At 36.4% G+C, this 144,179-nt stretch overlaps 1 protein-coding gene across 3 annotated transcripts; it reads left to right on the forward strand.

Annotated features, from left to right (window-relative positions):
* The first annotated feature begins 7,253 nt into the window (after nucleotides 1-7,253).
* Nucleotides 7,254-120,541, forward strand: Lgr1 (Leucine-rich repeat-containing G protein-coupled receptor 1). 3 transcript variants are annotated; one of them, XM_067787904.1, is made up of 18 exons: nucleotides 7,254-7,801; nucleotides 39,166-39,883; nucleotides 69,894-70,045; nucleotides 70,135-70,209; nucleotides 72,202-72,279; nucleotides 80,494-80,568; nucleotides 84,777-84,842; nucleotides 85,663-85,731; nucleotides 87,418-87,489; nucleotides 96,259-96,376; nucleotides 96,469-96,797; nucleotides 98,993-99,190; nucleotides 101,085-101,237; nucleotides 105,904-106,049; nucleotides 107,762-107,990; nucleotides 111,664-111,859; nucleotides 113,619-113,815; nucleotides 113,916-120,541. In XM_067787904.1, exons 2-18 carry the CDS (start codon nucleotides 39,368-39,370, stop codon nucleotides 114,082-114,084), a joined length of 2,838 nt encoding a protein of 945 aa, XP_067644005.1. In that variant the 5' UTR covers nucleotides 7,254-7,801; nucleotides 39,166-39,367; the 3' UTR covers nucleotides 114,085-120,541. The 3 variants fall into 3 exon arrangements, with proteins under 3 accessions (XP_067644005.1, XP_067644022.1, XP_067644012.1); XM_067787921.1 differs by having other exon boundaries at nucleotides 113,931-120,541; XM_067787911.1 differs by having other exon boundaries at nucleotides 7,254-7,795.
* The last annotated feature ends 23,638 nt before the right edge of the window (nucleotides 120,542-144,179 follow it).

Genomic DNA, 144,179 nt, shown 5'->3' on the forward strand with positions numbered 1-144,179 from the left:
TCTTGTATAACATGTATGTAAGAAAAATGAAAAATAGGTATATGTTGTGAGGGTACAAAAACCCTTGGTTTTGGGGTCCTCACAAAATAACGAAATAACTTCTTCGAAGTTCCTTTCAAAGCCTTTTAGACATTTTTTATGGAATCACAGCAAGACTGTGTTAGTTATGTTACTGGAAGTTTTGGGAATATTTCCGAATAATTTCATAAAAATTCGAACCGTTATTATAATTGTTTGCGAAATCGCAGGAATAGTTTCGAGTCTATAAAGAAATAATAACGAAAACAGGTAAAAAGTTATCTAGAAACAGTTGGGGAAATACTACAAAATCCTTCTAGGAAAACAATTTCCAAATTGGTCTCAATACCGAAGTGATCTCAAAAAAGTTCAAAATCATTTTGAAAACAATCCAGAATTTTCCCCGAAATGATCTCAAAGAATACCGAATAGTTCCGAAAAAAATTTAAATTGATTAGGAAATGATACCAAAATAGTTCCAAAATGATGCATGAAAATAATCCCGAAATGATTCCAACATAATTTACAAGCGAAAAAACCCCACAACAATACTGAAACTGCCCCCGAAAAGTCCCTTCACGATTCTTAAGTGGTCTTAAATATGAGTCAGTTTTTTGTGTTTCTGGTTTTTGAATAAAGTGAATAAATAAATAAAAAAAATAAATGTAAGGCGCGATAACCTCCGAAGAGATCTAAGGCCGAGCTTCTCTTCCAATTTGCGCCGTGTTCCTCTTGATTTTCCCTACAAATTGGCCGGACGGGACCTGCATGTTTTATGCAGACTCCGAACGGCATCTGGAATGTAGATGAGTTTTCACTGAGAGCTTTTCATGGCAACAATACACCCGGAGCGCTTGCCAAACACTGCCGAGGGGCGACCCCGCTTAGAAAAATTTTCTTCTAATTGAAAAACCTTATTTCTAAAATTTTGATGTTGCTTTGCCCGGGGTGTGAACCCAGGGCATATGGTGTGGTAGGCGGAGCACGCTACCATCACACCACGGTGGCCACCATGAATAAAGTGACCCAACCTAATAATACCTGGTACATAGACCAGGTCCGCGTAAATTTGAAAAAGTGGATAACACACAGTTTTTTTTGTAAAATTTCACTTTGTAATACAACGAAATTTTATGTTTTGTTTTCTTTATGCGGATGAAGCCGCATGTAAAAGCTACTATATTGATGTATAGGTGTGCTTATATCCATCTGTTTAAATGAAATCTGTTGCCTATTTATAGCCCCATCCATATATACATATGTATTTACTTATGTACTATTATTGGGCGTTTCAGCTGGTTTACTTTAGCAGCAATGCATTCCGCTTAGCAATCAGCTGGTTTTACATACTGGCTAACAACTGACCTACCAAGCTTAATGTAAAAGCTTTTATTGGGTGAGCATCATAGTTAGTAGAATACTTAGCTCGTCATGCCGCATATATCTAGTTACGTTACATACATTTTATATTGCAGTAGACTGAGCAGAGCAAATTAAATCTTTTTTTCGCAACTTCTGGAGGGCGTTTCATTGGGGTTACCCGATATCATACACGCGTTGTGAACGAAGTCGGGGCAATATTTCGTATAGAATAAGAAAAGGGGTACAAATTCAGCCATTTTGCAGAGCGACAGGTTACCTAGTTCAAGTCGATTCGCCGGAATGCACTAAATGTAAAATTTTGTTTTCAATAAATTTTTTCTCTGGCCATCTTATTGGCTCCATCAATGGCAAGCTTTATAAAATTACCAAGAGGCTAACGTGATTTTGAAATAAATTTTTAATTCAGTCTTGTATCACTTTTATTAGGCTCAACTAGTGACTAAAATCTATGATGAAATTTTGTTTGTTAACCGATCGATATATCTAACCACTAAAACTACACCTCTCATTCTGATAAGTCAGTTGTTTCATCAACTATCTACAAAATTTGTTTTTTGGAAAATCTGGCATTACTCCTTTATGTGCCGGAATTGCATTTGTTCTGCTACAATAAATGATTGAACGATTTTTGAATCTGTGCAGTAGTGAAAAAGACAAAAATATCAAAATCGTGGCTACTTGCTTAAAAAGCACCTAATATTACAAAAAGGTACCAGCGCACCAAACACAGTCCGAAGTGGCAACCGTTGTTTTCGCCGTGTTTTTGCGAACAGCCATAAAAAGAAATGTCAGTAACTCCAATCTAAATCAGCGAATAGTTTGGGGTTCGAAGCAAACATGTTAAGTGATGTCTCTTGCTAAAAGCCAAATTAAACTTCCTTAACCCTAACGCCATAGTCGTAACCATACCCATATCCATAACCATCTCAATGTGATCGATTAATGGTGCCTTAACCTAAAAATCGTGAAAATTTCATAAAAATGATGAAAGCGCAAAAAATTACAAAGATATTCCACAAAAAATAAGTATCTTAGTCATAACGTTCCAAAACAATGAAGAAAATCTAAAAAAAGTTATTAAATTCACCAACTCAAAAATTTTTAGGTTATGGATATGGCGAGAAACCAAAAACCAATTGATTGGCTATGGCGTTAGCGTTATGGTATGGCACCATTAATCGATTACATTCATTTCCATAAGGTAGGTTCGATCAGCTGATTTATCTGGTTATGGCTTTATGGTTATAAGTCACCATTAATTCGCCCTTAATTTATCCACTTTGATTACATATACATATTCATCCAAGTACTATCCTTGAATTTTTGTCAGCTAGTAAACAAAAAAAATGTTCCACATGTTTCCAAACATGCAAGCATATACATCCTCAGGCATGAATATATACCCACCAAAATATTTGAACCTTATATAAGGCTTATGGCATACTGCCTAAAGGGCCAATTAATGGTGACTTATAACCATAAACCTATAACCAGATAAAACAGCTGATCGAACCTACCTTATGGAAATCAATGTAATCGACTAACGGTGCCATACCATAACGCTAACGCCATAATCATAACATAGCCAACCAATTGGTTTTTGGTTTCCGCCATATCGATAAACTAAAAATATTTGATTCGGCGAAATTAATAACGTTTTGTAGATTTTATTCATTGTTTTGGATACGTTATGACTAAGAGACTTATTTTTTGTGGAATATGTGTGTAATTTTTTGCGTTTTCTTCATTTTTATGAAATTTTCACAATTTTGGGTTAACGCACGACCAATCGATAACATTGGAGATGGTTATGGATATGGGTATGGTTACGACTATGGCGTTAGGGCTAAGGAAGTTTAATTAAGGAATGTGAGTGGTATGGCGTATTCCCTATGATACTCCTTATTATACTCAGCTGAGCAGAGCTCACAGAGTATATTAATTTTGTTCGCATAACGGTAATCCGTAACGGCATAAACTAATCGCGATAGATATAGACTTATATATATCAAAATGATCTGGGTGAAAAAGAAATTCATTTAGCCATGTCCGTCCGTCCGTCTGTAAACCCGATAACTTGAGTAAATTTTGAGGTATCTTGATGAAATATGGTATGTAGGTTCCTGGGCGCTCATCTCAGGTCGCTATTTAAAATGAACGAAATCGAACCGCAACCACGCCCACTTTTTCGATATCGAAAATTTCGAAAAACCGAAAAAGTGCGATAATTCATTACGAAAGATGGAAAAAGCGATGAAACTTGGTAGGTGCATTGACCTTATGATGCAAAATAGAAAATTAGAAAAATTTTGGACAATGGGCGTGGCACCGCCCAGTTTTAAAATAAGGTAATTTAAAAGTTTTGCAAGCTGTAATTTTGCAGTCGTTAAAGATATCATGATGAAATTTGGTAGGCATGTTACTCCTATTACTGTATGTGTGCTAAATAAAAATTAGCGAAATCGGATGACGAACACGCCCTCTTTGAAAAAATTTTTTTTTTAAGTCAAATTTTAACAAAAATTTAATATCTTTACAGTATAAAAGTAAATTATGTCAACATTCAACTCCAGTAATGATATGGTGCAACAAAATACAAAGATAAAAGAAACTTTCAAAATGGGCGTAACTCCGCCCTTTTTCATTTAATTCGTCTAGAATGCTTTTAATGCGATAAGTCGAACAAAAATTCAATCCTTGTGAAATTTGGTAGGGACATAGATTTTATGACGATAACTGTTTTCTGTGAAAATGGGCGAAATCGGTTGAAGCCACGCCCAGTTTGTATACACAGTCGACCGTCTGTCCTTCCGCTCGGCCGTTAACACGATAAATTGCGAAAAAAACGATATATCTTAACTTAGTTCACGTACTTATCTGAAGTCACTATATCTTGGTGTGAAATATGGCCGAAATCCGACTATGACCACGCCCACTTTTCCGATATCGAAAATTACGAAAAATGAAAAAATGCCATAATTCTGTACAAAATATAAAAAAAGAGATGAAACATGGTAATTGGATTGGTTTATTGACGCAAAATATAACTTTAGAAAAAACTTTGTAAAATGTGTGTGACACCTACCATATTAAGTAGAAGAAAATGCAGGGCGAAATAAAAAGCCCTTGGAATCTTGGCAGGAATACTGTTCGTGTTATGACATATATAAATAAATTAGCGGTACCCGACAGAATATGTTTTGGGTCACCCTGGTCCACATTTTGGTCGATATCTCGAAAACGCCTTCACATATACAACTAAGGGCTACTCCCTTTTAAAACCTCATTAATACTTTTAATTTGATACCCATATCGTACAAACACATTCTAGAGTCACCACTGGTCCACCCTTATTGCGATATCTCGAAAAGGCGTCCACCTATAGAACTATGACGCACTACATTTTAAATAATCGTTAACACCTTATTTTGTCTCCAAAGCTCTCAGCTGAGTATGTAATGTTCGGTTACACCCGAACTTAGCCTTCCTTACTTGTTTTACTATACTTATGTAATCAGGCATAAGGTTTATCTGAAGGATAACATTATGTTAAAGGCTTATAACTCATGTGAAAGAAGTCTTACATAGGGAGTTATTATATTGTAACGAATTTAGTGAAAGTCCGCTTATTTTACACCTTCTACTAACGTTCGTATGGCTAAATTAGTGAAAAAATAATTCCAATATTCAGTAACGTAAAATGGTCTTTCTTATACTACTTTGATAGCACTTCACAATAACACTTATACTTCGCAACCAATAGCGTGTTTCAATGAAACTGATTACTGACTACTCAGCTTGTGATGCTTTTATGCTCTCTGCCCAAATGTGTGGACGTTTCTTCTTCTAGAATTCTCTACCTGGTCACCAGCCATACGCGCGTGTATTTGTAGTGTGTAACCATACGCGTGTGTATATGTGAGTACTACTTCGGCTGATGATGACATGCGCTTGTTAGTATCTCTCTGCTGCTTGTATGTATGTGTATACATGATGATTAATGTATTTATGTAGCTTGCTTTAAGGTTTTTGTTATTGTGCATTTATTTAGTGGTGTGAATATTCATCACAATATGTGTAGTATAACATCCTTGTTATAGGGCTTATGGACCAAATAAGATAAAGCTTATATAAGGCCTTATTATAAGATACTTCTTGCTGAATTTGGACCATTTTGCTTACTACCCACTCAAAATAAGGCTTACAAAAGGCGTTAAAATAAGACTATACATTGAGTACAATGACCTGATTAAACGGCTTATATATGAACCATCTGGAATGCTATTCCTCATATACCATTCTAGCCTAATTATGAGACTTATTGCTCATATAAAATCAGGCTTGAACAGATCGTATTTGGAGGCACCATCTGATTTTAAATGTCGTTATTCTTGGTGATTGGTAATCTATCATCATTCATTTTCGGTTTCAGCGTTTAAGTTACGGGAGAATCTTATATACTATTTCTGATTGCTGTTTTACGTACGGGTCCCTTTTTCGCTCTTATTTGGAATCCAAATCTATAAATAAAGTTTTGGTTGTAAAGACGGAGATTCGTGCTAATAGCGAGCTTTGTGCATTATTGGTCGTAGTGCTTTTTTTTAGCTATATTTTATTAAAATAATTTGTTAAAAATAAACGGTTTTGAGCACACAAAGAAATCTATTTGTACTATGGCACTATTGTGAATATTTGATTAGAACTAACACTTCATTACCGACAGTTGCTAAAATTCGCCAGATGGCAGCGCAAGCGCATATAATTTGTATTTTGTTGCACAAGATGCGCACGGGTCCGGCTAGTTAACATTAAAAGTACTTTTTAAAAGTTTTTTTTAAACGAAATCACACTTTGGCAGTTGTTCGGCCACCCCAGAAGCCATTCAAAAATTCATTTGTCACATATCGTTTGGAGTAGGCATAAACACGGCGGTCCCAACAATGTGTGTGGAAAAAAAAACAGTATACCAAAAACTGGAAATATAGCTCCTCAGGCAGCTGTTAAAGAAACAGGATTCGCCACTGGTAGATGAGGTTGACAATTGTGTTGGAGAAGCTATATATTGCGCTGGCAACCCCTTGAAACAATTTGGTATTTCAGTTGCCTTTTACGACAGGCATGCCTACCGCGGGTATATTCTAAGCCCCCTAACCCGCTGGAGTATTGGTTATTCCTCAACTTGTGTTGCTTTTATAATCTCTGTTGGCTCGTTCTCCTATTTCTCCTAGGATATAGACCAATGGTCGGCAAACAGTGCGTACAACAAACAAGACATTATTACAAGTCGTATGATAGCTCATTTACCTTAAACTAAGGTTTATCTTTCAGGTGCTTACAATCGCTTACGCAACTTTTTGTTGGGTATATACATTAATGCAAAGTTATGTTATTACGCAAAGCAATACGGAAATAAAGCTTGAACTATGCTCTTGGCACTCATGTGGCTGTTGCTGCTTTCAGGATGCATGGTGCTCATTGTATAAGTATGTGTATGTGTTGCGTGGATGGTTGCCTGTAGTATTTGCATTTACACATACACTTACACACATAGCAATCCTTTTTAACATTTGGTACACGAAATACAAAATGCAACAAGTGCGCCTGAAAGCTACACGAAAAGAGCTTTCGCTCCCAATAATCTAGCGCGCTCACCAATTACATACAATAACAAGAATAACAACTGCGGCTACAACTACAACAATGTCCAGAGTAAAAATTATCACAATTTGTGTGTTCAATGGACAAGGGAGTATTTTATATTATCGGCTCTTGTTCATTGATGTTTCGGCTACAGAGGCGAACGGTTGCAAATTCGAGTATACGATTTGTTGTGTGTATGTAATTCGCGTTCGTTTGTTGTTCATTCGCCGTGGTATATCGTTATTGGCAGGCAGTGTTGAGTGCAATTTGCGATATTTCAAAAAAAGCGCGATCTAACATTTGGTTTCCGCATATGATTTGCAAAGGAGAAGCAATGCAAAAAATATTTAAATTAATTTGTCATCACAGATAACGACACATGATGCCAGAGTGAAAAGAAAAAAAGAAGATTGTTTCAATACTACAGAAAAGCGGTTTATTTGAAACAAACAGCTTGAGTGTTTACTTCAAAGCTCATTAGCGCATGCCGCCCACAACAATGGTTTCCTACCGAATAAACAAATGTTAGACAAGAAAATAAACAAAAAAAAATTTTTTTAAATAAAAAATAAAAAATTCCAATTGAATTGTGTGCTTAAAAATATATATTTTATTGTAGTGCGAATAGTGTTTGATGAGCAAAAATCTAGAATGTGTGAGAAATTTTGAAAATAAATAGTAATTAAAAAAAATACATTAGTACAATTGTTTGTACAATAAAAACGTTTATCGATTTAACGGAGAATCTAGAGATGTGAGTGTAAGTGTGCATTTTTTATTTTAAAGCTTTATTATATTCGCTGGAATAACAATGTTTATTTGCATTGGGATGGGGCATTATTTAAGACCCACATGCTTCTAAGCCACCCGAAGGGACTAAAAAACGTCTTTTTGGACTTTCGCCTTAAAATCTGAATACCCAATTTTTATATTGTATTGGAAAAACTTTTTTACATTTTTTGAAATTTAGTTTCTTACTGCATTGAATTTATATATCTATGAACAAAAGTATTGAAATTAAATCCGGGTTACATAAAGATTTTTATACTCAGTTGAGCAGAGCTCACAGAGTATATTAATTTTGTTCGCATAACGGTGCCTCGTAACGGAATAAACTAATCGAGATAGATATAGACTTCTGTATATCAAAATCATCTGGGCGAAAAAAGAAATTCATTTAGCCATGTCCATTCGTCCGTCCGTCCGTCCGTCCGTCGGCCCGTAAACACGATAACTTGAGTGAATTTTGAGGTATCTTAATGAAATTTGGTATATAAATTCCTGGGTACTCATCCCAGATCGGTGTTTAAAATGAAAGAAATCGGACTACAACCACGCCCACATTTTCGATATCGCAAATTTCAAAAACCGTTAAAGTGCGATAATTCATTACCAAAGACGGATAAAGCGATGAATATTGGTAGATCAAAAAAAAAATTTGATTGAGCCATGTTCGTCCGTCCGTCCGTCTGCCCGTTAACATGATAACTTGAGTAAATTTTGAGGTATCTTGATGAAATTTGGTATGTATGTTCCTGGGCACTCATCTCAGATCGCTATTTAAAATGAACGATATCGGACTATAACCACGCCCACTTTTTCGATATCGAAAATTTCGAAAAACAGAAAAAATGCAATAATTCGTTGCCAAAGACCGATAGAGCGATGAAACTTGGTAGGTGGGTTGACCTTATGACGCGGAATAGAAAATTAGTAAGATATTGGACAATGGGTGTGGCACCGCCCACTTTTAAAAGAGGGTAATTTAAAAGTTTTGCAAGCTGTAATTTGGCAGTCGTTGAAGACATCATGACGAAATTTGGCAGGAACGTTACTACTATTACTATATATGTGCTGAATAAAAATTAGCAAAATGGGATGAAGAACACGCCCACTTTTTAAAAAAAAATTTTTTAAAAGTCAAAAAAGTTTAACAAAAAATGTTATATCTTTACTGTATATAAGTAAATTATGTCAACATTCTACTCCAGTAATGATATGGTGCAACAAAATACAAAAATAAAAGAAAATTTCAAAATGGGCGTGGCTCCGCCCATTTTCATTCAGTTTGTCTAGAATACGTTTAATGCCATAAGTCGAACAAAAATTTACCAATCCTTCTGAAATTGGTAGGGGCATAGATTCTATGACGGTCACTGTTTTCTGTGAAAATGGGTGAAATCGGTTGAAGCCATGCCCAGTTTTTATACACAGTCCACCGTCTGTCCTTCAGCTCGGCCGTTAACACGATAACTTGAGCAAAAACCGATATATCTTTACTAAACTTAGTCCACGTACTTATCTAAACTCACTTTACCTTGGTATAAAAAATGGCCGAAATCCGACTATAACCACGCCAACTTTTTCGATATCGAAAATTACAAAAAATGAAAAAAATGTCATAATTCTATACCAAATACGAAAAAAGGGATGAAACATAGTAATTTGATTGGTTTATTGACGCAAAATATAACCTTAGAAAAAACTTTGTAAAATGGGTGTGACACCTACCATATTAAGTAGAAGAAAATGAAAAAGTTCTGCAGGGCGAAATCAACAGCCCTTGGAATCTTGGCAGGAATACTGTTCGTGGTGTTCCATATATAAATAAATTAGCAGTACCCGACAGATGATTTTCTGGATTACCCTGGTCCACATTTTGGTCGATATCTCGAAACGGCGTCCACCTATGGAACTAAGGATCACTCCCTTTTAAAATACTCATTAACTCCTTTCATCTGATACCCATATCGTACAAACATATTCTAGAATCACCCCTGGTCCACCTTTATGGCGATATCTCGAAAAGGCGTTCACATATAGAACTAAGGCCCATTCCCTTTTAAAATACTCATTAACACCTTTCGTTTGATGCCCATATCGTAAAAACACATTCTAGAGTCACCCCTGGTCCAGCTTTATGGCGATATCTCGAAAAGGTGTTCACCTATAGAACTAAGGCCCATTCCCTTTGAAAATACTCATTAACACCTTTCATTTGATACCCATATCGTACAAGCACATTCTAGAGTCACCCCTGGCAAACCTTTATGGCGATATCTCGAAAAGGAGTCCACCTATGGAACTAAGGATCACTCCCTTTTAAAATACTCATTAACTCCTTTCATCTGATACCCATATCGTACAAACATATTCTAGAATCACCCCTGGTCCACCTTTATGACGATATCTCGAAAAGGCGTTCACTTATAGAACTAAAACCCATTCCCTTTTAAAATACTCATTAACACCTTTCATTTGATGCCCATATCGTACAAACACATTCTAGATTCACCCCTGGTCCACCTTTATGGCTATATCTCGAAAAGGCGTTCACCTATAGAACTAAGGCCCATTCTCTTTTAAAATACTCATTAACACCTTTCATTTGATACCGATATAGTACAAGCACATTCTAGAGTCACCCCTGGTCCACCCTTATTGCGATATCTCGAAAAGGCGCCCACCTATAGAACTATGGCGCACTACGTTTTAAATAATCATTAACACCTTTCATTTGATACACATGTCATACAAACACATTCCAGGGTTACCCTAGGTTCATTATGATAAATGGTGATTTTCCCTTATTTTGTCTCCAAAGCTCTCAGCTGAGTATGTAATGTTCGGTTACACCCGAACTTAGCCTTCCTTACTTGTTTTACTATACTTATGTAATCAGGCATAAGGTTTATCTGAAGGATAACATTATGTTAAAGGCTTATAACTCATGTGAAAGAAGTCTTACATAGGGAGCTATTATATTGTAACGAATTTAGTGAAAGTCCGCTTATTTTACACCTTCTACTAACGTTCGTGTGGCTAAATTAGTGAAAAAATAATTCCAATATTCAATAACGTAAAATGGTCTTTCTTATACTACTTTGATAGTACTTCACAATAACACTTATACTTCGCAACCAATAGCGTGTTTCAATGAAACTGAATACTGACTACTCAGCTTGTGCTGCTTTTATGCTCTCTGCCCAAATGTCTGGACGTTTCTTCTTCTAGAATTCTCTACCTGGTCACCAGCCATACGCGCGTGTATTTGTAGTGTGTAACCATACGCCTGTGTATATGTGAGTACTACTTCGGCTGATGATGACATGCGCTTGTGAGTATCTCTCTGCTGCTTGTATGTATGTGTATACATGATGATTAATGTATTTATGTAGCTTGCTTTAAGGTTTTTGTTGTTGTGCATTTATTTAGTGATGTAAATATTCATCACAATATCTATGTATAGTATAACAGAATTTAAATTCATACTGCAAGCGTAACAAAACGGTTTTTGATGTTTGACAGATACTGCGACAGAAAAAAATTCTAAAAAAGTATTTTAAATTTCTTCGGCTACAAAACGGTTTATTGGATTTCGATTTAAAATTAAAAAAAAAGAAGATCACGTTGTCAAAATTTCTTTTAATTAAAAAAAAAAAATCGTATTTACATTTATACCGCATTAAGTATACTTGAAAGCCTTATAAAGCGGGCTTTGCTAAGTTTCGAAACATTTTCCATATTTTTTTCTTAATTTAGTATTTAAATTTATACTACATTTTACTAGAATGCGGAACAAAACGGTTTTCTATGTTTCTCAAAAAAACGCGACAAAAAAAGTTCTAAAACCATTTTTGGGAGTTCGATTTAAAATTTGAAAAAAAAAAAATTAACAAAATTATCGAAACTGAGTTAAAAACAAGTAAGGAAGGCTAAGTTCGGGTTTAACCGAACATTACATATTCAGCGGAGAGCTTTGGAGACAAAATAAGGGAAAATCACAATGTAGGAAAATGAACATAGGGTAAACCTGGAATGTGATTGTGTGACATGTGTATCAAATGGAAGGTATTAAAGAGTATTTCAAAAGGGAGTGGGCCATAGTTCTATAGGTGGGCGCCATTTCGGGATATCGCCATAAAGGTGGACCAGGCGTGACTTTAGAATGTGTTTGTATGACATGGGTATCAAATGGAAGGTATTAAAGAGCATTTTAAAAGGGAATGGGCCATAGTTCTATAGGTGGACGCCATTTCGGGAAATCGCCATAAAGGTGGACCAGGGGTGATAAATTCGTTACAATTAGTGTCAGAAGAGGAATTGTTGAATAAATTCCGGAGTCGCAGAGCACAGCAATGACATGGCAAAGTTAAGTGAATTAAGGATCCAGCAACTGAAAAAGAGTTGGAAGCCCGTGGATTGAATAGAAACGGCAATACGATCGAACTTCAAGCACGGCTACGAGAGGTAATGGAGTTGGAAGGAATTGATGTGGACGAGTATGTCTTTTATCCTGATGTGGAGGAGCCAGCGACTAAAATGGAGGAGAAGATAGAGACTACGAATCCATTGGCAAGTGTTGGCACTAACGCGATACTAACTAGCACTCCATCTTTTGACGGATCTGTTCCTTTCCAGGTCTTAAAGCTTCGATTTGAGAAGACATCAGCAGTGAACAACTGAAATGCTTAAGATAAAGTTGCTGCACTGTTCGTGGCATTGAAAAGGCCCGCACCTGAAATCTTACAGACTATTCTAGAGTACGAAAGGAACTGTTATGAAGCATTAATGACCGCTGTCGAGAGACGTTACGGAAGCCAGCATAGGAAACAGATATATCAATAGAGTTACAAAATCGCTACCAAAAAGTGAAGGAGACTTTGCAGGAGTTTGCGTCGGATGTCGAAAGACTGGCCCATCTAGTAGATCCGGACGCTCCCGTGGAATACACCGAGAGGGTAAAAATCCAGAGCTTCGTAAATGGCATACGAGATGTGGATATGCGAATCCAAAACTAACATTTGCTGAAACGGTATCGCATGCACTGACTCAAGAAACAGCCTCACTTTTGAGTAAGCTAGCGTACAAAGCTCATCGCGTGGAAGTGGAAAGGCCAGAGTGGGTAGACGCAATATTGGAGGCGCTGACAGGATCGCAAAAGCGGAATGAAAGAGTTATCAAATGCTTCAAATGCGGGAAGCACGGTCACATTGCACGTCATTGTGATCTTGATCCTAGTGGTTTCAACAGCATGGGTGGTTTTAATAACAAAGCTGGAGGGGATGAGCAAGAGCGAGTAAGATGTAGTGATCAAGAGCTAGATCGAGCTATTGAATGCCCTGTGGTATCTGTGTCGCAAATAGGTAGAAAATCAAGCAGTCTTACCGTCAGAGGGAATGCGGATGGCAAAGAACGTGTACTGACTGTAGATACGGCCGCATCTCATTCCTTGATTCGATCTGATTTGGTCTACAGGAGAGTAACGTCATTACCTGGAACAAGGTCGCGTACGGTCACTGGCGAGTATAACCAAGTCCGGGGAGAAGTGATCTGAGAAGTCTTAATTGGGAAGGTCATGATTTTACACAAATTCGTTGTGGCGGAGATTGGTGATGAAGTCATATAGGGAGTGGATTTCCTGGCTGACCATGACATCAAGATCGATATGCAGAGAAGGGTGATGCGTTATAAGAACCAGGATGTGCCACTTAACTTCAGTTTGGAGAAAGGGTTCAGCAGTAAGCGAGTGCTGGTGGAGAAGACTCGACAAAGAGCACCAAAGTCAAAGGTAAAGGTTGCTGGATTGAATGGGCCAAATAAATAAAAACCAAAGGTACCTGCGAGAAAAACACTGGCATTGGCAAACCCTAATGGACGCACTAAAACGAATGAAAGAATTTTCCAGAAAGAATGCAATGGTAGTTTGAAGCCAGCGCGCACTACTGTTGTGAAACGTCAAGACGATACTGATGATGCAAAGTCAGTCCGTAAAGATCAAGCTCTGCGAAGTAGTTCTTCATTGGCCAAACAACAGAGTGCGAGGGAACGATCCAGAATAATGAGTAGTAGGATGAAACACAGGTACGATGAGAACAATAATTCGGACGGTTTCTTGGAGGGAGATTTGGTACTGTTATACAACCCTCACCGGCGGAAAGGTGTTCCATCCAAATTTAGGTGCAGTTGGGAAGGCCCGTACAAAGTTGTGAAGAAGATCAGTGATACCATCTACCGCATATAAACCATTGGGAAGCCACGAAGTAGAAGAGTGGTACATTTGGAGATGCTAGCGGCGTTTAGATCGAGAAATTTGTCTGATCGGGACGATCAGACTTAGGTGGAGGGCATTGTGACGAATATTAGCAACACTAAGGGATACTATCATCTCTAAGCCGATGTTAAGCAGTGACTTGTATGCACATCAATAGATCAATCATTATGTCTACACATATGTACGTACACGCAGTGGAGAAGAGAGGCACAAACACATGCAGATACCTTATCTGAGATGCTCCCAAAATTATGCAATTATAATTGTGGAAGTATCGCTCACAAATACACGCGCATATGAGAAGCTATACACGTGCATCTGTAGTTATAATTATATAGCAGTAACTAAGTAAATTCTGGAAGAGCCTAGAAGTATGCAAACGAGAAATCACAGAGTATAAAAGGCCGCAACAGTAGAGGCACGACAATCAGTTTCATTTAAGCAAACTATTGGTTGTGAAGTATCAGTGTTATTGTGAAGTACTTTAATAAAGGCCATTTTGCATTATTAAATATTGGAGTTATTTATTCAACAGTTTAGCGATACGCGCGTTAGTAGAAGGTTGCAAATAAGAGGAATTGCACTAAATTCTTTACAATACATACAAGAATAGAAAGCAACCAATGAAAAAAAAAATCGCCGCTAGGTGGCGTATGGATCGAGATATTAAAAAAATCGTATTTGTGGTCCGATTTGGCTCATATTTGGAACACATAATACATACAAGAATAGACAGCGAATGATCGAGATGTTCACAAAAATCGTATTTGTGGTCCGATTTGGCTCATATTCGGAAATTATAATACATACAAGAATAGAAAGCGACCTATGAAAAAAATCGGCGCTAGGTGACGCATGGATCGAGATATTAACAAAAATCTTCTTTGTGGTCCGATTTGGCTCATATTTGGAACACATAATACATACAAGAATAGAAAGCAACCTCTGAAAAAATCGCCGCTAGGTGGCGCAAGGATCGGGATATTCACAAAAAAGGTATTTGTGGTCCGATTTGTTTCATATTTGGAACAAATATTACATACAGTCCGGTAGAAGTGACATCAAAATATTTTGGAGTTGGAGGAGGGACAAGCATACGTGGTGCAGAGTCGAGTAAAGTATTTGGAAGGATTATATATTAAGGACTTAGATTATAACAAATTGTCAGGAAAGAGCCCTTGTAATAATGAGTCACTAAATGAACTAAATATAATGAGAAATAATAGGCAATTAAATAAAGACTAAAAACTTGAAAACGAAATAATAAAAAAGAGAAATTTTAAGTAAAACGGTTTTATTGAAATCAATACTTACTTGAAGTAATAATAATACTAAAAGGTAGAAAATAATACTACTAATACTAGTGATCACACTCCTCATAAATCTAGGGCGTTGATCAGACAATTAAATAAAAGCGTTGGACGCGTAAAATTTCTATTGATAGTCATATATAAGACCAACTGTACCTTAATCAGGTTATGCTAAGTCTCAGATTTTTAGAAATTTCACGCGTCCAACGATTTTACTTAATTGTCTGATCAACGCCCTAGATTGATAAAGAGTGTGATGACTAGTACCTAAGACCTACCTCATTGTTTTCTAGCTTTTATTATTATTATTACTTCATGTAAGTATTGTTTTCAATAAAACCGTTTAACTTAAAACATTTTTTTTTTTTAATTATTTTGTATAGCTTGCTTCCAACTCCGGTTGCTAATTCTATGCAAATCTATACTAATGGTCCCAAAATAGACTGAGGTATGTATGTAGGTTGGAACCTGTACATATACTTGAATTTACTGTGGCAAATCGAAATTTTTGCGTGAATGGGACGAGTACCACTACTTCTAAGCCGCCTGATTAGAGCGCAATGAAAAGACGACAAGTAGTCTTCTGAGCAAATCTAGTAGAACGTGCGTACATTAACTTATATCAAGCTGTAATGTTCCTTGCACTATAGAAACATTTATGGAATAGCTAAAGACACATCTACATGATCGACTGGCTGAAATCTTTTGGACCCCTTTTTTGAAGGGAAATTATAGAAAAAGTTAATTCCTTCATTGCCAAATGGCAAGCACTCCAGTCATTCTTTAGTGGCAGAAGTGTTTGGTGCCAATTTCAATAGCTATGTCAGAATTCGACCAAGATCCTTGGTGTTGCTCAACATAATTTGACAAAGTCGACAAACTAGATTGTGTGTATCAATTTTTCTATCATAAAGCTTGCACCGGGATTTGTAAAGGTTGATAATCGAATAACCAACTCTTAAGCCGTACTCCTAAGATCCAACCAGTTCGTTGATGGTGAGCTTCATTATTTTATATGTTGTTGTTGTTGTAGTAGTGCTATTACGTTCTATATGTGCTAACAACGCTTTATACTGGCGCTTCTTTTGTTGCTGATACCTGCTGAAGATAGCGCCATCAACGCAATTGCGTCAACGAAGTTTTTTGCGCGGGTGAGTAGGTTGAATTGGCCGGTCCATGAGGACCTCACATAGACTGAATAAGTCCGTAGTGTTGCGCGGGTGAGTAGATGCGCAAACTTGTGTTTTAGACTGAGTTCAGTTTTAGTTTTGGTATTATTAGTGCTACTGCCGCCATAGCACTGAAGTGTTTGCCACTTAATTGGTTTGTAAAATATGACGATCCATTACTGCCAGGAAATCGATAAGCTAATACGCAGCACCTTACGATAACCGAATCTACTTGTTAACAGATGTTGCTCGGTTCAGTTTCCCTCAGCAATCACAAATGCAATCTTTACGACTTGAAGTTTTTCTAAGTTGATGTTTTGTCAACGAAGTTTTTGTTCTAGTTTAGTATAACGGGCACTACAAGCGCCACTGAACCACAATATTAAGAAATTAAGCATCACTGCCAGTATCATCAACTTCTCTAGAAGCGGGCTAGTATGTAAGTAGTCTCAAAGCCAAATGTCAAGTCAAGTTACTTACTAATGTGCTCACGGTTGTTGCACTCTGATGCCGTCATATGTGCGCTATTCAATGGTGAGATTACTTCGGATTATAATATTTAATAAAATATGATGAAAATTGTTGAGTTTTTATGCGATAGTGAAAATGCTATGTTGGAAAAGATTAAATCTGGCATATGAATGTTGTTAAAATATGGAATGTGTGTTTGCTTTGGTTTATGTAAAAATCTGCAAAAATTGTAGTTTAATTATTCCAATGAAATTGTTATCGGCTTGCATCAATTTACTTAAGTAATTTGTCACCAAATTTACAACAATCAGTTTTTACAAAGTTACAATAGTGTGGGAAATAATATCTTATATATAAATAGACAAGATGAAAAAATATGGAACCGTTTCTGCTAAACTATAATTCTAAGTTATACAAATCTTATATGTATTGATAGAAAATTTTGAGCTGCACTGCTATCCATAAATAAAAAAAGTTTGAAAAATCATTTTAATATAAAAAATTTTACATAAAAGTCACACTACTACACATGCACTTATTCATACCATAGACACGCTGTGTGTATGTACTTGCTTTTTGTGTACTATGCTGAATCGTGAGCATGGCCGCGGAGTTGCTTTGTACACAATAAAAATTAAACAAAAATACATAGCTGATCATGCATCAAGTCTATTTCTTTTCTTTCCTTTCTTTTCCTTTCTTTTCCATTCTATTCTTTTATTTTCCTTTCCTTTATTTTCTTTTCTTTGCTTTGCTTACCTTTACTTTCCTTTCCTTTCATTTCCTTTCCCTTCCTTTCATTTCCTTTCCTTTCGTTTCCTTTCGTTTCGTTTCCTTTCCTTTCTTTTAATTTTCTTGATATTTCCTTTCTTTTACTTCCATTTCTCTTCCATTCATATTCATTCCTTTCCCTTCCTTCCTTTCTTTTCCTTTCCTTTCCTTTCCTTTCCATTCCTCTCTTTTCTTTTCTTTCATTTCTTTTATTTTCATTTCCCTTCCATTGATTTTCCTGCCTTTCCTTTCCTTTCCTTTCCTTTCCTTTCCTGTGGTTGAATTTCAACCACTGGGTGAACTCTAGTTCAAGTAAAGCCGCCTGCCGCAACAAGATGAGATTCTTAGATATAACGTTTATCTGCCAATAGCTGATAACTGACTGACGGGTGTAAAGACTATATTTATGATACGATCGTTGCCCACGTTACGATATTAAAATAATTTCTGAGGTTTTTGAAGGCAAGGAAGGGCGTACACGATGTAATAACTCCCAAGTGGTTGGTGAGACCAATTGACGCCAGTTAGCGTAGCAAAGAAGCGGCTGGCGCACTTTGTTGGACGGCCATAACCGTTTAAAGGGTTAATAGCCAATTTAAAAGAAGAAGGTGGATGGAACTCGCTCCTTTGGTCTTAAGCACGACGCAATACATCGAGAAGCTGTTCATTGAATAGACAGGGAATAACTTTTTAAACCCTGGTTTTACAGCTCCTAAATGAGAAAAATGTTCGGGCTACCTATTAAGCGAACACTGATAGAACATTTCTTCAAGAAGAAAGCTTCAGTGCGATGAACTTGAGATGCTGCATGGAGGAATAATGACAGATAATCGGGCGTATGTTGCAAAGAAGGGGAGGATAATGATACTTAGTAAGAGATGGATGGAATACAATTCAGTTATACAGATAAAACTACCCGTCTAAGCCGATAAAATAATCTGTGATGGCTACTGACTACCAGACGTGTCAAACACGTAGGCAGAGAGTTGGCAATGAGCTTACATCAACTTTTGTGGATAAGATCATATGTCCAGAATAAAAGTGAAGTGTGCTCCGCTAAATCAACAAGGAAATAGATCACACAAACTGTATAGTGCAGCCAGCGGAACCACCTCCTTATTATTGCATATAAAGGTCCGACTAGCATTTTGTTCATAAATCTTTATTCCAAAGACCACGAATTGTCTACAATTTCCCAGATTTTCGCGATACACCAACTCCTATAGAGGACTCAAAAGTCAACTGTCGTTAAGACCGACCTCTTGATCAATCCTCGCTAGTTCTAAGTGAGTCGAGATTATTATTATTATTATTATTACTTGTTAAAGCTCTCTTAATCATTCCTCATGCATTAGTAGTAGGCGGGTTGCCCAGCATATAAAGATGTATCGCATGAGCTCCCAATATACAGTGACCAGCCAAAAATTAAACCACAAGTGATTGAAGACCTTTGGCGAAGCCAATCATATCAACACATAACTTGCTGTCCACCTTCGGCTAGAAAGATATGCAGCACGACTTTTAGTACAAGAGTAGAGTACTGCTGATACTAACCACCGCTGCCCATACCATGTTCCCCTTCCAACGACACCCTTTCCTTTTCCACTCTCCTTTTTCTCTCCCAATTCTCACCCTTACCTTCTCTCTCTCATTATCCCCCCCTCCTTACCTATCTCCATCTTATAGTCTGCTTCTCCCCCTGTAACATTTAGTTAGCTATTACCGTTGGATTGTTTTGCTGAAACCCAAATTAAATACATACACCTACTTATCTATATATATAAAATTCCAATTATGTATGTATGTAGGTATAGATCGGGTTATGTACTAAACGGGTCGACCGATCACAACCAAATTTTCACACCGTATAGGCTAAACACAAATTCAATAAAAACAAGTAAAGGTGTCTAAGGTCGGCTGCAACCGAACATTATATACTCAGCGTGAGCTTCAATTGTACATTTCATTTAAGATAAATTACTTTTCTACATAACACGTGGCGCCGCCAGTTTATGAAAAAATGTCTCCACATTTCCTCTTACAATAAAACTTGATAAGTGAAATGATTCAAAACTATTTCTTGCTAAGTTATAGCTTATTATTCTAGCCTACGACCCTTTTAAATTTGCTTTATATCTAATTTGCCGTGGTCTTTAACCGATCCCGTCCATTACTGGAAATATTTTCTGCTATAAGGAAAATATGTGTACACAATTTCATTACGATTTGTTAATTTTTCTTCGAGTTATAGCTCCCGAAACATAGAAAATAGCTTAGTCATAAAAGGGGCGGTTCCACACCCAATTTAAAAAATTTTACTATTTTCCAATTTAATGTTATAATTAAATTTAGAAAGTAAAATTCTATTGATACAAAGCTCTTTTTCGCTAAGATATAGCTTATTATTTTCGTCTACGACCCTTTTAAAAATCTTTTATATAAAAGTGGGCGTGGTCCTTAACCGATTTCGTTAATTTTTCTTCAAAGCATTCCTTATAGTAAAGGCAACCTATCTGCCGAATTTTGTTATGATAGGTTTTTGATTAATAATATTTGTAAAATTTATTTTATCACGGTGCCACGCCCATTTTAAAAAAAATTTCCAAATTTTTATCAAGAGTCTCAATATCAGTCCACGTGTCAAATTTCAACATTCTAGGTGTATTATTTACTAAATTATCAGGTTTTTTGTGTTTTCCAAAATTTTATATATATAAAAAGTTGGCGTGGTTATCATCCGATTTCGCTCATTTTCCATACCAATCTATTCTGGGTCCAGATAAGCTAGTGTACCAAATTTGGTGAGGATATCTCAATATTTACTCAAGTTATCTTGCTAACGGACGGACGGGCGGACGGGCGGACGGACATGGCTCAATCAACTTTTTTTCGATACTGATGATTTTGATATATGGAAGTCTATATCTATCCCGATTCCTTTATACCTGTACAACCAACCGTTGTCCAATCAAAGTTAATATACTCTGTGTGCAAAGCACGCTGAGTATAAAAAGGGGCGTGGCACCTACCATACAAATGGAATGTTTGATACAGAATAACGCTGGAAGTATCATGTAAGAACATTGAAATGCAGTAAAGATTTATGTATATGAGATCAATCCCTAACACTACTAAGAAAAAAAGAAGTGAGTAAGAAGGGCCGTAGTACCTCCCATAAAAATGGAATATTTCATACTACATATCTCTGGATTTATAATGGTAGGATAATGAAAATTGGTTTGGAGCTATATGGAATTGAGAAAAATATGGCCACCGTAAAAACTTAGGTTATTCCAACACGTAAATTTTGGTTGCAGAGCTGGGTTTTCGTTTGTTATCTTTAGGGTTGATATTTCTGGATGCGCAGGGAGGAACCGTAAAAAATAATTTCTCCGAAATTTGATATTAACCGCGGATACCTTTTGTGTGGTGCACGTATGTACATTACTTACCGCTGTCTGCAAACATCTGATACACCGATGTGCAACATAAGCAAACGGCCAGTCCAAAGTGAGTGTGTGAGATGGGTGCACCATGACTCATAAACACCAGCTGCAAGTTTTAGACCGAACCATTAAGGATTTGTGCAGTGGTGTAGTAAAAGAATTATTCGGAGGCGGGGTTACAAAATATAAAATTCAATTTTGTTAAGTGATGATAAGTACTTGTTGTATGGAATAATGTTATTGGGAGGAAATAGTATTGTATTTATTCAGTGATTATCATTTATTGAAAATGTTGTTGTAGTAATTAATAGTAAAAAGCAAAATTACAAATTGATTTTCCTCTGTTTTTGAGCGAATCGGGCAATGACATCTTCCACTGTGTTATCAATATTTCTATTGATACTTAATGGGGCACGGGAAACCGAGGCACTTAGGATGCAAGAGTTTATTTCTGAAAACATGATTTTACCTATATTGACGACTGGGTTGGCATCACGCGTTAACGAAACACATTTGAAGGGCTAAGAACCAAAAGGATCTAAGGGATATTTTTTTAAAATTGAGTTATACCCATATTTGTATATTTAATATAGTGTCTATTTGTTGACAATGCGATCCAAGCCATTTTGGACATTTTAGTGCCCATATATTTGCCAGGCCAAAAACATACTAAATTTTATTGTATTAATGATTGGAGTCAAAAGGATCTAAGTGCGCTCCTCCAAGAAATAAAATTTAATTGCTCGGCCAAAAGAACATGCGGAATTTTTTCAAGTATGCAGTTTTGTAGCCAGTTTAATTTTAGTATAATAAAGTGCTAAACTTAAGTTCGTAGGAAGTCTCGCTGATTTTTGGCAATTTTTTTTCTGGATCCAAGTGCACTAAAATTAAAACGGGCTACAAAACTTGCATACTTGAAAAAATTCAATTCAAAATTCATTTCTCAAAATTCATTTCAAACTCATTTACCCAGAATTTACAATAAGTAATTTACATTAACCTTAATTATCTCGATTCAACGTCGATGTTACTTAGATCCTTTTGGTTCTAAGCCCTTCCTTTTGTCTCTTCATTATCGTTGAAGCTGCTTGTAGAACATAAATGGTTATCAATTTTTTCACATGTTTCCTCGTTGGAAAGTTTCGGCCACTTTATCAACCACCTGTCCTCCTTTTTTTTTATTGGACGTTGGGGTAACGCACTACCCTCAAGTGGCCCAATGAAACAAGGCTGATCCTGTTCATGTGTCCGCACCCCGTGGGACCGCCGTTAGGCATAACGTCACGGGGGAAAAGGCGATTTAGTAGCCACTACTTCGTATGCGCATTTCTCTGCTCCCTTTCAGCATGCATAAATTTCGTCATTAATATAAAGGCCATCTTGCTCACAGCAATCCAACAATCTATTTGTCCGCACATCCGTGGAACTAAATTCCAAATGGAAGGCTCCTCTCCAAAAACTCTGTCTACAGACAGTCTTTCGCCGTGAAAACGAGGGCGGTGAAACATTACATGCTGCGCTTACCAATTCGGAGGGACAGCTTGGACAGAAAGGATCCTCTCCTATCCCATGCTTATGTAGATATTCCTTGAAGCCGCCGTGCCCGCTCAATATCTGCGTGAGGTGGTAATTTAGTTCGCCGTGTTTTCGCTCGTACCATTCCGCTATATTCCGGACTAGCATGAAGGTCCAGCGCCCTTTTCTCGAATCTTCTCACCGTTCTTGCCACCTAACTATTGTTCGTGACCTTGCGCTTTTCTTAGCATCTTCAGATGGTCGGCTGATTCCAATGCAATACAGGTCGGCTATTTCACCTGAGTGTAGATCTACTGGGATTTTCCTGGAGAAAAATGGATCGCGTCGTCGGACACGGTCCGATAAGCACATGCTATTCGTATAACAGTAATGCGGTAGGTTGCTAATATATCAACCACTTGTCCATTTTAGGCTATATGCAACAGAACCTATATTTCCATTAAATATACATAACGATTACTTTCTTCATGAGCCGACCTAAATAATTAATTGTTGTAAACAATAATACGTACCTCAAATGGCAAACGTTTCAAGGAAAAAAAAAACTTAAATAGCACCTAGAAATGGCTTTTAATAACAAATAAATTTTGGTATATTTGCACAAAAACACACACAGCATGCTTTGAAATTTTGAATTTCGTCTGCGCCGCCATGGCGAAAACTCAAAACGGTACATCAATCGATCGAAATAGGCCGCTTTCAGTGAACACATCTGATTAGTAATATGTTGAAAACATGATGCGGTCATTTGAGTTATAGAAATTGTGTTTTAGGAACAGCGTTTCGAGCCAGCTGCCAAATGAAATACCTAATTATTTTTAAATTTTAAAGAAAACACTTTCTAAATTCTAAAGCGTTTTCCAAGCGGAAATAGTAGCCGTAACCAAAGCAGTAGAGAACCTGTAAGAAAATAGCCCAAGCTGCAATCGTGTTAACTTTTATATTGACAGTCAAGCAGAAATTAAGGCAATAATCTTGCATAGCACATCATCTAAATGCGTGTTAGAATGTAAGCAGTCTCTGGAGAGAATCGGGACAGGGAGAACCATACATTTATATTGGGTCCCAGGGCATATGGGAATAGATGGGAATGAAAAAGCGGTCGAACTAGCTAAAAAGGCCGCATCCCTTGAAGCTTGCTCCGTAGACGTCCCAATTAGACTGGGCGAAATTAAGCGAAGGTGAGAGGTGCACATGATCGACCAAGCCGGAAAGGCGTGGGTTCAAGCGCGGGGCTGTAAAGTGTCGAAGATTATGTGTAGGTCTTACAACCTTAGACTAACAAAGTTGCTTTTATCATTAAAAAGAGAGGACTGTAGACTCATGACGGGTATTCTGACTGGACACTGCCTTCTGGCGTCACATGCCTTTAAATTAGGCTTGGTCAGTCATAGCAGATGTAGGAAGTGCGGGCTGGAGGAGGAAGTGATCGAGCACGTTCTGTCCTCGTGCCATGCGCTTGTCAGGCTAAGACTCCAGCTATTAGGAGTGATGCAGCTGTCAGATCTAGAAGCAGCAAGTGGCTTAAGTCCTAGGAAGCTTCTAGTATTTGCTAAGAGGACGGAGTTATTTTATAACATAAGTCCTGGTTTTTGATAGGGTGTTTCAGTTTGGTCGTTAAAACAAACTTCTGGTAACACTACGCATTTATTCAGTCTATGTGAGGTCCTCATGGACCGGCCAGTTCAACCTAACCTAACCTAACTTTCTAAATTATTTTTCACACTTCACTATAATATTGAAACGAAACAATTTTTTTACAAACAACACCTTGAAATGTCAAAGAACTACCAAACAGCCATCAAAACCCGTTGAGTGAAATTTATGGGCATGCACTTCATGCAATATTTTCATTGTTTTTCTTTCTCAAATCTTTTATATGAAGATGAAAAGAACAAATTTTTGTTTTTATTACTATAGAACCGCAACGCGAGGAGATGCGGCCACTTGCATAATTACGTATTATTATCCAGATATATGGATTGTTGACCGGGGAATATAAATTGCATGGTTTCGAACCCCTAGGCCTCGATGGTTTTGATACCCACATAATCTGTCCGGGAGTCTACCTAATGAAATGCTAATGAGGGCTTTAACAAAAAAGTAGACGTTTTGGGATATCACAACCCGTTTACGCGATATAGGCCAAAATGTGGACCAGGGCTACCCCTGATATGAATGACTTATAACTCATAACTTAGGATACGTATTATTACCCAGGGAATGTATCTTTGTCCCCAAAAAAAAATTTAGATGCTCAGTAAATGTAACGATGAATCGAATACAATCTCGGATTCTCTTCACCCTAACTAAAGGCATATCACTGAAGTAATAAGTTGAAATCAACTTATTATATAATTTTGAGTACGTTACGCAGTAACACTTGTTGGCATTAAGTGCAAGCACATTTTTACAGCGCCAGCCATTAAAATTATTTAACTCTGATTGAAGAGTGAGAACATCGGACTCATTCTTAAATTTGAAAAAGATTTTTCGAAAACAAAAAAGTTTAAAACCAAGGATTCCATTGATACCGATAGATATGCCTTTTCAATTTTAATTGCCTCATACAACAACAGTTATTAGCTGTAGCAGAAGTCAATCTTACCAACTCAGGTTTCCCACATGGCCAATTACGCGTGGCCTGCATATTTTTATAGAAACGCGGGGTAAAACCCACGGGTATAAGCTAGTAGAGATATACGCCGCCGATAAACGTAGAAAATATAGTACCGCACCGGACGCCACCGCCGCCGCCGCGCCGATATGTTTGACATTCGGCGGCGGCGTGTGAAAAACGACCTAAATCGGCGGCGGCGTCGGTGGTGGCGTCCGGTGCGGTACTATATTTTCTACTATTTTAAGACTGTTTAGACCATTTATTGTTCATGTCGAAAATTGGCCGAATATGGTCGAAAGTGATATCAACGGATGGGCATCGCTGCCAGTTATAAGAAACTAATTGCGAAATTTAACTCTTTCTAAATTTTCAAAAGTTATTTAAAAAAACAGGCACTTTCAATGCTAGCTTAACGCCGACTTATTAAAACAAAACACTAAAAGAAGAGTTATATTATAAATTTATATGCTCTCTTTGGGTATTTTTTTTCAAAAAATGAATAATGAACAATCAATTCAAATAAAATTACCCAAGGCGAATATGTTTTCAAATTGTCTTCAAGTTGTTAAAAAAACCAAATTACACAAAAAGGTGCCGATTTTTTTTTAAATATTACATTGCGATTGGCTGAAAGAATAAGCGAAATCAGTGATGCCAAATCTTTTACTATGTTCTAGGGGCAAAAACAATCCTTTGAAATGATTATTACCTCATACATAAGTTGAGGATTTATGTACGTATGGGAAGGGTTTGAAAAATCACTTGGGTTTACATTCAAACTTCTGTTGTTCATTTGCGAAACTATACAATAGCGTCTGAAATGTTAATTTTGATTTTCACACTTCATCCTTCAACACCTAAGTCTCCCCCCTTGACATTTCCTAAAGTTGGCGGCCCTATACAAAACAAGCCCCTTGGAGTGAATTACATTGATTATAGCTTATCAACCAAGTTTAAATATCACCTACACGTTGCGGCTCCTTTTACAAATGTGAATACGTAGGCACATATATTTACCTGGTGAGGCTTTGTCCTTCGCAAGAACACTCAAAGTGGTGAAGCAAAAGCTTTCCCAAGACAGTGGAACTAATGACCGTCTGTGCTACTACCCTAACGTAGTGGACAGTCGAACTAGTCTGAAAACTGAAGCTACGCCATTATCCATAACGGGCTCTTATATCATAAAGCCGGAAAACAGCAGTTAACATCTTTCAAGTTAATATCGGTCGACTTTCAAAAAAAATATCGTTTTGATTTAACGAAGACTATTGAAATCAATGTTGTGAACACAAACGTCTTCAAATTTTGGTCTAAATTTTAAAAATTTTATCCAGGGTCCTTGTGAAATTTTATTTTATGTAGATGCGCCGAGGATTATACGATTTTCACCCATTACGCAATGACATTCACTTAGACTGCTTATGATTTCGAGGGCGGCATCCTTGGCCGAATAGTCACTCCCTCACGTTTCAAGATGTTTCTTTGGTGTAGCTCGGCAGCATAGCGCGACAAAAGCATCCGTTGGAAAGTCTTCGGAGCTACACCTAGAGCTTCTAGGAAAGTGACGTCGACGAAGGTATGAGTTCCAAGTCGCAGTCCTATAGCTTCTGTGCTGGCATATGGTGTGAGGCTCAGGAGGCATGGTAGCTACTGGTGTTCGGGATTGCTACTGTTCGCACATCGGGAATTGTAGCTCTTAAAAATAGCAGGAAAAACTGAAGGCGCCCTGTGCCATGAGAGTCATGAGTATTAATAGACCATTAATAGCAACCGTAAGTCGCCTTTGTGCGTGACCGCCAAAAAGCCACAAATGATTTAGAGAAATTGTGTTCGCGACGATTATTAGGAGTTAACACTAGGTGAAACTACGCTTTGCACGAGATATTCAGACAAAAGTGTGCTTATTTTATGTATACCTATTTCTTTTCTGCAGACGCAGCAGTACCAATTCCAAAGACCGGGGTTAGGTTCGAATCCTCTCTGGAGTAAGTTAACGAGGGACAATCCCTCTTCAAGGAGCTGCGCCTGAACATTTTTGAACGGTCTGCGAGATTTTGAGGCAAAAACCACGGATCTTTCGAAATGGCCAACACGTTGATTTCCTTAAATACATACAAACAAAACCTTTCATAAATATAATTTTTTTAAATAGAAAAATCAAGTTTTTAAAGTAAGAACACCGGCGTACGCCGGCGCACCCTCAACGCCGTCAACGCCGCCGCTATATAATAAAACATACGCCGCCGCCACCGATAAAGTGATCGGCGTAAACCTCTATAAGCTAGTACACCATAAACGTGAGCGCACTTATTCCATTCAACATGAACTAACTTCTGCTGTATGTAAATAACAAGCGAAGAGCGAGCTATTCAAAATATGTGCGCTCGTGTGTGATAGCCAAGTTCCACATGCTGAATGCGCGACTTGTTGAATGGTTCCACATATTGTTAACCTACGCACATGTGTGTGCGTGTAGGTTTGTAGGTGTCAGTGTGTATGCACACATTTATACAAGGCGCGATAAGCACCGATGAGATTTTAGGCCGAGTTTCTCGTCCAATTCGCGTCATACTCCTTTTAATTTTTCCTACAAATTGGTGGGATGGGACATATGTGTTTTGCGCGGACTTCAAACGACATCTGCATGGCAGAAGAGTTTTCACTGAGAAGCTTTTCATGGCAGAAATATACCCGAAATGTTTGCCAAATCACTGCAAAGGGGCGACCAGCTTAGAAAAATTCAAGTTGATTGAAAAAACTTCTTTCTAAAATTGTAATGTTGTTTTGCGCGTAAGTTGGACCCAGCATCTTCGGTGTGGTGGTCGGAGCATGCTACCACTACGGTACGGCAGTCGCACACCATTAAGTTCACATTATTTCGGTTGCAAATCACTTGCACGCATCGAAATTGAGCAGGACTAATGCGAGGAATTAGGAGTGATGAATAAACTACGACGGATTACCAAGTGAAGATGACACCAGATGATAATAAAAAGATGATCAGTTCCTTTTCCTCCTAACACAGAGATGGCACATTTTCAGCGATGACCCACATATGTTTCTTACTGCATGCTTTTTTTTTAAAGAGAATACAGCTCATCCTCTTCCTATTAAATGAATAAAATAAGAACTTAAAAACTGCACAAGCACCCAGCTAGTTTAACTGACAATATAGTATGCAGTTTCCTCAGGAGCTATGCCAGAAGTCATCATACATCGCAAAACCATTTAATGGTCTTTTCTGGCTATTTGGTGGATGTTCCCATGGACCTAGCAAACAGAGAAACATTAAAAAGTAGAAACAAAAGTTGTCGTTGTTGTGGCGATAAGGACACTCCCCGAAGGCCTGGGGGAGTGTTATTGATGATGACGGTCATTTGCCTGATGCAGATCCGGCACGTTCCGGTAACAAGCATCATACATGTACTAGTCCGACCATCTCGGGAACGATTTAGTATGACCATATGCAACCTTCTTGGCCATACCGACCTCCCACCCCTAGATCCATCAGGAGTTCAGGGTTACCAGAGCCTCGGCTGTTAAGGAAGCAGGATTCGCCACGGGTAGGTGAGGTTGACAATTGGGTTGGAAAAGCTATATATCGCGCTGGCAACCCCTTGTATCAATTTGGTATTTTAGTCGCCTCTTAAGACATGCATACCGACCGCGCGTATATTCTAAGCCCCCTAACCCTCTGGGGGTAACAAAAGTTGTAAAGTAGGCTTGTCACTTCCACACCCTTTGAGACCTCATATGTCTCGTTTGCTACTTAGGAGACTTGAACGTTCCTTGATAAGGCAAATAGTATTATAAGAATACAGTGATGACAGGACAGACTAAGACAGGTAAAAATACAGAAGAAGATGCTCTGTGATAGTTAGAATTTCGTTGATATAAGAGGGAAGAGCAACGGCTAATAAGAAAGAAAGAATTTAAAAACGTACCGTGGATAACATGCGATTGTTTTGGTTTCGTATAGTTTGAATACAAGACTATTTGAATATTTTGATGCTGGAATGTGGAAATGCAAATAAGAACATTTCATATCACACCGATACACTACGGTATCTTTATTAGTATCACAGTTTTGATATCGATTACGGCAAGGAGTCTCAATCTCGACCAACGTTTTCTTTCGTGTTATTCCAGAAAAACGTGGCAACAAGAAAGTGTAGTACCAGGGAACCTAGCAAAAAGAGAAGAAGCTTCAATGGGTATACTCGGACTTTAGGTTCTTTTATTTACTCCATCTGTTCACGAAAGCGCACATATATAAGCAGATGTTTGCATTGGAGAAACACCTTTCAGTTAAACGAAGTCAGGTTACAAGGTCGCTGCACAGTTTAGAGACAACTCATTTGGAGATTGCTTTCCAATTTATTTTAGTGAATATTTGAGTACATTCGTTACATTTATCGATAAGGCGGTATCGATTTCGAACATTTCCTCCAGAGAGTCGATCACTACACGACCGAGAATATTAATGTCTTGTCTTTCCACCTAATCTTTTTTCATAGAGCTAACACAGCCTGTCCAGAATATAAGTGCGCACCGTATGAGCTCCATTATACTCCAATTACAATGGGTACAAAAACTTGGGTAAAATCCAATAATTTCGTTGGGTAATTGGAGTATAAAACCCGGCCAGTAAGCATGAAACACTAGGCAATAGACACATCAGCCCAGTGCTTGGTTATCAAACTTGAGTCCCATCTATCCAGAAGCAAAGAGTAAACAGCTACAGGTATATCCTATTCAAAGGTTTCTCAACAGAGGCGACCTCCGCGTGAAAGACGCTACAGTGATTACATAGCCTAATTTTCCTGCTGGCAGCTAGTTTCGGGTACAATATTTTCATCAAATTAGCACCCTTAGCCTGCGAAGTTTGAAATTTGTCTCTAGACAATAGTACAATGCAACCCCAGGTTCCTAGCTGTCATATTAAGTTTTCGAGCATAGACTTCGTTTTACTAAGATTAGTCTGCATGATTCAGAACACAGGGTAATGACACTCGGATACCTCCGTCAACTTCACTTCTGTGTACTTAGAAACTTCCCTCCTGATTAAAGCTAATAAGCACGTCCCACCACTGGGCAGCCACTAGATTCTGAAGCAGGTAGCTCCTAACCATTCACGCCATTCATCAAGAGAGAAAGATATGTACTGGTCTTCAGAGAAGGAGTGCTTCGAGATAAAAAACCAACCCACTACCCTCCAGACCAGGCTGCAGTTAGAAAGATGGTGTCAACGCCCACCGTTACAGGTACATAACCCTTGAGCTAGGTCCTACTCTTCATAGAGTAATCTGAGCTTCTTTTATCTCCAATCGGGTCCACACACTAAGTTTCTATACCTTTTACCGTGGTATTGCCAATTGAAAAGCCGATATTGAAAAAAAAATTTTCATTCGATTTTTAAGAACCACCCTAATTTATATCTTGATTGTTTGCCGAACAAAGAATACACTCAATTAAAAGTTTGTAGTGTAAATAATTTGCAAAAATTTGTACATTTATTATTATTTATTCCGCTTGACGATTGTTTATCACGTGCTAATGGCAAATTAATGTAACAACGTGTAGTACAACAAAGTGAATAAAGGAGGAAAAATATTACATCAATATTGAACAATAACACAAAACAAAACTGATTAAGATTAAAACAATTTGGTCCGATTACTTTTACACATGAAATGTTGTACTAATTAGGATTTTATAATAAGAAAACTCAAGTTTAAATCAATCTTCAGATTAATTGTTTTATTGTTGTTGGTTTTGCCAAATCGCATAACTGATATCTAAGTGAAAATTATGAATTAACAAAGTTGAGTAAGGTGGCAACCTTAGATGTACAAAACATCTAAATTAAGCTTAGTAGGCGAGCTAAGGATGTAGTGTATTACCACCATACCCCCTAAACGGCTCATATCATTTTTGAGATAGTTGCTTTAAAATTTTTTTTATCTATTACTCACCTTCTGTTTTGTAACCAACTTCATGTATTTCAAAACTGTTTTTTTTTTTTTAAGGGTATTTGCACTGCATTACCGACAGTTGCTACCATACTCCAGCTGTAAGTGCTAAATGATTGATAGAACAGCTGATTTCTGTTGATATTTGATAAGAAATATCGTAATGAAATATTTGTATTCCAATTCACGTCGGTCAAGAACTAAGCCAGTTAGTTCTCAAAAACTTCAAATCGATGGCAATCTTGTAAGGCCGTTTACAGTGGAAACATCGAAGTGAAAGAGTGATAGAGTCACAGAATATAGAAAAGCTGAGAGAGTATATTCCACTCATCCAACTTCCCAGGGATGACATGCTGCACTAAGATCACACTATAATATGGTACACCGATGGCTCAAACATAGCGCAGAACATCGGAGCGGGAACTTCGGCCCCCAAAACTAAAATGTCCACTCGCAAAATATACAAGCATCTTTGCAGCCGAAGTTATTGCAGTAAGCCGGTGTGCAGAAATGAATCTGCAGCGTGGATACACAAATAAGATAATTGTTATACGCAGCTACAGTCAGGCCGCGATCAAGGCAATATTTTAAGTTATGATTAAATCGTCAACAGTCCTTGTGTGCGTACAGTGGTTAAACTATCTAGGGGCCAATAACACCATTTGTTTGACTTGGGTACCTGGCCACAGAGGGGGCTGAAAACAAGCAAGCGAGCGGGCTGGCACGGATAGCAGCGGCCGAAAGGCCAATAAGGTCTGAACCTATAATGCCGATAGGGTCATACATTATAAGGGAAGAACTCAGGCAAAAGGGGTCTGTCGCTATTTAGAGTAATCAACTCAAAGCGAGATAAATCCATGATTAGCCTCCCAGAAAGCAGCCTTAGAATTCTAACAGGCATACTCACAAGTCACTGCAGACAAAAGAGCCGCATGCACAAACTAGATATATGATCTAATAGCCTCTGTCGGTTCTGTGACAGTGAGGATAAGACCACAGTACATATTCTGCTTGAATGCGATGGAGTTGCGAGAAGAAGACTAATGATCCTTGGATGGTTAAAATTAGAAAGTGAACACATACACATTCTAAAGCCGAGCACCATTCTGGATATTCTCAAAGATCTTGGTTTTGACGAGGTGCTTTGATGAGGGCACAATAGGTGGTCGCAGTGCATAACCTCACAACAATCTATCTATTTAAGTGTTAATTAATGATGATAGTGTTGATTAATTATTTCAAATTAAACTTAATCCGCTTATCGAATTTGCCCTTCACTGGCACTTTTCTGCGGTGTGTAATGTAAAAAAATTTTTAGTGATTTAAAAAAAAAATTTCAAAATTTAAATAAATTTTTTTTTCAATGTAAGATGTATCAAAAATTATAATTTTTGAAGGTTCAAGACTCCATTATTAATTAAATTTGTCGCAATAGCACTTTATTTAATTTGTTGCTTATTTGCTCAAAAAGTTAGCGGAAAGCATTTCATTTGTTTACATAAAATCTATTATTACTTGTGTTAATATCAATCCGCTACCAATGAAACGATTTTAAAAATAAACACATTTTGTTACATCTTTTTTATTGGTTTCATAGAATATTTTTTTTTGGTAAATTGATTAAAAGCAAGGTACATACATATGTACATTTGTATATATGTACATTAAATATGCTGATCGTGTTGATGCAGTTAACACTTTGATATACAAATATGTATACGACATTAGGGTGGTCCTTCTTTTTCAAAGTGTTCCGATACTCGTTCTCACCAGCCGCCAAAAATATTGAAATACTCTTTAAATTTGTATATGCAAAATTTTAGGCCAATCAAAGAAGATATAGGGGTTAAATATTCCTTTGATCCACCCTAATTCATTTATTGTGGACAGAATTATCTGTCACTTGTTATCAAAATATAGCCTAATCTGTAGAAGTTAGCTTTCATACACATTTTAAATTACATACATTGGTTCAATAACAAAAAAGTTACAAAATAGAAAAGCTGCCAAGATTTCAATAAGTTTTATTATGAACTTTAAGAAGTTTTTTGATTTTAGCTCATTCAATTTGATTTTAACGACGTGCAAGTTTTAAAACGCTGTCGACTTCTGTTTAGGTTAGGTTGAACTGGCCAGTCAATAAAGACCTCACATAGACTGAATGTGCCCATAGTGTTAGCAGAATTTTTTGATGATCAAACGGAAGAACCTCATTCAGGTGCCAGGACATACGTTATAGAATAACTCCGTCCTCTTGGCAAATACTAGCAGTTTTCTAGAATCCAGCTTAATTGCTGCCTCGAGATCTGGCAACTCTGCCGCCCCTAATAGCTGGAGCCTTGAGCCGGCGAGCGCAAGACACGAACACAGAACGTGCTCAACCGTTTCTTCGTGCAGCCCACACTTCCTGCACTTGCTGTTACTGACAAGTCCTAACTTATAAGCAAGTGACTTCTGTTTACTTTTGAGAACTTTTTCCTTATTGGGTGTTGGACATTTTTTTTTCTATACAATGAATGATGAAAAACTCTTCATTCATATTATATTTAAGTTTGTAGCTGTGTCATTAATGGATCGGTTTCTAGGATTTTAGTCATTTAAAAAAAAAAAAAAAAACAAGGAAATAAGACAAATTACATGATTCTCTATCTGCGCTTCGAGGGCGATCTTAAGGTCACAACAGGGGCGGACGGTTGGCGCAAAAGTGCTCAAATGGCGGACGAGGCGGTACATGTGTACACAGATGGTTCCAAAGTAGTGGAAGGAGTAGGGTCTGCGGTATACTGTGCTGATCTGGAATAAAACAGATCTTACAGGCTGTCGCATTTGTGTAGCGTTTTCCAAGCGGAAATAGTAGCCGTAATCAACGCAGTAGAAACCCTGGAAGAAAATAGCCCAAGCTGCAATCGTGTTAACTTTTATATTGACAGTCAAGCAGCAATTAAGGCAATAATCTCGCATACCACAGCATCTAAATGCGTGTTAGAGTGTAAGCAGTCTCTGGAGAGAATCGGGACAGGGAGAAGTATACATCTATATTGGGTCTCAGGGCATATGGGAATAGATGGGAATGAAGAAGCGGAATGAATTAGCTAAAAAGTGCGCATCCCTTGAAGTTTACTCCGCAGACGTCTCAATTAGACTGGGCGGGATTAAGCGAAGGCAAGAGGTGCACATGATCGACCAAGCAGGAAAGGCGTGGATTCAAGCGCGGGGCTGTAAAGTGTCGAAAATTATGTGCAGGTCTTACAACCTTAGACTAACAAAGTTGCTTCTATCATTAAAAATAGAGTACTGTAGATGAATGACGGGTATTCTGGCTGGACACTGCCTTCTGGCGTCACATGCCTTCAAATTAGGCTTGGTCAGTGAAAGCAGATGTAGGAAGTGAGGGCTGGAGGAGGAAACGATCGAGCACATTCTGTACTCGTGCTCTGCGCTTGCCAGGCTAAGACTGCAGCTATTAGGAGTGACACAGCTGTCAGCTCTAGAAGCAGCAAGTGGCTTAAGTCCTAGGAAGCTTCTAGTATTTGCAAAGAGGACGGAGTTATTTTATAACATAGGTCCTGGTTTTTGATAGGGTTTTTCATTTTGGTCCTTGAAACAAACTTTTGGTAAAACTACGGATTTATTCAGTCTATGTGAGGTCCTCATGGACCGGCCAGTTCAACCTAACCTAACCTAAGACATACAAATTGCTTTGAAACGGCGTAAACGTTTCTAGGATAAAGGAATATGAATACCTGAAATGTTTAAAATTCGTGCTTTTTCAGCACTTCATGTTTTTTACGCAATCTATAAAACTTTATGGCATACGATTTTTTATATGTTCGTTTTTGCGCTATCGCTTTTTTCTAGGGGCTGAGATCGAAAATCCAAACACTTTTTTCTCCATACAACGAAGGGCCAACCTAATGTACATATTTATTTACTTAACCAGCTATATATGTGTAAATTTATATCCAGTCCCGAATTTTTGAAAAAAATTCGGTAGTTCGGGCCTCACATTATTATTATTCCTTGCTTTATCGGGAACTCAATAAAACATTTTAAATTTCGGACGATTTTTTAATTACTGTTTCCAGCTTAAGTTACAGTTCTAGCCTCAGTTCCAGTCCCAGGCTCGGTCCAAGTCAACTCCCCGTCGCCCCCTGTTCCATTTCCCACAAATAAAAATGTCGTAAATATTAATCTAGGCAAGAGGCTACCTATGTACCAAATTTCAGGCAAATCGAACTATGAATCGAATTTGTTCGAATAGATAGGTCCCTGGTCTACTTTCCGGAAAAAATGTTTCGTAAAAATTTGTAGATAAAAAAAGATAATACGCCCAAAAGAAATTTGTAAGAAGGCTATAACAAATCGATAGCTTTCGATATCAATCCGACAAATTTTCGATAAATAATGGATAACTTTTTGATTAATAATCGAATACTTTTCGATAATAAACCGATTCTATTCGATAACCTAAAATCTGTCGATAAAAAACCAGTAGCTTATTGATAGGTTCTGTTATCGATAGAAAATTTATAGCACTTCGATAGCAAATCGATAAATCGTATATACCTCGTCGACAACACACCTATAGCACACCAATAACTCATTCCTAACAAGCCGCTAACACTACGATAACAAACTGATAACACGCCGTTTTGGTTTCGGTACCGACTTCAGATTTCGCTTTGGTTTTGACGTCTAACCTTTTCTTTGCTGCCCCTCCTTTCTTTTTACCTTTCCTTTCCTTGCCTTAGCAAGAGTGACGATAGGCATAAGCAAGGTTCTTACCATTCAAATTAGAATCGATATTGTTACAATACTGTTCTTTTTCTTCCTTTTCCTCTTCTTCTGATTCATATTCTTTAAATTTAGTTCTTTTCCTTTGCCGCTTCATTTTCTCCTTTATACAAATTTATATAATGAAATTTGTTTTTCTATCTGTACGTGTGCTCGAAATTGTCCTTAAGCCTTTTGACCACTCAAATGACCATAAGTCCAATTTACTTTAAGATCTTTTTTATATTTAATTCAAGTTCATTTTGGAGAATTCCATTTGATCTTTTATCAATTGTATCGAGACCAGTTCAAAAAAAAAAAAAGACTTTAGTTGAATATGTTCTTCTTGTGCCGAAGTAAACCACACCGTACCAGTTTGAGCCCGATTTTTAATTGGAAGTATTCCAGAATATGTTAAAACAAGTAAGGAAGGCTAAGTTCGGGTGTAACCGAACATTACATACTCAGTTGAGAGCTATGGAGACAAAATAAGGGAAAATCACCTCGTAGTAAAATGAACCTAGGGTAACCCTGGAATGTGTTTGTATGACATGGGTATCAAATGGATGGTATTAAAAAGTATTTTAAGAGGGAATAGGCCATAGTTCTATAGGTGGACGCCATTTAGTGATATCGCCATAACGGTGGACCAGGGCTGACTCTATAATGTGTTTGTACGATATGGGTATCAAATGAAACGTGTTAATGAGTATTTTAAAATGGAGTGGGCCTTAGTTCTATAGGTCGACGCCTTTTCGAGATATTGCCATAAAGGTGGACCAGGAGCGACTCTAGAATGCGTTTGTACGATATGGGTATCAAATGAAAGGTGTTGATGAGCATTTTAAAATGGAGTGGACCTTAGTTCTGTAGGTCGACGCCTTTTAGAGATATCTCCATAAAGGTGGACCAGGGATGACTCTAGAATGCGTTTGTACAATATGGGTAGCAAAGGAAAGGTGCTAATGAGTATTTTAAAATGGAGTGGGCCTTAGTTTTTTAGCTGGACGCCTTTTCGAGATATCGCCATAAAGGTGGACCAGGGGTGACTCTGGAATTTGTTTGTAAGATTTGGGTATCAAATGAAAGACTCGAATGAGTATTTTAAAAGGGCGTGGGCTTTAGTTCTATAGGTGGACGCCTTTACGAGATATCGCCGTAAAAGTGGACCAGGGGCGACTCTAGAATTTGTTTGTACGATATGGGTATCAAATGAAAGGTGTTAATGAGTATTTTAAAATGGAGTGGTGGTAGATGTATATGTGAAGGCGTTTTCGAGATATTGACCAAAATGTGGACCAGGGTACCCAGAAAATCATCTGTCGGGTACCGCTAATTTATTTATATATGTAATATCCTTCCAAGATTCCAAGGGCTTTTGATTTCGCCCTGCAAAACTTTTTCATTTTCTTCTACTTAATATGGTAGGTGTCACACCCATTTTGCAAAGTTTTTTTCTAAAGTTATATTTTGTGTCAATAAACCAATCCAATTACCATGTTTCATCCCTTTTTTCCTATTTGGTATAGAATTATGGCATTTTTTTTCCATTTTTCGTAATTTTCGATATCGAAAAAGTGGGCGTGGTCATAGTTGGATTTGGGCCATTTTTTACACCAATACGAAGTGAGCTCAAGTTATCGGTTTAACGGCCGAGCGGAAGGACAGACGGTCGGCTGTGTATAAAAATTGGGCGTGGCTTCAACCGATTTCACCCTTTTTCACAGAAAACAGTTATCGTCCTAGAATCTAAGACCCTACCAAATTTCACATGGATCGGTAAATTTTTGTTCGACTTATGGCATTAAAAGTATCCTAGACAAATTAAATGGAAAAGAGCGGAGCCACGCCCATTTTGAAATTTTCTATTATTTTTGTATTTTACTGCACCATATCATTACTGGAGTGGAATGTTGACATAATTTACTTATATACTGTAAAGATATTACATTTTTTGTTAAAATTTGACTTAAAATTTTTTTTTTTAAAGTGGGTAGGATCGTTCTCCGATTTTGCTAATTTTTATTAAGCATACATATAGTAATAGGAGTAACGTTCCTGCCAAATTTCATCATGATGTCTTCAACGACTGCCAAATTACAGCTTACAAAACTTTTAAATTACCTTCTTTTAAAAGTGGGCGGTGCCACGCCCGTTCTCCAAAGTTTTACTAATTTTCTATTCTGCGTCATAAGTTCCACTCACCTACCAAGTTTCATGACTTTATCCATCTTTGGTAATGAATTATCGCAATTTTTCTGTTTTTCGAAATTTTCGATACTGAAAAAGAGGCGTGGTTATAGTCCCATATCGTTCATTTTAAATAGCGATCTGAGATGAGTGCCAGGAAACCTACATACAAGATACTTCAAAATTTACTCAGGTTATCGTGTTAACGGACAGGCGGACAGACGGACAGACGGACGGACATGGCTCAATCAATTTTTTTTTCGATACTGATGATTTTGATATATGGAAGTCTATATCTATCTCGATTCCTTTATACCTGTACAACCAACCGTTATCCAATTAAAGTTAATATACTCTGTGAGCTCTGCTCAACTGATTATAAAAAGGGGCACCGTAGACGAAAATTTAACCATTAAATATAAATTTAAGTTCACCAGTGCTTAATATTTTGATACGTGGAAGTGTGAAACGCAATAATTGACCTTATGTCCACTTGCGAATACGTGAGTTCACTTTGTGATCATTTAAGAAAGGCAGAAAAGTCATAAGAATACTATAGTTGAAATTGTTAGCATTTTGAAATTTGACGTTGTGATCATTTTATATAGTCATAACTTCAATTGACCTTGTGGCCATTTAAAGTGGCCATAAGGTCAAATGATGTTATGTTCGTTGAACTTATGGCATCCTTCCTATTTAAGAAAAGCAGAATGATTGCTGAATGGTTATAACGAAAACCGCTGAAATTGTTAAGATATACCAACTATTCGAAACAAACATCAACGATTAATTCCCAAACTTATTTCTTGCAGACATCAGCTTGCACGGATTTTTCTCAATTCGAATAAACGCAAAGTTAGAGACCATTTAAACAAAAAACGAGGAGAACGACAGAGCTTTTCACTTTCATTCGCAACAATCACTTAAATACAACAAAGCGCGACATTCACCGGCAGTGAAAAACACACACACAGTAAATATGAAAGCAATACTTTCAATCAAAATACAACAACAATGAAGCGTACCACCAAGAGGCAACAACACTCCAATAGTGTACCAATGTCAAGTGTCAGTTGGTGTCGACGTCGACGATTTTATAAATTTTTCTTACAAATGCGAATATTTCCTTTATTTCGATTGTTGCCAATATTATGGTTACTATTATGTTATTGTTGCTGTTGTTGTAATTGTGAACGCATACAATATGCCGTTGAGCACAGCGTCAAGCTGAGTAATTGCTATGATATTCGATATGGCTTCGATGGTTTGACAACAACAATTACCAATGGTTTGTCCTCAGCCACGGTGGTACCTGCAAAAAAGCTACTTGTACCTGCAGCGAATAGCGCCAATAGTGGAAATAGCAGCACAATCAATAATGCAAATATGAGTACAACGGTGAGTGATCTATGGACGCAACATCAAATGCAATTGAAAAATGGCTCAGATTTGGATGCACAAGGTGGTCTCCGTTTGGCACAGCCAATTTTGACAGGGTGGCAATGTTGCTGTTGGAATGCTACAAATCAGGTGAGTGGAATTTGTAGTTGCAAAATTTTGTTCGTTTGTTAACTATGAATGCATACAGGGTGATTAAAAAATATTGTAAGATAAAAACTAACAATGTTTCTTTACTTCTTAGTTGAAATTCCAAGTTCAATAAGACTTAATTTATGTAAGTTGACCTAAAACCACACACAGTTGTAGCAATTTTTCATGCCAAAGACGGAAATGGGACAAATACATTCGAAGCAACCAGCCTGCCATCGTCCCTTTTGGATGAGAGATGTTAGTGTCTTACCCGCATTTGTGACGAAGATTCCTTTTACCATTTCTGAGGATTTTCGGAGGAAATTTCTAAAGTTTCTCAGTAATTATACCATGTGGTCCCGGTTACTTTTAGGGCTTCAAAAAGTAAAAGACTTATGTAAGACTTAAAGATATAGAAGACGGATTTATCAAGGCAAACCTTCCCAACGAAACGATTAAACCTCTCGAAAGCTTGTGCTGTTGCTTCGTCCAGTTTGACCAGTTCCAACAGACTATCGGAAAAACGTATGTCAAGTACTTTTGCCTGCAGTCTTAAATAACAGTGGAAGTTGTATGTAATGAATCGGCCTCACTTCCTCATCACGCTGAAAGGTTTTATAGCCGAAATCGAGTCTAGCATTATCAAAATAGTCTGTGATCAAGCCCTTAAGTACCCCTACTGTTATATTTTGCATACTTTGGGAAGGATTCGTTGGGCAGCCGATATATTCCTGTTTATTTCAGAATAAACACGCAGCCATGCACTTGAGAGGCCGCCCGATGGCTGATTTCGAAAAAACCGACACCCCTTTCGATATACGCTGTCAAGCGGCAAGCAGATCCCTTCAGGGCAGGGATACATCACCGCTGTGCACTTATATACTTGTGTCGGTCCCAGACCTCAGATATAAAACTGATAGCGTCGCTGTCGGTAAGTCAGCGAGAGAGGCTACTGATAACACCGAAGTGAGTCACTAAAAGAGCAATGAACAATGAATTTGATTTACCAATGCCATCGACCTAATTCATCGACTGTATACTTAGTAGATCTCAGCTCTGCGGAAGCTTAGAATGGGGCGATACCAATAATATAACCTTAACCAGATCCTCTTTTGGATGTGCAAAGAGCTCAGACGTTTTATATTCTAAGCTTCCGCAGAGCTTAGTGCTATTAAGTATGCAGTGGACCGTTTAGACGGTTAAGCGCCAGTTAAGTAAGTAAGGAAGAATTAGGCTAGGTTCGGTTTAGAGGGGATGAATTGAAACTTTCCTCATTTAACCACCCGTTCGTCAAATCTTATACTTCGTAAATAGTTTTATTGAAATCCCTTACTTAAGTAAGAGCGAACTATCCACCTCTCTTACCGTCTTCTTTGCAGTGCACGACATCGGCAAAGAAGGTGATAAATCCACTCTTCCTCCTCTTCATTTCGACTTATTCTACAAAGAGAAGGTGGCATCTATTCCCCGTGGTACCAAATTTTAAATTTTCAGACCAGTAGCCTAGGAAAATAAAACTGAAAATGAAAATAAGAATGAAGAGGAGTTAAAACCGCAAAAATAGCAGTTGCCATCCTTTCTCGGGAGTTAGCCAAGTGGTAGTCGTGCGAAGCTGCCGTCTTTGAATCCATTTGGTAAACTTTTCTTTAGTCCTGCGGTGGTTGAGGACCTAGCAATGGGAGATGCCTTCCGGGGACGTAAAATATGGAACTTTTTTAAAGTTGGACTCTAATTCCTTTATTGCATTGTCGCTTTAAAAAACTCTTCGGCCCGCAAGTGCTACGAGTAGAACACACTGCCAAAACAATTTCTCTCCAATTCCCCCCTGGAATTAAACCTTAGGTTCTGTATATGGTTGTTAACAACTGCCGTAATATAGTCCGAATCAAATGTTAGACAGAATCAATCGAAGATAACCTTTTGCGGCTTATTTCTGTGCTAGCACATGCCGACGCACCGCCGGAAAGATGATAGTTAACCCTTCTTGAAGCGTCCCCAACCTTTTTTCAGGCATGCTACTGCTAGAGCTTTTTTTGTTTTTTCCTCAATATTCCTTGTCTAGCCTAATTTGAAGTCGAGAATTAAGCCAAGATATTTAGCTTCAGAAGAGATGTATCTCGTTATGCCATTCAGCTTTGGACAGCCTAAAGAGTGAATCTTTGCTTTGTAAGGAGCCGGAAAAACACGTTTTTGATGGATTCAACTCCCAAGAGCTCACTAGCTGTTGAAAAGAATTTTTTATGATTGGAGTTACAAGTTGTTAGCGTATGGGACTACTCTCGTACCTTTCGCTCTGGAGGGGTTATAGAAAGTCGTTTGAAATATCAAACCTGCTCCAAACGCTGCGAACACCACCTTTCTCCTGAGCGTACAGCCAATCTTTGCAGCTTAACAACCATAAGTTTCAAGTGCTCGTACAAGTGCACATCAACTATTCTCAGTTTTAATGTTAGGCTCCTTCAATGCCAAGAAAGATTTTCAGATTGTGCTTCTTGTAGTTTAGAGATTTCTCGATTTCTAGCTAATTGCCATATAAAGGGCCCACCCAACCGATTTGTTGTTGTTGTAGCAGTGTCAAATTAAATGGGTTTACACTGAAATGACAGTCCTTGTTCGCGAAAAATTCCGAGTCGCTCCGGTACATAGAACCGACTGCCTTGGGAAGCGCCAACCGATTTGTCTTTCCGGAAGGTAGGATACATAAACTGCCTGATTGTGTCTATGTGCTGTGCTAAGGGCAGCCATCAAAACCTAACCTAAGCCTACGCATATATTTGAAAGACATATATTATCAAAATTTTTTTTTCAGATTTTAATGAAAATTATCCAAAATCGCTTTGCAAAATTACAATTGAAAAATGTAGGTATTTTACTTCCTTTATATTAGGTCGGTTGAATGTTTGTCCGCTTTTCATACAAATCGTGCAATTGATTTTTAAGTAACTTCTCATTGAGCTACAAACGTGAAACTTCACTCATAGGTTAGAACACCGTAGACAATGCAACAAAAGGAAAAAAAAATCGTTAGGTGGCGCAAGGATCAAAATAATTAGATAAGAATTTGAAAATTTTCACACCAGCTTTTAAGTAACTTCTTGATAAGCTAGAGACCTGATATTTCAAACTTAATTCAGAGGTCGATGATAGCCGATGACACGATACAAAAAGATTCGCTAGGGGCGCAGGGATGAGATATTTATAAAAATCAAACGGAACGGAGGGAATTTGGGATTGATTTTTATGTAAGTTCTCATTGAGCTACAAGCGTAAAATTTAACAAATAGGTTAAGACACCGAGAAAATGTAAGAAAAGGAGAAAATAAAAATAAAATAAATCAAGTAAGGATGGAACTGTCTTCGGCTGTGCCGACGGCTTCATACCTTTCATAAATGGGGCTGAACAATAATCTTATCCCGTTCGTAATCTCCCAATAATCGGATGTATAAGATAAGAAATATATAGTGAACAGATGTACATACCTAAACGATTTTTAAGACAAATATAAAATAAAAAATGGCAAAAAACCCCCTTATCTGAACGATCGGTTGTATGGGATATATACTATATATAACTCCGATCAAAGTGATTTTTTCAAAAAATCTTCTATGATATATGAAAATATATATCACCGAGTTTCACGTTTATACTTTCTAAATTAAGGGAGAAATGGCCAAAAATCTTTCTATCTGAGCCATCGGTTGTATGGGATATAACTATATATAGCTCCGATCAAAGTGATTTTTCAGGATATCTTCTATAATATATTAGAATATATCACCGAGTTTCACGTTTATACTTTCTAAAATGCAGCAAAATCGTCTTATCTGAACGATCGGTTGTATGGGAGATATATGTTATAGTGGTCCGATCCTACCGGATCCGACAAATGTCTAATTTAATACAAAAATACATCCTTGTTGAGATATCTCAAAATTTGAAGGACTAGTTTGCGTTCAAACAGACAGACGGACATGGCTATATCAACTCAGTTCGTCGCCCTGATCAATTCGGTATACTTAATGGTGAGTCTATCCTCTATATTTCTCACCAACGGACCAACATCGGACCAAAGTTAATATACCATTTCATGTTCATGAAAGGTATAAAAAAAATTTAAGCACTTCCTTTATATAAATGGACAAAAATCAGCGAAAAATGTCTCATTATATAAAGACACATTCTTGCTAAATTTTGATTTTTAAATTTTGACATAGAAATTGCAAAAATATTTATGAGAAGTAAAAATATAAAATTGGACGCAATTGGTTGACTAATAATGTATTCTTTCCTACCAAATTTCCAATCCAAGTAATGTGCGCTCCACTTTTATATTTTTACTTCTCATAAATATTTTTTCAATTTCTATGTCAAAATTTTAAATCAAAGTTTAGCAAGGATATGATTTTTGTCATTTATATAAAGGAAGTGCTTAAAATTTTTTTATTTTATTTTTAATAATTTTTTTCTTCATGACTCAGAATAATTACCCTGCAAAAAATGCGATTAGTCTAGGATGAGTCGCAAAGGAGTATGCAACCCACGCAAGTTCCGATCTCTTCGTATTAGTTGATCTGTTCCCTTTTGTTTGAGCATGCCCCATGAAGAGACTAATTGTAACCATTTATACCCGAAAGGGATCGATAGGACCAGTCCTCTTTGTACCCATATGGGATCATAAGAAGACTAGACCCTTTTCGGTTCTTTAAGGACTCAAATAGGGCCAAAACCATTTCTCATGACAGAAACAATCGAAGGGTTTGCCAAGCCACAAAATCTATTTGAGCGGGTGGAAACGCTTTTCTCAATGGAATAAAAAATATTCTCCGAAAATTTAGCTCTAACTCCGGTGTAGTCGTTAAGTCCTAGTAATTTAGGTTCGGTATAGGGCTCCGCATTTTTATAAGCTTTTATTTAGTTTCACTTTTGTTGTCTGTAATGGAATCTTGCAAGTTAAATTTGATACACTTCCCGGTGTCCGATTGAGCTGAAATTTTGCACACATGTATAACTCTGATGACAATACAATATTACTTTGCTAGAATTCGATAAATTAATCGATAACACAGTTATCGGTAAAGATTTGTATTTACTTTGGCATAACAGCCTAAGTCCCATACAAACCTGCCGGTACCTATCCGTGGATTGTGATATTTGGATGTGGTGAATCACGCGTGTCACGCGTGGTGAATCTCAACGCTTGCGAAAAGCGGAGACACAGCCCTCTGTTGTATTTCTGTGTATAACCAACATAGCTTAATTTTTAAGGCTGTTTAACTCTGTAATCTTTTCTGTAATTTATTTTGCTTTTGGAAAAATTACCTATTTGAAAAAAGCTGGCTGAAAAATATTGGCATAACAGCTTAAGTTAAATCAAGAATGGAAAAACTTGGAAAATTTGAGCAGATGTGGCAATTTCGCGTGTCCGTTGAACGAAATATTGACAATCTATTGATCATCGCTAGGAAATTAGCGACATTCCATCAACTTAGCAGCACTTTAGCAATACTACTGTTATTATTTGGCCGCTCAAACACACCCATATTAATTGTGCATTAAATTTAAAATATTCAACTCAAAAATGACTCCGGCCGTTTTGTCCGCAGCATTTATTTGGTGCAAATACAACATAATAATTTACACGGCCAAAGCCATAATAATTTGCACGGGTCATCAATTCTTTCTCTGATTCAAAAGCTGAACTATCAGCGCTACCGCCATCCGCTCAGTGTCATCATTGCCAGTAGCGCCAATAACACCAAACTCGTGCCTGACACACAAAAGTCGTTTCACTCAATAGCGCAAGTGAAATGTACTACGCACTCACTACTAAGTAGCGTCAAAAATTCGATTGGAGTCATTTCGTCAATGAGCTACCATTGAGCTGGCACCGCATTGTCCAGGCTCATGACTTTGTTAATCCAGATGGTGAAAACGAAGACTCAAAGGAATGCAACCTTGCAAACAACAGCCGTCATTTTCAAAGTGTAAAAATTCTGTGATATAACGAACGCTAACGCCGTTAGGCTGTTATCGGTAAGTGTTGCATACTTTTCTGCGCACTTGATTTTGTTTTACAGATTTTTGGCGATGGAATTTTAGCTAAGCGAAAGTAGGAATTTTATTTTAAAACAGATTTAACCCACAGATGAGAGATCTGCAATAAGTAGTTGTAAACTACATAGGCAAAGTTAAGTTATTTAACACTGTTTGACACAATTTTATATGTGCTCTCTGTCAAAAATGCTTCAACTAAGTCACATTTTATTTCGATTATGAATATGCCCCAATATATTCGGATTATGATATAATAAAATTAAAGAAAAAAATAAAATTAAAGAAAAAAACTTTTTTAAAAATAAGCTTTTATTATTGGTTAATAAAATTAACTAAAAAGTAAGTTGATGCATTAAAAGAAATGGATAGAATGAGAAACGTTACAAATAACTAAATAAAGATTACGTTACTAATTTAAACAATATTTTACCCTACTAAAAATTTAAAAAAATACCTATTTAAATTAAATTTAAGAAAAAGGCTTTTCTAAGAACAAGCTTATATTACTTGTTAATAAAACGAACTAAAAAGTAAAAAATAAAATTAAAGAAAAAACAACTTTTTTAAAAATAAGCTTTTATTATTGGTTAATAAAATTAACTAAAAAGTAAACAATAAATTGGCTCTAAAGAAATATAACACTTTATAAGTTCATTGTAAGCTTTAACAATAATTAGGCTTTTTCGTCTGCGACAAAAGAATTCTATATTGTACATAATTATATATTTTTAACATTAAAACTTTACACCTAAATTATTAAACCTTACAGTTTATATCACAGTCCTAATTGTTCTAATAAAAGCGTGTTACATTGCGATAGCAAGAAAAGGAGATCCTAAATGTTCTTAATTATTCCATCAAAATTCAACACGTTTTTTATTAGAACAATTAGAACTGTGATATAAACTGTAAGGTTTAATAATTTAGGTGTAAAGTTTTAATGTTAAAAATATATAATTATGTACAATATAGAATTCTTTTGTCGCAGACGAAAAAGCCTAATTATCGTTAAAGCTTACAATGAACTTATAAAGTGTTATATTTCTTTAGAGCCAATTTATTGTTTACTTTTTAGTTAATTTTATTAACCAATAATAAAAGCTTATTTTTAAAAAAGTTGTTTTTTCTTTAATTTTATTCTTAGATAATTCGATTCACTCCCTGTCATCTTTTTTATTTTATTTCTTGCTGTTCTTTTTAATATTTCTTAAAGTGGGCTACATAGATATCAAAGTGACTAATCCCAACTGTATACGAAAGGGACTATAGGGGGGACAATTATGTTCAAATGTAGACTTCTTTAGGGATTATTCGCACAATTTTTTGCAGGGTACTTTTACATTGGCACACATACATACACAATACCTTCATATATCGATTTCTAAAATTTTTTAAATTGGGCGGTTCATGTAGAAATTAGATCAGCAAATTGCGAGCTTCAACTCTCCCATTCTAGATTTATCGTCTATAATTATTTGTCTGTCTGTCCAGTTTCCTGCTTCAGCCATTAATTCGGTATGTAAGTATGTATACTTGTATTCCCTTACATTTACGTTTTGACTTTTGCTTGATTAGCAAAGGTCATGTGTGAACAGAGGTGTTTGTCAGGCTTTGATGAAGGGTTGGGGAGGAAGTTTAAATGGTGAGTGGTAGAGTGTAGTGGGAGGTGAAGAAGGAGTGGAAGTGAGTTTGAAAGTAGACTTGGCTATGGGTGTGAAAGTGGGATTAAAAATGGGAGTGGCAGCGAAAAATTGTCGGGCGCAGGTAGGGCAAGTAAATATGAAAGAAAAAAGTTAGGGACAAGAAGCTGCGTTTAGAAGGTCGTGTCTCGTTTAATACACACCGTTGGCATTCGGATAATTTTTATCTTAAATACTCCAAGTGATGGCCATCTTCCATGATTCCGACAGGCATAATACTGACCTCTCGTTGTTTCGTAGCGGTTATATATGTGAAGGGCCCATTAGTGTACATGGAAAGGGACATAGTTAAATCACGAAAGATGCCCAGAAAAACTTGCTCAAAACATATATTTGAGCCGAGCTCAATTCCTTATTTATCTTAATTAAGTTTCTTGTTAGATCCATTGGTTGAGTTATTAACATGGTAAAGTCTGATGGGAGTAGCTCGTGGAATAATGATATTTGTCTTATCTATGGACGAATGCTGATTGATTATCTCTTTTACTGAGTCTTCCGACAAGAACCGTCTCCCTATGAATCATTTTCACTTGAAAAAAAAAAAAAAAAGAAATAGACACTATCCTAGGAAGGACAATGGCCTGGGAGATACAAGTACAGTTGCTCAGAAAGAAATTGGGATACAAATCTCGAGCTTCTTTCTATTGTATTGCTTGCCCAGACAGTCCTCCAAATAAGTAGTATTCACTGTTGTTATTGTATCCGCATAAACACTTCCTAAAGATTTAGGGAAGTGTTGGGGGATATGGGCAGTCTTTTGCCGCATATGAGTCCAGTACGCTGCGGTACTAGCACCTTCTGGTAGTAGCTTGGCTGCCTCGGTACCTTAATGCCTGGTAGTGGTGAATGCTTCCAATAAGTAGTGTGGATATTCTTCTTACTTTTTTCTTCTTCTTGTGGCAATAAAGGCACATACCTAAGATTTCAGGGAGTATTATCGATGGTGATGGGCCCTCTATGGATTGTGATCCGGCATGTTCCGGAAATTAGAACTATAATGTTACTGTTCGAACCATTTGGGAGCAACTTTACATACGCCTGGGGAATGATAAAAATGCCCGGAGCGAAACCTCCTCAGGTGGAACATTTTTAAGCTCTGGGACGCTTTTGAAAACGTGTACCGAGTGAATACCGCACTTTATCTGCATTTGCCCTTCCGCTCATTTTAATAGTGGCTGAATTTCGAGCTTTTTTGCATGATTACCATATGCTGAACCTTTCTGGAACCCCACTATCATTTGAGAACCTCCATGTGAAAATCCAGAAAATTTCGGTGGGTTTTTGCATTTGTATTTCAATGTAAGCGTTTGTTGAGCTAAGGTGGGGGCAGTAACCGCACTTGTCCCCCGCCTTTATACACTTACATATGACCTACATATGCGTTGTCCTTCTGAAAATTGTTTACTGTGGAATTATTTATCTCGCTTTCTTCTTCCTTATTTTATGTGCAACAATGCTATTCATATGGTATTCATCTTTTTTTCTTTCGTTTGGTTATGAATAATTTGAAGTTATGCAAATTTTAAAAATTGCAATCATTCATACATAAAACCATTTGTGGTTATACCTCAAACTCTTTAAAGATGACCAAGAACCATAATTTGTTTACAAGGTTGAATTGAATAAGTGAATAAGGGAAAAAGTCGAGTGATGACGGAAATTAGAAAAGAATTTAATTTAGGGGACAGCAACTTTAAGAGCAGCTTCATCTTTACCTTCCTCCTGAAAGTCAATCCGTCCGCATGAATGGGTGCGTAGTAGCGTGAGTAAAGGAAAGCTTCACCTGGATTTATTCGACTTCATAGCTAGGAAAGCTGATTAGTAAATGCTCAAGGCATGAAAACATGACTCAAAATAGATTAGGACCACATGTGATGCCCCTACCTTATAGATTTTGAAGATTGAAATATATTTACGCTTCAGCGGTTTGCGTTTTATGAAACTCGAACTCGATAATCGATGATTCAAGCACATTATACTCTAAGCAATTCTAAATCGAGTAGTTTTGCGGTGTTTTTGAGGCATACCGTATGACTTCTCGTTGGGCAGTGAGTTATCAAGGCCCCAATCATCAATTATAAATAAGCCGTAGTGTATGTTATGATATCGGTAGACCACCTGCCAGAAACTTATAGCCAAAATACTCTTTCTTCCCTACAAGAGGTGTTGTTTGGCTAGAGTTTGCTCATCTGATTTGAGCACTCTCTTTACAAGTGTATACTTCAGGTGGCCTACGAAGCTCCGGGTTGTCTACAACGCATCATTTCCGGCTCAATTACACTAATTCAAGTTTAAAGATCAGCATGCTGTATATTTCGCTGACCCGTGACTGCAGATTGGCTCTTCGAGTGGCAGAATCGACGATCTTCTGTATGACGCGAATATTGAAAAACAAAAAGCTTTTAAAAAAATTATGATTGCTAAACACAAAAAAATATAACACACATTTCAAGATAAGCTAACCGGTAGGTTCTCTGGTTAGTTGCCCGGTTAATGTTATAAAATGGGTTATATTATTATTAGATAACACCACCGTGGTGTGATGGGTAGCGTGCTCCGCCTATCACACCGTATGCCATGGGTTCAACTCCCGGGCAAAGCAACATCAAATTTTTAGAAATAAGATTTTTCAATTAGAAGAAAATTTTTCTAAGCGGGGTCGCCCTTCGGCAGTGTTTGGCAAGCACTCCGGGTGTATTTCTGCCATGAAAAGCTCTCAGTGAAAACTCATCTGCTTTGCAGATGCCGTTCGGAGTCGGCATAAAACATGTAGGTCCCGTCCGGCCAATTTGTAGGGAAAATCAAGAGGAGCACGACGCAAATTGGAAGAGAAGCTCGGCCTTAGATCTCTTCGGAGCTTATCGCGCCTTACATTTATTTATTTTTTTTAACAACCTTAAACACATTTTATTGGATATCCATATTGGCAAATCTAAAAATTTTTTTTAAGTTTCAAATAGGTGGCAATTGTGTGAAAATGTTCACAGTGGCAACATTCGGTAGGAAACCTAAGATACCCCCTGCCAGCTAACGAGCACTTTATCGAATTGTTGAGTGAATGCAATTACGACCTAATGTGTCAAGATTGTTGCTGTGAGTACACCAAACTGGCAGCTGACTCCTGAATAGTGTATTAATAGGCGAGACATTTTAATAAGATGAATTTTGGCATATTTAATTAAGTCACTTCAATTAAGGTGATTGAAAATGTATATCCTGCGGCGTAGAGGTAAATCCAAATAATATGACACTGCATGTTTTATACCCGCCAAAAAGAGTGTTAGCGATTACAAAAAGATAATAGTAGTGGACAGTTCTGCTAATCGTTATCGAAAAGCTATCGATTTGTTATCCGTGTGTTATTTTCTGAATAGCAATAACCAGATTAAAAAACAACAAGGCCGGGGGTACTGATAGATTGCCTACGGAGCTATTCAAATACGGGGCGAGAAGTTTCTAAGGATTCTGAAAGCTTCTTTGCAAAATATGGTCGGACGAGTGCATGCCCAACGATTGGAATCTAAAAGTTCTTTGCCCAGTCCACAAGTACGGGGATATTGTAAACAGCGCCAACTATCGCGGAATCAGTCTTCTTATTATCGCATAAGGTCCTGTCAAGTATATTTTGCGAAAGATTGAAGCTTACCGTGAATCAGGTGATTGGACCTAATCAGTACGGCTTCAGACCTGGTAAATCTACTATCACATTGCTCCAAATCTTGGAAAGAAATTTGCGAAAAAAATTCGACACACATCACCTCTTCGTCGTCAGCGCATATGCGTCTTGGCAACCCCGCTACTGTTGGCAGCCAACATTGCGAAATATTGAAATACAGAATTAACACTAACAACAACATTAGCTCTGAAATCTAGCGAATAATCACTCTTACCAATATATGCTACTTTGGATTAGGTAGGCAATTTAAAAGTAAAGTCCTCTCTCGGCAAACGAAAATCATGCTCTATAAGTCACTTATCGGTCTTATCTGGGAGTGTTCGAGAGAAAAGTTCTTCGAAAGAATTATGAACCTCTACGCGTTGGCGATGGCGAGTACCGAAGAAGTTTTAATGATGAGCTGTACGAGCTTTACGTAGAAATCCGCATAGTCCAGCGAATTGAAACGCAGCGGCTGGCCCATGTTGTGCGAATGCAAGATGACGCTTCGGCTAGGAAAGTAATTTTATAGGAACCCGCCTATGGAAGGTGAAAAACGATTTAAACTCCGTAGGTGTGACCAACTGGCGCCTGTTAGCAGAGCGAAGATGCGACTGGCGCGCCTTGTTGGATGGCCATAAAGCAGATGTATTGGCATTGAGAAGCATTTAGTGGTAGAAATACTAATCCTTTGAATTGAAAATATTAGAACGTGATTGCAAAACACAATGCCTACTTTGGTAATTCGACGAAATGTTATGGATTTGCTCCTACTTGCACGCTATTCTCGCATCGCTTGATCGTAGTGTACTCTCAGGCGTATAAGAGCTAATGATACAGTGGCGGCTAAATTATTGTAAGGTTACGTTCCACGTTTCGAAGAGAGAGAAAATAAAATCGTAGTCAGTTGACATTTTCAAAGCGAAATAAGGTGTAATAAAATTAAATAAATGAGCTAAAGGATAATCGTAATGTTTTAACAATTATGAGTAAAAAGTTTATCTTTTTCTAAAGCAGCAATCCATTAATATTAATATATAAAAAACACGTGTCACAGGTTTGAGGCCAATGGACACCTAAACTAATGAACCGATTTTGAATTTGTTTTGCACCCCATGTGTAGTTTGATCTAACTTGAAATATAGGATAGGTTATATCTCAGGTTATAGTCGCAATATTATTTTATGGCAAATTTTTTTTATTTGTTTACACGTAATAATAAAATGTTACGTACACGCAGTGGTGTACCTCTTTTCAGTTGGTATGGATATATTTGTGCACGTGCTTATTTAACTTTACATACATATAATATATATATATATATATATATATATATATATATATATATCACTCTTACCAATATATATATATATATATATAGATATAGCAAATCACTAGGGTTGGCGAGAGGGGGCCAGGGTTTGTGAGGGAGCCTGAGATTCGAAGCACTAAGAATTTTTTTTTTAATTCAGGAGAGTCTTTAATTGTTTTTGGGCAGTTTTTAAGCCGAATTTCAAAAGCAACGAATATCTGCATTTCGTTTTAATATTATAGTGAAGTGTGAAAAATAAAAATCTATATATATTAAACTGACTCGGAGTTGGACTGGGACTGGGACTGGAATAAAATACATACCACCCTCTGGGACAGGCAATAAGGGATGCAGAAGGATGAGAAGGAATTGAGAGAAGAGAAAAGAGAGAAGGAGATTGAGAAAGAGATAGAATGAGACGAAGATGGAGATAGATAAAGCGAAAAAGAACGGAGGGAGGAGCTTATTAAAAGCTTATTAAAAGCTTATTAAAATGTATGCAAATAGGCCAAATTTAGGGCAGGACAACGTCTGCCGGATCTTCTAGTCTAATATATAAAATTTCATGCACTTGTGGTGCATATGCATATATGCTTACTATCACATAAATCGAAGTTTCTTACATGTCATAAATACAAAGCAAACATGTAAATTTATAGTTTGTGTTACTGTCACATAGATTGTAGCAAAGGATAATAATTATCCTTTGACAGTTACATTTTCATTTGTAGCATGAAATTGAATTTGCCATCTTTTAGTTACATAGTTAGCCACTTTGTACATTTGTAACGAAGTTATCGCTTCCATTTTCTGCAACCGCACTATAATATGATATATTAAGTTTTATATATATATGGTTGGCCACACTTTAAGTGGCTACCCAGTGAACATTTTTGCTAAATTTTAACTTCATAAGCATTGGATAGGCAACTTTATTTAAAAATGTGAAGCGTTGGTTCTAAAATTGCTTTAAAACCGTGAGGATTACTTTTAAATTGATATTATGAGTTCGTGTAGAAACATAATTTCGGTTTAGAAAATTCTGAAACCTAGAATCCCGACATACATTAACCAATGCGGCAGAAGCCTCGTCAATTATAATTCAGACTATCAAATCCTTACCATTCATAATCGAGTTTAATAAAGGGATTTGATGCAGCAGAGGTCCAAGTTGTAAATAAATCAAATCGTTTGCGAATGTAATAAACATAGGTTACAAACATTAGCCCCCAGTTTTGAATGCATTCGTTTAAATCTGAAGTCTTGTTATAAGCCACGACTAAAAAAACAACAACAATGTTACTAGCACTCTCAAGGAAGTAGTTTAAAAGATAACTTCAAGTTTTGATTGCATTCATTAATTAATATTGCGATTAAAGTCTACAAGACTACAAAGTATATTTTAAAGTCATTTTACAAGCCGGAACTTGAGTATAATTTAGTGAAGTAACTTAATGATTTAACAAACTTTGCTAGCATTATCAAATAAGTATGTAATAGTATGTATCAAATAAGTATGTGTATTCTGAGTAGTTTTAATATTGTTGGGTTCGAACAGGGTTGCAAATAAATGCAATCGCTGGCGAATGAAATCAGTTTTTAATGCAGCCATTTACTAGTTATTTGAATTAAGACTAAAAAATAAAGTATGGAATCCTTAAGACTAAAAAAAGACTAAAAAAAGACTGAAAAAACAACAAAAATGTTACTAGCAGTCTCAGGGAAGTAGTTTAAAAGATAACTTCAAGTTTTGAGTGCACTCATTAATTAATATTGCGATTAAAGTATACAAGACTACAAAGTATATTTTAAAGTCCTTTTACAAGCCCCAACTTGAGGATAATTTAGTGAAGTAACTTAATGATTTAACAAACCTTGCAAGACTATCAAATAAGTATGTAGTTGAGTAGCTGAGGAGTTTTAATATTGTAGCGGTACAAACAGGGTTGCAAATAAACTCAATCGCTTGCGAATGAAATCAGTTTTTAATGCAGCCATTTACAAATTATTTGATTAAGACTAAAAGCTAAAGTATGGAAGCCTTTTAAGAGCTTTGACTAACAAGACATTTAACGACTAACTTTTTTAAAATTTCAAGACTAATTGCAATAGTTTGTATACAAATGGCAAGAACAATTTTGTAATATTTAATTAACAAAAGTCCACTTCTCACAGAAATCGGTTCTAAAACAAATGTATGTAATATCAAAATTTTGATTTTTATAAGTTTATTAAATATTTAGTAGCTGTGTTTTTTAACACGTGCATATACATGTGCACTTAAGCTTTGTATGGACTGCTAAGTAGACAGCGTTATCCACACTTATGAAATAGGTGTTTAAAAATCAGTACATCTAAGTTTCATTTTTTAGTATCGGGCGATGCGAAATTGGCGATTATTTGAGCGTTATTTGAGTTGCAACTGTAGATATATATTTATTACAAGCCAATGAATTTAAAATCGCTTAAAAAATTATTTTATTTAGGTGGCTTTCAATTGGAACTGCATTCATTTCTCTTCCAAAAGAGAAGTTATTAAATAATTATATGTTAAATTAGTTCAAATCACATTAAAAAGTGATTCTTTTCAAGTGAATTTAGATAGAAACTTCAATCAAATAACATGAACAAGAGTCCTCTTTCTTAACGCATGTAAGATATGAACTTTAATTTATTGAATTTAAACAGAAAAAGCGTTTAAATAATTAAAGGAAAACTTCATTTAAAATTCTTGAAGAAAGGAAATCATTCTTATCACACCAAAAAGAGATGTTATTCAAACGACTTAAAAAAAATAATAATAAAATCATGCAAAAGAAAGATTTAAAAAGATATCATTTAAGGATCTCAAAGAGAGACTTCACAAAGGGACTTTTTTAAATGATTTCAAAAGAAGATTTCATTTGAGTGATTTCATTAGAAACTTTATAACCATCAAAAAATATTTGATTTGGATTAATCCGATGAGGAAATTTGTATTTATGTATTTATTTATTTAGTCTATGATATACAGGGAATCCTACAGACTATATTACATAAGAATTCATATACTTATATATAATAAAGAACCACTTAACTTAAGGCAGAAAAGAGCATATTTTTAAAGCATTGCCGCGATAAAGAAAAATCAATACAATGTTTATGATTAATTGAGTTGATTACAATTAGAGCGCGTGTGATTGGTCCAATCAGCTCATAATTAGACTTAAAATTCTCAAGATCAAACATATACAGCCCAATTCTAAACGAAAATTCCGTGCGAGTTTTTTCCCTTCTCCCATTCCTCGTATTCTAAATGAAAATTCCTTGTGAGTTTTTTCACTTCTCCCTTTCCTCCTATTCTGAACAATGTTCGAAAAAGCGGAAACCGGTTATGGGAGAAAAGTAGGTATTATGAATGTGAGGGAGAGGGAGATTTCTCTGCCATTTCATAGGAGTTTTTTCACTAGTTAAATTAAATGGAATGTATCAAAATAGTTAAAGGAAATTGGTTATTTTAAGAAAGAACACATTTTTTTGTAAAAATTTGTGCTAAAATATGTATTTACCTTCTACCACAATATTCTCACTGTTAATACAACAACAACAACAACCACAATATTCTTTATTTTAAGTCGAAAAGTATATCATAAGCAACGGAAGAGATCTTCGCATATTTGATGCAGCCATCCAGAAATTGGGCAAGGATTTTTTAAGAAGGCTTAAATAGATTTTGGCATATGGCGAAAGGGGAACTCAACTCGACTTGGCCGCCAGAAAATTGCTTTGCAGAATAAATGCAGGCAACTCCGACGGATTTGTGATATCACGCCGGTCTTCTTCTTATGCTCCTCTCTTGATGTTGCTGTGGCACCAATTCATTACTCATTTCAGTGAATACCACATGAAATGCAATAATGTGCATTGTTTATAGCATATTTCTTAATTTAAAACAAATTGGCAACAATAATTAAACTTTACAATTTTTTAAACAAAATAAGAAATGCGCAACGAAATTTAAATTGACAAAACAGCTGACTTCGAAAATTCGAAATTCCTATTTCCCAATTATTCTTCTCCCTAGAAGAAAAGAATTGGAGGAATTTTTCCGCGGGAATAAAAAAATCCGCGAGAATATTTAGAATTGGTCTGATAATGTTGACGCAAATTACGTTGTGGAACATGGAAGTTCAAAGATTCAAGAATTATTGGAAATTCGATTATGCCCTTAACAATATCATAACATATTGTGGACATTACCCTTCTACATTCTAGGGATTGAAGGTTAATTAGCTTACACCTTGAAGAATAAGCAGGAAGGGGCTGGTCGAATTATAAATCAGATAAACAGTACTTCATAAAAGTTTTCTGAACACATTCAATCCTCATATTTTGAACCCCATAGTGAGGACTCCATATGATGGAAGCATACTCAAGCCTAGATCTAACGAACGCATTACACAACAGCTTCTTAGTATATGGATCCTTAAATTCGGAGCCATTTCTTTTAATAAATGCCAATAAGGCGTAAGCTTTGCGAATTATGAAATTTTGATGTTCAGTAAATGTGAATGATGAATCAAACACAACACCCAAATCCCTTATTTTACTTACCCCAACTATAGCTGTATCAGAAACAAGATAAGTTGAAGTCACTGTATTTCTTAATTTAGAATACGTAACGCTGTAACATTTATTGACATTGAGCGCGAGCTTATTTCTACAGCACCAAGCATTAAAATCATTGAGTTCAGTTTGAAGTATGGAAACATCAGACTCTTTTTTAATTTTCGAAAAGAGTTTTATTCAAACAGATAAAAAAAAAATACACTTTACTTTGAGGAATCATTCAAACCACATGAAAACCATGGAAGACTTCATTCAAATGATTTACGGAAATATATTACGTTCAAGTGATTTTAAAGAGCTTCGTTTAAAGGACTTCATACAGTCAGGTTCTTCAAGTCATACTAAAAAGATTTTAATAAAGTGACTACAAAAATTTAGTTTATTTAAATGACTTCAAGAAGAGATTTCATTCAAATGCAGTAAGGAACTTAGTTAATTATTGAGCTCAAGGCGGCAAGGATAAATAAAACACCATATATTTTGTGGTATTATAATTTATATAATTGGTCGATATTTCGGTTTCAATCTGAAACCATCATCAAGAACAAATGAATGTACTTGATATAAATACTAAATTATAATACCACGAAATATAATATACTTGCGGCCATGAGCTCAATAATTAACTAAGAAGTTAAAATATACTTATAAGGCTATTAACAAAACCCAAAAATGTAAGGAACTTAGTTCAAATCATATGTAAAGAATACTTCATTCAAGTAACTTCAAGAAGCTATTTAATTCACATTATTTAGGAAAAAGTTACATTCAGGGGATTAAAAACAGGGATTCTATTCAAGTGATTTCACTGAAAAATTTCTTCACATCACAACAAAAAAAAATTGACTTAATTCAAATGATTTCAATGGGAATATTCATTGAAATCTCATCAAAATAAAGTCCTCTAATATGAACTCAAAGATTTCTTTCAATTCGCTTCAAAATTAAAATTAATTCAAACTACCAAAAAAATTAAAAACTTAAGTCAATCGCAAATTTAAAGCTAAGTTTTGACTTCAAAACTTCAGAATAACTCTTCAGTTAATAAAACATTTTCGGTTTGTTTGTTTGGCTCTTTGCTATACTCTTCTTAGTTTCCAACAATGTTTTTTGTATTAGTTTTTTGTTTATTGGGAAAATATGCTTTTCATTCTCTTCATATCTGCACGATATCATAGAAGCAAGCAATTGCTGTCCATCAAAATATTAAAGATTGGCGTTACCGCACTTATAAAGTTTTGTATGTATGTGCGCTTTTGTGAATTTATGCACTTTGTCGAAATTACTCATTTCGATTCTATTGGCAATTGTCAAATGGATGTCTGCACAACTGTACGAGTTTGTAAAATATTTCCATTAATTCTTAAAAGTCTTAGTTTTAGTGTCATCACAAAGTAAGGTTACTGTTGATTTATGTTGAACTATCAAAACTTCGAACAGACACAACACTGTGAGCTAAGAAAGTTAAAATATTGAGGTTCAATTATTTAAAGTTTTTCATCTTGTACATAACATTTATCAAAAGGAAGCAGTTCTTAGCACAAATGCAAGAAAAATATATAAAGATTGTTTAAGCGCAAGAGCTCTAGCTCAATAGGAAAAAAACTATAACCATGCCTTTTTCCAAACCAGGTAGACGTTATCTGCAAGAACTTTGGTTTAGATCAGACATGGGTGCCATATTGCAAACTGATGTCGAACTACCTTCACATATATTCTTTCTCTCCATCAAATGATGGAATATAAGCTCCTTTCAAATCACATCAAAATTAATCTTCGTTCAAAATACTGGAAAAATATACTCAATCCAAATGACTTCAAAGATAGAGACTTCATTCAAATAACAATTAAAATGTACGTCCTTTAAATGAGTTTGAGTTGAGACTTCATTCAATAAATTTCAAGATAATTTAGATTTAACTTTTTTGTTTTCAAATCTTCTGAAGAAGACAAGAGGGCAGAGAAAAAAAGATGAGAACGCAAAACGAAATATCAACTGTTTGTTTTCGATAAAAATCGTTAACGTCGCGTTATCGAACTGCTATGTGCAGTGGATGAGTTATGGATTTCTTATCGACGGGTTGTAGGTTTTTTGATACTTAAAAGGAGTTGAAATTAAGCCGCAGAGGCAACTTTACGAGAAGCAATTGTTTTCGGGCTCGTAGATAAGAGCTTCGTCGAGTTTTTATCGAATCGATATTATCAAATTTTTAACGTCTTGTTATCGCCGAATCGTCGGCTTTTTATTGGTTTCTTATCGGCTTATTATAGCTGGGCAACAGTTTCAAATTGAAGTTTTATTTTTAATTGTTTCATAACAAATCGAAGAGTCGTTGATAAAAAGTCGATGGCTCTTTAAAAAAAATTGATGGATTCTCGATAGTAAACCCATATACATATATTCGATGCCGTGTCGACAACTTTTCGATAACAATTTGATAGCAATAACACGCCGATACAATACAGCTAGCAAATTGGTAGCACGTCGATAATAAATGGATAGCTTTTCGATATTCGGTAACGTTTTGGTAACATATCCATAATATTTCGATAACAAATTGAGCACACGTCGATGACAAACTAATAACACTGCGATAAGGAATAGATAACATTTCGTTGACAACTCGATAGTTTTTGCATAACATATCTATAAATTTACTATAAAGTATCGATCATTTGTCCATAATAAATTGAAATCTTTTTGATAGTAAATCCTTAAGTATTCGATGACATACCGTCAACTTTTCGATAGCAACTTGATAGCTTTTTGGAAGAAAATCAATAACACGCTGATACAATATCAATAGCAAATTGGTAACAAACACGCCGATAAAAATGGATACCTTTTCCATATCAAATCGGCAAATAAGTAACACTCCGATAGAAAATAGGTAACATTTCGATAACAAATCGATAGTGTTTGCATAAAATATCGATAACTTTACTATAAAATATAATATATAATAGACAGCCTTTCTACATCAAGTCGTTATCTTTATAAATCGAAAAGTTTTCGATAGCAAATTGCTATCAAGAAAACATGGATAATCATAAAAATCAACCACTTTTCGACAACAAGTTTTGTACCTTTTGCTAACACATCGATATCTTTTCGATGGTAAATTGGGAAGTTTTAGAAAACAAGCAGCTAAATGGTCCAAAAAAATTCGGAGGGCCAGTTACAACCTTTGCTATCGATAGCAAATTTATAAGACTTCGAGAACAGATTTATGATTCGCCTATACCTCGACAATAGCACACCTATAACAAAATGATAACTCGTCGATAAGAAATGGAAAACACCATCATAACACGTTGATAAAAACCCGATTACTTATCGATAACAAATTGTTTACACGTCTTGCCTTAATTTGCTGTCCGATTTCGCTCATACATTACGCCTACAATAAGCTACAAAGTAGTAACTAGACTTATGCTTACATTCTATGTTTCTCCATATAGCATACGACCTAAAAGGTCTACGATTATTCTTGCACGTACCGTGAGCAAAGACGTTTATTAACCTGGGTCGATTGTCGACAGGATTTGGGCTCAGGAAAAAAAGTTCCACTACGCATACCCAAAAAAAATAATTTTGGAGCCTGCAAAAAAAAAATGACGAAACGGTAAATTTTTCGACTAAAACACTCCCCAAAACCCAAAAAATATTTTTTTTCTTCAAAAAACTGTTGTAAAAATGTTGGCGATAACAGTTTTTTGAAAAAAATATTTTTTGGGTTTTGGGGAGTGTCCAAAAATTTACCTCTCGTCATTTTTTTTTGCAGGCTCGAAAATTATTTTTTTGGGTATGCGTAGTGGAACTTTTTTTCCTGAGCCCAAATCCTATCGAAAAATCAATGGCGCGAAATCGGTTAATAAATCAACCCAGTCTAATGTCTATACATTGAAAAGTGTTATTGGTGTTCACCGTTATGCTTTAGTAGTGATGATTGTTTAAACACACTTTTAATTTGTAAACAGCATAATCCAGCCTGAGGGTAACCCGCTTGTTGTGCAGTAAAGATGCGCACTTTGTATCCTGGGTAAGGAAACAAAGTCTTTTATCTTCGCAAAGTGATTTTTGCAACGTTAAAGGAAGGGGACTAGTTTAGTTGATGTTATCGCTGTATGTAGGTTTTTTTAGTCGTTAGGGCAGCGCTTATGGCGTTGTTAAAGTTTTAATTAACCATACCAGACAGCTAAAATTGCTAACTACTGAGCTAAATTCAACTTTTTACGATGTAGAATAATTGAATGTAAGTGCAGTGGTAATTCTTGGTAAATGATGAATATAAAATTTCAGGGTATCATATTAGTACTTGAACATACTCACGCTCCATTAAATCGCAGTGAAACAGTTTAATACAAATTGCAGATAATTATGTTAATATTATTATTAAATCAAGTAAGGAAGGTTAAGTTCGGGTGTAACCGAACATTACATACTCAGTTGAGAGCTATGGTGACAACATAAGGCAAAATAACCATGTAGGAAAATGAACCGAGAGTAACCCTGGAATGTGTTTGTATGACATGTGTATCAAATGGAAGGTATTAAAGAGTATTTTAAGAGGAAGTGGACCATAGTTCTATAGGTGGACGCCATTTAGGGATATCGCCATAAAGGTGGATCAGGGTTGACTCTAGAATTTGTTTGTACGATATGGGTATCAAATGAAAGGTGTTAATGAGTATTTTAAAAGTGAGTAATCCTTAGTTCCATAGGGGGTTGCCGTTTCGAGATATCGCTATAAAGGTGGACCAGGCGTGACTCTAGAATGTGTTTGTACGATATGGGTATCAAATGAAAGGTGTTAATGAGTATTTTAAAAGGGCGTGGGGCTTAGTTCTATAGGTGGACGCCTTTTCGAGATATCGCCATAAAGGTGGACCAGGGGTGACTCTAGAATGTGTTTGTACGATATGGGTATTTAACTAAAAGTATTAATGAGGGTTTTAAAAGGGAGTGGTGGTAGTTGTATAGGTGGAGGCGTTTTCCAGATATCGACCAAAATGTGGACCAGGGTGACCCAGAACATCATCTGTTGGATACCGCTAATTTATTTATATATATAATACCACGAACAGTATTCCTGCCAAGATTTCAGGGGTTTTTTAATTCGCCCTGCATAACTTTTTTATTTTCTTCTACTTAATATGGTAGTGTCACACCTATTTTACAAAGCTTTTTTCTAAGGTTATATTTTGCGTCAATAAACCAATCCAATTACCATGTTTCATTCCTTTTTTCGTATTTGGTATAGAATTATGTCATTTTTTTCATTTTTCGTAATTTTCGATATTGAAAAAGTTGGCGTGGTCATAGTCGGACTTCGGTAATTTTTTACACTAATAAAAAGTGATTTCAGATAAGTACGTGAACTGAGTTTAGTAAAGATATATTGACTTTTGCTGAAGTTATCGTGTTAGCGGCCGAGCGGAAGGACAGACGGTCGACTGTGTATAAAAACTGGGTGTGGCTTCAAACCGAATTCGCTCTTTTTCACACAAATAAATTATCGTCCTAGAATCTAAGCCCCTACCAAACTTCACAAGGATTGGTAAATTTTTGTTCGACTTATGGCATCAAAAGTATCCTAGACAATTTAAATGAAAAAGGGCGGAGCCACGCCCATTTTGAAATTTTCTTTTATTTTTGTATTTTGTTGCACCATATCATTACTGGAGTTGAGTGTTGACATAATTTACTTATATACTGTAAAGATATTAATTTTTTATACTCAGTTGAGCAGAGCTCACAGAGTATATTAATTTTGATTGGATAACGGTTGGTTGTACAGGTATAAAGGAAGCGAGATAGATATAGACTTCCATATATCAAAATCATCAGTATCGAAAAAAAATTCGATTGAGCCATGTCCGTCCGTCCGTCCGTCCGTCCGTCCGTCCGCTAACACGATAACTTGAGTAAATTTTCAGGTATCTTGATGAAATTTGGTATGTAGGTTCCTGGGCACTTATCTCAGATCGCTATTTAAAATGAACGATATCGGACTATAACCACGCCCACTTTTTCGATATCGAAAAAGTGCGATAATTCTTTACCAAATATGGATTAAGCGATAAAACTTGGTAGGTGAGTTGAACTTATGACGCAGAATAGAAAACTAGTAAAATTTTGGACAAAGGGCGTGGCACCGCCCACTTTTAAAAGAAGGTAATTTAGAAGTTTTGAAAGCTGTAATTTGGCAGTCGTTGAAGATATCATGATCAAATTTGGCAGGAACGTATTACTATATGTCTGCTTAATAAAAATTAGCAAAATCGGAGAACGACCACGCCCACTTTTTAAAAAAAATTTTTTTTAAATTCAAATTTTAAAAGAAAAGTTAATATCTTTACAGTATATAAGTAAATTATGTCAAAATTCAACTCCAACAACAAAATACAAAACTAAAAGAAAATTTCAAAATGGGCGTGGCTCCGCCCCTTTTCATTTAATTTGTCTAGGATACTTTTAATGCCATAATTCGAACAAAAATTTACCAATCCTTGTGAAATTTGGTGGAGGCTTAGATTCTAGGACTATAACTGTTTTCTGTGAAAAAGGGCGAAATCGGTTGAAGCCACGACCAGTTTTTATACACAGTCGACCGTCTGTCCTACCGCTCGGCCGTTAGCACGATAACTTGAGCAAAAATCGATATATCTTTACTAAACTCAGTTAACGTACTTATCTGAACTCACTTTGTATTGGCGTAAACAATGGCTGAAATCCGCCTATGAACACGCCCACTTTTTCGATATCGAAAATTACGAAAAATGAAAAAAATGCCATAATTATATACCAAATACGAAAAAATGGGATGAAACATGGTAATTGTATTGGTCTATTGACGCAAAATATAACTTTAGAAAAAAACTTGGTAAAATGGGTGTGACACCTACCAATTAAGTAGAAGAAAATGAAAAAGTTTTGCAGGCCGAAATCAAAATCCCTTGGAATCTTGGAAGGAATATTGTTCGTGGTATTACATATATAACTAAATTAGCGGTACCCGACAGATGATGTTCTGGATCACCCTTATCCACATTTTGGTCGATATCTCGAAAACTACTTCACATACACAACTATCACCACTCCCTCTTAAAACCCTCATTAATACCATTAATTTGATACCCATATCGTACAAACACATTCTGGAGTCACCCCTGGTCCACGTTTATGGCGATATCTCGAAAACGCGTCCACATATAGAACTAAGGCCCACTCCTTTTTAAAATACTCATTAACACCTTTCATTTGATGCCCATATCGTACAAAAAAATTCTAGAGTCACTCCTGGCCCACCGTTATGGCGATATTTCGAAAAAGCGTCCACCTATAGAGCTAAGGCCCACGCCCTTTTAAAATACTCATTAACACCTTTCATTTGATACCCATATCGTACAAACAAATTCTAGAGTCACCCCTGGTCCACGTTTATGGCGATATCTCGAAAAGGCGTTCACACATAGAACTAAGGCCCACTCCTTTTAAAATACTAATTAACACCTTTTATTTGATGCCCATATCGTACAAACAAATTCTAGAGTCGTTCCTGGTCCACCTTTATGGCGATATTTCGTAAAGGCGTCCACCTATAGAACTAAGGCACACGCCCTTTTAAAATACTCATTAACACCTTTCATTTGATACCCATATTGTACAAACGCATTCTAGAGTCACCCCTGGTCAACCTTTATAGCGATATCTCGAAAAGGCGTCCACCTATAGAACTAAGGCCCACGCCCTTTTAAAATACTCATTAACACCTTTCATTTGATACCCATATCGTACAAACAAATTCTAGAGTCACGCCTGGTCCACCGTTATGGCGATATCTCGAAAAGGCGTCCACATATAGAACTAAGGCCCACTCCTTTTTAAAATACTCATTAACACCTTTCATTTGATGCCCATATCGTACAAAAAAATTCTAGAGTCACTCCTGGCCCACCTTTATGGCGATATTTCGAAAAAGCGTCCACCTATAGAACTAAGGCACACGCCCTTTTAAAATACTCATTAACACCTTTCATTTGATACCCATATTGTACAAACGCATTCTAGAGTCACCCCTGGTCAACCTTTATAGCGATATCTCGAAAAGGCGTCCACCTATAGAACTAAGGCCCACGCCCTTTTAAAATACTCATTAACACCTTTCATTTGATACCCATATCGTACAAACAAATTCTAGAGTCACGCCTGGTCCACCGTTATGGCGATATCTCGAAAAGGCGTCCCCACATAGAACTAAGGCCCACTCCTTTTTAAAATACTCATTAACACCTTTCATTTGATACCCATATCGTACAAACAAATTCTAGAGTCACCCCTGGTCCACGTTTATGGCGATATCTCGAAAAGGCGTTCACACATAGAACTAAGGCCCACTCCTTTTTAAAATACTAATTAACACCTTTCATTTGATACCCATATAGTACTAACAAATTCTATAGTCACCCCTGGTCCACCTTTATGGCGATATCTCGAAAAGGCGTCCACACATAGAACTAAGGCCCACTCCTTTTTAAAATACTCATTAACACCTTTCATTTGATACCCATATCGTACAAACAAATTCTAGAGTCGCCCCTGGTCCACCTTTATGGCGATATTTCGAAAAGGTGTCCACCTGTAGAACTAAGGCCCACACCCTCTTAAAATACTCATTAAAACCTTTTATTTGATGGCCATATCGTACAAACAAATTGTAGAGTCACCCCTGGTCCACGTTTATGGCGATATCTCGAAAAGGCGTCCACCTATAGAACTAAGGCCCACGCCCTCTTAAAATACTCATTAACACCTTTCATTTGATACCCATATCGTACAAACAAATTCTAGAGTCACGCCTGGTCCACCGTTATGGCGATATCTCGAAAAGGCGTCCACCTATAGAACTAAGGCCCACGCCCTTTTAAAATACTCATTAACACCTTTCATTTGATACCCATATTGTAAAAACGCATTCTAGAGTCACCCCTGGTCCACTTTTATAACGATATTCCGAAAAGGCGTCCACCTATAGAACTAAGGACCATGCCCTTTTAAAATACTCATTAACACCTTTCATTTGATACCCATATTGTACAAACGCATTCTAGAGTCAACCCTGGTCCACTTTTATAACGATATTCCGAAAAGGCGTCCACCAATGGAACTAGGGCCCACTCCCTTTCAAAATACTCATTAACACCTTTCATTTGATTCCCATATAGTACTAACAAATTCTATAGTCACCCCTGGTCCATCTTTATGGCGATATCTCGAAAAGGCGTCCACATATAGTACTAAGGCCCACGCCCTCTTAAAATACTCATTAACACCTTTCATTTGATACCCATATTGTACAAACGCATTCTAGAGTCAACCCTGCTCCACTTTTATAACGATATTCCGAATAGGCGTCCACCTATAGAACTTAGGCCCACGCCCTTTTAAAATACTCATTAATACCTTTCATTTGATACCCATATCGTACAAACAAATTCTAGAGTCAGGCCTGGTCCACCTTTATGGCGATATCCCTAAATGGCGTCCATCTATAGAACTATGGCCCACTTCCTCTTAAAATACTTTTTAATACCTTCCATTTGATACACATGTCATACAAACACATTCCAGGGTTACCCTAGGTTCCTTTTACAACATGGTGATTTTCCCTTACTTTGTCTCCACAGCTCTCAACTGAGTATGTAATGTTCGGTTACACCCGAACTTAGCCTTCCTTACTTGTTTTTTTAAATTTTACTTAAAAAAATGTTTTTTAAGTGGGCGTGGTCGTTCTTCGATTTTGCTAATTTTTATTAGGAATATATATAATAATAGGAGTAACGCTCCTGCCAAATTTCATCATGATATCTGCAACCACTGCCACATTACAGCTTGCAAAACTTTTAAATTACCTTCTTTTAAAGGTGGGCGGTGCCACGCCCGCTGTCCAAAATTTTACTAATTTTCTAATCTGCATCATAAGTTCAACTCACCTACCAAGTTTCATGACTTTGTCCCTCTTTGGTAACGAATTATCGCACTTTTTCGGTTTTTCGAAATTTTCGATATCGAAAAAGTGGGCGTGGTTATAGTCCGATATCGTTCATTTTAAACAACGATCTGACAAGAGTGCTCAGAAACCTACATACAAAATTTCATCCAGATACCTCAAAATTTACTCAAGTTATCCTGTTAACGGACGGACATGGCTCAATCAAATTTTTTTTCGATCCTGATGATTTTGATATATGGAAGTCTATATCTATCTCGATTCCTTTATACCTGTACAACCAACCGTTACCCAATCAAAGTTAATATACTCTGTGAGCTCTGCTCAACTGAGTATAATAAAGACAAAGTATATTATGTGTGGAAAATGTGTGTTAGCTTAGTTATCCTCCTTCTCTTTCATACCTAAGTGTTCCAATTATCGTAAGTTTCCCAATTATCGTAAGTTTCCCAATTATCGTAACAGAAGCCAAGCTGCGTACGGACTTTAACATTTTAAAAGCGCTAATTCGCGCTTGACAAATGGTCGAGTGCGCGGGTTTGATGAGACCTCACTTACCATCTCAAATATTTTGTTCGAGCAGACAGTTTTCTCCCATCCTTCACTAAGCCCTACGTACAGATATATATACAAAATGTTTTCGTGCTGCATCAAGGAATTTAAATTTGGGTTTTATTCTGCGCGATTTTATACCAAATTTTCACTAAGCTTTTAGATAAATAAGTTCTTCTTATCTCAGATAGGACCACACTGGGCCAGTTTCTTATACGATTTTTCACTAAACGCGACTGAAATATAGAAAAGCCGTCCTAAAATCTCTTTTCATTCGACTAAACAAAAATATAATGAAAACAACAAAATTCAACTGTAATTTAACAGTTGTTGTTATTTGAATAAGTGGAGTTCTGAAACAAAATAATTGACCTAATAGCCAGGAGAATAGGAGAAAAAGAGTTGACTTAAGGACCATTTCGGAAACAGGATAGTCACATTGTCAGTATCTATGAGATTATGGCCCTTTTAAATTTGACTTTATGGCCACTTAAATTGGTAAACAGGCCAATTGATATTATGGCCGTTGACTTTATGCCAGCCTATATTTACTTTCACCAACCCACCCATTATTTTTGGTTCAAGTAAATAATTTTCCTCCACCTTGACTTATGTCAGCAAATCACTATTCTCTGTTACTCCATGCACCGACGGACAATGCACCATTCACTTTAAACTATCAACCATTCATCTTCAACGACGTGCCAACCACCTGTACACTGTTCACCAGGTTTGGCGTTATATATACAGGTAACTTGGGAACCAATTCCTGTGAAGTGACAACACACATACTTAGAAGAGAGCGACAGTATAAGTCGCATTGTGACCGCCTTATTATCGCTCAGTCATCGGATTTCTATTGGCTTCTATTACACTCGTTATCGACGAGACAGTTTTATCGGTATCTATTTCATAACAAACTAACGAGTCGTCGATAACAAATTGATAATACGACCGCTAAGAAATAGAAAAGTTTTTAATATCTAATCAATACCTATTTGATAACAAATCGAAAGCTTTTTGAAAACATATCGATAAATTTTCGATACATTAATAAAACTTTCAGATAAATAATCGATTACTTTTCGATAGCATACTGATATTTTTTTGATAATAAATCAATAACTTTTCGATAAAAAATCGATAATTTTTTGATAACATATGGATACTTTTCGATAGATAATCTATAAGAATATTTAAGAATTCATGAGCTTAACACCGGCTTATAATAATTGAAATTCAATTATTATGTTTTTCTAAGAGAAACTGAAAAGAAAGAAACATTTACTGGCATATTGCGATGGACCCATTTCGTGTTAAGCTCATGAATTCTTAAATATAAGTATAAACTGAACACACCATTAAACAAACATACATAGATAATCTATAAGTTTTTGATAATAAATCGATAACTCTTGGATAAAAGATCAATAAAAGACCGATAACTCGTAGATATATAGCAGTGACTCACTGATAACCATTGATAGTTTATACAACTTTAATAACAAATTGATAGCTCGTATTTGCTTGTAAATGAACCTTGTACAATAATCCGATAAATCCTCGGCAGGAAATTGGTCACATGCTCGAAAAAAATCAGTAAATAGTGGTAACTCACTGACAAACATTGTTACCGGTAGGAAATCTCTAACACTTGGTTAACAAATAGATAGCTCGTATCTATCATGTCAATGATCTATGCACAACAAACCGATAACTCCTCGGCAGGAAATTGATACAACGTTTATAATACATCAATAAGAAACGGATAACTTATCGACAACTAGCTGTTTACACTTCTATAAAAAACTGATAGTACAACGTCGGTTTCGGTTCCAGATTCATTTTGGACTTCCAATATTTCACTTCCTCTATTTTCCTTTTCTTTTTTCTCGCTCCGTTCCATTTCTTTCCTTAGTTCCTTTTTTTCTTTGTAATGACTGCACACAAGCTTGCATTCTGGACTATCAAATCATAAAGAATGGGATTTTTTCCTGCTTGCGGTCATTTAGCAAAAAAGTTACACTTCATTTTTATTTATAAATATATTTGCTAACATGTAATTATTTTTAGTTAGATTTCTTTATATAAATTTTCACTCGCTTGTTTTTGCAGGATGAAATTGAGTGCCATTGTGAAGGAGAGGCGTTAATGCGCGTACCACAAACTCTCACAGTGCCAGTGCAAAGGCTTAGCATCTCGTCGGCGGGTTTGCCGCGCGTACGTACAACTGGCCTGAAAAAATATGCTGGTTCTTTGCAGGATTTGTAAGTTGAGAAATTTTAGCCAAAGAAACAAGGACAATTGTTTATACAACTAACAAATTTTTTTCTATTTATATTTAAAACTCGTTTAGTGTGCTAACAGATTTGCAGCATTTGGAATGCATTGAGGATGGAGCCTTTGATGGTCTCAAGTTATTACGTACAATGTAAGTAATAGAAAATTGTCATTTGTCAAACGCTGATTGCTCAAATGCACCACAATTTATTTATATGGTGCTCATAAGAGTTTGCCAACTATATCAAGTGTCGGCAAAAATGTTGTGTGGATGTATTAGTGAGAGCGCTTTGATCGCACGAACCAATTAATTCACTCATCATTCTCTTGTTAGATTGCAACGGCTAAGAACGCAATAAATAATAAATTATTGATGCGCACAATGGCAAGCGAATATTTTATGTTAAATTCCACTTGCATATACAAATAGATTCCTATAATTTTCCTAATAAATACATACGTTTTTTACTATTACTATTAATATTTACGAATTTAAGACTGACACCTGATTGTTCTAGAAATAAATGGGCAACAAAACTATATATCACTAAAAAATTAAGAATTTTGATGAAAATTCGCCGAATTTTCGAGAATTTTTAGTATTATTTTCAAATAAAATTTACAGTTTCTCTATTAGATCCTGTTGCTTTTTTTCATATTAAATTAATTCATTTTAATAAAATGTATTTACGTAAATACGTGCATATATTTTTCGCTGCGCAACTAGCGATACCAACACTCGATGTTGACACGCAATTGCTCATTGCCACTGATGACCTGATACGAAACATTTATTCTCTCTCAATTAGTTTCCAGGAATGGGTCTTGAAGTTCATTCGATTGTAAACAAAAGTTCATTCGTTTCCAAGAAGGGGCTTGAAGTTCATTCGATTGTAAACAAAAGTTCATTCGTTTCCAAGAATGGGTCTTGAACATCAGATGGCTATAGAGTTGCCTAAACTACCCAAAAAAAAAAACTCCAAGAAATCCGTTCGGTTTCATTATTTTCAAAAAAATCAGCAAGTAAGGTGATAAAAACTTATTAAAATGTATAAAAAACGCAAAGTTTTGTAGAAATGTTTTGTGGTAGATAAGTGAAAAAATACGAAATAATATATTTCGATTGCGTTGCTTTGCTTTGTTGCGCTGGCACCGACATAAGATAACAATGAACGGCTAGCACCTTTTTCACTTTGATGCGACCAAAATATTTATGGAAATACATATGTACATCCACATACAATAAAAACGCAAAAAATTTATAAGAAATTACGAAATTAGATCACTTGGTGAAGTATCTGCGTTGTCGTCCGCAAAAGGCTATTAGATAAACATGTTGCGTTAACCTATAAGTATACCTACAATTTATCTCAGCTGTCAAAAATGGAATGTCGCAACCCTCCACAAAAACATGGCCTTTATGCATCCATTTACATCAATGCGAAGACTAACAAGCTGACTTTTTCACCAATCGAAAGCTGCTACCAAAACCCGTTTCGTGAGCAGCCCTTAGGTGAAAGGTGATGTCACTGATAAATTTTCCACGGGTGAAAAATAGTTATTTTTTCTTCGGATTTGTAATCCTGACAAAAATTCGAGTTTTTTGATATCCCATTTGACAATCTTGAGTAAGTTTTCGGTGAAAATTATAAATTAAACCTTTACCATGTAAAATGCCCCAAAGTTATTCTGAAATGCCCAAATTTTATTTTGAGCATGATGGTATCTATGGCCAATATTATAAAAAATGCACATTTTCACGCGCTCTCAGAGAGCGAGAAATTTCATATCATGCCATCAGTGCTCATTGCAGACTGAACCATTCACTAAACAAAGAGCGCAGGCTATCTGTGTGAGTTGCTCACCATCATAAGATGTATGAAACGCCGATGTCTGAACTATATTCTTTAATAATTGTCTTCCGAAAATTTTTAAAATTTTTTCGCTGAATTTTCTTTAATAATTTACTTTGGTTTTAATTTCAAGAGGCAAGGGGGGCAAATTGACCACTGTGAATTGTGGCAGCTCAAATATAAAAATGTTTCCGTTACTGCTCAGAAAATTTTACATTCAAATAAAAAACAAGTTGCATTTTTTCTTTTACAGTTTTCACTGAATATCATTTAGTCTCTGTTACTTTCAGTTACATTTCCCATGCTCCGAAGTTGACGTTCCTGTCTCGTGATGTTTTTGCTGGCATTTCGGAAACAATAAAAACAATGTAAGTATATATAATTATTTACAAATATGGATTAACCCTAATTGCTTCGTCCACATTCTCAGCGGTAACAGCTGATACCCACAAGTTTTTGTTACAAGTCGCAGATGTGATATGGATCTTATATTAAAGCGTTATCGGTGAGTTGTCGATAACAAATTAGCAACACTCGGTTTAAAAGGCGATACAGTTTTGATATCAAGCCGATTACATTTAGTAAGAAATAAATAACTTCTCGACAACATTTCGATAACAAATCGATACATTTCCGATAGTTAATCAACAACTTTCAGATAAGGAAAAGTCAGTAACTCATTTGTAATCGTTTTTATCGATAGCAACTTCATAATACTTCGATAACATACCGATAGTTGGCCTGTTCCTGGGCGATAACATGTGTACCCAAAGCAAATCGGTAACTCGACAAACTCGATTTTTAAACACCGAATACTTTTTCAGAACCCGCTACTTATCCAGAGCTGGGTAATTTTTACGAACTGGGTATTTTTTTAGTTTCGGGTACTTCTGAAACGGGGTATATTTTCGGGACTGGGTCGTTTTTCTTATTCGTGTACTTTCTTATAACAGGGTAGTTTCTCGAACCAGGTAATTTTTAGGGCGGTGTACTAATTTATAATCTGGTACTTTTTCAGAACCGGATAGTTTTTTTTTTTTTATCTGGGCGCCTTTCATTAACTTAGTACATTATAGAACCGCGCACTTCTTCAAAGTGCTTTTAAAAAGGCCGGGCACTTTTAAACAACAAGTACATTTGCAGAACTGGACACTTTTTTGTAACTGAGTAATTTGTGGGAAACGGTTGTTTTTTTGAAACCGGATGGTTTTCCTATCCGTGTAATTTCTTATAACAGAGTAGCTTTTCGGATCCGAGTACTTATTAGGGTCGGGTACTAATTTATAGCCTGGTCCTTATTCAGAACCGGATACTTAGTTTTAGGGATTTGAGTGCCTTTTATAAACTTGGTACATCTAGAGCCGCGTACTTCTTCAGAGCTGGGTACGTTTAGAACTGTAGAACTTTTCGTATCCGGTTACTTCTTAAGATCCGACTAACTTTGCCGCTCCGAGAGCCCTTGTTTTTGAACCATGTAAATTTTCGGGTCCGGCTGCTTTTTAGAACCGGATAATTTTTAGTAGATATTTGCTTTTATCAATACCTTGACTAGACAGCATATTTATCTAACTACGCACTCAAACAATCCAGTATTGCAAAAGTTGTTAAACTAACTAAAGGTGTCCATGGCGTCTACGTAAGTTTCTAATTTTTGCGGCATCAAGGTTAAAGATTATGGCTTTTTGCTGCAGCGACGCAAGTTTGCTTTAATTTTATGCACATTGTATCACAAGATAGTTTTAAATTAGTTTTTTTATTCTCTTGATCTATCAAAGCTCCCTTAAAAAACTGCTTTTGAAGGGAAAACGAATAAATGCATAACTGGATAAGTTGCAAACATTTTTTTTTCTTCAATAAACTTTTATTGCTATCAAAAATTTCATATCACACCTGACCTGTGCAATTAAAATTGTTATAGAAATGTAAATTGAATTGTAGGCGTGACACACACACACAACAAAACACACAAGAAATTACTGAATTCAAAATTCAACTTGACTCTCGAGCAAAAAAATTTAACTTTGATTTGCGTGGTTTTGCACGTCAGCTACACAAATACACACTTGCACGTGTGTATGACTATTTCAATCTGTGCCCCACACTTCGAGAACTATGTTTGCATTTCTATGACCAATGCTCAGCACAGATATCTAATAGTAAACTAGTCAATAGACTTTACACTTGAACGTAAATACATACAAACATCCTACATATAGAAAATTTTTTTTACACGCAAGTGTTGTTTTTATGGAGAAATGCACTCGTACTCCCAGCCACGCATATTCATTGCACTCTTTAATTTGTTCAATTGGAAAGCCACTGCATACACACACATACATAAGCAGGTACCGAGCACAGGTACGGAGTAAGAGTGAAATGCTTGATTGGCAAAAATTCATGTTAAAGTGAAGTCCAGGAATAGTTTATATTTTTGTTTTTTAATTATAAATGTATTGTAAGCTCGGAACTTGCTTTGGAACGCTGCTATTCCTCTATTCACCACTTCTGGTTTGGAAAGTTGATTTTGGCTCCCGGTACCCATAAAATTTTTTTAGTACAAATTATTTTCCGCTGTTGGTTTTATAACCGAGTACCAATATGTTTAACAGTTTTGGACTATTCATCGGTACCTGTTCCGGACTATTTCTCGATACCATTATCATCCAGTTCTGGGATGTTAGGGGTAAGCGCTGTTTTAAAGTTCAAATTACCTTTCGCTGCCTGTTTTATTTTTAGTTCTACGTTCCTATCCGATATTAGTTTTTTTGTCGGTTCTGGGAAATTTTTCGGTAGCGGGTCTGGGTTATTTTTCTAGTTCTAGTTTTTTCCGGGCTTTCCCTTTTTTGGTATTTCCGGTATCGGCTCAAATTTGGGTACAAGTTCACTTTTATTATCCGGTTTAATATCCGAATATGATTTTCTTATCTGGTTTCGTTTTTTTTTTTTCTGATTTTATTTTCATGACTATATTTCCAGCAACGGTTTCGTTATTGGTTACGTTTTCTTCGGTAGCGGCTTTATTTAAATATACAATTTATTTTCCGTTTTGTTTTTCTAGTTTCATTTCCCGCTCCGGTTTAATTCAAAATCTAGTTATATTTTCAGCTTTCGTTTTTTTGAACCGGTAAAATTCATATTTTGTTTCTTACCCGGTCTAGTTTTGTTTTCAGATCCAAGTTTATTTCCAGTACCTATTTTATTTCCGTATTGTGATACGGTTCTATTTTTGGATACAGCTTCATTTCCAGATCAAGATTCATTTACATATCCGATTTTCCTTAAAGAAACATTTCGTTTGTAGCTGAGGTTTTATTTTTATATCCGCTTATTGCCAAATCCTCTTTTATTTTAATAGCCCTTTTCATGTTTTGATCAAGTTTCATTTCTAGATAGGTTTTACTTCTTCTTCCGACTTCATTTCCAGACGGAGTTTTATTTCCAGATTCGGTTCTAGCTTCATATCCGCATTTATTTTTAAACTCGGTTTTTTACAATCGCTGTAGTATTTTATTCGGGTTTCTCACGAGAATAAGTTTTATTTCCAAACCAAATTTTATTTCCAGAGCACGACTTAGATTCAGGTCCGGTTTTATTTACAGATACGGGTTTATTTTAATATCATGTTTTCTTTCCATATGCCATTTTATATTTATATCCTGTTTTCTTTCCAGTTATGGTTTTATTTCCAGATCCACTTTTATTTTTATTTCCTGTTTGTTTTCCAGATCCGGTTTTATTTCCAGACACGGCTGTTTAAAAACCATTGGTGTTTACTGGTTTAGGTTTTTTCGGTTTTACATCAGTCTTCGCTTTTTTTTATTCGGTTTTCACACTACTTCCAGTATCGACAACAAAAAAGCTTTAGCTGTTGTTTCTGGTGTTATCTACGCTATCGGAGCATTTCCAAAAAACTCACCTTGAATCATTCACCCTCTCAGCCAAACTGGTTAAGTTTAATTCGTGTTTACTCGAGTTCGTTGTACTATTTTGCATGCTTTTTACAATTCGTCAACAAAAAATAACGATTTACATACGAAGAGTTTGTGAATAAATGTTTCGATGGAAAAGGTCATATTTCGTACTCCCACAGCTATGATGCGGTCTTCGATTGCGATACTCCTATACCCCGCTCTTTAGAAAGTCAATGCTAAAAATGTCTATGGTTATGAGGACCAGTCGCAGATCACGTTGTTCCTTCAATGCTGAAGTGGTAGTTTTGACGCAATGAAGTTTCAATTAACGAATGATAGTATAAATGGCAGTATAAATATTCAACTGAAGTATGTTATAACTGAACCCGCCACTGTTCTGTTGGAACGTTTAAACACTTGTTATGTGATCGTTTGGGCACTTTTCATCTTTAAGAGCATTGTTGACATTTTCAGAAGTCAACATTCAATTCAATTGCACTTCACTGCACTCAGTTGGTTGGCACTTGGTGATAAGTGCACCACCCAATAAAAAATAAAAATAAACTCTTACGTTTATGATAAAAAATTGTCCTATATACAAACTTATATATTTTTATATAAAAAAATGGCATGTGGCTCAAAAAGAAAATAATAACAATTTCGTAAACTTTTTGCAAATATTGAACAAAATCATACGAATGTACATATGTATGTATGCCAATATTTTTACTTTGACATTCACAAATTTGTTTATCTTTAGCAGGGGTCATTAAAATTTTTTCTCTTTTCCATATGAGAAAGTTTTTACAGGAGCTCAGCAAAAACAAAATTCACGAAAAAATTGCAGCAAATAAGGCGGGAAAAAATTTAGTGTAGATATGTATTTGAGAAACAATTTTCAGGAATGATTCGTACTTCTACGAATGCGAGTTTTTTAAAAACAAAAAAATTCACTATACATTTTTTTTAACTTAAGTATGAATAAATTATTGCAAATCACAGTAGACATCTGTCGTATATATGTACATATTAGCAGACCCGGCAGACGTCACTCCCACTCTCACTCTCACTCTCACTCTCACTCCCACTCCTACCACCACTCCCACTCCCACTCCCACTCTCACTCCCGCTCCTACTCCCACTCCCACTCCCACTCCCAATCCCACTCCCACTTCCACTCCCACTCCCACTCCCACTCCCACTCCCACTCCCACTCCCACTCTCACTCCCACTCCCAGTCTAAGTCCCAGTCCCAGTCCTAGTCCTAGTTCAAGTCCCATTCCCAGTCGGCCCCTGCTCCAATTCCCGAAGAAAAGTGTCATAAATACTAATCTAGGCAAAGGGCTACTTGTATACTGTATAAAGATGTATGTGTAATTGGGCTCTCTTGAAAAAATTTAATAGCCCCTATGTGGCGCACGGGTCGAGAATCTTGTTACCGGTTTTTAGGTAGTTTGCCGATGAATTATGGACTTGCAACTTTAAAAATAGCTTAAAGCTCTACTAAAGTACAATAGTAAGGAAAAAGTGTTCTACTATATGGGAAGTTGATCGAGATATTTTGAAAATATATTCGGCGCATGTGGAATCTTGGTATAGATTTTTAAGTAACTTCTCTCTGAGGAAGAAACTTGAGGCCATAAACTAAACCTTTAACTAACAAGCTCAACACCTGATATGTTGTTTGTTTTTTTTGTAAACCTTAACAAGTAGCGCAGCAAACAGCTGATCGCTCATAATTAACACACATACGCAAACTTTCGCCATATTACACCATAAATCTAAGAAAATTCAAGTTAAATTTTTAAACAGACATAAACTGTTATAATTTCAGAATATATAGCATTAAGGACACTTTATTTGCAGCAATTAAGCGAAAATGTTTGTTTATATTCACGTGTTTATTTTTCTTCTTCTATATTTATCTCTAATATTGATACAAAGATTGAAGGTATATTGATGCAATGCAACTATGCTCTTCCTGCTGTTCTTCATTCCACTCCATTCGACTGCTTCCTTTTACTGCCTTCCACTCTATTCGCAACATAACCTCAATTTAAGCAGCCAAACTATATAGTAAACAATGTTGTTGAGGACCAAATGGCAATGCATTGAGTAAGGGATAAAGATCGCTAAGTGGCGCTCGAACGCCAGATGTATAGAAATGTCTTACTGAACCCGGGAATTTTACGATCAAGCTTTAGGAAATTTCCCGGCGAGCTAATAAATTGCAACAACACACAAAGCTCTCAGGACCAATACAATACTATAAAAGGAGAAAAAATTCTGACCTTTAGAGTACATAGAAAAAGTTCCATGTAACTTCCTAGCATAGCTGTTGAAATTGTTTACATACTTCAATGTCAAGAGAGACTGCTTCACCCATAATTAAAGTTCCGCTAGGAATCTCAGCTATTGAGATATTTAAAATTATATCACGACAGGGGAGGTGTAATAAGAATAAGGCTGTATATTGAAGTTTTATCGGTATCTGTTTCATAACATAGCGATGAGTTGTTGATAACAAGTCGATAGTACGCGGATAACAAGTTGTAAAAACTCGTATATAAAATGGATAACTTTTTGTTACCAAATCGATAACTTTTTAATAACAAATCGATAACTTTTCGATAACATATCAAGTAAGTAGTTCATAACTTTTCGATAACTCATAAATAAGTTATTGATTATTAGCCTATAACAAATTAGTAGCACTCCGATAACAAATCGATATCACTTATGTGTGTGGTAATTAACTTTTCTATTTTAAATCAATACTCTTTTAATATCAAGTAGATAGGTTTTGATATAAAACCAACAGCTTTCTGATAACAAATCGATAACTTTTCAATATCAAATCGATACCACATACACATGTAATCGATTACATGTCGATAAAATAAAATCCATATTAAATACATTGTCCATAACCTATCGATACAAAACACACGATATTGCGCCGATAAGAAACTTGTAAAACTTCTTAAACGAATTTTCGATAACTACTAAATAATAAGTCGATGTTAAATAAATAGCTTTTTGATAGTGAATCGATAGTCACTCGATTACATACTATAACTATTTGATTTTTATTCCAAAAACTTTTTGATAACATGCTAACATACCGATAGCAAGTTGGAAAAACTCGGATAACAAATTGATAAGTTTTCTATAAAAAAATCCTTGTTTTCTGAAAGCGAGACGATAAAATATCGATAATTCTCCGATAATCTTTGTTATCGATGGCAAATTTGAAAAACTTTAATAAAAAGTCGATAACTAGTCTAAAAAAGTAAACTAATCTTACCAATCAAGTTTTATTTCCCATAAAACTTCCATCAACACTGGCATTTAACGAAAAATCTTACATTTTTGGTTTACTAAATTAAACTATAGAATTTCTATCAACATTTTTTATTTTTACAAAATTTGACTAAATTTTGATATTTGAAGAACTGCCATTTTTTACTGCATGCGTAGTTAAAAAATATTTTTTGATTGACCAAAATTCTACATACGAACATGTGTCTTATTACAATTTTATTGATATCGTTGCAAGTCAATTGTTTTTAGCCTTTATAAAATAATACTCTTTGGTATGTTCCAAATATTGCAACGAATTTTAGCAGCACTAAGGGATACTATCATCTCTAAGCCGATGCTAAGCAGTGACTTGCATGCACATCAATAATTCAATCATTATGTCTACACATGTGTACATACACGCAGCGGAGAAGCAACGCACAACCACACGCATAAATTTGAGATATTCCCGAAAGTATGCAATGGTTGTGCAAGTGTCGCTCACACATACAAACACATGCAGGTATCTTATCTGAGATGCTCCCAAAAGTATGCAATTATAATTGTGTTCACACATCCACGCACATATGTGAAGCTAAAAACGTAGTAATTTTATAGCTGATGGCCAACTAGTAGATTCTGGAAATGGAAGCGCCTACAAGATGAGAACGAGAAATCACAGAGTACAAAAAGGCAGCAACAGTGGGGGCGCGACAATCAGTTTCATTTAAGCAAGCTATTGGTTGTGAAGTATCAGTGTTATTGTGAAGTACTTTAATAAAGGCCATTTTGCATTATTAAATATTTGAGTTATTTATTCAACAGTTTAGTGATTCGAACTTAACAGAAGGTTGCAAATAAGAAGATTTGCAGAAAATTGGTTACAATATTTACATAAAGCATGTATTGTGCAATATTTGAATATACAAACATACTGGATTTGTTAAAAAATATTTATGTTGCATATTTTATTGTATTTAAGAATTTATTCAATCAATGAATGGAAATGTATAAAATTCTTTTGTGGGAGTGAGATTGACACTGGGAGTGGAAATGGGCGCGAAAGTCGGATTGAGAGTAATAGAGTAAGAACGATATAGACAGGGCAATAAGAGTGAGAAGGACAGGAATAGCAAATAGAAATAAAAGCTAACATCGAACAAAATATGAAATAGAGTCACTAACGGGACGGGAGAGAGCTCTTTCTACAGAGAGCTACGTCTGCCGAAAAACTAGCGCATAGTACAAATTTGATCAAGCTATTATTTCCATAACCCAATCAGCCCTAAAAGGCATGTCCTTCTGAAGCTTCAAGTCTTTTTTTCATGTATTCATAATTTAACTTTTTTTCATTGATTTCTATTATAGACGAATCATTAACAGTGGATTAATAAGCGTTCCAGATTTGCGGCACATTTCGCCTACAAATATATTACAAATGATGTAAGTAGATGCGTATTTTATTATTAATAAATGTGTCTGCGAGCAATATTTTTATTAAGACTTTATCAATAACAAGTTAACTTTATTTATAGAGAATCAAGTAAGAAAGTCTAAGTTCGGGTGAAACCGAATATTACATACCCAGCTGTGCACATGAAATGCTATTGTTGTTGTTTTTGCGTGGCTAATAGTATTCTAAAAAAAAAAAACAAGTAAGGAAGGCTAAGTTCGTGTGTGTAACCGAACATTACATACTCAGCTGAGAGCTTTGGAGACAAAATAAGGGAAATCACCTTGTAGGAAAATGAACCTAGGGTAACCCTGGAAAGTTTTTGTATAACATGGGTATCAAATGGGAGGTATTAAAGATTATTTGAAAAGGGAGTGGGCCATAGTTCTATAGGTGGACGCCATATCGGGATATCGCCATTAAGGTGGACCAGGGGTGGCTCTAGAATGTGTTTGTAAGATATGGGTATCAAATGAAAGGTTTTAATGAGTATTTTAAAAGGGAGTGATCCTTAGTTCTATAGATGGACGCCTTTTCGAGATATCGCTATAAAGGTGGACCAAGGGTGACTCTAGAATGCGTTTGTAAGATATGGGTATCAAATGAAAGGTGTTAATGATTATTTAAAAGGAGTGGGCCTTAGTTCTATAGGTGGACGCGTTTTCGAGATATTGCCATAAAGGGTATCAAATGAAAGGTGTTAATGAGTATTTTAAAAGAGAGTGGGCCTTAGTTCTATAGGTGGACTCCTTTTCGAGATATTGCCATAAAGGGGGTCCAGGGGTGGCTCCAGAATGCGTTTGTACGATATGGGTATCAAATTAAAGGTATTGATGAGGATTTTAAAATGGCCCTTAGTTGTATATGTGAAGGGATTTTCGATATATCAGCTAAAATGTGGACCAGGGTAACATCATCTGTTGGGGTCCGCTAATTTATTTATACATGTAACACCACGATCGGCGGCCACCGTGGTGTGATGTTAGCGTGCTTCGCCTACCAAACCGAATGTCCTGGGTTCACACCCCGGGCAAAGCAACATCAAAATTTTAGAAATAAAGTTTTTAAACTAGAAGACAATTTTTCTAAGCGGGGTCTCCCCTCGGCAGTGTTTGGCAAGCACTTCGAGTGTGTTTCTGCCATTAAAAGCTCTCAGTGAAAACTCATCTGCCTCGCAGATGCCGTTCGGAGTCGCCATAAAACAAGTAGGTTCCTTCCCATCAATTTGTAGGAAAAATTAAAAAAGGAGCACGATGCAAATTGTAAGAGAAGCTCGGCCTAAAACCTCTTCGGAGGTTATCGCGCCTTACATTTATTTATTTTTTTAATACCACGAACCGTATTCCTGGCAAGATTCCAAGGGCTTTTGATTTCGCCCCGCATAACTTTTTCATTTTCTTCTGCTTGATATGGTAGGCGTCACACCCGTTTTACAAAGTTTTTTCTAAAGTTATATTTTGCGTCAATAAAACAATCCAATTATGTACCATGTTTCATCCCTTTTTTCATATTTGGTATAAAATTATAGCATTTTTTTTAATTTTTCGTAATTTTCGATATTGAAAAAGTGGGCATGGTCATAGTCGGATTTCAGCCATTTTTTATACCAAGATAAAGTAAGTTCAGATAAGTACGTGAACTAAGTTTAGTAAAGATATATCGATTTCGTGTTATCGGCCGAGCGGAAGGACAGACGGTCGGCTATGTATAAAGACTGGGCGTAGCTTCAACCGACTTCGCCCATTTTCACAGAAAACAGTTATCGTCATAGAATGTATGCCCCTACCAAATTTCACAAGCATTGGTAAATTTTAGTTCGACTTATGGCATTAAAAGTATTCTAGACAATTTAAATGAAAAAGGCGGAGCCACGCCAATTTTGAAATTTTCTTTTATTTTTGTGTTTTGTTGCACCATTTCATAACTGGAATTAAATGTTGACATAATTTACTTATGTACTGTAAAGGTATTAAATTTTTTGTTAAAATTTGACTTAAAAATTTGGTTTTTTAAAGTGCGCGTTTTCTTCATCCAATTTTGACTTAGCATATATATAGTAATAGGAGTAACGTTCCTGCCATATTACAGCTTGCAAAACTTTTAAATTACCTTCTTTTAAAAGTGGGCCATGCCACGCCCATTGCCCAAAATTTTACTTATTTTCTATTCTGCGTCATAAGGTTAACCCACCTACCAAGTTTGATCGCTTTACCTGTCTTTGGTAATGAATCATCGCATTTTTGCGGTTTTTCGAAATTGTCGATATCGAAAAAGTGGGCTTGGTTATAGTCCGACATCGATCATTTTAAATAGCGTTCTGAACCTACTTACCAAATCTTTACTCCAGTTATCGTGTTAACGGACAGACGAACAGACATACGGACGGACGGACTGACGGACATGGCTCAATCAAATTTTTTTTCGATACTGATGATTTTGATAAAAGGGAGTCTATATCTATCTCGATTCGTTTATATCTGTACAACCAACCGTTATCCAATCAAAGTTAATGTACTCTGTGCAAAGTACGCTGAGTATAAAAATAAAATAAATGTAGGGCGCGATAACCTCCGAAGAGATTTTAGGCCGAGCTTCTCTTCCAATTTGCGTCGCGCTCCTCTTTATTTTTGCCTACAACAAATTGGTGGGACGGGACCTACTTGTTTTATGCCGTCTCCGAACGGCATCTGCGAGGCAGATGAGTTTTCAGTGAGAGCTTTTCATGGCAGAAGTGCTCTCGAAGTGCATGCCAAACACTGCAGAGGGGCAACCCCGCTTAGAAAAATTTTCTTCTAATTGAAAAAACTTGTTTCTAAAGTTTTTGATGTTGCTTTCCCAGGGGCGTTAACCGAGGATCTTTGGTGTGGATGGCGGAGCACACCGCTGCGGCCGTTAATGTAGTATAATATTATTCTAAGGCTGCGTAATAATGAATAGTATATGGTTCTATTCTGAACTCATTTTTGTTCAAAAGAAGCAAAAAGGATCCCCTCTGTATCCTAATGAACTTGAGCGAGAAAAATCAAGTTTAGCAGTAGCTATGTATGTAGCTATGAAAAAGATATTTGTGCCAAATTTTGTTCGGATTGAGAGATTTTCGATTGACTTATGGCATTAAAATATTTTGGAAAGAGTAACAAAGAAAAAGATGCAGGTCACGCCCATTTTCAAAATTTGTTTAAGTTTTGTTCTTAGCTCAACGATACCACTACTGAGGTAGAATATAAGTCAACTGTAGTTAAATATCGCACAGTTATTACAAACTTTGTTAAGGTTGGACCTTAAGGCAAAGTGGGCGGGGTCTTTAACTGATTTTGATTGTCTTTTCTCAGTCTATATAATTTGGCAAGGACAGTGTCTCTGCCAAATATCAATGTAATATCTTTAATGGCTTGTTAAAATTCCAAATTTTCTTCTTCTAAATGTAGGTGGTGCCACGCCCATATTCCAAAATTTTTTGGACGTTGTGTTTTGCGTCATGAAGCCAATCCACTTACCAAATTTCACTAGCATAGCGGTATTCGTTTTTGAATTTTCCAATTTTCTAAATTTTCGATAACAAAAAAGTGGGTGTGGTTATCGTCCGATTTCGCTCATTTTCAATACCAATCTATTCTAAGTCCATAAGGTAAGCCCGTTAATCGAATTTGGTGGAGATATCCCAATATTTGCTCAAGTCAACGTGTTAACGGACGAAAGACGGACAGACGTACGGGCGGATGGACGGACATTGCTTAATCAAATTTTTTTTTCGAGACTGATGATTTTGATAAATGGAAGTATATATCTTTCTCGATCCTTTAATACCGGTACAACCAACCGTTATGCAATCAAACTTAATATACTCTGTGAGCTCTGCTCATCTGAGTATAAAAAGGACACCAATGTATTTGTTTGGCCACCACTGAATTGATACGCATATCGAGCAAACAAAAATTTACAGGAGGAGTTAAAGCTCTATGACATAGTTCCAAGTGGGAAAATTTAAAGCAAGAAGGCTGGCTTTATGTTATTAAATAAGAGCTGTGATAATGCCAATTTTTTCTTGGAATTTCACCCCTTAAAAACTTGGGGTGGCATCTGGAAGACTTTCTTCTGTAAAATTTTATATTTTTTAGTATGGTATACTAAAGTTGCTGCTTTGACTCGATATATTTATTTCTATTAATTAATAATTATTTCCAATTTCAACTTACAGTGATCTCGACAACAATCAGATAGCTCGAATCGATAAGAATTCCATAAACCTTAAGACTGATCAATTGTAAGTATAGAATTAAAAAAAAATGTACTGTTATTTACTCTAAATGTCAGATTACTGCATCTTCTTAAGCTGCAATCGCATCAATTTATATATTGATAGTCAGGCGGCGATTAAGGTAATAATCTCACATAGTTCTTCGTCAAGAAGTTTTCTAGAATGTAAAGAAGCATTGGTGAAACTTCGATCAGGCCGGACCATTTTTACAGGGCTTCCGGTCATAAAGGATAGAACGTAACAAAAAGGCTGATAAGTTGGCAATGGATGGTACAACACTCTCTGAATCGACGAAAGACATCCCTTTCCAAAAAATCAAAAGGAGGTAGAAGTTGCATTTAATCCATCATGCAGAAAAGGTGTGGACAAACGCGCAGGGCTGCAAAATTTTTTAAGATCATGTGCAAAGCCTACGATATTAGACTCACAAAGTGGCTTATAGCTCTGAAGAGAGTAGACTTAAGGCTGACGAAGGGCTTACTGATTGGACACTGCTTTCTGGCGTCACATTCTTTAGGCTTCATTAGCTACGCCTCGTCAGTAACAGCAGGTCTAGGAAGTGCGAGCTGCAGGAAGAAAGGGTTGAGCACAATCTGTGCTCCTATCCTGCGCTCGCCACGTCAAGGCTCCAGATTTAAGGATTTTTTCCGTCTGATATATTACAATACTTAAAAAAGAAAATCAAATATAATGCTTTTTGCATCTCCTATAAAATTTTGAATTTATTTGTTAGGGCCTTTGTGGTTCAAGCTAAAGATATGTACTTTTGCTCACGACTTCGTTCCTAAAACTCTAAATTAATAAGTTTTTTTTTTTTATTTTTTAGAATTTTAGCAAATAACGAGATAAGTTACATTGATGATTCCGCATTTTTTGGTTCACATATTGCAAAGCTGTAAGTATAAAATTGGGTTTAAATTTCTATAGACCTACTCTAGAGTAGCACTTGCAACGAAAAATATGCTCTACTACAGATTCGGCTCTGAACGTGAGCAGAGCCATAGCAAAAAAAAGTGATATTATTTCTTAGAAAACAAACTCAGAACGAAGTGCTAATTATAGTGTAGCGAAAGCAAGAAACCTTTTTTAAGCTCTAAGCTCTGTTCATATTCAGAGTCGGAGCCATAACAAAGAAAACTCCAGAGCAGCATTACATCAATCGCTGGGAATTGGAATATTTTATTGAAATATAAATATATTGGGGTGGTTCATTGAAATAATAAGTGATCAAACGTCTTGTCAGGATTTAGAGTTCTCGAGATTTTTCTTTGGGAAATTATGTCGTCTTAATATTTATTGTCATCCGATCGTAATCAACCCTAGTCAGAAAATAAATTTTGCATGTAAACGCAACAGCAGCGCTTAGAGAGTCAGATAGATGGCTCGTTACTCTTGGCAGCTAGTTATGCTTGATTCTCATTTGGTCCAAATGACTGACATCAAAAACTGCTTGAAACTGAACAGCTGGCCATTTTGTGTCAAAGGCGTTTACATTATGTCAAATTACTGCCGAGAAGTCGATAGAGCAGTGCGTGGATCACTTATTGGTCAATTTAACTGTCACATTGTAGTCAAAACGAACGACAAACAATTTGACAATTTGATCTAATAAGAACCAAAAATTAGTTTATGTTCTTATCTTTAATATGTCACATTGTAGTCAAAATGAACGGCAAACGCATTTGACGTTGTATGGCAAGTCGTTTCCTTTGATTTGTGGTCAAATTTGACCTAGTAAAAACCAAAAATTAGTTTAAGTTCTTATCGTAAGTATGGACTTATAGCCAAATTATGTCAAACGTGAGAAATAAATACCTGATTATAGTTTAAAGTGCAAAATATTTTTGATATAACAAGACGTCGATAAAGCAGTGCGCGGTCAAAAACCTACGCTAAATCCCTTTCATTATTGCGTGTTGTTTCAGGTGTTGTCGAATTGTTTATTGATATTGGACGCCAGTTGGCAAACGAAAATAAATCGCCAACTTAATAAATAAAATTTTACTATCGAATATGCCATTTGCCGTTGAGCCATTGCGATTTTCATTTATTCGTCAATTTAACTGTAACGTTGTAGTCGAAACGAACGGCAAACGCATTTGACGTTGTATGGCAAGTCGGTTTCATTGATTTGTGGTCAAATTTGACCTAGTAAAAACCAAAACTTAGTTTAAGTTCTTATCTTTAGTATGGTCTTAAAGCCAAATTATGTCAAACGTGAGAAAGAAATAATTGATTATAGTTTAAAGTGCAAAATATTTTTGATATAACGCGGCATAATGAGTCATATTTCCTCGTGTGAATCAAATATTGTATTATTTTTTTCTTGACAAGTATGAATTGCGTCTCTTCGCGCTTTCTGAAAATTGTCGGGATTGAGTTTGCGGTATTTTACTAACTGTAATTAGGTGGTGGACATTTTTAGAAAATGTATACACTAATACATATGTACCGATATTGTTACTCAAAGGGATAATTATCAGCATTGAGAGGTAATTGAGAGCATTTTATCAATTCGCATGTAAAAAATTCTAAGTTATGAAGATATTTAATTACACTTTTTAAAATATTTAATTTTCAGGATTTTAAGACAAAACCGCAAGCTGCGAAATGTTCATCCAAACGCATTTAACGGCATTAGCATGCATGAGTTGTAAGTAATCTAACTGATAATTTATCTTTTATGAATCACAAAGTTTAACAAAAGAAACAAAAGCGAAACTATTGGGAAAGTGATGCCCGTTTTCTTGTAGATCTTGAAAATTTGAGGATGACTGCATATTAGATTTTCCACGGACACCTCCAAAATGGCGAGTTACGGGAAAAGAACTGGGTTTCGTACTTTGCACCTTTACGGGCCTATAAATTTGTTGGTTAAAAAGCGATTATCAGTCTACTTCCGGATTTTATAAGAAAGGCTTGTAATTCTTATATATATGTACATTTCAACTAGGAAAACTTAACAAACGTGCGAAAATTTTCCCAATTAACCGGTTTTTTTTTCACCTTTTCCGGGTTTTGTCAACTTTGGTGTCATCTTTAATTTATATACAGACTGCACCAAATCTGACTTGCGTGATAATTGAAAATTAATAAGAAGTTAAATGACTTCACTTTCTTTAATACATTCAAAACTGACTGCGTTATTAAAATTTTCAGGGAAACAAAATTTAAAAAAAATATAAAATTGTAATCAAATGACGCAGAAATGTTTACTTGGCTATTGTTGTCTAATATGACTGTAACTTATATAGTTCTTAACCGGTTTTAAGCTTTTTATCAGTTTTGAATAGACAAAACATCATTCCTTAAAATGACATGCACACTTTTTAGAATTTGTGTGGATTTGTGCATATTCACCCAACACACCAAATTTTTTTGTTAAGTGGTTTTTTGTATAGGTTGGGTTTAATTGGCTGCGCAGGGCATATTAAGGACACACATAGGCCAGTTTTATTAAGTCCGGTGTAATATCACGAAAAGACACCATTACCTTTCCTCTTCAAGCCATTTTGAGGATCTGATAAAGCCTACCTTGACGTTTGTTAAGTAAATACACACACATTTCATAACATATCCTGAAAAGTGTGTATGTAATTTTTTAAAGAATGATGTTTTGTCTATCCAAAACTGGTAAAAAAAACTTAGAATTGGCTGAGAACTACATAGATCACAGTCATATTAGGCAACAATTGTCAAGTAAACATTTTTGAGTTATTTTGAAACAATTTTATGTTTTTTTTTAAATTTTGTTTTCATGAACATTTTAATTACTTATTCAGTTTTGTATACATTTTAGATAATGAATAATCATTGAACTTCTTATAAATTTTCAATTCTAATGCAAGTCAGAGTTGATGCAGTCTGTATGTAAATTAGTACATACAGGTGACACCAAAGTTGACAAAACTCGAAAAAAGTTGAACAATTCGGTTCATTGGGAAAATTTGCACAGTTTTGTTAAGTTTTCTTAGTTGACATGTATGTCGCCGGAAAGTTCGTAGTCTTATCTTATCATATCAAGAAATAAATTGAGATTCGGGTTTTAACCAACAAATTTATAGGCTCGTAAGGGTCAAACGTACGAAAAACCGGGTTTTTACCCGTAACTCAATATTTTGTGGGTGTCCGAGAAAAATCCTGTATGCAATAATTCTAAAATCTTAAAGATCTACTAGAAAAATGCTATCACTTCCAAGGTATTTTTTTTTGTGTTACATAGTGTTATCGATTTACATATGCACGTATGTATGTACCTAAGCCTGGGTCGATTTATATGGACGAATGTTAACCGATATCGCGCCATTGATTTTTCGATAGGATATGGGCTCAGGAAAAAAAGTTCTACTACGCATACCCAAAAAAAATAATTTTCGAGCCTGCGAAAAAAAAATGCCGAAAGGGTAAATTTTTCGACCAAAATACTCCCTAAAATCCAAAAAATTGTTTTCTTTTTAAAAAAACTCTTGTAAAAATGTTGGCGATAACAGTTTTTGAAAAAAAAAAAAAATATTTTTTGGGTTTTGTTCGAAAATTATTTTTTTGGGTATGCGTAGTGGGACTTTCTTTCCTGAGCCCAAATCCTATCGAAAAATTGATGGCGCGATATCGGTTAATAAATCGACCCAGTCTAATGTACATACCTACAGCAGCGAACATGATAATAGTAGTAGAAATTTGTATTAAATTTCGTCGAATAAATTTTTATCGTATTATTTTCTATATTTTATAGTTAAAGAAAAAACTTTTATGAATTTTGTAACTAAAACAAAACAATTTCAAAAAAGTTCGAAAATTCAGAAATATTTTGCGTAAACTTGGAAGTTTTTTAGAGTTTTCTGAACTTTTGGATTACACAGATTTGTTGGGCAATCAATAAAGAAGGTCTCTAAAAATTAACATTGATTTTGGTCACTTTTTTTACCGAAGGGTGTTCCAAATTTCTTCCATATTATAAATTCGCCCTTTGTATGGTAGAAAATTAAAAAAAAAACGCTAATGAAAAAAAAAAAAATGGTTTCAAGTAAGTATACATTTTGGTAGACCTATAACGAGTTCTTTAACAGTCTAAAATTGATTGGGCTACAAAAGGGCTTACGCTAAAAAATTCAGAAAATTTTAAACAAGAAGTTCGAAATTTTCGAATATTCTAGAAATCGGTTTCAAGAATAGTTTGCATAATTTAAATTACAAAATTTATAAAGCTTTTTCTAATTTTATCAAAAAAAAAAAAAAACAAGTAAGGAAGGCTAAGTTCGGGTGTAACCGAACATAACATACTCAGTTGAGAGCTATGGAGACAAAATAAGGAAAATCAATCTGGGGTAACCCTGGAATGTGGTTGTATAACATGTGTATCAAATGAAAGGTATTAAAGAGTATTTTAAGAGAGAGTAGGCCATAGTTCTATGGATGAACGCCATTTAGGGATATCGCCATAAAGGTAGACCAGGGCTGACTCTAGAATTTGTTTGTACGATATGGGTATCAAATGAAAGGTGTTACTGAGCATTTTAAGAGGGAGTGGGCCTTAGGTCTATCGGTGGACGCCTTTTCGAGATGTCCCCATTAAGGTGGACCAGGGGTGATTCTATAATGTGTTTGTACGATATGGGTATCAAATGAAAGCTGTTAATGAGTATTTTGAAAAGGAGTGATCCTTAGTTCCATAGGTGAACGCCGTTTCGAGATATCGCCATAAAGGTGGACCAGGGGTGTCTCTAGAATATGTTTGTACGATATGGGAATCAAATGAAAGGTGTTACTGAGCATTTTAAGAGGGAGTAGGCATTAGGTCTATAGGTGGACGCCTTTTCGAGATATCGCCATTAGGGTGGGCCAGGGGTGACTCTAGAATGTTTGTACGGTATGGGTATCAAACGAAAGGTGTTACTGAGCATTTTAAGAGGGAGTGGGCATGAGGTCTATAGGTGGACGCCTTTTCGAGATATCGTCATTAGGGTGGGCCAGGGGTGACTCTAGAATGTGTTTGTACGATATGTGCATCAAACGAAAGGTGTTACTGAGCATTTTAAGAGGGAGTGGGCATTATGTCTATAGGTGGACGCCCTTTCGAGATATCGCCATTAGGGTGGGCCAGGGGTGACTCTAGAATGTTTGTACGATATGGGTATCAAACGAAAGGTGTTACTGAGCATTTTAAGAGGGAGTGGGCATTAGGTCTATAGGTGGACGCCTTTTCGAGATATCGCCATTAGGGTGGGCCAGGGGTGACTCTAGAATGTGTTTGTACGATATGGGTATCAAATGAAAGGTGGTAAGGAGTATTTTAAAAGGGAGTAATCCTTAGTTCTATAGGTGGACGCCTTTTCGAGATATCGCCATAAAGGTGGACCAAGGGTGACTCTAGAATGTTTGTACGATATGGGTATCAAACGAAAGGTGTTACTGAGCATTTTAAGAGGGAGTGGGCATTAGGTCTATAGGTGGACGCCTTTTCGAGATATCGCCATTAGGGTGGGCCAGGGTGACTCTAGAATGTGTTTGTACGATATGGGTATCAAATGAAAGGTGGTAAAGAGTATTTTAAAAGGGAGTAATCCTTAGTTCTATAGGTGGACGCCTTTTCGAGATATCGCCATAAAGCTGGACCAAGGGTGACTCTAGAATGTTTGTACGGTATGGGTATCAAACGAAAGGTGTTACTGAGCATTTTAAGAGGGAGTGGGCATTAGGTCTATAGGTGGACGCCTTTTCGAGATATCGCCATTAGGGTGGGCCAGGGTGACTCTAGAATGTGTTTGTACGATATGGGTATCAAATGAAAGGTGGTAATGAGTATTTTAAAAGGGAGTAATCCTTAGTTCTATAGGTGGAGGCCTTTTCGAGATATCGCCATTAGGGTGGGCCAAGTGTGACTCTACAATGTTTGTACGATATGGGTATCAAACGAAAGGTGTTACTGAGCATTTTAAGAGGGAGTGGGCATTAGGTCTATAGGTGGACGCCTTTTCGAGATATCGCCATTAGGGTGGGACAGGGGTGACTCTAGAATGTTTGTACGATATGGGTATCAAACGAAAAGTGTTACTGAGCATTTTAAGAGGGAGTGGACATTAGGTGTATAGGTGGACGCCTTTTCGAGATATCGCCATTAGGGTGGGCCAGGGGTGACTCTAGAATGTTTGTACGATATGGGTATCAAACGAAAGGTGTTACTGAGCATTTTAAGAGGGAGTGGACATTAGGTCTATAGGTGGACGCCTTTTCGAGATATCGCCATTAGGGTGGGCCAGGGTGACTCTAGAATGTGTTTGTACGATATGGGTATCAAACGAAAGGTGTTACTGAGCATTTTAAGAGGGAGTGGACACTAGGTCTATAGGTGGACGCCTTTTCGAGATATCGCCATTAGGGTGGGCCAGGGGTGACTCTAGAATGTTTGTACGATATGGGTATCAAACGAAAGCTGTTACTGAGCATTTTAAGAGGGAGTGGGCATTAGGTCTATAGGTGGACGCCTTTTCGAGATATCGCCATTAGGGTGGGCCAGGGGTGACTCTAGAATGTTTGTACGATATGGGTATCAAACGAAAGGTGTTACTGAGCATTTTAAGAGGGAGTGGACACTAGGTCTATAGGTGGACGCCTTTTCGAGATATCGCCATTAGGGTGGGACAGGGGTGACTCTGGTATGTTTTTGTACGATATGGATATCAAATTAAAGGTATTAATGAGGGTTTTAAAAGCGAGTGGCCCTTAGATGTATATGTGAAGGCGTTCTCGCGATATCGACCAAAATGTGGACCAGGTGATCCAGAAAATCATCTGTCGGGTACTGCTAATTTATTTATACATGCAATACCACTAACAGTATTCCTGCCAAGATTCCAAGGGCTGTTGATTTCGCCTTGTAGAGCTTTTTCATTTTCTTCTACTTAATATGGTAGGTGTCACACCCATTTTACAAAGTTTTTTACAAAGTTATATTTTGCGTCAATAAACCAATCCAGTTACCATGTTTCATCACTTTTTTCGTATTTGGTATAGAATTATGGCATTTTTTTCATTTTTCGTAATTTTCGATATCGATAAAGTGGGCGTGGTTATGGTCAGATTTCGCCCATTTTTTATACCAAGAAAAAGCGAGCTCAGGTAAGTACGTGGGCTAAGTTTAGTGAAGATATATCGGATTTTGCTCAAGTTATTGTGTTAATGGCCGAGCGGAAGGACAGACGGTGGACTGTGTATAAAAACTGGGCGTGGCTTCCACCGATTTCGCCCATTTTCACAGAGAACAGTTACCGTCATAGAATCTATGCTCCTACCAAATTTGAGAAGGATTGGTAAATTTTTGTTCGACTTATGGCAATAAAAGTATTCTAGACAAACTAAATGAAAATGGGCGGAGCCACGCCCATTTTGAAATTTTCTTTTATTTTTGTATTTTGTTGCATCATATCATTACTGGAGTTGAATTTTGACTTAATTTACTTATATACAGTAAAGATATTAAATTTTTTGTTAAAATTTGAATTTAAAAAATTTTTTTTTTAAAAAGTGGGCGTGTTCTTCATCCAATTTTGCTAATTTTTACTTAGCACATATAGAGTAATAGTGGTAACGTTCCTGCCAAATTTCATCATGATATCTTCAACGACTGCCAAATTACAGCTTGCAAAACTTTTAAATTACCTTCTTGTAAAAGTGGGCGGTGCCACGCCCATTGTCCAAAATCTTACTAATTTTCTATTCTGCGTCATAACGTCAACCCATCTACCAAGTTTCGTCGCTTTATCTGTCTTTTGTAATGAGTTATCGCACTTTTTCGGTTTTTCGAAATTTTCGATATCGAAAAAGTGGGCGTGGTTATAGTCCGATATCGTTCATTTTAAATAGCGATCTGAGATGAGTGCTCAGGAACCTACATACCAAATTTCATCAAGATACCTCAAAATTTACTCAAGTTATCGTGTTAACGGACGGACGGACGGACGGACGGACGGACGGACGGACGGACGGACGGACGGACGGACGGACATGGCTCAATCAAATTTTTTTTCGATCCTGATTATTTTGATATATGGAAGTCTATATCTATCTCGATTCCTTTATATATGTACAACCAACCGTTATCCAATCAAACTTAATATACTCTGTGAGCTCTGCTCAACTGAGTATAAAAAAATTAGAGGGTAAAACTTGTCACTAATATAATTGTGTTTGCTGCTGTCTGTACCCACCTTTATAATATACAACCACTCGCAGAAATTTTTATGTTATTTTTGTAAAATGGTTACATTATTTATTTGTTATGTAAGCTTCAGCTTTTTATAAAAATAGCACATTCATATTCCTATATATTCTTATATATTTTTAAGCTTTATTTCAATGAATAACATTGTACTATTATTGCCACATTGCAATATCCTCGCTTCCCTTCAGCCTAACCAGGAAAAAGCTTCGCCTTTAACCGCATTAACCGCGTAATTTCCTGCCATATTACCTACTATTTACTTTAGCTCAGCTACGCTTCAATGTTCAGGTTATGTCAGTAATGTTTGCTTCAAAGAAGAGATGTTAGGGTTACGCAAGAAATATTTGCTACGTGTATGCCAGTGATGCACAGCAGAGTTCCGCGTAAAAGTTATGCACGCGATGCTAAGCATCTTAAGCGCACATCCAACCATCCACCTTCACAGTAGCTTTAGAGGAGCTACTACCAACTTTGACATCGATTCGGAATTTATTGTACCATTCGCTTTTAAACAAGTCCTAGTTACAAGTTTATAATTTTTATACACCATCCAACTATTTACTATTTACACCAGTAACTGATTACCGATTCACCCCTAACCCATTATCCAGATGGGTTTTAGCATGAGGCAGCAGTTTTGCCAACCTCAATCAATTTTTGATATCCTTTAATTGATTCACTTTTAACTTATTAGTAAATTGTGGAATCAGCATCCCCAGGAGGTTAGAGGGTTAAGAATATACCTCGTAAGAGGCGACTCAAGGGGTTTCCGAGATAGTAAGGTTGTACCTTAATGGTGCTTGTTAGCGAACCTACCGGATCTATATCCGGCAAAAGACTATCAATATCGACAACCCTCCCAAACCCTTCGGGGAATGTATTTAATGCTGCAACAACAACAAAACAACATTTGGAATTAGCCATTCGTTCACCGTTTTTTTACTCTTCGATTTCACAGGATGCTTCTCCTCCCACCTTAAAATGGCGCCTTCTCATCCACTGCTCATCTCCTCATCATCCTGTTTGTTTTAAATGTGTTTAGGTGTCTGCTTGACGAACCGTCGATAATACTTAGAGAATAAATTGGTAAAACTCCGATAAAAAATCGATAAATTTTCAAAAACATATCGACAAATTTTCAACACCTGGTGCTGCGCCGTGCAAGAAGCAAAAAAAGTGGGTATTGCGGTAAATGACAGCAGTACAAGGTACTTGCTGCCGTCCATGAAAGAATCGGCTTATTCGTGCCTTCGGTACTGTGCAAGACTTTGTCCATCTGCGAACCAGCATTTACATGGACTAAAATGTCAGCTCAGAAATCAAACCGTGAGTAACTTTTGCCAACATGTGCTACTTTGGACTGAGTAGGCTATTGAAAAGTAAAATCCTCTCTTGATGAACAAAAATCACGCACTAGAAATCGCACATCATACGTTCCTTATTTATGGCTCAGAATCATGGACGGTGTTGAAGAAGATGAGATGGGCCTTGGAGTATTCGAGAGAAAAGTCTTCCGGAAGATTTATGGTCCTGTCCGTGATGCTATGGTCGAATATCGAAGGAGTTACACGCATATATGACGATAGTGCAGCCGATAAAAGCCCACAAGCTTTGCTGGCTAGGTCATGTTATGCAAATTGACGAAAACACCAAAAAATTCCAAGTCAGTCGGTACCGCAATTTGGAAGCAGATGAAAGGGTGACCTCCAATGGGTTGGGAGAGGTGGGTGGAGGAAGACTTGATAGCAAAGCAGGGATAGCTGGCGTGTGTTGTTACGAAATAAGGAAAATCACTTAAGCGCCAATTAATGCTGATCATAAGTTGATGATTTCTCGATAGTAAAGCGATACATTTTTGATAAAAAATTCTGGAACAAATAGAAAAATTCCAATAACAACTATACCTCGTCGATTACATTTGTTATCGATCGAAAGTTTATAACACTTCGATAAAGAATCGATAACAAATCATCGAATGGAGCACATATGTATGTGTTGTCGGTTCCTTGTCCCTTTCTTGATCCTGGAAGAGATGTCCATGGCTTTCAGATAATTTTGTGCGTTGCAACTTTTTTACACTCCTTTTCCTTATATCTTAGTTTTTTAGTAACCAATTGGGAACATGTTAAGTCACTCTTTCCAATAGCTGTGTTTTTCACTGACGTCATTGAATTTAATCCTATCACATTTCGACTTTTCTTTCAGAGATCTCTCTGCCACTTCTTTGGTGAGTTTGCCACCGGTGGGTTTGCAGGATATCGAGCTATTGCGAATTGAAAACGTGCATACACTGAAAACTATTCCATCCATTTACAATTTTAAGGTAAATAAACATTAAAAATGTTTTTGGTTTTTCTTATAATTAATTTAATTTGCAAACAAATATTTAATTAAACAAATGTTTTTTCTTTACAGAATTTACAAAGAGCATTTCTAACGCATTCTTTTCATTGCTGCGCATTTAAATTTCCCTCTCGCCATGATCCTCTACGGCATGCGGAAAGATTGAAAGAAATTGAGAAATGGCAACAACGTTGTAAAAAGAATAGAAAACATGGCAACATAGATAATATGTATAATAATTTGTTAGAATTTACCACTAAAAGTGGAATAGTAAATGATAGTTTAGATAGAAGATTATTGAGAGCGAAAGAGACTGAAATTGAGTATGATAATAGCAGCTGGAATGTCAACAATAGTGGTGCAATAACCCGCCCTACTCATACTGGTGGAGTGTTTTATAGGTAATTTTTTTATTTTAAAACGTTTTGATCTCACATTGATACAAGTTGCCATACAACCATTGTTCAGATATAAGGTTTTCCTTCATTTGTTTCTCCTCAGTTCAACATCAGCAAGCATGAAACTTCATCAGATGATAACCCGAGTGTCATGTAGTCTCTTAAAAATTATCAAGTTAGATTGCATATATATATACTGCTACGACCCTCAAGATTTGCCTTCTTTTATCGGTTCGAATAACTGAACTACCAAATAAATAAATTCCAATATTCCATATATCAAAATGCTATTTGTTCAACACTACTATGGTAGTGGAGCTTTACAGTTTAATGTATACGCGTATTTCACTTATATCGTGTTAAAAGCAAACTGATTCAGAATTCGTTATATTTCAAGGCTTACATATCACTCAATTGGTCTATCATTATTTTCTCTCAACATCTTGTTTTTCGCGCACAGCCTTCTCGAATAGTTGCTTATTTACCTCTTGCTTTTGTGTGTCTCATACTCGCTGTGACTATGCATATATATAAATATATGTGTGTTGAGTTCATTCAACGTCATCTTTAGCCAACTGAGCTCATAGTGGCTGTATATTGTGAAGAGTACATGACCGAGCTTACATATGTGTTGAGCTGATGTAATTTCGTCTCCTTACAAGTTTGGTCGTCCCGATCAAATAAATTTCTCCTTTCAAATACTGCCAGTGTTTCTAAACAACGCACAATCAAATTCTTTCGTGGTTTACGAATAATTTGCGGCAGAAAGTATTGCTCCATCTAATCGCAACTTTGTACGGGCCATCCTAGTTACACTATAGTTTTGGGAACAAACCTTTGTTGCGTTTTGGATTGTATAATAGCATCTTCCAGAAATCTTTTCGAATTTATTACCGCATCAGCATTTATCACAAACTTGTAGTCAGCTGTAAGCGAAAGTCATTGCCGAAAATTACATTTGCGGGTGTTTCATCTATTTAAAATCTAAAGCTCATCAACAGTAAGGGGCTGCGTGTATCTCAATCTATATGGAGTCCATCTACTACTTTCCAAGGTTCTATTGAATTGGTCCAACACAGCATCGCACTATCAGACTGAGTGCAGTTGTCCGAGTTTCCCGAATGCTTAACATCTTACATATATCTCGGAACAAAGCTTTTTCGAAACTCCTGCCTTGGTCAGAAGTAGCTCCATTGGTGCATTATTCCCTAAAACCCAGTTGTTTGTAAAGACTTTTGCTATGGTTTCGGCTGCTTGGTTTTGAAATGTGTATACCTCTGACCATTTGCTGATCCATTTCCACCACTACGTATTTGTTCCTCCGTTTGCTGGTAATGTATGACCCACAGGACATGACATCCATGACAATCCTCTTAAATGGTGCACCTAAATTGTTTTGCTTTGATGAAAACGTCGCAGTTAACAATCTACTCAGTTATTGGTCTGTTTTTTAAAAATCCATGAGTAGTCGATATCAAATTGAACAATATTTAATAACAAATCGATAAATTTTAGCTAAAAAATTAATAACTTTTGGATTACAAGCTGTGTACGAGTTGACAACACTGATATTAAATCGATTACTTTTCCAGTAAAAAATCGACACATTCTTGTTCCATATCAAATCGACGACTTTTCGATAAAAATCGATAACACTCCGATAATAATTTGGTAAATTTTTCGATTGCTTCTAGATGACAATAACTTTTTTTTTAAATTGTAAATTTTTCGATAAAGAAACGAAATTGGCTAAAAATCGATAAGTTTTAATAAAATTTGGATAACAACCCGATAGCTAGTGGATAAAATATCGATATTTCTTTGATAACCTTTTCTTTCGATAACTGATTTATAAAAAAATCGATAACTCGTCAATACCTCGTCGATGAATTATCTATAAGATATCGATAACTTGTTGATAAAAAAGGGATACAGCTCCTATCTCGCCGGTAACAAGGTGATAACTAATCTATAGCTTCGTCTTCAAATATTTCCTTTCGCTTACTTTCCTTTTTCCTTTCCTTTCCTTTCCTTTCTATTTCGTTTCCGATGAGGCAAGTTTATAAATACGATTTTGATGCTGCTTTGCATTCACTGTACTTCCGCAACATCCCTAATATTTATCTGCATACAATTGCGCAATTGAAAATAATTTTTTTTAGTTTTATATTCAACTTAACATTTTATTATGCATACAGCAATAGTTTGGCGCAAACTGAATTCAATGTGAACAATGATGAAGAGAATGAAACAGCGACCGAACAAAGTGATTACCTTGCTGAGGAGGGCTATCTCTCTGAATCGGTGATAAAAGAAATTGGAATATTTCATGAGGAAATTACTATAAATCCTGATACCATTCAACTTGATGAGTACTGTGGAAATTTAACATTCAGGTAAATATTGAGCTATGTATCTATGTAAGTAAGTAGGGAAGTTGATGGCTGGTTAAGCCTCTTAAGGATCTTTTAGTGTGTAAGAAAAGTATTTATATTTAATGTAAAGTTTTAAGTTCACTTGTAAGCAGATTCCAAGACATCTGCCAGCGTTTATGCTTGAATTGTGCATACTTAAAGTTGTTAAAGGAAAAGATGAATTTCGAAGTTTTTTGATAAAATAGATCTGTACGCGGAGCTTCCCATAATTACAAGATTTTTTTGGAAGCTACCCAACTTAATGCGGAAGGGGTAAGGAAAGTCCTGATGAAGTAGAAAAGGAATTGCTTAATGAGTTGAGCGTGGAGCGGCAGAGGCGTTTTGAAAGAGTCTTTTGGAGCGCTTATCGACGTACATTTTTCATTGAGAAACGATGTGAATGAGCCACCTTGTTGAAATGGCTGGTGGGTATATGACTATGTTAAAGTTTCGGAACACGTGCGAAGCTAGGTACTTTTTTATTAACTTGATGATGCAGGCGCAGTTGAGATAAATCCTTCTTTCTGCTATTCTGACTCTGTAGCTATACTCTCATAAGGATCTGTGTCAGCCCATGGCCTCTCTGCTTATGCAACTTTCTATCGTTCGGAGATTGAAGCGGATACCAAAAATGAGAGAAAGGAGCCAAAGTGTTGAAAGCTAACGAACGACCTTTTAAGAAGAAGTAGTTGCCATTCCTTCCACCAGTGAACACTAGGCTGATGAAAACAATGAGTGGGCAACCTCTGTGGGTGGTGCAGTACTAAGAAGGGCAAACATTTTATGTCCGCAAAGCGGTTGGCAAGAAAATGGCTGAAGTGGATGAAGGTATGGGCTACCATTTACCATTTACGAGCGAAAGGAAAATCTGCATGGGTCCTAAAGATTTTAAGAAAACAGGCATCTGAAAGCAGAGTTAAAAGGCTCTGGCATAAGCAATGCTGTAGAAATACAGGCAAAATGCATATCAGGCATCAGTATTCATTGGAAAGTCCAAAACAGCTTCATACGGCAGTCGCAAAAAGTTGCCAATTTTTGCGGCTGTGGGGGTTTTGAATCGAAAATTGTTAGTTGATATTATACCAAACAGTTGGTCCACGATAACGTTTTCGGAACTGACAACGATTTTTAACTGCTAACTCTATTCTAATGAGCATATTCTAGGGTTAAAGGATTAGCCAGAACTAACTGAAGATGATCTGTGTAGCCGCGAGTGCATGTTTTACGGTCGTTGAGAGTATTCCACCAATATATCGCCTAGCTGAAGAAGGGGAAGTAACTTACCAACTCGAAAGCGAAGTTAGGGATATGACGCTGGTTGCAGCAATGACGCTATGGTTGAGCCCGCTCATTGAGAGATCGACTTAAACTAGACTCAGTGCTAACTGGCAATGTGGTATGGCGGTATCGTGCTCCGCCTACCATACCGAACATCCCGAGCTCAATTGCCGGGCGAAGAAATATCAACAATGTAGAAAACAGGTTTTCTAAATTACGAAAAAGTGTTTCTGAGCGGGATCGCTCCGCAGTGATTAGGCAAACAATCCGAGTGTATTTCTGCTATTAAGAGCTTCCCAGTGGAAACTTGTCTGTCTTGCTGATGCCGTTCGGAGCCGGCATAAACTGTTAGGTCTCGTCCAGCCAATTCGTAGGAAAAATTTTAAGGAGCCAGAGGCAAATGTGAATAGAAGATCGGTATAAGTTTCCTTCGGAAGAATATCGCGCTTTCAATTTTATTATTATTATTTTTTTTTTCAATAACGTTGCGACGATTCGTCTGATGAGGGTCTAAGGCTTTTTATGTACATATTTTTCTTTTTCACAGATATTCATATAGAATTTAATTTGTTCTCTGCATTTTTTTCTCTTTATTTAGAAAGCATGATGTGGAATGCTATCCCATGCCGAACGCACTCAACCCTTGCGAAGATGTTATGGGCTACCAATGGTTACGCATCTCTGTTTGGATTGTTGTTGCATTGGCTGTGGTGGGTAATGTTGCTGTGCTGGTAGTTATTCTCTCGATAAGGTAAGTAGGAATGCCCAGGATGTGTAACAGGTGAAAGTGCAAAATTGTGTATCCAGTATTTACATTACAATATTAGTAAGCCTGGATTTCGTTGCCTCCAAGATTGTAAATCGACTTCTGAGGAGAATAAGCCCTATCTCAGAATATTTCTCATAAACGTCTTATCCCACGAATTGTATATGTATTTGTATTGTATAATCTTTATTTTCTTATAAATGTGTACAATTTTCCAAGTATTACAATATAAACAAGTAAGGAAGGTTAACTTCGGGTGTAAGCGAACATTACATACTCAGTTGAGAGCTATGGTGACAACATAAGGGAAAATAACCATGTAGGAAAATGAACCGAGGGTATCCATGGAATGTGTTTGTATGACATGTGTATCAAATGAAAGGTATTAAAGAGTATTTTATGAGGGAGTGGGCTTAGTTCTATAGGTGGACGCCTTTTCGAGATATCGCCAGAAAAGTGGACCAGGGGTCACTCTAGAATGTGTTGTACGATATGGGTGTCAAATTAAAGGTATTAATGAAGGTTTTAAAAGGGAGTAGTGGTAGTTGTATACGTGTAGGCGTTTTCCAGATATTGACGAAAATGTGGACCAAGGTGACCTAGAACATCATCTGTTGCATACCGATAATTTATTTATATATGTAATACCACGAACAGTATTCCTGCCAATATTTCAAGGGTTTTTTATATCGCCCTGCAGAACTTTTTCATTTTCTTCTATTTAATATGGTAGGTGTCACACCCATTTTACACATTTTTTTTCTAAAGTTATATTTTGCGTCAATAAACCAATCCAATTACCATATTTCATCCCTTTTTTCGTATTTGGTATAGAATTATGGCATTTTTTCATTTTTCGTAATTTTCGATATCGAAAAAGTGGGCGTGGTCATAGTCGGATTTCGGCCATTCTTTATACCAATACAAAGTGAGGTCTGATAAGTACGTGAACTGAGTTTAGTAAATATATATCTATTTTTGATCAAGTTATTGTGTTAACGGCCGAGCGGAAGGACAAACGGTCGACTGTGTATAAAAACTGGGCGTGGCTTCAACCGATTTCGCCCTTTTTCACAGAAATAAGTTACCGTCCTAGAATCTAAGCCCCTACCAAATTTCACAAGGATTGGTAAATTTTTGTTCGACTTATGGCATTAAAAGTATCCTAGACAAATTAAATGAAAAATTTTGAAATTTTCTTTTTTTTTATTTTTCTTTTATTTTTGTATTTTGTTGCACCATATCATTGCTGGAGTTGAATGTTGACATAAATTATTTATATACTGTAAAGATATTAAATTTTTTGTTAAAATTTGACTTTAAACAATTTTTTTTTAAAGTGGGCGTGGTCGTTCTACGATTTTGCTAATTTTTATTAAGCATACATATAGTAATAGGAGTAACGTTCCTGCCAAATTTCATCATGATATCTTCAAAGACTGCCAAATTACAGCTTGCAAAATTTTAAATTACCCTTTTTTAAAAGTGGGCGGTGCCGCGCCCATTATCCAAAATTTTACTAACTTTCTATTCTGCGTCATAAGCTCAACTCACCTACCAAGTGTCATCGCTTTATCCGCCTTTCGTAATGAATTATCGCACTTTTTCGGTTTTTCAAAATTTTCGATATCGAAAAAGTGGGCGTGGTTATAGTCCGATATCGTTCATTTTAAATAGCGATCTGAGATGAGTGTCCAGGAACGTACACACCAAATTTCATCAAGATAACTCAAAATTTACTCAAGGTATCGTATTAACGGACGGACGGATGGACGATCTTGATGATTTTGATATATGGAAGTCTATATCTATCTCGATTCTTTTATACCTGTACAACCAACCGTTATCCAATCAAAGTTAATATACTCTATGAGCTCTGCTCAGCTGAGTATAAAAAAATAACAAATTCAAATAAGAAAATAGTTAATGATATTAAATGCTAATTATAAAAGCAGTGGAAATGTCATTTCGCATAATAATCACAAGATATAATTTCTGCAATCCCTAGTTAAAGTAAAGACCAGCGAATAACTATTTTAAATAAAAAGAAATACTAAAAATTACAATTTATTTACATATAAAGCAAAAAACTTCATTGATATTACATAACGGAATTTATACGATTGGTCGCAACAGAATTTCTACACCCTCATGATTGAAACAAAGTAGCCACTGTTTCACTTCCTTCATAAACTTAGAAAGTTTTCTAATGAGTTGTATTTCAGCAGGTAATTTATTATACAGTTTATATAACACGATTGTGTAAAAGTAACGGAAAAGTGTGGTTCGAAAACGAGGAATTTTTACACTTGATAACGATCTACTTCTTAGGCTGTAAGGGTTATATATCGGGCTTTGTGAATACCCACTCCTTATAAAAAAAAATTTCAGAAATTTGAAATAGTGCAAGTGTTGTATGGGTAGTATGTTTAATTTTTTGAAAATGTCCATAGACTGTGATAGACGGTCTGCGTTACACATTTTTCGTATAAAGCACTTCTGTAGGACTAAGACCGCATTTAACTTACTAGCAACGTGCCACCCCAGCAACTGATTCCATATTGCACTTTTGAGTGGACTAGCCCATGATATACTAATGCTAACGCTCGATTTGAGTACAGCCTTTTTAGGTTAAAGAACGAACGCTGACAAGATGTACGATTTCAAAGCAAAAATATGTGATGATCAACTTAGGTCTTGGTCGAATATAACTCCAAAATATCTAAAATTAGGGACAACATCAACTTTAACCGTCCTGTTCATGAATAATTTTTCTTCTTATTCCGCATGGCTGGGTGCACGGGTATCACAAGGCAGTTCATACGTGAAAACTACTAGTGGCACCTGGGTATCCCAGCCATGAGAACTAGTAATAAAAAACTAATTTTAGTAATAAAAAACTAATTTATTAAAAAAATATCTTTATGAAAGTATATTTGAAAACAATTTTCTCTCCTTTTTTAGAAAACTTATTCCCATAGGATGCCACAAAATTTTAACTTTAGCAAAATGGTAGCTTCCCATAGCAAATCGATAATTTTCGCTAACAAGTTGATTGCTTTTTTGATAATGTACCGTTGAATTTTCATTACATAATCAATAAATTTCCGATGAATAGTCGATAGCAATCTGTAACTCAGTTGGAAATCAGTAACCGCTTTTGCTGAAATTATACATACATTTACTTGGTTTTGCATTTCCATCAACAACATATACATTTATATCCTATAATTTATATGCAACTGAAATTAATTATTAAGGCTGTGTGCGAGTTTGGCACCAAAATTCATCGAGAAAAGGACGAAATTTAAAAAAAGGACCAAATTTTAGTTTTATTTTATTGGTATACAAAGAATTCGGAAATTTAATTGGGTGCCGTATTCTTTGTAAAATTAAAAAATGTTAGGATGATCGCACGGCTTCCTATATAAAGTTTTAATAAACATAGCGAATATGAGACACTTGGCAGTAATTCAAACTATACAAACAAGAATTATGTGTACCTTTAGGTGTTACATTTTCACATTTCTGGGATAACTCTGTCTTCCGCCAACCAAAAGATAAGTACCGGAGCGGTTCGAAAATTTGCGTTGTGGCAAATTCACTAAATCGTAAATTAAACTACGCAATTATTTTAATGCTATGTTTATGGATAATAACTTTTTCTCTTAACTTTTAACTAATGCCTCGCCTAAACTATCTCCCAGGTGAAATGTCATTATTTTGGAACATTTTATTGACCGAGCAATTTTTGTGGTAAGAATTGCAATCAAATAAAAAATTAGATGTGAGTTAATGAATGTGTGGCAAATTTTTTGAGAAATATTTTGAATTTTTGTCTGAGTGGAAAAGAAGTATCAAAATCATGGCTAATATCTAAAAGGGACCAAAATTGAAAAAAAGGGACCAGCGGACCAAATGGGGTTGGAAGGGACCATTTTTGGTCCAAATGGACCAAAGTGGCAACCGTGATTGCTACCTAATTACACAAAAAACCTAAGTCACTGGAAACTGTCCGCAAGGCAGTGCAAAAAAAAAATTTAGAATTTTTTTAGCATACTTTTCAACCTAATTTGAAAATTCAAGTTTTAGAAATAAACAAAATGTTTGATTTCACTTAAATTTTGTTTTCAAATTTATAATACATATGAAAAGTTTGTGTTTTTGTAGTGTCATGCCATTGTCCCACGATGGTGGTGGCCGTTGTGAATCAAAGCTGTGCAAATTTGTCTGACGTGGTCACTAATATACCAAAAATGTGTAATCAGTGGCATGCCTTATGTTACCCATATCCTATTCCTACTTAGATAGAGGAAGACATCCCTCAAGATGTTCCCCACGACTCTTGGTGAAAAAGGCCCATGTTTTGCTGTCTTGGGAATTCTTACCGTGGATACCTCCCATGTCTATTTGAAGGATATATTTCTGCACATTGCAAATACAATAAAAGTTTTTTGTGTTATTTGTATAATATTTCAGCAAAACAATTCGCAAAGTTCATGAAATCTTTTTACCTTAATTATTGCAGTGCTGGAAAGTTTCAGTGGAATATAAGTTTAGGTACCTAAAATTTAGGCGAACTCGCACCCAGCCTAAGGCTGTTTTTAAATATATCAATCAATTTTCGAATAATGAATTAAATTTTTTTCAGATCAGAAAGTCCATCAGTGCCGCGTTTCCTCATGGGTCACTTAGCATTTGCCGATTTGTGTCTGGGCTTATATTTGCTTTTAATCGCCGCTATCGATGCACACTCCAAGGGCGCCTATTTTAATCACGCGTACGATTGGCAATATGGTAAGGCCATACATACATACATACACGTATACAGGTGATGACGGTTTAATGTTTTATAGCTATTTCAGATTCCGTTGTTTTAGGAAATTTCTTTTTATTGTGTGTATATAATAACTGACACCTCTCATGTGTGCTATGTCTGTGAATATAGGCTTTGTATTTAGTTGGCTAATTACAAATACTGGCAATAGTAATAAAAACTTTTATTTGGAACTTAAGCCATACCCTGCATAAAATCATGCTCTTAGTCCCTAACGAGAGTGATCTGCGATTGATCTCTTTTGTCTTTATTGGGGTATAATTGTTCCCCTCTAGAGCCTTTTGGGTACAGCTGGGATAAGTCAGTTTCAAACTTATGTAGCAAATTTTAAGAAACAATAAAAAAAACGAAACGAAAAGGGTAAAATAAAAAAATTAAATGGATATGAAACGTACTATTTCATAAATATCCGTGCCTAATATACTAGTATCCTAGGTTTCATTATCGCAAGATTTCTTTTTGTTAAATTTTTCTACAATACCAATACGAAGAAGAAAATACAAATATTGTATTTAAGTAAAAAAAAAAAATTATAAAGTCGGTAAGAATTCCTGTATGGGTAGAAAAAGGACTTATCCGACAGTACAGGCGAAAAAAGAGTATATGTCCCATAGCACCCGTAGAGGTACGAAGAGGATCTGCCCGACAGTTATCGAACAGGTACAAAGAGCTCCTGACCGACACTACCCATAGGGATACAAAGAGGCCCTGTCCTGCAGTGCCCGTTCAGGTTTTCTGCGCCAATTTATTGTTAAAACTTCTTTAGCGACGTTGGTGAACTATGATCAACTACTGTGGTCTGGTAATGGTCTTGTCAAACCCGACAAAACGACAACTAAAAAATATCAATCGCTTTTAGCGATAAAGTTTTTTGTCGACAATTCATAATTTGGCCTTCGGCGAGCAATAAGGCGAGCGCACAAACACAAAAAACCGCAGACGTTTATGAAGCCATCAAACAGGAGCACTCCAAAGCAGAAGGCTCAGTAGCCATGCCAACGGCTATCGCAGAAATTGTAAAAATCAAAAAGAAATCCTCATTATCATCTTTTGTAGTTAAATAATGTTCCTTCACTAACTCTGCTGCATTAAAATTTTGCGGCGTATCATTAACAATTGCTTTACGATTCTTATTTTGAAGATGTTTTCATTTTCAAATTAACATAACCATAAGTTATAAATTTCACTCATCTTCTGATTGGTTGGGGCAAAATATTCTATCACTGCACCAAGTAACTTTTTCTTTTCTGCCTTCGGATTATTATTGTCGAGGTCAATACGCGTCTTTTGACACAATAAAGCGTCCACTATAATTAGAGTATCATTCTACTACCATTGAAAAGGGACTAGTCTTCATATATATCGATCCCTTTTTGGTATAAATGGGTACAATTAGTCTCTTCATAGGACATGCTGAAACAAAAAGGAACAGTTCAACTCATAGAAAGACATCAAAACTAGCATTGGTCGCGTACTCCTTTGCGACTCATCCCGGTTTCATCCTAGACTAAACGCATTTTTTGCAGGGTAACGAAGCATATTTTCTTCAACGTATTTGGTTGAAATAAATAGCTACGCACATGTGGGCTCCTTTGCCTATCCGACCTTAGCTTTCTCAAAGAAAACATTAGCTTAAGTTTCTCAATTGCAATTATTTAATAATCTTTTTCAGGTGCTGGTTGCCAAGTTGCTGGATTTCTAACTGTTTTTGCAGCTCATTTATCAGTTTTCACACTCACAATAATCACAATCGAACGTTGGATGGCGATTACACGCGCAATGCATTTGAATAAACGAATTAAAATTCGTGCTGCTTCCATGATTATGGCTGCTGGTTGGCTATATTCCATTGCGATGTCGCTACTTCCCCTTTTCGGCATAAGTAATTACTCATCAACGAGGTGAGTGGCGAAAGCAAATGTACAGCAGTGTACATGAAAATAGCACGTAGTGAACATTTTTATCAACACTGAAAGAAAAAGGCTGGTAAAGGAACCGAAATACGAGTCAATTCAACCGAAATTTCTGTTAATTTTTATCCATCGCAGATGTTGAATCAACTGCGCACAAATCGTTGATTCGTAATTGACCCTTTTAGTAGTCAAATGAACAAAAAAGTTGTTGCGACAGCTTTTTACGAAAGTACCGATGATGCCATATAAATAAATAAATGTAAGGCGCGTTAAACTCCGAAGAGTCTAAGGCCGAGCTTCTCTTCCAATTTGCGTCATGCTCCCCTTGATTTTCCCTACAAATTGGCCGGTCGGGACCCACATGTTTTATGCCGACTCCGAACGGCATCTGAAAGGCAGATAAGTTTTCACTGAGAGCTTTTCATGGCAGAAATACACTCGGAGCGTTTGCCAAACACTGCCTAGGGGCGACCCCGCTTAGAAAAATTTTCTTCTAATTGAAAAACTTTATTTCTAAAATTTTGATGTTGCTTTGCCCGGGGTGCGAATCCAGGGCATACGGTGTGGCAGGCGGAGCACGCTACCTTACACGACGGTGGCACTTACTAACCGAACGTCAATTGGGTTTACATCAAATATGCTGGCACACATTAAACATTATACACATTATTATTTTGTTTTATTAAACGCACTTTCACCAAATTTTATATTTTATAATTTATTTAATTTATAGTTTTGAACTTCGCTTTGCAAATAGAAATGAAAATAGTAGTCACAAAACTGATTCTCAATTCTTTCGGTTGCAGCTCAGCTCATTCTCAATTTCTTCTCTCGCATGTAGTTGCCACACTTGATTGTTTCGAACATGTAGTATAAATGTTTGACATAACATTTTAAATAGAGAACTTGTAAGTTATATAAAAGTAAAGAATCAAATCGCTAGAAGAATTCACCACTGGAGTAACTTTACATGTAATTCGGCACGTTTAATTTTCGTAACACTTTAAGTTGAAACGATTCCAAAACAACTCAAACTTTTATGTTGTCGAAAACGTCAACATTAAAAAAGGATGTTTTTTATCATGATTCAATCACAAGAGGTTTGCTCGACAGACAAATTTTTTGACAATTGCAGCCATTTTGCTCCCAAATCGAATTAACATCCATTAACTGTGTTGTTTCTTTGCAATTTTTCGAAAAATATTAGTAGCAGAAATAGGAAGCAATCAGTTTACAAATACCCGATAAGTACTAAACTGCATAATTCCTTAGAACATTTACAGCCTCATTCTGTTTGGCTAACGATACGAACACAGGAACGATAATCCTTTTGGAGACGATATCGTCAAACAGAATGAGGCAGTTATTTTAATTTTATGATGAATTTATTAACTATGCCATGATCTATTAGTGTGGCTGAACATAGGTTTTATGACGTACGGACACCAAGGAATCGTGCACTTTCGTAAACCTATGAACATACGAACCCTAAACCACTTAAAAATTCATCGATCAACGTCAAAAACTCGACTAGTAAATTGATTCACGTAAAAATGTCATTAGTAAATAATGGAGATGCCATACCGAAATATTGTTACATTGAGAATGTTAACTTATTCATTCCGTATGTTCGGAACATTCGTCTCCATTTAAGAACTTGGGGAATCGGTTTATATTTTGAATATTATGTATATTCGGACCTCGTGAGGTAGTATCAAACGAACGTGTTCCGAATATTCTAAATTAACGTTTTATCCGGAACACTTCCATGAATACTTAACGTAAAGGAGCTTTCCGACATTTCAGAATAAAAATGTAAATACTCCCTGTGTAGCAGGACCGCATAAAAGCTGAACTCTTCTGTCAAAGTCAAGACCGGAATATAAAGTTCTAAGACAATAAGCCATTTTATTTTATTTATTTATTTTTTTTTTTTTTGTCAGACCATGTCGGCTGCGTTTTCAATATCGTCTTATCTCAAAATATTTTTCAAAAACTTCCCATTTCATGATTTGTCACAAAAACGCCCTATATTAGAATTAGATTGAAGAACGCCTCAGAATGCTTTTCACTAACTCCCTCTTATGTCAAAATGCATTGAACTTATGCTCAGGGAGTTTTGAAACAAATTTTGATATAGTGTATTTTTGAATAAAATTCTAAACCAACATAGCTCTTTATCAATTCACGAAATATTTAGTAGAAACTGAATTATTTCCTCCAAAACCTGTTGGCATTTACAAATTTATTATCACTACTAATATACTACTAAAGGTACTTTTCTACTACAATTTTCGCTAAGGGGGATTCAATTATTACCCGTTTTCCTTACTTCGTAAAAGCAACCCGTCCAGATTTCTCAATTTGGGAGTGTCAAAGCTCTGCCGTCATTGAAGAACAAACCTCTAGTAATTGAATCATGGTTTTTTATTATCTTATCAAATTCGTTCGCGTGGGTGAAAATTCGTAAAAACTTGAACAAAATGTTACCAACCTTGGAAAAATCCTGTTCGTTCAAACAAAAATTTTGCAACAAGAGGGCGCAATTTTGCATTTCGCTTGGAGGAGAAGTTGCAAAATTGTACCCGATAAATAGGTCCCGGTATCCCATAATTTTTTGCATAGTAAATTCAAAAAAGGGTTTTTCGTTTTTATTGATAGCTGCAAATCTAGTTTTTTTGTTGTTTTCCCATTTTGTGTGTTTTTTCGATTTGGTGGTTTTCTTATTTTGGTATTATTTTTTAAACAAGTGGCACCATCATCATAAGTATAAAGTAGAGAGCGCAGTGAGCGTAAAATTCTCTTTGAAATTTGCTCATGTATTGACTGTTGATCGCTGTTGAAATGATCAGTGAGATCAGTTGTGTTAACAGAAAAATCAGTTAGATTGACCAGGAATCTGTCAATTTTACAGAATTTTGTTAACTTAAGAGCGACAATTTATCTTCTGTTGAAATGACTAAACTAATTTGTTTGCTTTGCAAAGAACTTGGTCGAATTAAACATAATTCGATCAATTTCACCGAATCACCGTTAAGTCAAGAACAACAGAACCGATTTGTTGATTTTACTAGCACCATTTCTTTCAGTGCTGATTAAACTAGCTATTCATTCTTTGACAATTTCGAGACTGTATAGGAATAATTTTGAAACCAATTTAAAATTATCTCCGAATCACTTTCACAGAATTTTTGAGATTTTTAAAAACTGTTTTTGAGATCAGTTTAAGATCATTAGGGCTTATTTTCAGGTAAATTTCAGTAACGTTTCAGGATCAGCCTGATTCTATTTCGGGTTGGTTTCTCTCCTTCCCTCGACTTTTTTTTTTAATCTATAACACTATTTTTTCGTTTAGGAAAAATATATTTCACAGCTTAATTCACATTTGACATTGCGATCACGAATAAGCCACAATGATTTGATAGTAAGAATGAAAATTTAACGTGTCGCACAATTGGGAGTTTATTCTGGTAACACAATGAACACATTCAGTTTATGTGAGGCCTTTATCGACCGGCCAGTTCAACCTGACCTAACATATTGACGACTTAATGCCATAATTATGCTTGAATAAATATTTAGTAACATAATCGCTTCTCAATATTTCACAGTTTTTTGCATTCCAACGAAATAACTAATTTTTTTTGCTCTCAATTCACAGCATCTGCTTGCCAATGGAGATACGAGACATATACGATACGATATATCTAGTGGCAATTTTAGGTTCAAATGGCTGCGCTTTTGTTATCATAACAATTTGCTATGCACAAATTTATTTGTCCCTGGGCGAGGAGACACGACACGCGCATAGTGCACACAGAGGCGAAATGACCATTGCAAAAAAAATGGCTCTATTGGTGAGTTCAAGCATAAATTATATATGTATGTTACATACACATGGGAAAATATGTTAAGCACGGTAGTTACAGTGGCGTGCCTAAAAATGAGACCAAAGTTATGAAAGAAAAAATTTTTAACAATTTTCTACACTCTTTTCGCTTTCAAAGTTAATATTTGCGAGGCGATGCTCAAAGTTCTTATTTAGATTGAAATTAAAAAAAAATTTTAATTTAAAATTTTTGCGTTGTTGCGTCTAACTAATAGAAGTTTGCGCTATAGGCAATTACGCTTGAATTTTTCTACGGCAGACCTGCATGCTTACGACCGCGACTACGATTTTGACTGCGTCTACGGAAATATATGAAATTTTACGCTAACGCGCTACTACTCACTCACGCCAAAGGGTCTATACGACAACACGCTTTATGTAGCACTAAATTGTACGCTTAAACGTTTAAACGCAACTAAATTTATACGCTGCCACGCTTGCATGCTACTAAGATCAAACGGTTTTATGCTAGTGCTAGTTTACGCTTTTACGCCGACACCTTGTACACTGTTACATTCATACGCACGCTAGTGAGTACAAGTACACTCTAGAACCGGTTTTCGGATTTTTTAGACATGTTAAATTTTACGCTTATGCGTTTGACACAAGTACTATTCTATGCTAATATTGCTGCACGCAACTCAGTTTATATTGATAAAGATAATAGGATATTGTAGCAAATAGAAAGGCAATAGTTATCCCTTTTTGTTAATTTTTAATGAAATGACGGATACGTTAATGCGCTCGTGCGCTTTATGCTATTACGCTTTTGCAATTACTTTTCTAGCGTACGGTTTAATGCTAATACTATATTGCGCAGTCATAGTAAGTCAAAATCTTGTATAATTTTGCGCTTTTACACTACTACAATGATAAGCTTTCACGCTAATACGGTTTTACACTAGAATATTTAACGCTTTTGCGCTTGTAACATTATATTCTGGGTTTCTTGTACGATATATCGTCTATCTGCCTATACACTTACGCTCATACGCTTTCGCGCTATTAAAATCAGGTGCCTGATGTAGTTTGCAAGATTTTATCTTCCACTAGGATACATACGAGTAGTTGCGCCGACAAGACTCTCTCTCTTGAATAGCACCTTGTTGTGCTCATAAAGCATCGTTTTCGCCATCTCTAGTTAAGTTAGATTTTACCAGATAGATTTCTATTAGATAGTTTTATTTGAAATTTTTGTTTTCACTAACAGAAGGTGACCAACCGGCTAGATAAATCGTTAATTGTGAATATTTCGTAGTAAAAATCGCAAAAATCTATCGTGAATAGATGAAAACTGGTTAAACAGCTGACTTTTGATAGGTTTATATGACATTTTTGCTTTCACTAACACAAGGTGACCAACGGCGTTAATCGTTTAACTCGTTAATTGTGAATATTTTGTAGTAAAAATCTATCGCGAATACATGAAAAATGGTCAATCAGCTGACTTTTGTTTATACTTTTTCCTTGCACTTAACTGAGACGCGAAGCTTCAGTTAGCATGTAGAAAACGAAAATTTCGATAACTTGTAGATAAGTGACTAACCGAAGATGGTGAAAATGGCCCATAGTGTGGAATTATATGTATATTCTGTTTTGTTTGACAACTGTCAATATTATTTTTCATTTGAAAGTATGCATGTGATATTTTAACAGTTTCGTTTAATTATTTTGAAATACTGCGATTATCGAGTACGAGTATTCTTATAACAGTCCTCTATTTTCAGGTTTTCACCAACTTCTCATGTTGGGCTCCAATCGCATTCTTTGGTCTAACAGCACTAGCCGGTTATCCGTTGATAAATGTAACTAAATCAAAAATTCTATTGGTTTTCTTCTATCCTCTAAATTCTTGTGCTGATCCTTATTTGTATGCAATATTAACATCGCAATATCGGACGGATCTCTATGCACTGCTATCAAAGTAAGTCGCACCAGATGATACAAGTTATATAATAAAGTTGTCAACATACAAATTATTGATATATGTAAGTAATAAGTATTTGTTAATAATGCTGAAAAAGAATTTTTTCTTACAGATTTGGTATTTGCAAACAGCACGCATTGAAATATAAGAACAGTTTATCGGCGCCATATACCACAAATGTCACCATACAACATCGCAGCTCATCATCAGCCAGTCGGCAACCAGAGATACAATTGATGTTGAAAAAGCATGAGGAATTTGTTTGAGTTGTATACTGTACTGTATGTTTTTGTGTTATAGAATATTTAGTTTCCCTGCAGAGAAATATCGAACTAGTCGCAATTAACACTAGTTTGTTAAATGGAGTTTGAGAAAGTAGTTCGAAAGAGAGTAGATTTGTGTCAAACTTTGTATTACACTGGATGTCAAAGTTAGGCATAATACTGTTTTCCTTAGCATAATTTAACCCGAAATGTTCAGGGGTTCCATAAAGAGAATAGGCCTTAGTTTAAGCTGCCTCATAAAGTCAAAGTAATATCTTATGAGGCTGGCTTTAACTTTATAACCACCGGCTTATCAATGCCTACCATGCAAGCCCATGCAAGGATAGCCCCAATGAACCTAAATTCTTCGGGCCTTATAAGGGAGACTCCTTCTGAGCAGCCGCACATTAGCTATGATATTTTTCGCTTTGAAGGGAACTGGTCAGAGGTTTTTGCTTAAAAAAGTCTTCAGTAATTGGAATTTAAAGATATTTAATTGTGAAACCTTCAGAATCTGTCAAACAATGACTTTATCTTTTAAAATTCATCATTAATTGCATTTTGACTTTTATTTTTCACTGTCAGTAAATGATTTTTACTTTTAAAAACTATAATAAATTTAATTCAATAATTTTTACACATAAAATCCATAAGTAAATGTCTATTAAAGAGTTTTAGTTTTACATATAAAGTCTCTCGCTTATGCCGTCATTTGCTATATAGGAGCCGAAGCCGTCAAGCTAAATAAAACCGTTTAAAAACGACAAGTGCGACCTCTTCGTTGCAATGTTGGGGGGATAACGTTTTCAAATTTCAAAAAAGTGCACTTTATATAATTACTCTAATATATATGTTTGTAGGAATTAGCGTGGGAAATTCAAAGGTTAAGTTCCAAATACCATTGTAAAAGCTTGATATTAAGTACAAACTTCTTATTTATAAAAAAATATTTTGGTTATGTATTAAGTTCTTATAACTTAAATTTTGTAAGGAAATGTTGTTCTAAAAAAGCTTTAAAAATACTTCATATTTTTTTAATGAATATATATTTTTTATAATTTATGCATATGCAAGTAATACAAAAATGTTACGTATACGCCCCAGTACCCGAACATTCAGGTAGGTTAGGTTAGGTTGAACTGGCCGGTCCATTAGGAGCTCACATAGACTGAATAAGTCCGTAGTGTTACCAGAAGTTTGTTTTAACGACCAAACTGAAAAACCCTATCAAAAACCAGGACCTATGTCATAAAATAACTCCGTCATCTTGACAAATACTAGAAGCTTCCTAGGATTTAAGCCACTTGCTGCTTCTAGATCTGACAGCTGTATCACTCCTAATAGCTGGAGTCTTAGCCTGGCAAGCGCAGGGCAAGAGCACAGAACGTGCTCGATCGTTTCCTCCTCCAGCCCGCACTTCCTACATCTACTATCACTGACCAAGCCTAATTTAAAGGCATGTGGCGCCAGAAGGCAGTGTCCAGTCAGTCAATACCCGTCATGAGTCTACAGTCCTCTCTTTTTAATGATAGAAACAACTTTGTTAGTCTAAGGTTGTAAGACCTACACATCATTTTCGACACTTTAAAGCGCCGCGCTTGAACCCACGCCTTTCCTGCTTGGTCGATCACGTGCACCTCTCGCCTTCGCTTAATTTCGCCCAGTCTAATTGGGATGTCTACGGAGCAAGCTTCAAGAGATGCACCCTTTTTAGCTAATTCATTCCGGTTTTTCATTCCCATCTATTCCCATATGCCCTGGGACCCAATATAGATGTATGCTTCTCCCTGTCCCGATTCTCTCCAGGGACTGCTTACACTCCAACACGCATTTAGATGCTGTGGTATGCGAGATTATTGCCTTAATTGCTGCTTGAATATAAAAGTTAACACGATTGCAGTTTGGGCTATTTCCTCCCAGGGTTTCTACTGCTTTGGTTACTTCTGCTATTTCCGCTTGGAAAACGCTACAGTAATCTGGCAGCCTGTAGGATCTGTTTATTTCCGGATCAGCACAGTATACCGCAGACCCTACTCCTTCCACTACTTTGGAAACATCTGCGTACACAGGTATCGCCTCGTCCGCCATTTGAGCACCTTTGCGCCAACCGTCTACCTCTGTTGTGGCCTTAAGATCGCCCTCGAAGTGCAGATAGGGAATCACGTAGTCTGTTCATCTTGTGATTGATGAGAACCTTCAGGTAGTTCGGATATCTTTGCGTGCAATTGGTTTGTTTTTAATAAAACATTTTTCGAAAGTTTTTCTAAATTTTTTTTTTATCAACAAAGTTTAGAACGACTCTTAATTTGTTTATCAACAATTATTACCTAATAATAAATATTTTATAAAAATTTAACATTTAAAATAAGGAACAGCATAGCCTATATTAATAATTTATAAATGTAAACATATTTTTTATAATTATTGTGGAAATTGTTGTCATAAAAATAGTCATATTTATTGCTGAGTATAATTATATGTGTATGTATAAATTTATGTGTGAGAGTGTCCAAATATTTAGTATATAATTAAATAATTAAATTCCTTTTGCATTATTAGTTATCGTATTATTAAAATATATAAGTAACTAGCTTTACCAGGCGCACGTTGTAGCGCCCGAGATCGAATGGATGTTGCGTTATTTTTTCTGTTTTGTTTGTTGATAATTTAATTTATTGTTCCGTAAATTGAATTGAATTTTGTACGCATATTTGGTGAAATTTTCTGTTAAAAAATTGTATTCTTGTATCTTATTGTATCTTATTTTATATTATTGTATTGCTTTTACCGCTGATGATTGTTGCTTTGATTACATTCCGAAGAAGCATGACGGGTGAGCCAATTTTCAAAGTTGATATATGCGCAGGCATTTCATTTGGTTCTAAGGAGTATAGAAATACATTTGGATAACTCACAATTTTATCTTCATCTGTAACTGTGTCGATCGATTTATATTTCGTCACTTCACCAGGAAATTGATTTTGAAAGCGATCATTTATTTTCTTAACATGATCATTTTTGGGAGCTAAGATAGTTGTTTCGCATAGCCAAAAAACAAAAACATTTAAATTTAAAATTCTTAATTCTGAAATATGAAAAACTTTCCTCTTGATCGAAGGAACCTCGAGCCAAAATTTGGTGATGATCGAAGTATAGCAAACACGTTTTCATAGGGAACACACACACAGAATTTGATTTTTATAGAAGATGTAGATAGACTGAAGCTAAACAAGTTTTTTAAACAGGGGCAGATTACTAAACGTCCAAAAGGCATAAACTGAACAATGCAGTCAAACTTTAGGTGTTAAAATAACTTAAGTTTGTACGGCAGCCATAGTTTTTCCCCATCCCACATTTTACTGGAGGTTTTAGGACTTAACGTCACATAGCTCCTTACCAATTTTAATTATCCTACCATTACGACATCCAGATATATGCAGTATAATATATTCCATTTTTATGGGAGCTGCCACGCCCCTTTTATATATCGAAATTATTTTTAGCCTAAAATCTTCCCGTTGATCGAAGGAACCCAAAACCAAAATTTGGTGATGATTGATGTGTGGGAAATACGTTTCCATAGCGAACACACACACACACAGAATTTGATTTTTATATATATATGGCTAAACCGATTTGGGATTTCAAAATCAACTAACCATCATCTCTCCTTGTATCTTTCCTAAACATTTCATGGCAATCTGTCGAGCCGTTCTCGAGTTATGGAGTGACAATCCAAATGTACACTTCTTTTTATATATATAGATATTTAGAAAGATACCGACATTTGTTTTTCTTAAATGAGCCTCGGATAAACTTAATACATGTTTAAATTTCATACTTAACCTAGTTCTAATTTAACAGTCGCTTAGTTTTATAACATAATGAAAAAAGTATGTATAATGTTTATCAGAAAACAAGTTAGATGCATTTTTTGAAAATGACTAAAATGAGTTTGCAGGTATGTTAGTACATTATAAATTAATAAATGTAGAAGTAGACCAACGTCCTATTTTATTATACGAATATTGTGCTAGAGAATTTGTATTAAACTTTCATCAACAATTTAGAAATTTGAATGCAAATTGTGTAGATAGGAATACTTAAATATTTTTATTTATATAATAATAAATATTTGTTATAAAATATATAAATTTGGGTCATCCTTATAAACCAAGTTTCCGATTTTCCCAGTCTCACATCTACAAATGGTACCGATTGGAGACGGTTAAGGGGTGTTACACAGGGATTAGTATTAAGATTGTTTTATAACAGCCCAAAATCGATAATATTATAGTAAGCCGTATTACATATAAATAAGGTTAATGTTGTTGTTGTAGCAGTGTGTAGCAATGCAACCACTCACAAATTTTCATCAATATTCTCTAACGGAAGTCCAAGGAAAATTGCAGTTTCAACAGAGGTGGGCCAGAGAGAAAAGGGTGTTAGAGGCGTTGGTTTCATATTGAAAAGATGGTGGGTGTCATGTGGGGATTGAAGCGATGAGGATACTCCCTGAAGGCCTTGTGGAGTGTTATCGATCTTGATTGTCCTTTACCGTATGCAGATCCGGTACTTTCCGGTAACAAGCATCATTAAAGTACTAGCCCGACCATCTCGGGAACGATATGGTATGACTATATGCAAACCTTTCCGGCCTTCTCGCCCTTCCACCCCTACATCCATAAGGAACTTGGGGTGGCCAGAGCCGTGGCTGTTAAAAAAACAGCATTCGCCACGCGTAGGGGAGGTTGAAAATTTGGTTGGAGAATCTATATATTGCGCTTGAATTAATTTGGTATTTTTGTCACCTTTTACGACAGGCATACCTGCCGCGGGTATATTCTAACCCTCTGTGGTGTATGTCGGGGTTTGTTCTGGATAGGTGAGAGGTTAGCCGGTAACAGTATCCAGACCAAAGTTGAGCTAGGAGGACGCGCGTCTACCTGGTAGTTGCTTTCCTCTACTGTGAGTTTGGGCTATCTGACTTTTAGAATGGGGCTCGCCCCATTATTACATAATACATCGATGCGTGGGCCGTTACCTGTAGCCATTTTTGTGCAGTCGTTGGGGTATGATACAATGGTAACTCTTCTGGTGGCGAGCGGAGCGGGAAAACGATACCACCCTGTGGCATGCCTGCTAAAATTCTTCCGGGCTTAGATGTTACATTCCTGGATTTCACCGATGACTGACGAACAGACAGATAATTTGTAGTCTGCCTTTTGATACAAGGAGGCCCTTTCAGGTCTTGCAGTAAAGTGCCGTGGTTTAGATGCTTTGTCAAAAGCTTTTTGATTTAACGTACAATTTATCTGACTTTTAAAATGGGGCTCGCCGGGCAATTTCGGCATAGAGGTAGAACTCGTTTTGGTGGATATCTATGAAGACTTGCGTTTGCTTTTTTTTTTCTTTATACAGCTGAAGTCTCAGGTATCGTATTTCGGACTACAATTTCGGATGCATGCTTGCAAAAATCTAGATCCTGATTGAACGTTACTCTCAGTATTTTTGAATGTAAGAGAGTCGGTAGCGTAATGCCATCGACGTGGATGTCCAATATGTTCGACATTTGTTTTGTGTATGTTGTAAATAGGGTCGCCGATAATTTGGTCAGTGAAAATGTCAGATTTCTAGAGGAGAAGAAGGTGGAGATATTATGGAGATAATTGTTCATGTTATTACATAGTTCATCGATGCGTGGCCCGTGACCTGTAGCCATTTTTGTGCAGTCGGTGGGGTATGATACAATGGGAATTCTTCTGGTGGTAAGCGGAGCAGGAAAAGGATACCACCCTGTGGCATGCCTGCTAAAATTCTTCCGGGCTTAGATGTTACATTCCTGGATTGCACCGATGACTGACGAACAGACAGATAATCTGCAGTCTACCTTTTGAGACAAGGAGTCCCCCTTCCAGGTCTAACAGGCTTTTTGATTCAACTTGCAATTTATCTGTGTGCTGATAGCGTTTAGGGAATCGTTTAGAAATCGAACGATACCATACGATATTTAAGGGGTAACGGAGGTGGACAACCTGTCGGTTAAAGACATACGCGAGATATTTGAATCTCGCATCGGCATGGCTCTGGGTCTACTGCTTTGGATGTTTTAGCAAATTTTATTATTGTACAACCTCTGTGGCGGTGACGTTAACAGAGGACGCGCTATGGTTATGTGAGTGACTGAAATCTCTGTCTCCGATCGCTACCAAAAATTGTGTGTGATATTTTTATCATTTCTATTACCGTTTAAAGATTGAGCCGGGAACAAAATGGAAACTTGATTTAAAAGGACCACCCTTACATAAATGTCCAAGTAGATATACACATTTGTTTACTGTACAGTCAAAATATATATTGATATAAGTATTGAAAATGTAATATTATTAATCAAAGTTGTGTGGTATATGTTTATGTGTATGAAGACGATTATATAATAATTCAATAATTTATCTTTAAATAAAATGTGCATAAATTGAAATAAAAGCGATTTTATTAACATAGCGAGTTCATCTCTCCCTAATGTTTCTCGCCTCCGTGTGTTAATGGTGTGGTGGTGTCTATGAACATATGTCCCGCCATAAGGAAGAGTAATGAAATGCTGAACAAACAGTTTCTGCTGAATACTAAGAAACATGGGCATCCCAATAGACATATGTTTGAAGAGGCCCCACCTCTCAGAGACTTAAGAAGTAATCTCCGCAAGCATTATGAGAAAATATGGCATCTGAGTCACAACCGGTTGTAGAAGAAAAATAAAAACAGGTCTTTAGTAATATCCAAAAAGAGGTGTCGTATTTCTATGCCAGAAATTGCCTGGCAAACTCGGTCCTTAGAGATAGATACCCTGAATTCGCTGAAGAGGAAAGCTTTCTCTCTAGGAAGATGCGCGTCACTCTAGCTCAACTTCGATCTGGATACTCTAGCTCAACTTCGATCTGGATACTCTAAGAGGTTAAGCACTTACCTATAATCAACCCCGACATACTAAATGTGTGTCCTCCTTCTAACGTACATCTACATGACACCAGTCTTCTTTTGAGTTACAATGTGGAACCAACGACTCTACACCACTCCTTCTCTGTTGAAACTGCAAGTTTCCTAGAGTTCTGGATAGACGTTATTGATGACAATTTGGGAGTAGTAGCAATTATTGGATGGGGCGAAGCACTGCTTCAACAACAACAACAACAACAAGGAACAAGCGGATCAAACACCTCAAACAAATAAAATTACTGAAAACTATCAGCCTCAACTTGTACTCATATGTCGTACTCGCCTAAGTATCGAAGTTAAACCACAACAGGGGTAACTTTATCAGACATAAATAATTTCGGCTTTCTATCGGTAACAACAAAAGTCCCGGCAGTTTATTGTTGAGATAGCGGCTTATTATCGACAGCGTGCTATTATCCTCGATATAGCGGTTTGTTATCGCCGAGTCATAAGCTCTTTCCCATTTTTTTCTTATCAGATGCGTCATTGATTTTATATTGAAGTTTTAATAAAAACAAATGTAAGGCGCGATACCCTCCGAAGAGATTTTAGGTCAAGCTTCTCTTACAATCTGAGTCGTGCTCCTTTAAATTTTTCCTTCAAATTGGCGGGACGTGACCTACTTGTTTTATGCCTGCCCCGAACGGCATGTGCAAGGCAGGTGAATTTTTACAGAGAGCTTTTCATGCCAGAAATATATTAGGAGTGCTTGCCAAAAACTGTAGAGGGGCGACCCCGTTTTGAAACATTTTCTTCTAATTGAAAAACCTTGTTTCTAAATTTTGATTTTTGAAGATCTTCGGTGTGGGGGGCGGAGCACGCTACCATCACACCACGGCGTCCGCCTATGTTGCAATAAACCGATAAGTCGTTGTTAAAAAACATAGGCCACCGTTAACAAACTGGTAATATTCCGATAACAAATCGATAACTGTTTGATAACAAATCGAGAACACGTCGGTAAGAAATTGTTAATACTCCTATAACAATTAGATACAAATCTATAACTTTTTGATAACATACCGATGAATTTTCGATAGTTTTTCGATAATAATTAGATAATTTTTCGATAACAAATTTGTAAATTTTCGATAACATGTGTATAACTCTTCGACATTAAACCGATAACATGCCAAACGCAAGCTTTAAACACTCTGATATCAAATCAATACTTTTTCGATAAAAAAGCAATTTTTTTGATAACTTATCGATAACACGTCTATAGTAAATTGGTAACACTTCGATAACAAATCTTTCCTTTCCTTTCCTTTCCTATAAGATAAGAGGATAAGAATGATTAAGTCCAGTACCGCAAATTTGTAGGAACAATTTAGAGTAGCACGATGCAAAGAAGATCGGCCTAAATCTCCTCGAAGGTATATCGTATTTGGTATATGAGTTTCTTGGTAATCATCTCCCATCGCTATTTAAAATGAGCGAAATCGGTTGACAACCATGCCCATATATATCACATTTTGGAAAACACAAAAAATCTGATTATTTAGTAAATAATACACGTAGAATGTTGAAATTTGATGTGTGGAGTCTTATTGAGACTCTTGATACAAAATTTTGATAATGTGCGCGGCACCGCCCACTTGTGATAAAATCAATTTTACAAATATTATTAAACCGTTGAACCTATCATTCGGCAGAAATGTTGCTTTTAATATTGGAAATGCTCCGAGGAAAAATTTACGAAATCGGTTAAGGACCATGCCCATTTATATAAAATATTTTTAAGATAGAGGCGGCCAACGTGGTATGATGGTAGCGTGCTCCGCCTGCCACACCGTATGCCCTGGGTTCGCACCCCGGGCAAAGCAACATAAAAATTTTAGAAATAAGATTTTACAATTAGAAGAAAGTTTGTTTAAGCGGGGTCGCCCCTCGGCAGTGTTTGGCAAGCGCTCCGAGTGTATTTCGGCCATGAAAAGCTCTCACTGAAAACTCATCTGCCTTGCAGATACCGTTCGGAGTCGGCGGTTATCGCGCCTTACATTTATTTTATATCTTTACAAAAAAAACTTTATATAAATGGTATTCCTTCTACCAAGTGGAATTATAACAAGAAATATGAAAAAAATGCAAATGTTTGAAAATGGGCGTGACTTTAATGACTAAAAAATTTTCTTTATTTCGGGAGCCATAACTCGAAGAAAAATTAATGGATCGAAAAAAAATTTACATAGGGTACATATATAGTTTGTGTTTAAAATATGCCCAAGTAGGATTAGAAAAGTAATTTATCTGAAATGAGCTGTACAATTGAAGCTCACGCTGAGTATATTAGGAACGGTTACACCCGAACTTAGACACCTTTACTTGTTTCTTCTCGTGTGGGTTACATAGATATCATACAATGAGTCAGTTAGCATTTACATATATTGAAACACCAACGCTTTTTGAATCTCTAATTTCATGGAAACTTAATTGGGGGTTTTGTTACATACTGCAAGCTTTGACTATTTAAATAAAAGCTTTGCACTCATACATACATTTAAAATATACACATAACTGTAAAATGCAAAAAGCTCTAGACTGCAGAATGTTAAAGTTATATACCATATGAATATGTATATATGGGGTATTACATCCCATTTCGACCAATTTTGAACCCGACCGCTTTAGAATTGGCTGAAAGTTTTTCTTCTTTTTCTAGCTTACGAAATACGTTTTTCAGAATTTTTTAAAATTTTTTCATCCAACTCAAAAAAAGTTATGAATTTTTAAAAAAAACGCCGTTTTTGTTTTCAAAATGCTATAACTTTTTCAAAAACTGACCGTTTGGGATCTTTTTTTTTTAATTTGTTTTTAAATGTACTTTTCGGAAAAAATACAAAAAACATTTTTAAGTTTTTTTTTTAATTTTTCAGTTTTTCGAGATTTTGGAATTTCGCCATTTTTTTTTTCTCATAAAAAACTCCAATCAATCCTGCAATCATCCCCACTAATCCCGGAGTGGGCCGATTTTTTTTTATATTTTTTTTATTTATTTTTGAAAATTTTTTTTTATCAATTTTATTTATGTAACAAAAAAATGTAAGAAAATGATTTTTGAGTATTCTTTTCTTTATATATTATGGTAATCTACGAATAAAATGACTCGCTTTCGCTGTCCAGCAACTAACTGCATTAGGCCGGTATACACATACATTACATACATATATAAAGAAAAGAATACTTAAAAATCATTTTCTTATATTTTTTTGTTATATAAATAAAATTTATAAAAAAAAAATTTTTATTTTTGAAAAATTTTTTTCCATTAAATAAAAAAAAATATAAAAAAAAATCGACCCATTCCGGGATTAGTGGGGATGATTGCAGAATTGATTGAAGTTTTTTATGAGAAAAAAAAATAAAAAATGGCGAAATTCGAAAAATCTCGAAAAACTGAAAAATTAAAAAAAAACTTTAAAAAATTGATTCGAACCCGTGATCTTAAAATCAGTAGGCCGATATAACAACAAAAATTGTTAATACATCCCAGAGCACGGGGAAAAAAGTGTCAATAAAATATGACACTATGGCTGCATTGCCAACAAGCAAGTCCAATTTTCACAGCTATTCTGCAACAGATGTCGCAGTGTTGTGAATATCAATTGGCACGAACCAGAATGGAAGTAGGATTAATGAAGACAAACAAAAAACCGCTGTGGTGGCTGAATGGTTATAGCAGCGGCGCCTAAACGTTGCCGATGAAGGAATTTAGCAGTTCCCGAAATGGATCTATACAACGAGCTTTGGCAGTTGTCTAAAATTTTTTCTTTCTTCTATTCTAATTTAAAAATTTTTCCAATTAAGAAAAAATTTATCATAACAATAATAATGATAAAAAATTATTGTTAGGCCTTGAGCTCGATTCGAACCCGCGGTTATAGCATTTTGAAAACAAAAGTTGTGTTTTTTTTTTAAATTCATAACTTTTTTTGAGTTGGATGAAAAAATTCTGAAAAACGTCTTTCGTAAGCTAGAAAAAGAAGAAAAACTTTCAGCCAATTCTAAAGGGGTCGGGTTCAAAATTGGTCGAAATGGGATGGGATATATAAACAGTGCCAATTTATGACATCCATATGTGGAAGTATTTTTGCACACACAAATAAAATTTTATTTTTATGTTAGCATCCATAGAAAGATTATCATTTTTGTTAATGTAATTCGGGTGTCTCTGGTTTTGTTCGTTTTATTTGTGGCGAAATTTAAAAACTGAGCATTATATACACATGTACATATGTATGGGTAATTGCATTAGAGTGGTCATAGTAAGCCGATTTTAGAAGACCAAAGGCGACGGCCGCCGTGGTGTGATGGAAGCGTGCTCCGCATCCACACCGAAGATCCTGGGTTCATGCTGGGGTTGCCAGATTTTTATTTCGGATTCCCAGGACAAACCTCAAATTTGAGCCAAATTTTTGGGATTTTTAAAAATTTCCCGAGACATTTGAAAAAAAAGAAACACCTATATATTTGTATGGGTTGCTCATCCGGCGAAATAATTTTTAGATAGAATTAAAATTTTTAAACGCATTTATTCATAACAAATATGTTTGTGAAACAGGCTAACAATTAATACGTTTGCTGTGTTTAATACTAATTCAATATTCTATGGATTCATATGCTAATACAACCGAAGCCGCAAATATGGCCATGTTTCGTAGCAGATTATAATTTATTAATTTGGATATTGAGAAAATGCCGGGACATAGCATTTCCCGGCGGGACACTTTAAAATTTGTCAAAAATACGGGATGTCACGGCCAATACGGGATATTTGGCAACGCTAGTTCACGCCCCGGCAAAGCAGCATCAAAAATTTTAGAAATATTTTTTTTCAATTAGAAGAAAATTTTTCTAAGCGGAGTCGCCCCTCGGCAGTGTTTGGCAAGCGCACCGGGTGTATTTCTGCTATGAAAAGCTCTCAGTGAAAACCCATCTGCTTGCAGATGCCGCTCGGAATAAAACGAGTAGGTCCCGTCCGGCCAATTTGTAGGAAAAATCAAGAGGAGCACGACGCAAATTGGAAGAGAAGCTCAGCCTAAAATCTCTTCGGAGGTTATCGTGCCTTACAGCTTTTTTTTTTAAAGGTGATTGCACGAAAAACGTGAGATTTTTGAACCGGCAGCGGAGATAAAGTGGCTTTCATCTTAGCCGGGTTCACTTAAAGTTAAAAATGGCTTGGTTTTATCCCTGATATTTTGATGCTAATTGTAAGTTTTTTTTTTGTCTTTTTGTCCTCCGTGGTGTGGTGGTAGCGAAGGTCATGGTTTTAACTCCCAGGGAAAGTAACATCAAAAATTAAAAAAGAAGTTTTTTTTTTTCAATTAGAGAACAGTTGTTCTAATCGCTGTCGCCTCTCGGATGTATTTGGCAAACACTTCCAGTGTATTTTTGCTTCTCAGTGAAAATTCATCTGCCTTGAAATGGTCTTTCATAGTCGGTGTAAAAATATGCAGGTCCCGACCAGCTAATTTGTAGGACGAAATAGAGGAAACACGAAGCAAATTGGAAGAGAAGCTGGGGCTAAAATATCTTCAGGAGCTATCGCGCCCTGCGTTTATTGTTTCTTAAAGTTAATTTGTTTAGTGCGATTTAAACTGCAGTTAAAGTGTGTTCAATTTAAACTTGTCACTTTGGTCATTTCAATAAATTTTTTTTTTTCATGTCAGTTAATGCATCCAAAGTTTCTCGCTGTTAACTTAAATTGGCACTGAAAAATTGAGCCAAAGCATCAAAAATGGCAAGGTCGAATTATAATGAAAGTTTAAGTGATGTTCGAACTCACACTGAAAAATCGGCTCTAAGAGGCAATTGTTTGTTGTTTTAAGTTTTGGACTCTCGATTTTGTAAATTTTGGGTCCAACCCTAAAAATCCTATAATTTTTTAGGCATTCAAAAATCAATTTATATTTTAGTCTATGCGAGGTGATTATGGACCGGCTAGTATAACCTTAACTAAACTTGTATCCCAACTGTAGGTTTTCTTGCGCTACCTTTTGATTAGAGCCTAGAGAAATTTGCATATATCGAAGGTCACTATAATGTACATATCGTTTGAAATTTATTGGTGGGCACTGTGGGATAACGGGGAAAGCACTTGATTACCATTTTCAAATTCAAATCCTGTGAAACTTCCGTCGCTATTCTTATATTTATATATAATGCTTTTGTATGTATGTCCATATGTGGTGCTGCTGACCTAAATCACTCCCCATCAGAATATCGCATACGCGACTGCAAGTTGTAAGGAGTATAACATCGGCGCTGTTTGAGGGGATGACGGATAAATGAAATTAGGTTATTAAGCATGCGTACCTAATTACACTGGTCGACGGCCAAAATTTACCAGAGACGCCGTTATGAAATTCGTATGTAAAACCACCCCCTGATTTCGAAAATCGAGTTAATTTTTGATTCTATGGTACCGTTTTTGAGATATTTGCAATTTACCGTTATTCGAGAAAACCAAAAAGGTGGCTCCCTTTAATTACGTATATCTCACGAACGGGTAAAGCAATTGCAAAAAAGTTTACAGAATCGGAAAGGCAATAAAATTTGTTATAAATGCATAATACATTGTTTTTTGCTCAACCAGACAGTTTTCGAGATATTAGCTTATAATTTCAGATTTTTGTTTTTTTTTTATGAAAAAATATGAAAAAAATTACTTTTTGCGAGGGCAGCATTCCAAAAGTACAACTTTTTTTCCAGATGTTTTTTCTTTGCGTAAAGCTCTGTCTAATTAAACAAAAGATAAGCTACCATCGAAGAAAATCGTTGCAAAACTACGTAAGTTATAAGCGATCAAATAAAAATACCCAGGTTGGGCAATTTCAACGTATACCTCAAAACTTATGTATGGTATAAAGAAGAGTGAAATATCTAGCTATGCTCTGTTTCTATTTAGTTAAAGGTTCAATTTATGAATGAAATTTCCCATATTTTTAACTTTTTTTTAAATTTATTTATGTTTATACAATATGCTCTAACAATCTTTATTTTAATTTGATTTTACTATGTAGTCGAAATAACTATGTGTTTTACTTTGACGCTTATTCAGTTTAGGATGGGTTTCTCTTATGAGAAAGCAGCAGTAATCACCCATCATTGCGACGTCCCAGACTCCTTGATATCGATTCTCAATTAATTTCATTTGCTGATGAAACCTTTCGCCATGTTCGTCACTTTCGTCGCCAAGATTTGCCGGAAAAAAGCTCAAATGTGAGTGCAGAAAGTGACATATTTACGCCTGGAAAGAAAATATTAGTTAGGTAAACAAGTTATAGAATTTTGGGAAACTAATTTTAATAAGCCTTTAAGCCATTTTCGCATAATTATTGATAAAGTCGTTCACTATCTGCTCGTAGTTAGGGCTTTTGTGTCTACCGAGAAAAGAAGCAACGACCTTTTCAAAGGATTCCCACGCTGCTGCCTCAACTGATGAGAGTAGTCTTTTGAATTGATTACTGTTGATCAACTTTTTTATTTGTGCTCCAACAAAAATACTTTCCTTTATCTTGGCTTGAGAAATATCTGGAAAAATTGTTTTCATATAGTCGAATGCTTCGCCTTCTTTGTCCAAAGCCTTAACCAAGTTTTTAATGAGACCGAGCTTGATGTGTAAGGGTGCAAGTATGATTTTCTCTTTCTTGACGAGAGGGGTGTATTTGATGTTATCCACACCAACGGTAAACACGACTCTTTCCGGCCAATCCTTTCTGACGTAGTGGTCCCTACGAGCTCGGCTATCCCAATTGCAAAGGAAGCAGCAGTGCTTGGTGTAGCCACTTTGTAGACCGCATAGCATTGCAACGACTTTTTTCTAATCATGCTCTTCATATTTGATAAATTTGAGTAGTTTTTGCGTTTCCTCGTAGGTTTCCTTTGTATTTACTGCATGCACGATCGGGATAGACGGCTTTTTGTTACAAATATGCAATAATATAGCCTTCAAACTCAGTTTATTGCTGTCTATGAACAATCGCCAGTCTTTTGAATCATATATTTGACCAAACTCTTTGAATAAACCAGGAATGTCGTTGCAGTAGCATATACTGTCTTTCTTGGTATAGTGTTTGGAAAATTGTTCCTGACGAGTTCTACAATATATCACCTTAACATCGGATGACTCAAATTTAAATTGTTGCATACGAGAAGCGTGGATCTCGGCCTTTTCCTTGGATAGTTCCAAATCTCTTATCCAATCATTAAGTTGTGCTTGTGACAGAACGTTTCTCTCGTTTCCCATGCGAAATTCAGTACAACTTGATTCCTCGCACTCAGATATTACTGCTGACAATGGAACTGGATTCGCAACTGCCGTTGAATGTAGTACTGGTAATGCTGGTAATGTCACTGTAGGTACGCTGGCATAGGTTACTCTTCTTGATCTTCCAATGCCAACTACTTTTGTTTGACAAATATAACACTCTATTGAATGGCAAGTAGGTTCTCTCCATATCATTGGTGTATCAAATTTTATTTGTTGTCCTGATTCCGACTGAATCAATTCTACTCGACACAATGTACACAAAGTGTTCAGCGTCCATGGTTTTTCAGCTTTTTTAGGCTCAATGCCAAAATACTTGGAGTATAAAGTTTTCATATGATCTGAGAATACTCGTCGTCGCCTTATGATAATATATTGGCCACACATGAAACAGAACATATCTGGATCGTTATTACAAACAAATTCTCGCTTCCTTTTACTCATTTTATTTTTTTTAATAAATCACGGTATTGAAATTTGACTTATGAACTGAACTATCTTCGGCGAGCCTTGCAGATGTTATGAAGTTTCAAGGCGCATTAACTCATATTTATACTCGGAACAAGAATAAAATTGAAAAAATCAAATCTTACCTAGACAGAAAGGTTCCTTTTTATACGAAGCCGGGAAAAGAAAATACTACCTGCTTTAGATGTAGGCTTTAAAAATTTTTTTGTGTCTTATAATTTTGAAAATCTACCTGCGTACTTACCCATAAGTGACGGAAATACATGTTTATAACTACATGCCTACAGCAGGTTTCGAACCCAACCACTCTTCCTTTCGATGCAACCTCTCTACCTAATATAAAACAATTCGAGTATTAAAAGTACTATTTGATTTATTTAAAGAAAAATTATTACCATTGTTATGGTGTTATTCGTTTATCCGGATAATATCCCATTTGCACTTTATACCTTTAATATATGTATGTATACATACATTGAAGTTGCGCAAGCTGGGTATTTTTATTTGATCGCTTATAACTTACGTAGTTTTGCATCGATTTTATTCGATGATAGCTTATCTTTTTTCTAATTCAACAGAGCTTTACGCATAGGAAAAATATCTGGATAAAAAGTTGTGGTTTTGGAATGTTGCCCTCGCAAAAGTAATTTTTTTCATATTTTTTCATAAAAAAAACAAAAATCTGAAATGATAAGCTAATATCTCGAAAACTGTCTGGTTCAGCAAAAAACAATGTATGATGTATTTACAGAAAATTTTATCGTCTTTCCGAATCTGTAAACTTTTTTGCAACTGCTTTACCCGTTCGTGACATATACGTAATTAAAGGGAGCCATCTTTTTGGTTTTTTCGAATAATGGTAAATTGCAAATATCTCAAAAACCGTACCATAGAATCAAAAATGAACTCAATTTTCGAAATCAGGGGGTGATTTTACATACGAATTTCATAACGGCGTTTCTGGTAAAGAGAAAAAGTTGAAATTCGTGGTCCAGTGTTATTACTGCTTTAATAACGTAATTATACTTCCTTAGTTTCTTAATTTTGTCTCAAAAAGGCTATTAAATACATATGTAACATGTTGGGTGATAACCTTCCCCGAATATATTTTTTGTGTGTACACATCTTGGCTCACAATAGGGGGGATCGAGACTGTAAGTGTAAGGCAAGTGTAGGTGTAATGTGTTTGGAGGAACGTAAAGGCAAAAAAAAACAAGTAAGGAAGTTTAAGTTCGGGTGTAACCGAACACTACATACTCAGTTGAGAGCTATGGTGACAACATAAGGGAAAATAACCATGTAGGAAAATGAACCGAGGGAAACCCTGGAATGTGTTTGTATGACATGTGTATCAAATGAAAGGCATTAAAGACTATTTTATGAGGGAGTGGGCCATAGTTCTATAGGTGGACGCCGTTTCGGGATATAGCCATAAATGTGGATCAGGGTTGACTCTAGAATGCGTTTGTACGATATGGGTATCAAATGAAAGGTATTAATGAGTATTTTAAAAGGGCGTGGACCTAAGTTCTATAGATGGACGCTGTAAAGATGGACCAGGGGTGACTCTAGAATGCGTTTGTACGATATGGGTATCAAATGAAAGGTGTTAATGAGCATTTTAAAAGGGAGTGGGCCTTCGTTTTATAGGTGTTCGCCTTTTCGAGATATCGCCATAAAGTTGGGCCAGGGGTGACTCTAGAATTCGTTTGTGCAATATGGGTATCAAACGAAAGGAGTTACTGAGTATTTAGGAGGGAGTCGGCCTTCGATTTATAGGTGTTCGCCTTTTCGAGATATCGCCATAAAGGTGGACCAGGGGTGACTCTAGAATTTGTTTGTACTATATGGGTATCAAATGAAAGGTGTTAATGATTATTTTAAAAGGGCGTGGGGCTTAGTTCTATAGGTGGACCCCTTTTCGAGATATCGCCATAAAGGTGGACCAGGGGTGACTCTAGAATTCTTTTGTAAAATATGGGTATCAAACGAAAGGAGTTAATGAGTATTTTATGAGGGAGTGGGCCTTAGTTCTATAGGTGGACGCCTTTTCGAGATATCGCCATAAAGATGGACCAGGTGTGACTCTAGAATGCGTTTGTACGATATGGGTATCAAATGAAAGGTGTTAATGAGTATTTTAAAAGGGAGTAAATCTTAGTTCCATAGGTGGACGCCGTTTCGAGATATCGCCATAAAGGTGGACCAGGGGTGACCCTAGAATTTGTTTGTACGATATGGGTATCAAATGAAAGGTGTTAATGAGTATTTTTAAAAGGGAGTGGGCCTTCGTTTTATAGGTGTTCGCCTTTTCGAGATATCGCCATAAAGTTGGGCCAGGGGTGACTCTAGAATTCGTTTGTGCAATATGGGTATCAAACGAAAGGAGCTAATGAGTATTTTAAGAGGGAGTGGGCCTTAGTTCTATAGGTGGACGCATTTTCGAGGTATCGCAATAAAGGTGGACCAGAGGTGACTCTAGAATTCGTTTGTGCAATATGGGTATCAAACGAAAGGAGTTACTGAGTATTTAGGAGGGAGTCGGCCTTCGATTTATAGGTGTTCGCCTTTTCGAGATATCGCCATAAAGGTGGACCAGGGGTGACTCTAGAATTTGTTTGTACTATATGGGTATCAAATGAAAGGTGTTAATGATTATTTTAAAAGGGCGTGGGGCTTAGTTCTATAGGTGGACCCCTTTTCGAGATATCGCCATAAAGGTGGACCAGGGGTGACTCTAGAATTCTTTTGTAAAATATGGGTATCAAACGAAAGGAGTTAATGAGTATTTTATGAGGGAGTGGGCCTTAGTTCTATAGGTGGACGCCTTTTCGAGATATCGCCATAAAGATGGACCAGGTGTGACTCTAGAATGCGTTTGTACGATATGGGTATCAAATGAAAGGTGTTAATGAGTATTTTAAAAGGGAGTAAATCTTAGTTCCATAGGTGGACGCCGTTTCGAGATATCGCCATAAAGGTGGGCCAGGGGTGACTCTAGAATTCGTTTGTGCAATATGGGTATCAAACGAAAGGAGTTAATGAGTATTTTAAGAGGGAGTGGGCCTTTCTGGACCAGGGGTGACTCTAGACTTTGTTTGTACGATATGGGTATCAAATGAAAGGTGTTAATGAGTATTTTTAAAAGGGAGTGGGCCTTCGTTCTATAGGTGTTCGCCTTTTCGAAATATCGCCATAAAGGTGGACCAGGGGTGACTCTAGAATGAGTTTGTACGATATGGGTATCAAATTAAAGGTATTATTGAGAGTTTTAAAAGGGAGTGGTGGTAGTTGTATATGTGAAGGCGTTTTCCAGATATCGACCAAAATGTGGACCAGGGTGACCCAGAACATCATCTGTTGGATACCGCTAATTAATTTATATATGTAATACCTGCCAAGATTTTAAGAGTTTTTTTATTTCGCCCTGCAGAACTTTTTCATTTTCTTCTACTGAATATGGTAGGTGTCACAACCATTTTATAAAGTTTTTTTTTAAAGTTATATTTCGCGTCAATAAAAAAATCCTTACCTTACCATGTTTCATCCCTTTTTTCGTATATGGTATAGAATTATGGAATTTTTTTCATTTTTCGCAATTTTCGATATCGAAAAAGTGGGCGTGGTTATAGTCGGATTTCGTTCATTTTTCATACCAAGATAAAGTGGGTTCAGATAAGTACGTGAACTGAGTTTAGTAAAGATATATCGATTTTTGCTCAAGTTATCGTGTTAACGGCCATGCGGAAGGACAGACGGACGACTGTGTATAAAAAATGGGCGTGGCATCAACCTATTTCGCCCATTTTCACAGAAAACAGTTAAAGCCATAAAATCTATGCCCCTACCAAATTTCAAAAGGATTGGTTAATTTTTGTTCGACTTATGGCGTTAAAAGTATCCTAGACAAATTAAATGAAAAAGGGCGGAGCCACACCCATTTTTAAATTTTCTTTTATTTTTGTATTTTGTTGCACCATATCATTACTGGAGTTGAATCTTGACATAATTTACTTATATACTGTAAAGATATTAAATTTTTTGTTAAAATTTTACTTAAAAAAATTTTTTTTTTAAAAGTGGGCGTGGTCCTTCTCCGATTTTGCTAATTTTTATTAAGCGTACATATAGTAATAAGAGTAACGTTTCTGCCAAATTTCATCATGATATCTTCAACGACTGCCAAATTACAGCTTGCAAAAGTTTTAAATTACCTTCTTTTAAAAGTGGGCGGTGCCACGCCCATTGTCCAAAATTTTACTAACTTTCTATTTTGCGTCATAAGTTCAACTCATCTACCAAGTTTCGTCGCTTTATCGGTCTTTTGTAATGAATTATAGCACTTTTTCGGTTTTTCGAAATTTTCGATATCGAAAAAGTGGGCGTGGTTATAGTCGATATCGTTCATTTTAAATAGCGATCTGAGATGAGTGCTCAGGAACCCACATACCAAATTTCATCAAGATACCTCAAAATTTACTCAAGTTATCGTGTTAACGGGCGGACGGACGGACATGGCTCAATCAAATTTTTTTTCGATCCTGATTATTTTGATATATGGAAGTCTATATCTATCTCGATTCCTTTATATATGTACAACCAACCGTTATCCAATCAAACTTAATATACTCTGTGAGCTCTGCTCAACTGAGTATAAAAAATAGGAAGTGAGCGAGAAAAGAATGTATGAAAAACGAAACCCAAAACTGAGACCTGCACCGGACGGCTTTGTTATCGATATGTTATCGATTTGTCAATGGCTTTTTAAAGAACACAATCATTAACGTCCAGTAATGGGATTATTACCGCTGCGCTATTGGTATGTTATTCAATTATTTTATAGGTTGCTCTCATTTTTATCGGTGAGTTTACTGCCGAAATTTGTTGATTTGTTATAGAAAGTTTATACATTTTTTATAGAAAAGTTATCGATTTGTTACAGGGGTGTCATCAAATTAATATCGACGAGTTTTGGCTTTTATTCGGTTTGCTATCGCTTTTTTATCGAAATTTCATAGATGTGGGATCGACATTTTATTGGTTTGTTATCGATAGCAAGATTATCCACTGCTCATTGGTATTCAAGCATATACTAATAAAACTTCAAAAAGTTCCATAAGTGAACCTTTAAATGTGAACGCAGCATTATGTAAATTCTGTCTACTTTATCGACTAGGTAGAGACCAGTTTTTTCTATTTCCTATAAATTTGTTTTCCATAGCAAACGCTACGATGAGCTACCATTTTTTTATTGCCGGATTATCAATAAGTTATCGGTTTGTTATGAAAACTTATCGATTTGCTCTCGAGCAGTTATCATTGTTTTTTATCAAAATTTTATCTATTTGATATCAAAAAGTTATAAATTTTTTATCGTGGTGTTAGTAATTTGTTATTGAAGCACTGTGTTTGTAAATGGAGTGTTATCGAGTTATCGTTTTGCAAAATATAAAACTCAAAGCGCGTTAACCTCTGAAGAGATTTTGGGCCAAGCTTTTTTCCAATTTGGCTCGTGCTGCGTGTTTCCTACAAATTCGCCGGCAGGGACCTACATATTCTACGCCGACCCCGTACGCCATATGCAATCAGATGAGTTTTCACTTACAGCTTTTCATGGCGTAAATATTATCGGACTCCTTGGCAAATCACTGGCGAGTGGCGACCCCACTCAGAAAATATTTTTAATTGAAAAAAATTGGTAAATTTCTCATGCTGATTTGCACGGAGCTTGATCCCAGAAACATCGGTGTTGCAAGCGAAGCAATCTAATATTCCATGGTAAATGTCGTTTTGATATCATAATTTTATCTACATACTAGCAGACCCGGCAGACGTTGTTCTGCCCTAAATTTGGTCTATCTACATACATTTCAATAAGCTTTTTCCGTCTAACTCTGCCCTATCCCTCTGCACTTTTTCCCAATCTTTTTATTCACTCCTCCCTCCGTCTTTTTCGCTTCATCTCCATCTTCGTCTCATTCTATCTCTTTATCAGTCTCCTTCTCTCCTTTCTCTTCTCTCAAGTTTTTCTCCTTCTTCTTCATCTCGTATTGCCAGTCCCAGAGGGCGGTATGTATTTTGTTCCAGTCCCATTCCGAGTCTCAGTCCCAGTCCCACTCCGAGCCTCAGTCTCAGTCCCAGTCCTAGTCCTAATCCCAGTCATAGTCCGTCTCTGCTATACTTCCCGGAGAAAAGCATCGTAAATACTAATATAGGCAAATTTATATACGAAGTTTCAGGCAAATCGAATAGGACGTATGTAAATAGGTATGTGGGTATTATTAATTCTTGTCTTTATTTCGGCTTCGCATGCATATTTATCAGTTTTGCCAGGTTGATGCGACTAAATCGAATATCACAATGAACTTTAGAGCTCTCAGCAACAGCTTTCATTTGACATCCATAATACACACACATTATAGGGGTATCCGGGTCCATGTTTTGGCCTATATCTCGAGACCCGAGTCACTCAGCGGTGTAAAATTTACTCTGTATTATAGCATACGTCAACAGCTTCAATTTGATACCCATAATATAAAAACACATTCTAGGTGTATTCGGGTCCATGTTTTGGCCTATACCTGGAGACCGTAGTCATCCAGCGGTGTAAAACTTACTCTGTACTAAGGCATAAATCAACAGCTTCAATTTGAAACCCATAATGTAAGAACACATTCTAGGTGTATCCGGGTCCACGTTTTGGCCTACATCTCGAGCCCATAGTCACCCAGTTGTATGAAAATTATCCTGTACTATAGCACACATCAACAGTTTTCATTTGATATCCATATTGTATAAACACATTCTGGGGGTACCCAGGTCCACGTTTTGGGCTATATCTCGAGACCCTAGCCTCCAAGTTGTATGAAAATTATCCTGTACTATAGCACTCATCAACAGGGAAAAAGTGGATTTGAAGGAACCCATTTTAATACAAATTTCTTTTTTAAAGTCCGGTTCAAAAAATTTTTTAGCTGAAATTTTATGGGATCGCGGGGATGCCCATAGCATTTTCATTTCCTTTTTATTTTTCGAAAAAAAAAAAATTTTACAAAAAAAAAAAATCCACAAATAAATGCTATATCCAGATTTTTATTTTTTATGTCCGAAAATAAAAGTTAAATCCGGACTTTTAGTTTTTAAGTACAAATAACTTATAACTATGAAATGGCTAATCCAAATAACATAAGTCAGCTCATTAACGCCACAGGACTTAATAAAGTTGTCACATAAACTATGATGTGTAGACTTAATGACATAATTTAGCACTGTGGCGGCATAATTTAAGTATTTGCTCTTCCGGTCTAGGCCAGGAGCCATATATCATATGACAGCAGGTACCACTAATTTGGGTAGAATTCCAACAATATACATACATACGTAAGTAATAACATATAAAAATACAGTAAATTTAGATGACTGAGCCCATATGTAAAAATATATAACACACCTTTATGTCTACAATTAATACCGACTTATTACTGCGAAAAAAGCTTTCGCTTGTTAAATCGAAATCCGCTGCGGAATTGTGATATTCAGATACAAATAAGAGATATAAGACTGTTAGGAGCACTATTTTTGAGAAATTAAAAAATTATTAACGTTATTGATATTAGAGGAAAATTACAAAGTTTACAAACGGCGATGGTTACTAAGACATGTTGCTGGATTTCACTTCTTTATCAGCTAGCTTCTCGGGAGCTGAGTATTGAACTCGAAATCTCCAACATTAATACTTTATACTAGTAAATTAAAGACAGATGCCTCTATCCACTTAGGCATAGCTATTCCTTTATTCCCCATATAGGTACATTCTTACTCTATATGCTTTTTAATCCTAAATGTGTGGAAAAAATATAGGCGCGCTCCAAGAAGGCAACACTTAGAGACCAATTGCAGAGGGTCGTTCATATGGCTGAGTAGATAAAGGCATCTGCCTTTACATTGGTATAAATTATGGATGTTGGAGATTTTGAGTTCAATACTCAGCTCCCGGGAAGCTACCTGGGGAAGAAGTGAAATTCAGAAACATGTCCTCGTAACCATCGCCGTTAGTAAACTTAGTAATTTTTCTCAAATATCAATAACAAAAACAATTGTATAAAGCACTATGAGCATGCTTCGCTAAGTAAATTCAGACAAAAATCATTAAATTGATAAGAAAATTTGGAAGAGAAACCTTTCATGAATGGTGCTGAACAATAATTTTATCCCATTCGTAATATCCAAGTATTCCGGCTGTATAAGATATGAAATATATAGCGGACATATGTATGTAAATACCTAAGTGATTTTTAAGATAAATATAAAATAAAAAACAGGTAGGTACTTTGTGTGAGGATGCAAAGCTTCACGTATTTTGTGGTCTGCATGAAGAAGCTATGAACATAAATCACTTATCTCAACAATATATGACGTAGGCGTAAGTATTTGATGAAATTTGAAGCTTCTAGCCGTTAAAAAGGGGGCAGAAATGATATTGTGATGAATATAAGCATCACTAAGCGATGCTAGCATCACTAAGCCTATACTAAGCAGCCACTCTTATATACGTAAACAAATCAATTATAATATATACACATATGTACATAAAAGGCAAGGCAGATATACTCAAAAAGCCGAAGTAGTACTCACATATACACACGCATATGGCCACAAACTACAAATATACATGTATATGACTGGTAACCAAGCATGAAGTTCACGAAATTACTGGACCTTAGGAGAAATGGGTGGACGAGGAAACCAAGAGTATAAAAGCAGCGCAAGCTGAGGCATGACTAAGCTATTTTGATTTAAGCACGCTATTAGTTGTGAAGTATAAGTGTTATTGTGAAGTACTCTCAAATTAGTCTAATAAAGAACATTTTGGATTATTGAATATTGCAGTTATTTATTCAACAGTTTAGCGATTCGAACGTTAGCAGAAAATTTGGAATAAGTGGAATTTCACCAAATTCGTTACAATTGGTGTCAGAAGAAGAATTGTTGAATAAATTCCGAAGATTTCGACTACAACTTGGACATGGGAAATTTAAGTGAATTAAGGATCCAGCAAATGAAAAAGGAGTTAGAGGAACGTGGATTGAATATAACCTGCAATTAGACCGAAATTAAAGCACGACCACGAGAGGTAATGGAGTCGGAAAGAACTAATGTGGACGATGATATCTTTCATCCTGATGGGGACGAGAAAAAAACAAAAATTGAAGAGAAAAACGAAACATCGCAGACAGTTACGAGCACAGACTTGAACATGATTTTGGTTGCAATATCTGCTCAAACATCGACAGTGCCATGCCAACTGGAAGAATAAAAGACAAATATAACATCTCAACTGGCAGAACAGAAGATATATATCCCAACTGGAATCGCAGGAGACACGTATAACATCGAATATTGAAGTACAAGGAACGCGTATTTTAGAAATGTCGACACAGATTTCATCTAAGATTGAGCACAAGAAGCACGAATATCAGAAATGTCGGCGCAAATTTCAGCACAGATATCATTGCAGATCTCTGCTCAACTGGAAGGCAAAAAGAACGTATTTCCTTGAAGTTGGAGGCGAAAGATACAAAAATTTTACAACTCGAAGACAAAATCAATGTCGAGATTGAAACATTGAGAGGTCGTATACAGGAGTTGCAACTAATTCGTCCAGCAGTTTCAGCGAGTAATCCAAAGGTAAAAACACCATCCTTTGACGGTTCTGTTCCTTTCCAGGTATTTAAGCTTCAGTTTCAGAAAACCGTACCAGTGAACAACTGGAATGCTGAAGATAAAGTTGCAACTGTATTCGTTGCATTGAAGAGCCCAGCAGCCGAAATCCTACAGACGATTCCCGAAGGACAGCGGAACAATTATGAAGCATTTATGGCTGCTGTAGAACGACGTTAGGGAAGCGAACACAGGAAAAAAGTTTGTCAAATAGAATTGCAAAACCGTTGCCAAAATTTTAACGAGACATTGCAGGAGGTTGTTTCAGACATTGAAAGATTGGCTCATCTTGCAAAGGCGGACGCATGCGTGGAATACACTGAACGGGTAAAGATTCAGAGTTTTATAAATGACATACCGGACGTCGAAACGAAGAGAGCTACATACGCAAACTCAAAGCAAACATTTGCTGAAACAGTATCCCATGTACTAACTCAAGAAACTCCCCCACTTTTGAGTAAGCCCGCATACAAAGTTCATGGCGTGGAAGTGGAAAGGCCAGACTGGGTAGACACAATTTTGGAAGCATTTAAAGGAACGTAGCAGAACAACGATGGTGCCGTCAAATGCTTTAAGTGTGGAAAGCCAGGGCACATTGCAAGTTATTGCAGTACCAACCCTAATAGCTCCAACAATGTGGGTGGCCGTAGACGCAGAGCTGACGGAGGTGAGCAAATCTCCAAGTCCACTCAGTCGTTAAACTAAAGCGAGTCAACCGCAAGGGGTGACAGCTGGCTCCATCAATTGAATGCCCCGTAATCTCTATCTAACAAAATGGACGAAGGTCAATCCATCTTACTGTCGTAGGACATGTGGATGGAAAGGAACGTTTACTGACTGTAGATACGGATGCATCTCATTCCATCATTCGATCGGATTTAGTCAAGAAGAAGATAAGGTCATTGCTTGGTGCAAGGTTGCGCACAGTTCTAGGAGAAATAGCATTTGAAGTCGCAATTGGGAACGTCGCGGCAGTACAAAATTTTATAGTGGCAGAGATTGTTGATGAAATCATAATTGGAGTGGACTTCTTAATCGACCAAGGCATCAAGATCGATATGCAAAGCAAGACAATGCGATATAAGAACATGGATGTGCCACTTAATTTCGGCTATGAGAGAGGCTACAGCAGTAAACGAGTGCTGGCGGGAGAGAGTCAGCAAATGCCACCAAAATCAGAAGCAGTCATCTGGGCAAAGGTTGATGGAGATTGTGGGACAAATAAATTGTGTGTTGTCGAAGCAGCAAACAAATCAACACCGAACGTACTTGTAGGAAAAATCCTGGCTTTAACAAAACAAGATGGACGCATTCCGGTAAGAGTACTCACTGAGTTCAAGTCACCACTCAAACTGACCAAAGGATCTGTATTGGGAGGATGCCAAGAGGCTGAAATAGTTATTGACTGCGAACAGCTTCAGGAAAAGTTTACACTAGCAGGATTAATCTTTCAAATGACATAACGGCATGGGCGGAGGGGCTTGAGTAAGACTATCAGAGTAAGGCAAAGCAGCTGATCGTAAAGTTGGCAAATATATTTGACCAAGATGTCTCCAAACCAGGCCGCACCAACATTGTGAAACATCAAATTGACACTGGAGTTGCGAGGTCGATCCGTCAAGCTCCTCGTAGTGTTCCACTCGCGAAGCGGGAAGTGGTGATTCACATCATACAAGAAATGAGCGATAGCGGCGTAACCGAACCATCAGCTAGTCTATGGAGCTAACCCGTGGTACCTGTGAAGAAGAAGGATGGAAAAATTAAGTTTTGCGGGGACCACCGGAAGTTGAATGACGTTGCGAAAAAAGATAGCTACCCATTGCCAAGAATGATGACACTCTGGATTCGCTATCTGGTACAAAATTGTTTTCCATACTAGACTTAAAAAGTGGCTACTGGCAAGTGGAAGTGTAGGAGGAAGACAAGAAGAAAACGGCTTTCAGTGTCGGAAATGGTCTTTGGCAGTTTACAGTAATGCCCTTTGGACTATGTAATGCACCAGCTACTTTTGAAAGGCTCATGGACCAGGTACTGAAAGGACTACACTGGACTGGAAACATGCTTGGTGTACCAGGACGACATCATCGTATTGGGAAAGAACTTTGATAAACATCTGAAAAACTTGGAGGAGGTTTTCCAAAGAATAGCTGGTGCTGGTCTGAAACTCGTTCCCAAAAATTTTTCCCTGTTCAAGAAGCGAGTTAGTTACTTGGGTCATAAAATAACGACGGAGGGAATCTGCGCCGCGAATGAAAAGATAGAAGCAATGATGGATTGGCAAGTGTAGCCCATAGTCTCCACGAGCTAACAGAAAATATAAAGCTTTTGAATGGAAGAAGGAGCAATAAGTGGCTTTCCAAACATTGAAAGAGTGTTTGTGCACTGCCCCAATGTTGGCATATCTTATTCCAGGAGCAATGTTTATTCTAGATACAGAAGCGAGCGGATATGCTATAGGAGGCGGTTTGTCACAACCGGTTGATGGACAGGAGAAGGTAGTTGCATATTACAGCCGTTCAATTGGAAAATCAGAGATGAACTATTGCGTTACACGGAGAGAGCTGTTGGCATTGGTAGAGTGCATTAAAAATTTTCACAAGTAGCTCTACTGGCAGCGATTCCGCGTCAAAACAGATCACGCAGCGTTGAAATGGCTGCTGCAGCTCGGTAATCCGGGAGGTCAATTGGAACGGTGGATCTAGCGACTCCAAAGCTACGACCTTTCGATTGAGCATCGAAAAGGTAGTACTCATGGAAATGCTGATGCAGTGTCATGAAGACCATGTAGTTTGGAATGCAAACACTGTTTAAAAGCTGGGGCTAAAGAAGACGTTATGATATCCGGCTAATGAATATAACGTGTACCAATGAATGGGACAAGGAACAACTAAGGAAGTGTCAGCTTGAAGATACAGAGTGCCACATGTTATGCAAGGGCTCAAACGAAACGAAAGACCAAATAGAGAGGAGATGTCAACAGAGAGTCACATTGCGAAGTCATATTGGGCACAGTGGAACAGTTTAGAATTGATATCAGGTTGCTTGCATCGAGTGTGGGAGAGTGAGGATGGTAAATGCAAGAAGAAACTGATAGTTGTTCCCAGGAAAAGGATTCCTGACGTGCTCAGCGAGCTGCATAATGGTCCAAGCAGAGGTCATCTTGAAATCACGAAAACGCTCGAGAAGATTAAACAGAGATTCTTTGGGTTGGTTGCCGTCAGTCGGTAACCGAGTGGATTGCCAACTGCGAGATTTGCAACAGAGCGAAAGGGCCCAACAAAAAAAAGATAAAGCAGTATATTTCAGATGCACCATTTGAAAGGATCGCCATGGATGTCGCAGGTTCATTTCCTACTAGCAACCGCGGAAACAAATACGTACTGGTGGTTATGGATTATTTCAGTAAATGGCCAGAGGTATACCCAATCTCAAATCAAGAAGCGGAAACAGTAGTAGAAGTGGTTACAAACGATTGGGTTGCAAGGTATTGTGTACCAATGGAGTTACATTCTGACCAAGGCAGGAATTTCGAATCAGCGATGTTTCAAGGAATGTGTAAAAAATTATGCATTCGAAAAACACTGTCAACTGCATTGCATCCTCAGTGCGATGGTATGGTGGAACCATTCAATAGAACCTTGGAAGAGCACTGAAGTAAAGTAGTCGACAAGTTCCATAAAGAGTGGGATACACACATATCATTATTCTCGATGGCTTACCGATCGGCAGTGCATGAGACAACGGGCCAAACTCCCGCAAAGGTAATTTTTGGCAATGATATTCGACTGCCAGCTGATTTGAAGTTAGGGATAGATGCCGATGCGGAGAGAAATGTCAAGCAATCCACTGGTGTCTTGGAAGAAGAGATGACAGAAATACACGATCTTGTAAGGCAACGAACAAAGATTATGAGAGCCAGATATGATAAAGCAATTATTTCGGAAGGTTTTCAGGATGGAGATGCAACGAAAAATTGCAGTGTAATTGGGAAGGCCCATAAAAAGTTGTAAAACGGATCAACGATGTAATTTACCGCATACAAACCATTGGCAATCCGCGAACCAAAATGAAGGTGGTTCATTTGGAGAGGCTAGCCCCGATGATCGGGACGATCAGACTTAAGTGGGGGGCAGTGTGACGAATATTAGCATCACTAAGCGATACTAGCATCACTAAGCCGATACTAAGCAGGCACTCATATGTACGTAAACAAATCAATCATCATTTACGCACATATGAATATTCAAGGCAAGGGAGAGATACTCACAAACACATAAAATCATTAGCCAAAATAGTACTCACATATACACATGCACAAGGCTACAAACTACAAATATACATGTATATGACTGGGAACCAAGCATGAAGTTCACGAAATTACTAGACCTTAGGAGAAATGGGTGAACGAGGAAACCAAGAGTATAAAAGAAGAGCAAACTGAGTTAGCAGAAGGTTTGGAATAAGCGAAATTTCACTAAATTCGTTACAATATATTATATAAGGTACTAGCAGACCCGGCAGACGTTGTTCTATTTGGCCTATATGCATACATTTCAATAATCGTTTTCCGTCTGACTATACCCTCCCCCTTCTCCACTTTTTCCTAATCCTTTTATTCACTCGTCCCTTCATCTTATTCGCTTCA

The sequence above is a fragment of the Eurosta solidaginis genome, chromosome 1, assembly GCF_040869045.1.
Source record: "Eurosta solidaginis isolate ZX-2024a chromosome 1, ASM4086904v1, whole genome shotgun sequence".
NCBI lineage: Eukaryota > Metazoa > Arthropoda > Insecta > Diptera > Tephritidae > Eurosta > Eurosta solidaginis.

Coding starts and splice junctions, on each gene's coding strand:
- Lgr1 (XM_067787904.1), top strand. CDS start 39,368: ATGAAGCGTACCACCAAGAGGCAACAACACTCCAATAGTGTACCAATG. Junction 72,280..80,493: donor TCGGAAACAATAAAAACAAT/GTAAGTATATAT, acceptor TTTCTATTATAG/ACGAATCATTAACAGTGGAT. Junction 87,490..96,258: donor GGCATTAGCATGCATGAGTT/GTAAGTAATCTA, acceptor CTTTTCTTTCAG/AGATCTCTCTGCCACTTCTT.